A 128,519-nucleotide genomic window follows, 5' to 3' on the forward strand; every position below is an offset into this window, starting at 1 on the left:
GCTTTTCTTTACTTTGAAAACGTTTTACATCGTTTATTGTAAATACTGATGTAAGGAAAATTTCTCTCACATATCACATAATATTTGTACCAACAAAAACTCTAACAATCTATTTTCAATACTTATGGCTTGGGATGATATAATTATATTTCACTGGTCTTTCTCACCATATTATCATCATTATTTATTGAGGTCAACCGTTTAATACATGATATATTTGTTCAAATCTTCACATTTCTATTAAAGTATATTAATTTGAACATTTTTCAAAAATATTTTATTTTTCATGGATGACGTCAGAAACGTTGCAAAAGCTTCGTTACAATCAACCCGAACAAATGAAGGAGATGTTTGCCATTATGCTGTTATTCAGCACTATATTCTTAGGAGTCAGGGGCTATTTCGAAACTATCGTTTAATCTAAAACAGTATTACACTTCCAGTAGAAATGAAGATATATTTTAGTCTCCATTGGTTGGCTGTGTTATTGAAATTTTTATGATTATGCAATGACTACAAAAAAAAGTCCTGCAGTCCTTGAGTATTTATTGAGTTCAATCAAGAAGAACAACAGTGTTAATATATAGTTTGTTAGTTTAGTACCTTATGTGTAACAGAAAGATACATTAGCTTTACTGATTTCAAATGTTTACGTATAGGTTTGTTTATAGATATAATACTCTTTACATTTTTAAGATTGTTTATACGTATATAACTGATTATGGATATAACACTGTTGTAGATTTATCATGATTATAGTTATAATACTGTTAATACTGTTGAATTTTATAAATTACATTTAAAAAGTAATTAGAAAAATACAGTGTTTAATCACTGTTGTTGGTGGTGTCTATCTACATTAATCACTGTTGTTGGTGGTGTTTATCTACATTAATCACTGTTGTTGGTGGTGTCTATCCATATTAATCACTGTTGTTGTGAACATTTATCTACATTGATCACTGTTGTTGTAGGTGTTTATCTGCATTAATCACTGTTGTTTTTGGTGTCTATCTGAATGTGGAAGTTTGGCATCCTGGTCCAGTCCGTGACGTAAGCTTTCTGTAACTATTGTAATTGGAATCAAATATAAAAAAAAATTCTAGTATTTTCCTAGTTTGTTTATTTTTTCATATCCTCGCTTATTATATGTATACAGCGTCCTCTAGTGTTGAAAAATGTATCGCTGCCTGTGGTTTGTTCTGCACAGCATCCGATCTGTAGTGATGACCTCACATTAAAAACAACAGAAGGACGTCTACTTCCAGACGACGAAATTCGGTTACGTGAGATGACGCACGTGCTTCTTAATGTGTTGATAGGTTTAGAAAATAATTTCTAACTACCTGAAGGCATAGCAAAACTCGAAGGACAGCAACGTCCTGATCACGAGGCACAGTTGTGCGTCACGAGACACGTCTTGAACGCATGTGATTCATTGAAGCAGTATTAAATTAACTTACCCAAGCACTTGGTGCATGAAACAGTGGTATAAAGAAGAAAGGAAGTTGATTAGTTGAATGACATGTCTCTACAAAACAGTGAGTATAAAATATGTGATCGTATAAGCAATGACTATCAGCTTTCGCAGTTGGTAATTTTGTTATTAATGTCTAACTAAGTTAGAAAGTGAGAAATTCGAGGATCACTGAAAATTATTATGGGAGCTGGGCGTAACGTAGTTGTTAGCGTGATCAAATAATCAACCCATGAGTTAATGGTTCGTAGTTCTTTGCAAAAAAAAAAAAAAAAACGCTCTCCGTGTTGTGGCTAGACAAGAGCGGCCCAGGAGTTGTTAGTGGGTTCTTTTTTTAACCATCTCCTTGTCGTCTGGTTGTGTCTGCCTAAATCTTCACAAAACTTCTGATACTGGCAATAGTTAGTCGTTGTAATAAAACGTGTAAAAGTTTGAAAAGACTCGAGATGAAGTTATATACTGATGATACCTCTACCTTATTGCTACTGTTGTTGGTCATATTTAACACATCGGTGAACTGGTTGTAACATGTCGATTAACTCCATAACATTGAAACTGAAGAAAAAGGTCTAATTACATTGTTTTTGGCGTTAAATTGTTACGCCTTAAAGTTTAACTGCAGATAATAAAACGTCGTGCTGTAATTAGGTAGAACTCTTTACGGCGTGCATGGTTCGTATAAGACATAAAGTAAATTATATGGTTACTGTATTTATCAAAAGCTTAACACTCAAAAAGTCTATTGAACCATATTACGAAAGCCATCATAATTTGCCATCTTTTTTCTTTGTTGTCGTCGTGGGAACACAGTACGTTAAATACAGATAGATCACCATGGAAACGTAATCCGGGCCTAATTAAATTGTATTACAAAACATTCAACTTCAGATCTATTTGTGTAGTATTAATTGTCTAGACGTAGACAACTGGACAACAAATATTATTGTTTATACATACAATTTACCGTAGTTACTCATGGTTCCTCTTCATGGTCAAGTTCAGCGTTGAAAACTTACAATTGTAAACTATAAATTATTCACAAAGTCAGTAAGAGTTAAGTGTCGGGAAGGCTTTGATCACGTGATGTTTCTCTAGTGATTATTTTGTTTCTCAACTTGGAATCACTCTAGAACTTAAGAGTGCCCGTGGGCCACAACTATATTCACGAGTCTCGCGGCGGGTGGCATTATATTTTTGTCAAATTAGGGCTTGTTGGTGTATTACGTAATGCAAAATAAAGAGTAAATAGATCCATGGTAGGGTTAATTTATGTCCTTTCAACATGGTAAAATGAGTTACGATTGGGGAAGGAGTTAATCTGAATGTGACTTACTTTACGTTACATGATATTTGGACGGGCTTATTTGTAAAAAAAGATGTATTTCATTGTGAAAATGAAAGTAAAATGTAATTTAAACATGTTCAATTACGTAATAAATAATTTTTTTGGAAAAATGCTGCATATAAAATAAACTAGAATAACAAACATATCTATGATATTTAACTTAGTAAGGACATAAAATTTTCAATGTGAACTTTGAGGTCGCTCAGCAGCACTGACCAAAGCGGGTTTGTCGACATGGAGTTCTGTCGTTGCTAGTCTCAGGAAGTGAAGCAGAGAAGAATCCGTGAGACGACTTCCGTTGTGGTTTTTAATGAATTTCATTGTGGAAAACACACTTTTACATATGTATGTGCTACCAAACATTGATGTCATTTTCTGTCTAAACGCACGTAGATTTGGAAATCGATTTTTTGAAAGTAGTTCAGAGAAATCTGGTCCTTTTTCTTGCCAGGTTTGCAGAACTGGATCAACTTTCAAATCACATAATTCAAGTTGAACGTTACCTTGTTGATTTTCTATATCAACAAAAAGAGGATTATTGAACAGATCTATCCTGCATTTTAGCATTTTAAGTCCTTCGAATCTTGCGTTAAACTCATCTATGATAACTTCAATATTTACACAAAATTCTGAAAAATCAAGTGGCTCGTCATCTTTCAACTGTTCTGTTAATTGCTGACAACTTGGAAAGTGGGCCAAGTTGTTGTTTTCTGAACTTTGAAAATTCTTAACTTATTTCGAAACCCATTTATGTTTCCTATTAAATCTGATACCATCTGGTTCTGCCCCTGGAGCTTCAGTTTGAGATCGTTAAGGTGAGTGGTGATGTCTGTGAGAAAAGCCAGTTGCTTCAGAAAATCCTTACTTTTGATCTCTCCTTCTAGTTGTGTTCTATCCGATGAAACAAACTGGTCGAGGAATGCAGAGATTTCTTTTCTTATTCCAAAGAATAGTTCAAGACACTTTTCAGCACTGAGCCACCTTACTTCGTTATAAAGAGCCAAATTCCCATATTCTGCCTCCATATCCTCCAAAAACTGCTTCAGCTGCCGATGTAAAAGAGCTTTGTTTTCTCGTCTTATAATGTTGATAACTTTAACAACAAGTTTAAAAACTTTGTTTTGTTTCACTGATTTCCCACACAAAGCTCCCTGATGAATAACAAAATGAAATATTGGACAAGTTACTTCATTTTCCCTAAGAAAACCAACAAAGCCTAATTTTTTTCTCCAATAATCACAGGTGCGCCATCTGTCACTATTGCTGAACAATTATTGAAACCTCCGATTTTATCAACTGAAATTTTCACTGCCTCGAAGATATCCTTTCATTTTGTGGTCTCACGAAGAGCACATACGTTCAATAATTCCTCTTTCCTTGAAAAATCTTAATGAATAATGCGTACAAATATTAACAGCTGACTTACATCTGCTTGATCAGTACTTTCGTCACGATAAAGCGAGAAATAAGTACTTTTTCAACCAATCCAACAATTGAGTTTTCTAATTGTTCTCTCATATCAGTGACTCTCCTTTGTATGGTTTGGTTGGGAATCGACTCTGATTCAAATTTCTCAACAATTTTGGCAATCCCAAACACCTTTGCTATTTCAACAGCACATTTACTTATTAAACTGCAATCAATAAAATATTTCTTTGCTCTTGCAAGTTCAAGGAAAACGATGTACAAAGCATTCAAAGCAGATGTCTGGCTTTCTGGCAACTTGTTAAACATACTCGTTTGTTGTTTTAATTTTTTGCTGAAATCCGCAATCTGAACTTTTCGAATTTCTCCTTTATATTTTTTATACTTTTCTTCATGCATCGTTGAATAATGCCTTTTCACATTAAATTCTTTGGGCACTGGTATAATTTGCATACAAACCAAACACTGCAAATTGCCGTTATTGTTTGTAATTAAATAATCAATTTTCCGATGTTCCTGGTACACTATATTTTCACTGTCAATCTTATGTTTCTTAAAAAATTTGCTCATGTTTATATTTACCATGGAACTGAACAGTGATAATTTACAACACGTCAACCTCCACAACAGCAAATGGACAGACTGGCAACAACCACTAGCTGGGCGAGTCTACTTTGTATAGCAGGGGGAATGATGGTATAATACGCCGAGGTGTATGTAATACGATTTAAAAGCTATTACTATCAAGTTATTACTGTAAAATTATAGAGGCATAAATAATAAACATATAGGTGCACACAAAATAAATTTGAAAATTTCATTACTGAATATGAGTCGGAGCTTTCATGCATTTTTACCTCGCAAGTCAAAAAGTTTCATTCCTTCACTACAAAAAATATTATAAAAGTAGGTTATTTTTCAATAGACCTTTGCGGGGCACACAAAACCATGCCGTGGGCCGCATGCAGCCCGCGTGCCGCGTGTTGGAAAGCCCTGCTCTAGAACAATATTTGACACCCAGGACAGCCTGAAGATGGATCATCTATTTGATCTCTTGACACCAGGTGAGCATTAAGAGCAGAAATAAAAAGTAACATTGCTTATACTCAATGCAACAAAAAAACCACGCAAATATAGGTACCAGATTTGCTGGTAGTATCAGCTCTAAACCTTCCTTAGTGCAAGAAAGTACAGAAATAACCTGAACATAAAGGTTTATTGGTGTTACCACCAGGGGTTAAAGTGGATATAATACACTGACAAAACATTAATGGTAATAAATATTTTTATTGTTAAAAAAAACACCTGCCAACGCCTCTGGTTGCGCATGATAATACATGTCTTTATGCAGCTATAACACGAATCTGTTTCATTTCAGGAAGTTACCTCATTCTTCAGACCCACCCATCCCAGATAAATACACACCGGCGCGTTTTGAACACCACTAACTACACAGCTGTACTATACTGCTTTTAAATGATAAATCAGATTGTAAGAAGTCTAAACGAAAGACTCTTCTGTTGGGTATTACATTGCTTCTTAATGTTAAATCAAAGTGTGAAAAGTGTGAACAGATTTCTCTCTCCAGCATTACATCTCTACTTAACGTTATATTGTGCTGTGTATTTTCCTAATGTAATAAAATATAATATTGACTACACTATGTTTTTTTCAGGTAGTAAAAAGATAAAAATACTAACTATCGTGTCAATCAGATAAGACAAAGATAAGAATACTGACTGTCGTATGTTTTTCTTATATAGTGCAACAAGAATATTAAAATAGATTTTCCGATACTAAAAGTAAAAGAATGCTAACCATCGTAGTTAATTTTTTATCAATTACTGCATTTTATGCATTTTCCACCTTATTCGTTTATCTGAGTCAATGCAGTTCTTACTTAACATGTGGTCCAGAAAACTGTTGACTTTGTTTTAGCTGGAATTGTTCCTTTATTGTGTATCTAGAGATATTTGTTGGTGTAATATTGCATGTTATGCAAGAAGTTAAACGAAAGCAGTGCCTTCCACAACTTTGGCAGATGATATTTGGAAGTTAAAGCTTCTCCCTATGATGAAAGAGAATCATCAAACTTTCTCTTTGTTAGCCTTAAGATGACCTAGGAAGGTCGAAACGTTGTTCTCTGCTTTACTAGTAAAGCGTTAATATCCATACCAGCCGTTCTGAGATACATTTTTTTTCAAGTGGGTCTCTCGTCATCAAGAATTGTCCTTATATTCTACGAGTTACAGTGAGGTAATATGTCCTTATATTCTATGAGTTACAGTGAGGTAATTTGTCCTTATATTCTATGAGTTACAGTGGATTAGTTTGTTCTTATATTCCATGACATAGAGTAGAGCAGTTTGTTCTTATATATTCTATGAATTACAGACAAGTAATTTGTCCTTATATTCTATGAGTTACATTAAGGTGACTTATCCTTATATTATTTGACTTGCAGTAAAGTAATTGTCCTTATATTCTATGAATTACAGCGAGGTCGTTTTCCACGACATCCCGTGAACTATAATAGGGTCTTTGGTCAGTAGAAGCAAGGAAAAATTGTAAGGTCATATATTAGTACAGATAATTTGCATCAGTTTATTTTTCGGTCACAGTCCCACCGCATCGCCTTAATTTATTTTATCACAATGATGTCATTGCTATATCGTCATCTTTCAATGCATATTTTTGTTTTTCATTCACATGTCAACATTATTTTTTGTTAAGTTAAACGGTTGAAATTTTTCAGAAAACGTTAGACAAATAGAAAAATTATTCAAAGTTATCATCGTTGGCGATCCGACAGTAGGGAAGACGTCGTTTGTTCAACGATATGTAAATAATGTTTTCAAAACGATTACAAAGGCACAGTCGGAGGTAAGGAGAATATAATATTATTCAACCAATTTTTAAGTTTGTTTGTTTGTTTTTTGGAATTTCGCACAAAGCTACGCGAGGGCTATCTGTGCTAGCCGTCCCTAATTTAGCAGTGTAAGACTAGAGGGAAGGCAGCTAGTCATCACCACCCACCGCCAACTCTTGGGCTTCTCTTTTACCAACGAATAGTGGGATTGACCGTCACATTATAACGCCCCCACGGCTGGGAGGGCGAGCATGTTTGGCACGACTTGGGCGCGAACCCGCGACCCTCGGATTGCGAAGCGCACACCTTAACGCGCTAGGCCATGCCAGGCCCCAATTTTTAAGAAACTAAAATTATTTTTAGTAATTTCGTCACTGTGAGATTTGTTAGAATTATGAACAATATTCCATCAAATATAGATGTGTTTTTATAAAATATATGTTGGGAAATGATGTTTTAATGATCCTTGTTGTGCTCTTTTTAAAGTATTTAGCAGAAGTAAGAATACAAAGCTCAATCCATTCCATGTTAGCAAAAGTGTTTTATTTCTTTCAATTCTAAGTTTTACTAATTCGTCAGATGTTATTAAAAAACATTTACCTCAAAACTCGTATGTATTCTTACTCCTTCATTGTAAATCAAACTCAGTTTTCATAAAATTGAACAAACTGGCTGACAAAGACAGATAAACTTAAGAAATGGATAACTTCAAAAATCAGATATCATCTTCTCTAGTCTAGCTCGCATTTCACACTTTTCAGATCGTATCCTAACTGTATTAGGCCCGGCATGGCCAGGAGGGTTAAGGCATTCGGGTTCGAATTCCCGTCGCACCAAATATGCTCGCCCTTTCAGCCGTGGGAGCGTTACAATGTTATGATAAATCCCACTATTCGTTGGTAAAAGAGTAGCCCAAGAGTTGGTGGTGGGTGGTGATGACTAGCTGCCTTCCCTCTAGTCTTACACTACTAAATTAGGGACGGCTAGCGCAGATAGCCCTCGTGTAGCTTTGCGCGAAATTCAAAAACAAAAAAACTTAACTGTATCTTCCACATGCTCATCACATGTTAAAGTAATCTCTAAAGTACTGTATCTAAATAATTTTACAGTTTGTTTCTAAACTTGACTGTGAAGATAAATTATTCAGGCTTACAAAGTGTCTAATTCCCAAACACTGGTACGTTAATGTAATGTTTTTTTTATTTTACAGAGTGGGTTATTGTTTTTTTTTCTTATCTTTGAATTTAGTGGATTTTGCTTTGAAAGTAATCAAATATTCGGACACTGAGACCATAAAACTACAACTCTGGGACATTGCAGGTAATGTAAATACAAGTATTATAAGATATAATTGCAAAAAGAAAAATATATGTATAGTAACTTTACGTAGAGTTTGTTTCTTTAAATATTTTCTACATTTTAGTTTTCTGTATTCGAAATTGATATCTTTCATTGCATATTTTAAAGTTTTATAATAATTAAAAGCTTAACATAGTAGATTAAGCAGGTACATAACACAGTAGAGTGTAATAAAACATTGATATTGTCCCGTTAATACATCTTGTTTAACCACAAAAACTTTAAAGGAACAAACACAAAAGACTATCTACAGTGTTAAACTGACTGTGTAGAGGTGAAGACACAGAAGGTTGTCATTCAATGATGATAACATGTTTTAGAGGTGCAGACACAGAAGGTTATCATTCAGTGATGATAACATGTTTTAGAGGTGCAGACACAGAAGGTTATCATTGAGTGATGATAACATGTTTTAGAGGTGCAGACACAGAAGGTTGTCATTCAATTATAATAACATGTTTTAGAGGTGTAGACACAAAAGGTTATCATTCAATGATGATAACATGTTTTAGAGGTGCAGACACAGAAGGTTATCATTCAATGATGATAACATGTTTTAGAGGTGCAGACACAGAAGGTTGTCAGTCAATGATGATAACATGTTTTAGAGACACAGACACAGAAGGTTGTCAGTCAATGATGATAACATGTTTTAGAGACACAGACACAAAAGGTTATCATTCAATGATGATAACATGTTTTAGAGGTGCAGACACAGAAGGTTATCATTCAATGATGATAACATGTTTTAGAGGTGCAGACACAGAAGGTTTATATGCAAAAACGGCTCGTTTGGGCTGAGAAAACACTTTACATAAAAGAGCGAACAACGTTTTATGTAAAGTGTTTTCTCAGCCCAAACGAGCCGTTTTTGCATATAAATTTCTCAACAAGTGGGTTTCTCGTCATCACTGAGACACAGAAGGTTATCATTCAATGATGATAACATGTTTTAGAGGTGCAGACACAGAAGGTTGTCAGTCAATGATGACGACATGTTTTAGAGACACAGACACAAAAGGTTATCATTCAATGATGATAACATGTTTTAGAGGTGCAGACACAGAAGGTTATCATTCAATGATGATAACATGTTTTAGAGGTGCAGACACAGAAGGTTATCATTCAATGATGATAACATGTTTTAGAGACACAGACACAAAAGGTTATCATTCAATGACGATAACATGTTTTAGAGACACAGAAGGTTATCATTCAATGATGATAACATGTTTTAGAGACACAGAGGGTTATCATTCAATGATGATAACATGTTTTAGAGGTGCAGACACAGAAGTTTATCATTCAATGATGATAACATGGTTTAGAGACACAGAAGGTTATCATTCAACGATGATAACATGTTTTAGAGGTGCAGACACAGAAGTTTATCATTCAATGATGATAACATGGTTTAGAGACACAGAAGGTTATCATTCAATGATGGTAACATGTTTTAGAGACACAGACACAAAAGGTTATCATTCAATGATGATAACATGTTTTAGAGACACAGACACAAAAGTTTATCATTCAATGATGATAACATGTTTTAGAGGTGCAGACACAGAAGGTTATCATTCAATGATGATAACATGTTTTAGAGGTGCAGACACAGGAGGTTATCATTCAATGATGATAACATGTTTTAGAGGTGCAGACACAGAAGGTTATCATTCAATGATGATAACATGTTTTAGAGACACAGACACAGAAGGTTGTCAGTCAATGATGATAACATGTTTTAGAGACACAGACACAGAAGGTTGTCAGTCAATGATGATAACATGTTTTAGAGGTGCAGACACAGAAGGTTATCATTCAATGATTATAACATGCTTTAGAGACACAGACACAGAAGGTTATCATTCAATTATGATAACATGTTTTAGAGGTGCAGAAACAGAAGGTTATCATTCAATGATGATAACATGTTTTAGAGACACAGAAGGTTATCATTCAATGATGATAACATGTTTTAGAGGTGCAGACACATAAGGTTATCATTCAATGATGATAACATGTTTTAGAGGTGCAGACACAGAAGGTTATCATTCAATGATGATAACATGTTTTAGAGACACAGAAGGTTATCATTCAATGATGATAACATGTTTTAGAGACACAGAGGGTTATCATTCAATGATGATAACATGTTTTAGCGGTGCAGACACAGAAGTTTATCATTCAATGATGATAACATGGTTTAGAGACACAGAAGGTTATCATTCAACGATGATAACATGTTTTAGAGGTGCAGACACAGAAGTTTATCATTCAATGATGATAACATGGTTTAGAGACACAGAAGGTTATCATTCAACGATGATAACATGTTTTAGAGGTGCAGACACAGAAGGTTATCATTCAATGATGGTAACATGTTTTAGAGACACAGACACAAAAGTTTATCATTCAATGATGATAACATGTTTTAGAGGTGCAGACACAGAAGGTTATCATTCAATGATGATAACATGTTTTAGAGGTGCAGACACAGAAGGTTATCATTCAATGATGATAACATGTTTTAGAGGTGCAGACACAGAAGGTTATCATTCAATGATGATAACATGTTTTAGAGGTGCAGACACAGAAGGTTGTCAGTCAATGATGATAACATGTTTTAGAGACACAGACACAAAGGGTTATCATTCAATGATGATAACATGTTTTAGAGGTGCAGACACAGAAGGTTATCATTCAATGATGATAACATGCTTTAGAGACACAGACACAGAAGGTTATCATTCAATTATGATAACATGTTTTAGAGGTGCAGAAACAGAAGGTTATCATTCAATGATGATAACATGTTTTAGAGACACAAACACAAAAGGTTATCATTCAATGATGATAACATGTTTTAGAGACACAGAAGGTTATCATTCAATGATGATAACATGTTTTAGAGGTGCAGACACATAAGGTTATCATTCAATGATGATAACATGTTTTAGAGGTGCAGACACAGAAGGTTGTCAGTCAATGATGATAACATGTTTTAGAGACACAGACACAGAAGGTTGTCAGTCAATGATGATAACATGTTTTAGAGACACAGACACAGAAGGTTGTCAGTCAATGATGATAACATGTTTTAGAGACACAGACACAGAAGGTTGTCAGTCAATGATGATAACCTGTTTTAGAGACACAGACACAAAAGGTTATCATTCAATGATGATAACATGTTTTAGAGGTGCAGACACAGAAGGTTATCATTCAATGATGATAACATGTTTTAGAGGTGCAGACACAGAAGGTTATCATTCAATGATGATAACATGTTTTAGAGACACAGACACAAAAGTTTATTATTCAATGATGATAACATGTTTTAGAGGTGCAGACACAGAAGGTTATCATTCAATGAGGATAACATGTTTTAGAGACACAGACACAAAAGGTTATCATTCAATGACGATAACATGTTTTAGAGACACAAACACAAAAGGTTATCATTCAATGATGATAACATGTTTTAGAGGTGTAGACACAGAAGGTTATCATTCAATGATGATAGCATGTTTTAGAGGAGCAGACACAGAAGGTTATCAGTCAATGATGATAACATGTTTTAGAGGTACAGACACAGAAGGTTATCAGTCAATGATGATAACTTGTTTTAGAGGTACAGACACAGAAGGTTATCATTCAATGATGATAACATGTTTTAGAGACACAGACACAAAAGGTTATCATTCAATGACGATAACATGTTTTAGAGACACAGACACAAAAGGTTATCATTCAATGATGATAACATGTTTTAGAGGTGCAGACACAGAAGGTTATCATTCAATGATGATAGCATGTTTTAGAGGTGCAGACACAGAAGGTTATCAGTCAATGATGATAACATGTTTTAGAGGTACAAACACAGAAGGTTCTATACAGTGCAGTGTTAGACTAACTCTAGAGGAAAACAGAGAAAGGTGTCAATAGTATTAAACTAGTTGTGTAGAGAGACACAGAATACTGTCTACAGTATTAAACTAGTTGTGTAGAGAGACACAGAATACTGTCTACAGTATTAAACTAGTTGTGTAGAGAGACACAGAATACTGTCTACAGTGTTAAACTAGTTGTATAGAAGGACACAGAAAACTTTCACCATTGATAAACCAGCTGTGTGTTTTGCAACTTGTCATATTTCATCTACACGTCATTTCCAACATATCTACTATAAAATTATTAAATAAGGTAAGTCGTTTCATACGTGTTGGTATAGATGTTTGTTTTTTACACAACACATCTACTATTGTGTTATTAGCTAAGGTAATAAGTTTTCATATGTGTTGATATTGACATTTTCCCACACTTTTATAAGGGGTATGTTATAGTTAGACCACAAGGTCTAATTATGTCCGTTACAATCAATATTTTTCATTCAATTTAACACAGGAATACAATGTGGTTTAGGTCTATCTACCATACAGGTGCATTTGAAAGATAAGAGTTTAACAGGAAACATGTTACACGTAACAGATGTAGATAAGAATAAGATTCTACGATGCTATGAGTAAAAACAGATTCGAAATAACCTAATGTGAAATCTGTAAAATATAAATACACAATAGTTTCTCCACCAAATCTGTGATGACTTACAAACACTAAGTTTCAAAAACCTTACAAAAACCTATCTGTAGTCCATGTGCACTTGATGTCCCTTATTTAGAAGTGATAGACTAAGTATAAACAGGGACTCTTGGTTTATTCTAATTAAATGATGACTGAATGGTTCATCATGTTGCTATGACCATCACACATATTGAAACTGAGTCTGTAAAGTATTAAATACAAGATTTCTATTGTAAAACTGACCACTTATATTGACCATTAACACACTAGGTCAAGAACGATTTACCTGGATGACACGAGTCTATTACAAGGATGCTCATGGCTGTGTTATCATGTTTGATTTGACCAACAGAAAGACATTTAATAATGCTCTCAAGTGGAAGAAAGACGTTGATGCCAAGTGTGAAAAGGCCGATGGAAGTCCTTTACCATGTTTACTTTTAGCTAACAAGGTGTCTTATCTTTGTAAATATTAATATTCAATGGAAAGTCTAACTAAAGTGTTAATGATATCAGTTATTTATATTAGTTGTTACATAACGTGTTAACCATATTAGTTACTTATATTAGTTATGACAGAAAGTGTTAACCATATTAGTTACTTCTACTAGTCATAACAAAGCATTAAACATATACTCGAGCACCCCATGCTGTTTATTTAGACTTTTCCACATACCCAAACATCACACACTGTTTATCTAAATTTCTCCATATACCCACACATCTCACATTGTTCGTTTAGACTTCTCCATATACCCCAACATCCCACACTGTTCCACTCGGTGTGGATTCCTGTACGTGGTAAGGGGGGCTACCAGGGAAGGTTCTGTTCTTTCAGTTTACTTTCTCTGGGATCTAAACATTCACCCATGTGTTTGCCGTGCGTGGTGACCCGTGAAGGGGAGGAGAGGATCCTGATGGTTGAGGGGTCCAACCCTAACACACCACTTTGACCTTGAATTCCTGTAGACGGACGGCCTTGGGACGGCCCCCCTTGGGTCAATCGGCTGGTCCACTTTGGTTAGGGTCAACCAAGTACCAGTGTTGGATGTCCTTGTTTGACATTGTAGTGTGTCCCCTCGTAGGGCTCCATGGTGGATGGGGTCAGTGAGCACCGAAATATTTCTTTTTTTATTATGGAACCTCCAAATAAAATCGTAAACAAAATAGTGAAAAAGCAGTCTATAGGTAAACGACCACGTCTTGAAGATTCTGAGAAGCAATCTTCAACATCTGTAACACCTGTTGTACCTCATTTCCTTATACTACATTCTCTTTCAGACAAATCTTTAGGGCAAGTGTCTCCCTTTTTAATTTAGAAGGGACTAGAAGGACCCATCTCTTCAACACTCATCTCTGTCCCAAAGATACATTCCAGCAAATCCCAAGATTCACTTCCTTTGGTTCCGGGTAAGGGAATTTCCTCGGGTACATTTACTTCTCCCACCCCAAGATGCAAAACTATTATTTGTTCACGTCCTCAGTCGCTGGAATCCTCTTACCTCGAATGAAAACAATAAAGACAAAAGATATGGTCGTAAACAGAAAGGTTCTCCACCCAATTCGCCTACACATAAATAAAAATGGACACCCTTGATACAATGGAACTGTCGAGGTTTACGTTTTAATTTGGATGACATCAAAATTGATGTTTTCTACCATCCTGTATGTCTTTCCTTACAGGAAACATTTCTGAAACCTGCCGATAAAGTCACCTTTTGGCGGTTTTCTTTGTACAGAAATGACAGGCTGTGTGATGGACAAGTGCATGGAGTGGTGGCACTGTTGGTTGATCAGAATGTGCCCACCCTGTTTTTGCCATTCGACACACCCTTGAAGGCCGTAGCCACCCGTGTTTTCTTTGGAGGTACCATCAATGTTTGTTCTCTCTACCTGTCGCCTGGAGAGACCTATGATCAATCAGACCTTGATGCTCTCATTGAACAGTTGCCGTCTCCATTTTTAATCCTGGGGGACTTTGGTGGATATCATCTCCTCTGTGGAAGTGCTGATATTGATGGGAGGGGTCGCTCCGTAGAGCGTATGCTCTCTGATCACAAGCTTTCTCTTTTCAATAGTGGTTTTTCTACTTATTTTCATGCACCTAGTCAATCCTTCACTGCTATTGATCTCGGTTTGCTCCCCTTCACTATTTTCCCATTTTCATAGAGGTTTGACAATAATCCATGATGCAGTGATCATTTTCTTATAATTTTGAGAGAGACTAGCCGTGGTCGATGCCACCCGACCCGTGTGCCCCAATGGAAGCTGGATCAAGCCAATTGGCTCTATTTCACTGCTCTCACAGAACTTGATCCTGCCATCGTCTGTAAACCATCAATAGACGACTGTGCGGTAGCATTGACTGACTGTATTATACAGGCAGCTGCTAAATGTATTCCTGAAACCTCGACACGTTTTCCACGATATCTTCGTCCATGATGGAATTATGCCACTTGGCACAGAAGGCTAAAGAATGTACCTGGGATAATTTACGTAGGTATCCCACACTCTCGCACTACATCGCTTTCCAGCAGGCCCATACACATGCTTGGTGGGTAAGAAGTCAAAGTCAGAAGGAATCTCGGATTAAGTTCACAACCAGCATATTTTCTACTACCAGTTCAAAAGTCATATGGGATAAGGTTCGAAAGATCAGTGAGTAATACATTTCTGTCCCTCTCTCGATCTTGCTCTCTGATGGCAAGGAATTAGCTAATACCCAAAGTATCGCAGATACTCTAGGTAAAAACTTTTGCCGGGTATCTAGTACTTCTGCTTCTTCCTCCACTCTCTTAGCCATCAAGACTCAGGAAAAGCGATCGCCTCTTTCCATTCGAGCTGATTGTCTCTATGATCATAATCGTCCCTTTACACTGGTGGAACTCAAACTGGCCCTTTGTTGGTCTGGCAGTACATCGGTCGGACCTGATGATGTACACTATGAAATGTTGTGCCATCTATCTTCTGCTTCTCTTGCTATTCTTCTTATTGTTTTTAACCGGAGCTGGCAGGAGAATGTTTTTCCTGATACCTGGCGCAAGGCTATTGCCCTACCTTTCTCTAAGCCTGGGAAGGATCCCAAGATTCGTTCAAACTACTATCCAATTGCTTTGACAAGCTGTCTGTGTAAGACCTTAGAGAGGATGGTTAATGCTCGTGTTGTTTAGTTCCTCGGATCAAAGAACCTCCACTCGCCCTCCCAGTGTGGGTTCTGACAACAGCGCTTTATCATGGACCACCTGATTCGGCTTGAAACATCAATCAAAGAAGCGTTTCTCAAACGACAACATCTTGTATCAATATTCTTTGCCATTTAGAAGGCTTATGATACAACATGGAGGTATGGCATTTTGCGAGACCTCCATGTATATGGGTTACGTGGCCATTTACCCTTTTCGATTAATGTTTTTTAATGGACAGGAGATTCCAAGTTTGTGTGGGTTCGAAACTTTCCCATTCTTTAGTACAGGAATTTGGAGTCCCTCAGGGCTGTGTTTTGAGTGTCACATTTTTCAGTATAAAGATTAATGCCATCACTGAACAACTCCCTTTTACTGTTGCAAATGGGCTGTACGTCGACGACTTGCACATCTTATGTCAGTCGTCAAACATGAGGTATATTGAGCAGCAGCTACAGACTTCCCTCAATCGTTTACTGAAGTGTTCCTCAGCAAACAACTTTAACTTCTCTTTCTAAAACCGTTTGCATGCACTTTTGCCGCTGACGAGGTATTCACTCTGATCCTGAACTCCGTATTGGTGAAGTTGTGCTGCCTCTGGTCCTTGCAACAAAGTTCTTGGGGCTTATCTTTAACCGTAAGCTGACCTTCATACCACACATCAAGCAGCTACGAGTCAAATGTACAAGAGCACTGGACATCCTCTGTGTCCTCTCTTCCACCACTTGGGGAGCGGATTGATGCTCTGTACTAAAGATATATCGTGATCTTATTCAACTGAAACTCGACTATGGGTCACTGGTCTTTGGTTCTGCCAAGATCTCGGACCCCATTCATCATCAAGAACTTCGACTCTGCACCAGGGCTTTCTGCACTTCCCCAGTTCAGAGCTTAAATATAGTCTCATGAACCTTCTTTGCATCACTGCCATTTGCAACTGTCTTTACTATATTCTTTGAAACCTCGTTCCTTACCAAAGCATCCCACCTGGGGTTGTGTTTCTCTTCCTCGGTGGGCCATACTTTTTCAGAATAGACGATCTACCATTGTTCCTTTTGGCCTTCATATCGCAGTTGGATAAATTGGATCTGTCCTTGGTTAACATTGATGTATCCACTGGTCAGCCCATCCCACCATGGCTTCTTACAGTCCCCAAATCTGACCTATCTTTAGGTCATCTGAGAAAAACAGATACTCCCAATTGGAAATACTGTCTGTTATTTGCTAAACATCTTTCGAACCATCTTTTCATTCCTATTTATACAGATGATTTGAAATCAGGTGACTATGTGGGCTCTGCCATGCTTTGTTGTGGTTCGGTGGTGCAGAATCCCCTCTAAAGCTTCTGTGTTCACTGCTGAACTGTACGCCATTTCTCTTGCCCTGGATCACATAGAAGCTAAGCAGTACTCAAACTGCACTATTTATACTGACTTGCTTAGTTCTCTACTGGCCCTGGAATCACTTAACGTTAGTTTACACCCTGTTCTCGCCGATATTCAAAACTGACTGGCCCATTTCTCTTCAACATCTACTTTTATCCAGTTTTTCTAAATACCGGACCACATTGGAATTCACGGGAATGATCTCGCCAACACTGCAGCTAAATCTACCTGCTCTGGCACTACCACCGCTGTGCCTGTTCCATACATGGACTGTGGTCCTGTATTCAAGGCTCGGCTTTATGCCAGTTGGTGGTCGACTTGGAGTGGGCAACGTGAAAACAAGCTTTTCCAAATAAAACCCTTTTTTGACTTTGGCCGTCTTGCTTCTGTAAGGATCGGAAAGAGGAAGTTGTTCTAACCAGACTACGCATTGGTCACAGTTTTTTAACTCATCGTTTTCTTTTATCTGGGACTGATGCACCAATGTGTTGTCTGTGTAACATTCAAGTCACATTAAGCCACATTTTACTGTCTTGCCGTCATTATGACTGAACGACGACACCATTTTAAACATGTTCTGTCTCAATGTTTATCCATAACGTTAGACAGTGTTATTGGTGATGGTGGCACTGTCCACCTTGGAAATGTTTTTAGTTTTTAAAAGTCATTAATCTTTTTAATGGTATTTAAGTTTGTTTGTTTTTTAATTTATATATTAGACCTTTTTAATGTGATTCCATTTTAAGAATCAAAGTCCATCTAGTTCGATTTGAAATTAGAAAATGGCCGTACCGTCAAATAACTAGAACCAGGACTGGAAAGGCCAACTTCAGGTGACTAACGCTGCTGTTTGAACTACCCGTTAGTCATCCTGGTGAGTTATAATTAAAATTTTACTACAAGCCTCTTAAAACTTTTAATGATAATGGCCATAACGTCAAATAACTTGGAACCAGGACTGGAAAGGCCAACTTTAGGTGACTGACGGTGGTTTTTGAACCTACCTGTTAGTCCTCCTGGCGAGTTATGATAATTATAATTATGCTACAGAAAGTCCTTCACAACTTGTATTACTGTAGTTTTTCTCTTACCGCTGTAGACTAGATGTAAACATTGGTTTTATACTATTTATTTATTTTTTAACTTTGTTTTGTTTTACCTTAATTTCCTTTTATAAATTTTACTAAATTTACTTTAATTTTAACTTTTTACCAGATGTTTGGCGCAGATAGCGTAGCTGCTTTGTGCCATAAAACACTAAACCAACCAACCAATCCCACAATATTTGTTTAGACTTCTCCATATACCCAAGTATCCCACATTGTTCGTTTAGACTTCTCCATGTGTCCAAACATCCCATGTTGTTCGTTTAGACTTCTCCATGTGTCCAAACATCCCATGTTGTTTGTTTAGACTTCTGAATTAAATCAAGTGCTATGGGACTTTAATTCTTATATTTTCACATTACTTGAAAACTCTATTTTGTTCATTTGTTACATTTTCATTTTTTTGTGGTCCATTATTTCCTGGAAAAAATTCTTTTGCAGGTTTGTCTTTATTAAGTGAAGTTAACTGTACAGTTTTTTTAACACAATGGAGACTGATGATATTCATCTTATCACGTAGAAACTGCAGCTTTCACTGCAGCTACATACGTGATTGCCATAAGCTATGCATGTTTGCCAGTGTTGTCTAAGATGTCTAAACTTGATTGCAATAACTAACTGAAGAATGTCATGTTGGTTGACAAATATAAGAAATGCAATTTGAGTGTCATCTCATAAAAATTTCAATTTCAATAAAAATCATAAAGGTTCTATGGTAAATGCACAGCACAGAATCACATGAATGGATAATGCTACTCGTCCACTAAGACTAACTTCCACTTTCTGATGTTTCAGTGTGATCTTTCAGACAGGCAGGTCATGCCAGAAGAGGTGGAGGCATTGTACCAGGAAAGTGGTTTTCTAAGCTGGACAGAAGTATCAGCTAAAGAAGGATCAATGGTAGATGATTCCATGAGGTAAGTACGTCTTCCATCATAACAATGTGAAAGAAACCTTGAATTTAACCTTATACCCTTCAAAGACATTCCCTGTTACTCGTACATCTGGATATACTGTTTTCCTTTATTTCAGTAAGATATGATAAACACTATCATGCTTTTCCAATACTCATGAAATTTGTACAGTTTGCTATGATGGCCAGGAATTAGTGTTTTAGACTAGCCCTATAAAAATATCACACAAAAACACAGATGTTATCAAAATATTTGTTGCATAGATGTCTCTTGCTCTATGAGTCTGGTATAAGTTTTCTTATAGTAATTAAAAGTAACTGAGTATCCAAGTTTATGATTTAGATACTTGGTGGAGAAGATGCAAGAAGAAAGTGACCTTTTGGGAGGTCACCCGATGGACAGCAGTAAGCTCACCCTGAATGAAAAAACAAATGTGAAAAGAAAGTGCTGCAGCTAGAATGGTTTAAAACATGAAAATTAAGTTATTTTTTTTTTAAGTGCCTTGTTGAATAAACACAAATGTATATTAAGTCATTACCACTAGTTTCTAAAATTACCTGTTTACTCAAAATTAAATGTTTTCTTAAAAGCATCTTTGACAGAGAATAGCTGTTGTATTAGCTGGTTTACAGAAACTAACCTTAAGTTGGATAACAGTAATATTTATTTCTCATAACTCTCATCAGATAGGGAACACCTGTTGCATTAGCTGGTTAAAGAAATGTATCTTAAGTTGGGATAACAGCAATATTTGTTTCCCAAAACCCTCATTATTATATATACCTCTTATCTTTGTTAACAGATCTTTTTTATTGTAACGTTTTTAATATAGATACTATTTTTTACAACAGTGAAGATTATTTCAAACAGTTATATACTTATTTTCATACATCTTGCTATAAAGATGAACCATGTGTATTAGCATCCATCACCCAGAATTTACCAGATTTTATTATTGTATCTTTTCCAGAGTTATTTTGTTTCAGAAAATTTGTTTGAGAAGGGGAATAAAAACCACTCTGAAATAAGGTAGCACTTTTCCATTTTTTAAAATAAATTTTGATTTTAAGTTTACAGACACAAGTACTTAGACAACTAAGTGAGTTAGTTATTACCTTCCACAAAGAAGGGTTTTGCAGTCAGCAACTAATAAGGTTATTAGGAATGTCATAACAAAACAGATGGAAACATTGACCTTATATACTTTCTTAATGAGCAGTATTTATAATCTACTTCAAAGTGACTGGTGAATATAAAATTTCCCTCATTTTTATATCAGCTTAAGGATGATTGTGTTGTTGAAAAGGTATCTGATTTTACTCAGAGGGATTGGCTGCTATAAATATTTTTTGGATCTGAATTTCTTTTTCCTTCATACTGTCATTTAACAATAAACAAAATGGATTTGTTTTGCAACACTGAAAGAGTTTTTGGTTCAATAAAAGCAAATGAAAGTATGAAAAAATGTATCATTCCTATTGACGCTTGGAAGTACTAAAAGATATAAACCAGAAACAGGTTATCCATTATACATGTTAATAATCATGTTTCTCCAGTTAATATTAGAAAAAATTAGTAAAACAATCACTTTATAATGGTGATCTGTGATTACATGGAAAAAATAGTTAACTAATTTAAAGAGACTTACAATGAATTCATAAATAAACTGATAAACAGATATATTTAAAAGGTATACTTCACTAATATGGTGAAAGAAAAAAGATGTCATAGAAAAATGAAATATAAGCATAGTCTTATAATACATTATGCTGAACTGACATTAAATACATAAATATTTTTTTCTGAGATGAAATAAATTAGCTTAAATACCATGAGCAGCAAAAGTCAATTCTTAAATATGCGTGTTAGGAATTTTAGCTCAATTAAATATTCTGCCTAAGTAATACCATGCATTAGTAAAATGTGATTTCTGGTAAAAACAAAGGTAATTTATACAATCAAAACTTTGCAAGTTTCAATCATGAATTATATATGAAATTCTCTAACACACTAGCTGCTGTTACCTTTGATTTGCAAGAAAATATTATAATTTATTGTGCTATTATGAATAAATTATATGTGGTGTACATTTCTGTAAGATAGTTTTCAATGGAGATGTTTATTCCCCACTTTCATTCAGCTTTTTTGATTTGATGTAACACAGTTTAAATGAAGTTTATGCCTTTAACAGATGGCTTTCACATTACTTTTATACAGTGATTATCAGACATCAGATAACTATCTTTTTGCCATTAAATTTAATCTAAATATAATGTATTTTGGTAAACAAACTTTTAGTAAAGAATTATCACATACAAGGTTCTGAGGATGAAGTTATCCTTTATTTTCTGTTAATAAAACAGCAGTTTCTGGCTTCAGTGTACAATGGAAGAAGGTTACACCTAGAAACAGTCCTATATTACTACCAGTAGAACGCTACGTCTACAGATATTGAAACCTAGCTTATACTAGGAGAGGAGAAAGTTGACAGTTCACGTGAACCCAAATTTCTTGCCTGAACCTGATTTACAGAGAAATAACAGGACCTTCTACAAATAAAATGATTCACATTCTTTCAAGCCAGGAATGAAAACATAGGTACAAAACACAAACACGAGAACACAACTCAAAAGCCAAGTCACAAGACGACGTTAATGTAGTGCCATGAAACTTAATATAAAACACAAAATTCTAGTCAAAATTTGTACTGGCCACTTACACCTTTTTAAAAAGTTACAGTTACAAGGTCTGCTCAAAGTATATAAGCATATCACAAACAATGCAACTTCTGCCAGATAAACACTGAAATGGCAATGTGACCACTAACAAAGTTTGATTAGTGTATGATGAGGTATGTGCTTGCCAAATCTTGAGTGTTTTGGGGAAATAAGCATTTTTAAAAGGCAAGCTACACGATCAACAAGCGTATAAATAATACGATCCAGTAAAACTCAGCACTCTGGCTATAAAAACATAATGACATATTAAAAGGCCACAATGAGTTTCATATCACACACTTTTCATCAGACATTTAATACTAAAAAAAAGGACCTTTCCTAAAAAACAAACATGACTCCAGCAAACTTAACTACAGAAAATTATACACATGAAAGGTGGCCAACTATGTCTGCACCAACCATAGTACATGTATATAGATAATATATGTATATATATATATATATATATATATATATACTTATATAATACATCTCTAGCTGTAGATCGTGTAAGCTAAAATATGTCACATTAACTAATGGCTGAAACATTTCTTTATTTCATATCAACTTTAGTCCTGATGTTAGAGAATTCTGTGTCATTTACAACTTAATCTGTGCTAGAACAAGAAAAAGGAATTATATTTGTGCTTCTCTGTCAATGAAAACAATGTACATCCTTAAGCCATAGTAGTTTGATTTTAGCAATTCAAAGAAAAGAAACACTGGATTGACACACAAAACTTCACGATAAGATAAATTTTGTTTTCACAATTAAAATTTAAAAGATAAAGCTGCCTACTTAGGTTTTACTAAAAAACTGATTTTTTTTTCAACAACCACAAGTCCAGGCAGCTGGCCTGGACAAATCATCACACAGACTGTCTCTTCTTAAGGTATTCAATAAAACCAAACAGTAAAAGAGGCCCTAAACAAATGTGGCCAAAGCTGAAGGAGAAGTTGATTCTTGTTCTTTCTTTTCTTTGCTCCATACTGCCCAATGAATGACCCATCCTCTGTAAACTGGCCAGCCTCTCCTTCCCCATATTCAGCCATGCTGTCTGTTTCACTCTCTGGACCCTTCAGACTACTGTTCAGAGATGTTCGACTGCCAGCTTGAGGATTCTCATTACTAGGTCTGAAGCATGCAATATTCATTATAAATCGTTCTCAAACATTTGTTCCAAAATAAAGGCACACATCCAGTAAAATACAAAGAAAATCACTTGTTTATCTAAACCTGGTATGACTTTATAATAGTGACTGGGAAAGATACTAGATATTAAACAAACAATACAAATCTGAATTTCAATATGTGCATTAAGAAACACTAAAGATATAAATAAAATATGATTTTGAGAGGACACAAGAAAGGACTTGTATTTAACTCTAAACAACTGTAGAATACTTCAGGTTCTCCTTAGGGACCCATGATCAGTTAAAATATGTTACTGTCAAACGTGGTGCTAATTATAGTACAGTACTTACGGTTTGCTGTACTCATTGAAGCCACCATCATCAGGATAGTCAAGGTCTTGGCCTTGTGCTGCCTCCTTCTCATGGACAGAATATTTACCTCCCCGGTTTCGCTTGATCAGACACACAATAATAAGCAGCAATAACAACAATGCAATGGCACACATCATACCGATGAACCAGGCAGCAGTAGCTACGCTATCTGTAGATGTTGGAGCTGCTACTGCTGTGTGGAAAGAAACAATGTTACACACCTAAAACTTCTGCAAGTGACAATGTGTTTCTATAATCACATTTAAATCATTTTGCTCAACATACAATCTCATTTTTAACACTTTGTTTTAGGTACTAAAAAGTTACTGTTCTTAAAATTGTGGCCCTTGACTGAAACTTTATTTTTATTCCTGATTTATTGATATTCTTGGAGAAAAATCTATTACCTTAAATCGTGCATATGGATATAATAAGTGATGGCCTGCAATAATATTTTACTAGAAGCTTCCATTAACGATTTCTCATTACTACTAAAAACCTATATAATACATGACAATCATATACCTATCCTTAAAATATAACTTCCTTTAGTGAAATAAAATTTACATATAAGTTATGATATGTAGTCTAAAGAGAAGGATCATTATGTTTGAGTTGCTTCTAATAACATACAACAGTTATGCCATGGAGTTACTGTATTCAGTACCTAAACCTCCAGTTTCAATCTCTTCTACTTTGCTAGGAGTCTGGAACCGTCCATCAACAGCCACAACTCTCATCTCATACAGTGTACTTCTCTCTAAGCCTTTCACTGCAAGTGTGTCTTGTGTTTCTTCCATTACTGTGCTTTCCCATTGATTTTCTCCTATGGAAAAAGAAAACTTGTATATTACCATACAATTTGACTTTCTATATTATACAACTCATACAAGTAATTATATTCGTCAAAGATATGTATAATTTTCATCTCTCCTAAAGAGGGTGGTACTCTTTGGGGTGGTTGAACCATCAAGTAATGTAACAGTTACTGATGCATGTGTGTGTACATATCTCATTATCTCAGGTAACACAACATGTTACTAGTTTATTAATGTTTCACAAGTAATTTTTTGTTTTTGTAAATTTATTATTTGATAAGTAGTACATTATTTTATTTATGTTTGTTGTTTGAATATGCTGAACTTAACAACAATATTCACTGAGTAAAGGTTTGAGTCATTTGAATGTTTTGTTGTGCTTATCATATAAGCTAAACCTAACCTATCTGTGCTTGTGTATCAAAACCTGATTTCTAGTTTTATGTCCACAGACATACCCCTGTGCCAAAAGCTGTCAGATATAAAAATAACATCCAAAGAAACTTTCAGAAATTGTTGGATCTATCATTTATTCCTAGTAAAGTGATAGTATATATCCTTCTCTTTACACGTATATATATATATAGCTGCTCCCCAACATTATCTTCACTACATTGATGTAAACTATTTAGATTCTGCTCTATCCAAAACTAACAAAAACAGAACAAAATAATAAGAGATATAAGTCATTAATAATTATGTTCTTAAGGGATGATAGTTTCTTAGCAAACAATAGCCTTTATTATGGAAAGAAGGGCCAGCAAAATCTCAAGAAATTAATAAGTTTCCTTTTTTACAGCTGAAACTCCTCAGAAAAATACAGAAATGAATGATGGAACAAACTCTGCATTTTTATTTGAGAAATAAACAAAATGAAAGTTTTGAAAAATGATGAAACAAAAATTCTCAAATATTTTCTGGTTGAAATGCCTCAAAAACAATTACAAGTATTATTTTTACATTCTGAAATTTCATATGCAAATGAGAGCTTGATACAAGAACAAGCTTTCTGATCAAGAAAAGTTTAATGTAGTAGTTTATAGTTGATTCATGTAAGTTATCTGTCATCATGGGTGAATAAACAATCTGTTCCATAATGTACTAGCCTACTGTTGTTTCATGCAGATTGTCTGTCCTACTGGGTCAGCAAACAATTTGTTAACTCACATGAACGAACAGCAAGCTAGTACACAATGGAACAAATTGTTTAGTGACCCAGTAGGATATACAACCTACATAAACCAAGAATAGGCTAGTAAATTATGAAACAGATTGTTTACTGACCCAGTAGGATATACAACCTACATAAACCAAGAGTAGGCTAGTAAATTATGAAACAGATTGTTTACTGACCCAGTAGGACAACATGTTCAATAATGTACTAGCCTACTCTTGGTTTGTGTAGGTTAACATGCCTGTCCCACTCGGTCAGTAAACAATCTGTTCCTTAATATGGTAGCCTACTGTTGGTTCACATAGGTTGTCTCTTCAACAGAGTCACTAAACAATCTGTTCTTTAATATGGAAATTCATTGCTAATTTCTATAGGTCACTTACATAAAGTGTACACTAGATTTTTATAAATGTTTCACATTCTTTCTCAAAAATTTTAATAATGTTCATCTACCTGTTTCATCAGTGTTTTTAAGATCTGAATGTAAATTACTGTTTGTTGAAGTTTTTAAAAAACATAAAATCTATCCTTCCAAAAGCTAACATTACTAACAACTATACACACATTTCAAGCGACTACCTAAAAGACAATTTATTGTCATTGTATTACAGTTGTTCACCTTTACGTTTGTACTGTACATAGAAGTGACTGCCTGGATGACCCTCAACAGCAGGAACCCACGTAACTTCAACACCTGCTTTTCCTTCTTCATCAGGAAGTCGAGACCAGATGAACTCGGGCATGTCAGGAGCTACAGATATAAAACTATCTATATAAAAATCTATAAGTATAAATGTGGTACCATAAAAACAGTTTTCAGGAGTTGCTGTATCTTTACATGTTAAATGTGATATTATTTTCATCTAAATGTTAAAGAAGTCTGTGCCTTAAATATTAAAGAGCAATAATATAGCATTACAACCAATGTAACCATCCTCTCTCTCTGCTTATCTACCAACCTTACTTACCACTCTCAGCTTCTTCGCTAGTGCTAGCTTCAATGTAGTAAGGTTCCCCCTGACCTTTGCTAGTTGTTGCTCTGATAGTGATTCGATACTTAGTGTCTGGTTGCAAGGATGCCAGCTTAGCACGGGTTTCTCGTGGATCAGAAATTGAAGGTCGATCCACTTTAGTTCCTAATTTTGTCCCATCGACTAAAAAAAATTACAAAAATTACATAAATCAAAGGACTCTTTTGTGAGAATTCTTGTTACCAAACTAAATACCACCATACTTATGATCAACAAATGTCATTCAGAAAGGGTTTTGGATGTTAAGTTGGATCCTACACTCAGTTCACCTAAACAGTTAAATATTAAAACTTCACACACACCAGTGTATTTCTAGCTCAGAAGTAAAAATTTTTCATCACATACAATTGGAGATTTGGCAGTATTTGAGAGAAGACACAATTCCTTGCCCATCCAATAAGACTAAATTACAAAGTTAGAATTCAGCATAATATTTACAATTCAATTTTGACTTTCTTGTGTATGAAACAAAAAACTGATATTTTAAAGTAATAAGTCTTGCATGTACATAATTATAATTAATATTATAAATAAGTAAATTTCATTACATTTTTTTCACCTATGTGTTATTAACCAGACAACTAAGGAACCTCTACTGTGCGGAAGTTAATCTTACGTGTTATCAACCAAACAATTGGGGAACCTCTACTGTGTGAAAGTTGATGTTACATGTTATCAATCAAACAACTGGGGAACCTCTACTGCGTGGAAGTTGATGTTACATGTTATTAACCAAACAAGTGAGAAATATTTATTGTGTGGAATTTGAGCTTATGTAACATAAATTAGACTGTGTGAAAGTTGATTTCACATGTTATCAGTGAGATAACCATGGAAGCCTCCAATGTGTGAAAATTGAAGCTACTGACTGCAAACTAACATATCAGTTTTAAACTGCTCAACAACTTCCCTTAATCCTATATGGTTTTAAATTGCTAAAAAAACTTCCCATATTCCTGTATGATTTTAAACTGCTAAACAACTTCTCTTATTCCTATGGCATTTAGAAATGGACGTTTCATCAATAATACAAATGAATCAACACCACAGATTACTTATCAGGTACCTTCTTCATAGTAAATTTTGTATCCTGTCAATATGCCATTTTGATCCACAGGGCGCTTCCAAATTAAATAAAGAGCACTTGAGCCCATTGGAATAGCATCAAAACTTGCTACTGGTCCAGGAGCTGGAGAAGTGAAAGTTAAGAATTAATACTGACACACACTTAGAAAGTTTCTTCAGGTATATTTACTAAGAAATTTTACTCTCAAAAACATTGTCATTATAACATACAATTGCTGAAAATAAACATTTTAAGAAATCTTACATTCCATGATAAACCAAACAAGGTTGTTACAGTACACTTATTAAGAAATCTTTTATTTACAACTACTATCATTATGTCAACAAATAACTTTGCTTCTGATTACACAAATACATACTTCCTTCAGGTGCTGTAAATTCGACTTCATTTGATGGTGGTCCAGAGTACATCCTGTTGAAAGCCAAGACTCGTACAATGTTTCGTGAGAAAGGTTTAAAGATGGTAACTAAGGTCTGAGTTACATTTGGTGGAACAGTAACTTCTCTTAACCTGTCTTCACCTTCTTCTGGTGTCCAGGTTTGAACCTAAGGGGAAATGAAATTCAACTGATTACAAGCCATTTTTGATTATAGATATTAACATTGTTTCACAATTTGTGGAACATTTCTAACTGACCACAAACTAGCTTTCATTATATGTAGTAATTCTGTTGCACAGTGTGTAAATCAAAGCAAACTGATTGTAAGCTTACTTTCATTATATATATAGTAATTTTTTTTTTCAAAGTTTGTGAATCAAACCTAATTGATCACAAACTATCTTACTTTATAGATAGTAATTTTGTTGTAAATTGCATAAATCAAATCAAACTGATCAAAACATTAATAGTTTCAAACATTGAAAATGTATTTCTGATAAACACTCACTTTCTCTCATATCTAGCTTTTCCTAACTCAGTTCTGCACACGTTTGCACTTACCACTAGTTTTATGTTTCCAATCTAATCTCACATGTTATCATGTGATATTGCTGCACCCTTGCATGCAAATGAGCATACAATAACTTTACACCTACAGGAGTGTGACACACCTTCCTAGCCCAGTTGGCTTCCTCTACACCAATTGTTTCAATTATATCTTAAAGTTTGGCCAAAAAGCAAAAAGGTACTGTAATTGGGAAGGAAGTATGGAAAGTGTGAAAGAAGGTGAATACTTATCAGAAATACACTTTCCAGTGTTGGCAAATGTTAGTTTCTGATACACTAAATAACCTTCTTCACATCTGGCTAGAGTTCCATCTTGAAGTGTTGGAAGAACTAGTTCAAAATTTTACCTGGTTGAGCACCCTTTTGGAAACACCTAAAGAGAACATATGAAGTGCAACACCCTATACCTTGGAATTGTTGTATGACTGCACATCATCTCTTTGAGTTTACTCTCTTCATCCAGAAAGAAAGGGAAGAAAAGTGTTGCAAGGACAGGCAGAAGGTTCAAGCACACTTCCTATCTTACAACAGACTTTTGGAAGTGCTATTTGTGTTGTGTGGCACATCAAACAATATGTGATGGGTCAACTTCAGTCCATAACCAGGTGGCACTGGAACCTTCTAGATTGTAATAGAAAGAGGGTCCCCCACCTTTACTTTAAACCCAGTGTAAGATACCAAAGAAGTAGCATCTACCATGCAACTCAGCAAGGACTAATGTTGAATGGTCCTATGCCAGTAACACACCAGGCTACCCAATAACCTGACATCCAGGCAGTGGTATAATGACAAAATATACCCAGAAAGGTGAGATGTATTGCATGAAGAGAACTTCACACCCTACTCATTGCTGAGAGGAATTGATCACAGTCAGGAGGCATCCTTCAGTATAAACCACCACAGTGGCTAGGAGCTGGTGTGTAGCAAAAGTTTCCAGGTTCTACAAGAAAAGAAAAACAGTGTTCAGAGGACTGTATCACTATAAGAATGTAGGGAGGATTAGCAGTGACCACTCTCTTCTATAAACATGCTAATCCATGAGTGGTTACAATCTAGATGAGGTCTTGTTTAGGAAAGATAGCACTGCAACACTTTGAGCAGTCTTGTGGAACACCCCATCTCATGGATGGGTGCTATCTTCTTCAATGGTGGATAGAAGTGATCAGCTAATGAGATAGTTAGGTAACAAACCTGATGGGACAATACCTGAAAATGTTAACATACATTTCTAACTGATGGATAAGCTGCCAGACTCATTCAGTGAGAGTAACAAGACAAAGATGAGAAATGCATGGAAGATTCCACAGAATAAAGGTATAAGAAAGGGAACCTTGAAATGAAGGAGTACAGCCCAAATAACAACTAACCAAATGAATAGAACAAAAAAGACGTTTATGATACAAGTGGGAATAAAGATGAAAACACAACTTCACCATCATCTGTTGCAGACAATTTAGAAAGAAAAGTGTGATCCATACAGTAAAGAAGCAAGTCGAGATGGTCCAGCCCCAGATAAAACGCTATAAGGAGAATTCAGATAGATAAGCAATGGAAGAATGAGAAGGATTAAAGCTAATAACAATGGCAATAAATATGTTACTTCAACTGATAAACATCAAAGAAGATAGGCAAACAGAATGATACAAGAAGAAAGAAACATGTGAAGAGAACCCCAACTGTCATGCAAGGGACCTGACAAATCTCATGTACAAAGATGGAGTGATGACACAGCTGGATGGAAGAGAGACATACAAAGCTGAAGAAGATAGAAGAGGGAGAGAATGAAGTAAGAAAACACAGCAGAGGAAACCACAATTGAGACAGCTAATATTGCACTACCTGAAGAATCTGACAAACAGTGTTATGATGACAGAGAGATAATGAGGAAGGAGACAAATAGGGGTAAGCATAAAGGATGAGATAAGACCAGTCCTGACTGAATGCATCCAATGCCAGTACTAACAGTTGTGAATAATGAGACCAGAATAGGGAATGATTGGCATTGTCACAAAATGGCCAAGGTATCAATGTGATGAATGCCCAGGTGAGAGCAAAACAATTAAATAACACTAAGATTGAAGGACCACTCCATGGGAAATATCTAATGGGATATCAAAAGATATTCCATAACAAAATTTGAAGTATATGGAACATGACAGACCACAAAAAAGACACACAGAGAAAGAGCTTAAAAGATGAGATTAAGGATTTGGAAACATAGATAGCAAGAGAGGATGCTTGCCTGGTGATTAATGTAGAATACCCTACTTAAATCACCCAAATGGACTATTACTGAACAGCCATGTAGAATTGAAAGAATATGATTCAAAGCATGACAAACTGATAAAAGTTCTAAAAAGTTGACATCAACAATCAAATGCTTCTAGTTTCATTGATGGAAAATCCTGACACAGTCAAGATAAAATGCCCTAACCCACCATGGAAGTATCCATATAAAGATAAAAATCTAGATGCATAGAAAGAAGAAAACCCACCAGGCAAAACTATTATACAGAGAAAAAGGAGTAGATAGACTAAGAAAACAAGATCTAGAGAGAGACTCTAATGATCAAGTAAAGTCTGCTGTGAAAGGTGCATATGATCATGAACAAAGGAGAAAGTGGTTCTGTGAGAAAACAAGTCCCTAAAGAAAGAGAGAACCTCTTGCACAGGAAGAGAAGGTTAGGATAGAGCTGTAGAAATGAAGTGGAAAAGGCTGTGTTCTGCAGAGATGTAAAGAACATACCCAAATTAACAAGATAACATGTGATGTAAGATGAGACTTCTTCAGTTTGACCAGCCAAACTAGATAAGCTCCTTCACAATAAAAGAAGAAAGTATGGTCAGAGTCTTGTCAGGATGGACCTAAAAGAAGCCAGTCATCCATATAATCATGAAATCTCAATTTATGCCATGAATATGATGGAAAAGGCACATAAGATGTGACAAAAACATATGGGGCCAATTTTAAGCCAAATGGAAGAACTCAGAACTGATAAACTTCACTGATATACAAACTGAAGAAAATCTGGATGCTGGGGAAATGAAGATGTGAATATAAGCATTGAAAAGGTCCATTGTGGTCATCCAATACCCCATAGGATGAGAAAAACTCTCCAGGAAAAGTGAATGGGGGTATAAAAGAACTAGGATTGTAAGCCATTTCGTGTTTTTCTTAGGAATGATAAACAGAAATAAAATCCCTGATAAACCCTTTTAAAAGCATCCTTGTTCAAAAGACCTGACACTTCCTCAGAGAAACACCAGATATCTACAGGATTCCCAGGAGAAGGGAATGCAACAGGAACAAAAGACAAGGGAAGAGGAGATGAAAAACAAAGAATGAGGCCTATTGATAAAACTTGTATCATTGACTTGTCAGCCACAATGGAAATCCACATACCTGTAAATTGACAAAAATATACCCCACTGTTCCTGAGCCCAAAGACAAAACTACTGGCATTAAAACCCACAAACAGCAGAAAAATGTATGGGAGAAGAGTAATGGGATGGAAGAATAGGGAGCAAAAAAGAGTTGTATGAATGAGAGATTGCAACTGAAAAAAAAATAGCTTGGGAAAGACAGAACACAGGGGTAGTCAAAGAAAAATGATGGCAGAAAGAAGCCACATGAAGGTCACCAAGATATGATGAACATAAACAGAGTTGGAACATAAACATCTACTTCCACAACAAATCAGCCACAAAGTCTATAAAAGCAAAATTGTTTGAAAACAAAAATAATTCCAGACGAGAGGTTTTGCAGACATTTCAACAAAATGTTGGTGCTAAGAAATTTCATTAAAGCATCAAAAAATGTCTTAAACACACAAGTGCCAAATTGAGAAGTCATAATTCAAAAATTAGATAGAGGGAACCAGTCGCTCTATTTGTAAATTGTTGTTACATGCTCATTTGCAAGCGAAAATGCAGCAATATTGTGTAGAACATGTAAAATTAGGCTAGTGCCAAGTGAAAAATATTTGCATATAGAGGGCAGCCCTGAATCAAGAAAAGCAAGATGTGAGTGAGGGTTATATTTTGAATCAATATCTTTCATTATAGATAGTAATTTTGTTGCATGGTAGTGAATCAAATCCAACTAATACATATGGAATCTTTTTTTTACAGGCATTCATTTTGTTGCATAGTGTGTGTGTGAATAAAACCCAATTGATGAGAAATTACTTTTTATTATAGATAATAATTTTCTTGTACAATGTGTAAATAAAAACCAGTTGATGACAAGTTATCTTTCATTACAGACAGTAATTTTGTTGTACAGTGTGTGTGAATAAAACCCAACTAATATAAAGCTATCTTTTATTGTAGACAGTAATTTTATTTTACAGCATGTGAACCAAACCCAACTAATGAGAAGTTATCTTTAATTAAAGACAGTAATTTTGTTGCACACTGTATGAATGAAACCCAATGCATGACAAGCTATCTTTCATTATTGGCAGTAATTTTTTTGGAAGATATGTGAATCAAATCCAACTGATCACATGCTCTTTCATTACAGATAGTGATTTTGTTGAACAATTTGTGAGTAAAACTTAACTAATATAACAAGCTATCTTTTATTATAGACAGTAGTTTTATTTCACAACCTGTGAACCAAACCAAACTTTTCACAACCTACCTTTCTTTATAGATAGTAATTACATTGAACAATATGTGAATCAAACCAAACTGATCACATGCTATCTTTTATTACAGTTTGTTGCACAGAAACTGAATCAAACCCAACAGATCATAAATTTATCCTTCAATATAGATAGTTATTTTGTTGCAGTGTATGTGAAAAACTAATTGCTTATTGGTCTGTGACTTTGTTGTTTATAGTGTCCAGAACATAGCTAGTCACACTTCAAATATAGGCAAAATCCCACCATGGCTCAATAAATCCCAGTAATTAGTACAAAGAATTTCTGCGTATTTTACATCACACTAACAATGTAGCCAAAACCCCATCAATATTACATTTAATCCCATATTTACTACAAAGGCTTCCTATGTATTTACATTAAACTAAAAATGTAAACAAAACACCATCAATATTACATTTAACTCCACTATTTACTACAAAGGTGAATGAACAATTTCACTCAATTTCTTAGTTCAAAGGTCTTCATGGAAAGGTGGTTAGGGAGCTCAACTTGCAATCTGAGGGTTGTGGGTTTGAATCCCCATCTCACCAAACGTGCTTACCCTTTCAGCTGTGAGATATTATAACGTGATGATTAATCATGCTATTCATTGGTTAAACAGTAGCTCAAGAGTTGAGTTAATGGTGATGACTAGCTTGCTGCCTTCCTTCTAGTCTTACACTGCTAAATTAGGGATGGCTAGTGCAGATAGCTCTTGTTTAACTTTGTGCAAAATTCAAAACAAATCCAATCAAAATATTCGTAGTTCAAGAAACATTTTAACAGGCAACACAAAATTATTCAATATATGGTAGTGAACTGTAGCTGCTAACTTGAGTTACTGACTCATACAGCCATTACAAAAACATTACAGAATCCTATTTCAATTTCTATACAGGATTAATTTGACACTTTAGTTCATCAGACAAAACTGCAACACTCTTTGGTTTTGTAACTTATAAAATTCACAATGATCTACTCAAAATCTAAACAAACCTAATTATGATAACCAATTTATCATAATTAAGTCAGATAGCCCCATAGTTATTACCTAGCTGTTATGGATGAAAAAATAAGGAACCAAGAAACAAGAGCAGGAACTTTACCTTATATCCTTTAAAATGTCCACGAATGGACTGTGGAGGAACAGGGTCCCAGGAAAACATGGCTGAGTGTGCATTCTTTATAAAATTTAATTTGAAATTCTGGGGAGCTTCCAAGGGCCCTATTTCAAAAAAACAATTTCCAGAAATTCAAGGAGACAAATGATAACAATGAAACTAAATATAAAATTCATATTTTCCTAGATAAAAAATGTAATTTCACTAACTATATCTATTTATACACAGGAATAATACATTATCTACAATTTTTTGCACTGAATACTGTCAAAAATACATCTGACTATAATGCTCAGTGTCTGAACTTTTTGTTGTGTGAAAAACTTCAACACATTTCAAACCAAATAACAGTACTGCTTCTCCCAAAGTTCAAAAAAGCAAATAAAACAAACTAAATAAAAAAACACACAGATGCTAACAAACAGTACTGGCTAAACATATTACTCTATAAACAACAACACTGACTTAAAACATTACTAGACTTCTAAACATTACCTAAACAACATCAAGCAAAAATAAAGTACTGCATGTCTAGATATTACCTACACAACAAAACAACACCTGCTGATGTTACTATGTGTTTAACAATTACCTAAACAACAACAAAACCTGTTAACATTACTAAGTGTCTAACAACTACCTAAACAACAACACCTGTTAATGTTACTAAGTGTCTAATAATTACCTAAATAATGACTGTTAATGTTACTACGTGTTTAACAATTACCTAAGTGACAACACCTGTTAAAGTTATGTAGTGTCTAGCAATTACTTAAACAACAATGCCTGTTAAAAGTTACCAAGTGTCTAATAATTACCTAAACTACAACAGCACCTGTTAACATTACTAAGTATCTAACAATTACCAGAACAACAACAACACCTGTTAACATTATGAAGTGTCTAACAATTACCTGAACAACAACATCTGTTAAAGTTACATAGTGTCTAACAATTACTTAAACAACAATGCCTGTTAAAAGTTACCAAGTTCCTAACAACTACATAAACAACAATAACACCTGTTAACATTATTAAGTGTCTAACATTTACTTAAATAACACCTGTTAATGTTACTGTGTGCCTAGCAATTACCTAAACAACAACAAACTCCATTGATGTTACTATGTATCTAAAATTTATCTTAATAGCATGTACTAAAAACACGATTACATACAAAAAACTTGCCTAATTACCTAAAAGTTCATAATATTGAAATACATACATACATACATACATAAGCAATAATGTTTAAATAATAAAAATGGTCACACTTTAAAAAAAATGTTACATGAAACAAATAAATTCCAATTTATAGGAAGTAAAATATTTCATTATGAAAGTAAAAAAACTTACGATCTTCCCCAGAGTAGCCTATAACTCCGGTAGCAGAAACGTGAGCCTGACCAACCCTATTGTGAGCCTCTACTTTCAGTCGGTACTCCTTAAAAGTGGGTTGATCCTCTATAACGTACTCATTCTGTTGCCAATCTTTAATCACAACCGTCTCCCATTCAGCACCCGGAATGTCTTCTCGTTTCCAGAACACTTTGTAGAAGAACCCAGGAGCATTCTGTTCAATCTTGGGCATAGGCTGAACAAACAAAAGAGAGAACATATTACCTGATGAAATTTTCATAGAGCAGTGGTTCCCAAGCATTCTTCACCAACAACACCTTAACCCACTTACCGTAATTTGCATGACGCCCCTGCTGTCACATTGTTTTTGTATATATAATTTTTTATGCTTTAATCATTCTTCGTTTGGTAAAACTAATGAATACCTCCTTGCAATTTGCCACTACACACTAGTGAGTTTGGAAACCACTGCCACAAAGAATATTTCAGATTTTAACTAATCAGGTTATGTTGATTGGTATCATGACCCATAAGATTTTCAGAGTTCTTGTAAGGTACATGATGAGTTAAACACTATTCAGATTTTCATTTACTTTCGAAGAAACAACTAGGTTATGTATTGATTGGTACTACATCTCACCATGTTATTAGCATTCTTGTAACACACATCCTAATGAGTTAAACATTGTTCATATTTTCACTTACCATCTAACAGGTGAAAAGGTTATGTTGGCTGGTATCACGATTCATTACTTATCCATGTTTGTTTTAAGATATGACCTCAGGGATTACCTGTCTCTTACATTTCATATTTTAACTTACCATCCAATTGATGACTAGGTTATATTGGTTGGTAAAGTGATCAATCACTTTATCAGGGTTCTTGGTAAGATGCATTCTTAGAAGTTAAACACTGTTTAGATTTTAACTTACTGTCCATGAAATGACTAGATTATGTTGGTTGGTACCACGACCCATCACTTTATCAGGATTCTTGTAAGGTACATCTTCTGGAGTTGAACATCGTTCAGAGTGACCACTTGGAAGACTAGGGCCAATTTTGTTTCTGGCAATCACCCGAAAAGTGTAGTTGGCCCAAGGTGTCATAGATACCTATTTTTTGTGAAATATAAAAGGACATGTACACAATTTAATAAATAGAATTTAGCTCAAACTGTATAAAAGTAGTATAAAAATATTGGACTTTTAGACTTCATATTCTATATATAATAGCAAATTATTCTCACATTCACACATTTCTTCTCTTTTCCTACATCTGGAGTTACATTTTAAAAATTAACAATATTAATACTTCTGGACTTTTGAGAGTTAATGCAAACAATTTTACTACTTTTGGACTATACACACATTATATACTAGCAATATTGTTTCTTTTTTACTTTTTACACATAATCCTAACAATGTTGCTACTTTTGGATTTTTTTACATTTAACACTACGTCGTTTTTTTTTCTGGATTATTCACACTTAACACTAATAATGTTGTTACTTTTGGATTTTTTACATTAAGCACTAACAATATTATTATTTTTTCACTTTTCACACTTTACACTAACAATGTTAATACTTTTGAACTTTTAACATTTAACACTGTAACAGTGTTGTTACTTTTGAATTTTTCACACTAAGCACTAACAATGTTAATACTTCTGTATTTTTTATAGTTAATTCTCACAATATTAACAGTTTTGTATTTTTTACACTTAACACTAACAATATTTGGATGTTTTACAGTTAACACTAACAATGATAGTTATCCTTGGCAAGTTTGATCATTAGTTTCAAAGTATATTAATGTTTTGTTAATTTTTATTCTTCTGATCTTCCATTTGAACTCATTAATGAAATAAGTCTCAAATTAATTCATATTAGAATGTAACATTAATCAAGTACATAAAAAGTTCACAAACATATCCTTCTACATGTCTGGAGAAAAACCAGCCTTACAAGAAGAGTACAATGAAAAATACCTTAAATCGAGTGTCAGGTGCAGGAATGTTCACAAATGCATCTTCCCACTTATCTGGAGTGAAACTAGTGTTAAACTGAATTGTATAACTGAGGATGGGGGCTCGACGATCACCCAATGGTTGCCATTCAACAAGAGCTATTAGACCATCACACTCAACACCTTTAATTCTTGGTGCATTTGGAACATCTTCATCGTAATGAAAAAACGTAACAATTATTGAATAACCACTTTATAATTTTATAAAGTTCTTAGCTGAACTAGAACAAAGCAAAGAACAGATATAAATAAAAAAACCTTGAACCAACAACATTGCACACAGTGTAAATGTTACTGATTAAATAATTCAAATCCTAACATACCCTGAACTGTGAGGGTTGCCCATGCTGTGTCTTCATCTAGATCAGTTTTTGCCACACATGTGTACAGCCCAGAGTCCTGCTCTTCAGTTTTTGTGATGGTCAGTGAGTTGCCTGCAGCTTGCATCATGTGAGATTTTTGATCGAAGTCTATTGGGTTGTTATTAAACTGCCACTCAATCATTAACTCCAAACTTGGATCAGCTTCAGCATTACAATGAAATGTAGCTGATTTTCCTGCAGCAACTTCAAAGTTCTCGGGGGGTTTTATGATTTTAGTTTTACCTAAATGTGTATATCAACATCTCAGAATCAAATACAATATTAATTGCTTTCTATGGGTAAGATAAATTAATATAAAAACCCAATTACAGTGATCTACCTATTTACATCAACCCATCAATGAGTACAGTTTATTAAATATACTGTTCTAACTTATAAAGATTAAAATACATTGTTTCATCTGTTGACTACACCTGTTGCTAGAGGCATTTTGGGTCATAAATTCAATAATACCTCACAAGATTTGCCCAGCTTACAAAAGGTAGCTTAGTCCTAAATCCATATTTTTAGTTCACAGTACAAAATAATCTCTATAATAGTGCTTCATATATTAAATGTTCTAACCAATGATGTTAATGAAATAAATGTTAGAGAAAGAAGTTGGCTAAAGATTCCATGCACTATTGTAGACAATGAATATATAAATATGAACAAAATCTACGTTCAGGTTTCCTTCTTTTTTTTTCAGTTATAAATTCATATAGACTAAGTGGTTAAAAGCTACCTAACTATTATTTTGACACATTTTCGAAAAATATATTCATATACTAAGATAAAACATTTAGCTCAATAACAAAAATGTAATTATAAAACTATTCAGTTTTGCCTACAAACAAATTGATAAACATACAGAAAATCCTTGATATTTTTATTAGAAACATTGGATTTCTCACCAGATGTTTAATTTCTAGAATTGTTTTCAAACAGCAAAATACTAAGTATCTAACTAGGTGCTTAACATTTAGAATTTTTTCTTTAACAGAGAAGAATTGGGATTTGCAAGAGGTGTTTAACTTCTACAATTTATTTTTAATGGTGGAAAACTGGGTTTCTCACCTCATTCTTAACTTCCAGGATTTTGCTAAACAAATTGGACAAAAAAAATTTACAAATAAAAAAAACTTCTGAATTACTCCAATGTAGGTTGGTTGGTTCCATTTCAATTTCATACACATTAACAACTGAATACCACTAGGACAGCATATGCAATTACCTTTAACATCCAGCCTGCCACTTGCTGAAATGTCTCCAAACTTATTTGTTGCATAGCATGTATATTCACCCTTGTCTGTTACTAAAACATCACTAATTCTTAAATCCCCATTTTCAAGTACCTAGTTCATACAGAAATCAGTGTCAGTCACAGAATTCCTAAGTAAGTAATAATAATATAGCATTTTCACCTTTAAACACACTAAAGAACTTGGAACTGATATCAGGCTGGATGTGTTAAAGGAATACTAACCACTAATGAACAAGATGTTATGAATGGGCAGCTTTCATAGCTTACAAATTTTACACTAAATATAAGAATAAAGAAGCTTGATGAATGATATTTATATCAAGAATCATAACTACTGAAGTAAGCCAAGATCACTAAGAACGTACATAAAACAATTTCACGGCCTTACTAACAGTATATAATTATGATTACACAATATTGCCTCACATTCCACCAAATAAAATATATAAATTAGTTAACTTTAGAATAAAAAGTGAGACTATGAACAATTGACCAAGATATTTTTACATTAAAATAAACAGTAAGGCTAAGAACAATAGAACCAATATATTTTTATGTTGAAACAAAAAATAAAACTATGATCAAAGGAACCAAGATATTTTTATGTTAAAATAAAAAGTACAAATCCGAACAATGGAGCCAAGATATTCTTATATTAATATAAAAGGTAAGGCTATGCACAATGGATCTGAGATACCTTTACATAAAATAAAAGGTAATGCTAAGAACAATAGAACCAAGACATATTTACTTTAAAATAATTGAACAAAGATATTTTTGTGTTCAAATGAAAAGTAAAGCTATGAACAATGATATCAAAATATTTTTATTGTAATATAAAAGGTAATGCTAGGAATGATGGAATCAAGATAATTTTATATTAATATAAACAATAAGGCTATAAACAATAGAACCAAGATATTTTATGTTAAAATAAAATTTAATACTATGAACAATGGAACCAGGATAGCCCTCCAGTAGTACAGTGATGTGTCTCTGAACTCAAAACAATAAAATCCAAGTTTCTATACCCTGTGTGGGCAAAACACACATAGCCCATTGTGTAGATTTGTGCTTAATTAAAAACAAACAAAAAAGACATATTTTTATGTTAATACAAAGGATACAGCTATAAACAATAGACTTAAAATATTCTTCTGCTAAAATAAAAAGTAAGGCTATGAAGAATGGAACCCAGATACTTTCATGCTAACATAAAATGTGAGGCTATAAACAAGGGGACCAAGATATTTTTATGCCAACATAAATAGTGAGTCTATGAACAATGTAACCAAGATATAATTATGTTAATATAAAAGGTAAGGCTATGAATGATGGAATCAATAAATTTTTATGTTAAAATAAAATTTAATGCTACAAACAATGAAATGGAACCAAGAAAATTTTATACTAAAAAAAAGTAAGGCTATCCACAATAGAACCAAAATATTTTTACATTAAAATAAAAATGAAGGCTATAAACAATAAAACCAGGATAGCTCCCCAGTGGCACAGTGATATGTGTCTGAACTTAAAACACTAGAATTCAGGTTTCTATACTTGGGGTGGACAGAAAACAGATAAACCATTATGTATATTTGTGCTTATTTACAAACAAACAAACAAATTGATATTTCTATGTTAAAAGGTAAGGCTATAAACAATGGAACCAAAATATTTTCATATTAGAATAAAAAATAAGATTATGAACAATTAAACCAATATATTTCTATGAAAGCATAAAAGTAATACTAAAAACAATGGAACCAAGAAAATTTTATGTTGAAATACAAACGTAAAACTATGATAAATGGAACCAAGATATATTATGTTAAAATAAAAAGTACAGCCGTGAACAATGGAACTAAGATATTTTCATATTAAAGTAAAGAGTAAGGCTATGAACAAAGGAACCAAGATATTTTTATGTTAACATAAAAAGTAAGACTATGAACAACAGAGCCAAGATAGTCCCCCAGTGGCACAGCAATATGTCTCTGGACTTACAACACTAGACTCTCAGTTTCTATACTATGGGTGAGCAGAACACACGTAGCCCATTGCAAACAAAGAAACCAAGACATTTATATGTTAATATAAAGTAAGGCTATGAGCAATGTTACCAAGATGTTTTCCTGTTAAAATTAAAAAGTAAAGCTATGAACAATGGAACAAATATATTTTCATGTTAAGATAAAGAGTAAGGGAAAAAACAATGGATGCAAGGTATCTTTAGATTAAAATAAAAGGTAATAAGAACTGTAGAACCAAGATATATTCACATTAAAATAATGGAATGAAAATATTGTGATGTTTAAATAAAAAAGTGAAGATATGAAAAATGAAATCAAGATATTTTCATTTTAAAATAAAAAGTAGGGCTCTGTACAAAGGAACCAAGATACTTTTATGTTAATATAAAAGGTAAATCTATAAACAATGGAACTAATATATTTTAAAGTTAAATTAAAAAGTAAGTCTATGAACAATGGAACCAAGATATTTTTTTGTTAATGTAAAGTTACTGTTTTCTTTCATCAGACTGACATATTACTTCATAAATATTGAGGAAAACAACAAAGAACCGCTTCCCCCTACAATCTTCTCTACACTTAGGAACATTTTTTTTTCCTTTGCAGTAGCAGCTAACATGTTGAAAGTCTTTAAAAAGTTCAAAAGTTACTCACTTGGCCAGTCTTTTAAGAGGCTTGAATGAATTTAAGCATAACATTTAGGCTAATTATACTACTTCTAATTTTGCCAACTATTTATGAATTACATTAGAAAACAAATGTTAGGAAAAACATATATTTGGCAGTGTAAGAATGATGAAATCTTCTTTATATGGACTACCAATTGTGAATTTATCCAAAATTTCTTGTACATCCTAACTCTTTCCACAAAACTATTAAGTTTACTCTTAACTAACTTTCCTTCCCTTGTCACAATTGTCCCCCCCCCCAAAAAAAAAAAAAAAGTTTTCAACACAATGTATTACAAAGAAATTTAACAGAGAAACCAAAATATTTCAATTATCAATGTAGTTATTTCACCCACACTATTACCTGACCTTAGAGAAATTTTCTACTGATAAAATCAGTTACTACAAAAATACAAGAATTATACTATACTACTATTGACTGAAAATGCCAGCACCACTAAAACAAACTACCCTTAATCTGATAATAAAGTCTTTAATAACTTCCTTTTGTAATCACATCAACTCTAACATTCCTATTTTCTTCAACTTAATAAAATTAAAAATAAATCTCTTTCACAATTGCTGGTTTAATTCGAGAAAAAAAGCAATCTCAAGGATATTATGTGACATGATGAAATTAACTACAAGTAAAATCAAAACCATTATAATATTGAGTAAGTGATTAGTTACATTAAACTAAATGAAATGTATCTCAGACACTGTAATAATTTTAAACTTTGATAGACTGTAAAACTTAAATGATTCTTAGAGGGCAGTGTAACAATGACAAATCTTCTAATAACTCTTAGAAGGCACTGTAACAATGACAAATCTTCTGATGACTCTTAGAGGAAGCTCTAATAGTAACAAATTTTCTAATGACTTTTAAAGGGCACTGTAACAATGACAAATCTTTTAATGACTCTTAGAGGACACTATAACAATGACAAATCTTCTAAACTCTTAGAGGACACAAACAATGGCAAATCTTTTAACGACTTTTAAACAAAAGACCCTCCTATTATCTATTCACAATTCTTTGAACTCTCATTCACCTCACCTGATAACGACCACCTGTCACTTCCTGGCTATTTCTCATCCAGGTTATATCAGGTTTGGGAGCTCCAAACACCCGACATCGTAGAGTAACGGTTGAAGTCACAACAGCCTTTGATTCTGCTTCTGGAGCCTCAATAATAGTTGGAGGCAAAGCTACAAATAACATAACAAATTAGGTTGGAAGAGAATGGGGGTTTCAGTGTTATAATTATGGTAAATTGAACAAGATAAATGTAACACATGATTTATAAGTTAGATAGGTACAAAGAAAGGTCAAAATGTTGTTCTCTGCTTTATTAGTAAATGTGTTAATACCCATACCAGCCATTCTGAGATACATTTATACTTCAAGTAGGTTTCTCATCATCAAGAATTACATAAATAAGAGAAACAAGGCAGTACTACCATAGTTTATAAACTACTCAGATATAACTAATTATGTTACAATTAAAACAAAATAAACAAAACAGAACTGACATAGTTTATAAACTACACAGATATAACTAATTATATTATAATTAAAACCAAAGGAACTGGCCAGAATTAGCACAGTCTATAAGCTGCACAGATATAACTTATTACATAATACCTAAAATAAAAGGAACTATGCAGAATTAATATAGTTTACAAATTAAACATATATAACTAATTATAACTTAAACAAAAGGAATGAGGTAGAATTAACATGGTTTATAAACTACACATTTATAATTAATTATTTTATAATTAAAATAAGAGAAACAAGGCAGTACTAGCATAGTTTATAAACTACATAGATATGACTAATTATGTTACAATTAAAACAAAAGGAACAAGGCAAAATTAACACTTTATAAATTAAACTGATGCAACTAATTATATTATATCTAAAACAAAAGGAACAAGGCAGAATTAACATGGTTTATAAACTACACAATTATACAAAAAAAAACAGTATAGTGTTAAAGACTTAACACACATTTGTAGAGGAAGATAGACTTAATATGGTTTGTAAATTTAATGCACACTGAGTGAAACAGTATAGTATGTAGCACAAAACAAGCATTAAAAATAAATTAACCAATCATGTATTTCTTACTTGAATGTTTAGACATTTATAAATTGTATACTTTCATAAAACCTACAGAAAACTGAAACTAAGGATAAAAATTCTCATTCATTACAGATACTAATATTATTGTTAAACTTAGTGTAACCACTGAGTCAAAACAATACTTATGTCATGTATAGTTAATTATAAATTACTTGGCAAGTTTGAGCACTTTATTTTTTCTTATAAGAGTAAGCATAATCTATCCAACCAATGTGAGCATTTCATTTTCATTTTTCTTATGTGATTAAACCTTTATATGCATACCTGTGCATGTTATAACATCTTTGTTTTATAAAGTTACATTAGAAATTTCAATCAAACATCTTTATTTTCAAAATATGCCAATATTAAGCACCAGAGTATGGATAATAATTAAAGTTTTGTATTATCTAAGTTTAAATTATTAGTATCAACACAAAATATGTATAATAATAAAAGGATGTGTCTGTACATCTGTAGCTGTCATGGCTCCAAGAGAAAATAACCTAGAAACCTAAAATCCTGAACCCATAGTAAGAGGATCCAGAGGGTGTGCACCTGAGTATTAGTATTTACCACACGTGTGTACACATGTGCATCCCATAGTATACCCTGTAATATATCAGGTAGATTAACAACTTTTGATGAACAGAAAAGTCAATATATTTTGGTAACATTGCATTACAACAATGGCTTTTATGTCATGTTGCTTAACAACAAAAGTATAACTTCATATTGTTTTTAGTCTACGTATTGAAAGTATAAAAAGAAATGTATATGCTAGGTATACACTGCTGGCCAAAATCTTAAAGCCATTGAACAGAAAGAAAAAATATGCATTTTGCATTTTCAGACTCACCACTTATTTAAGCAGAGCTTCAAAAGATGAAAATAAGAAAAGGTAAAATAAAACTAAAAAACTTTTTAGCATTTAATAGGGAAAATGTGAACACTATGAAATTAGCTTAAATACTAGCTGGTCAAAAGTTTAAGACCATACCAAAAAGAAGTCCTAAACAGGGTAGGAAATGCCTAACAAGAGGTCTCAGTAGTGAGTTCCATGGCTGTCATTATGAATAATTGCAAACATTCGCTTTGGCATGGTCGAAAAAAGCGTTTGAAGAATTCTGGCTGGAATGTTATTCCAAGTGGTGAAGATGACTCATGAAGATCATGCACTGTTTGGAATTGATGTCCATTTCTATAGACTTCCCTTGACATCCACCACCAAACATTTTCAATGGGGTTTAGTTTGGGCAAGCACGCTGGATGTCCAAAAGAATCATGTTATTTGCCATGAGAGAGAGAGAGAGAGGCATTGTGGATTGCAGCATTGTCCTGCTGAAAGATCCAGTCATTTCCACATAAGCAAGGGCCTTCAGTCAATAAGGATGCTCTCTCCAACAGGCCAATGTAGCCAGCTGCTGTTTGATGCCCCTGTATAACCTGAAGCTCTGTTGTTTCATGGAAGGAGAATGCACCTCAGATCATGATGGAACCTCCTCCACTGTGTGTAGAAAATGTCTCAGGTGGGATATTCTTATCGTCCCAGTAATGTTGGAAGCCATCTGCACCATCCAGATTAATTTTTTTCTCATCAGAGAACAGAATCTTTTTCCACTTTTCTATGTCCCATGTTTGGTGCTTCTCAGCAAAGTGTGGAAGGAGGCGTGGCCTTTGAAGACGTTTACGGTTTTTAAGTCCTTTCTCTCGTAGATGCCATCTTATTGTTCTTGAACTGCATACTGCATCCATAAGAGCCTTAATCTGGTTTGACGATCGGCTGGTGTCTTGCTGGACAATCTGTCGAATCCTTCTACTCAATGCCAGCGAGATTTTCTTGGGCCGACCACTTGAAATTCTCGTTCCATATCCCTCAGGGTCTTTTAAGACATTTGCAACAGCAGTTTTACTACATCCAATTTCGCCAGCGATGGCACATTGAGAGAGACCATGCTTTTGCAGCTCGACAATTCTGCTACGTTAAAACTCTGTCAACCTTTTAGCCTTTGCCATGTTTTTACCCAATGTAACACAGGAGATGTCAGTGGGAGATGTTGACAAGGCTAATACTTGAACACAAATGACTAAATTTCCTTACAAGTTTACCGATTAATGCTTCGTTTCAGTATGATCTTAAACTTTTGACCAGCTAGTATTTAGGCTAATTTCATAGTGTTCACATTTTCCCTATTAAATGCTAAAAAGGTTTTTTATTTTTATTTTCCCTTTTCTTAATTTCATCTTTCGAAGCTCTACTCAAATAAGTAGTTGAGTCTAATAATGCAAAATGCATATTTTTAAGTTTTGTTCATTAGCCTTAAGATTTTGGCCAGCAGTGTACTAAACTGTTTATGGCAGGCACTATTAGTTAATTTATTTTGTAAGTTAATGCTTAATGATTTTTGAGTTTTTCATAACAAAAAAGTTAAAATTATTATTTTAAAAGTGATAGTTATGATAGGTTTGGTTACATAATTTGGTAAGAGTCATATATTGTGTTTGCAATTCATTGCTGTCAAGACTATATTTTGACAGCACGTTACTTGAACCTTTAATATTTTTCTTGTTACCTTTACTAAGTATTGTCAAATCAGCATAGACTGTGGACTTAAGAGAAAGTTATAAGCTTCAGTGAATAAAGATTTATATAAGTGGCCCATGAGCAAAAGTTAAGAAAAAGTCAAGTGAAGTGACTTAGAAATAAAGGAAAGTTAGAAAATCTAAAGTTAGCCAGCGTGTGAGTGATTAGTCTTAAATAGTTGATATTTTAAAGTGAGTTTCAGAGTTTGCTAGTGATAACAACAGTAATTTGTCTTGCTGAAGGGTGTTCTAAAGTAACTGAACCTGCTGGTGTGGACTTTGAAAAAAAGGAGACACATAAGGTCCAAGATACAACTGTGATAACCCATGGGATAACATAAGTGAATTATTCACTTAAATACTGTGATAAAAGTACTTCATCTTGTCAGTTGGACTATTAAAGTAATAGAATCAGTCTAAGTGGACTTTTGACAAGTAAAATAGAATTATTCAGAGTTTAAGATATAACTTTCATTTTCATAGTGTAAAGAATTTTGTACATATGTTTAAATTCAGTTAAATATTTTATTTTAAAACAAGGGAAGTGTGTACTGTTCATTTATTGTCAAATTTATCACAGATAAGTCACGGACACCTACTGTAGAAGAATCCTTAACCCAAATATATACCTAAAACTCTGACAGTAGAAACAAAAAAAACTGGAAGGATATTTATTGTTTTCTTAATTTAGAGTCTCCATTGTTTAAAGACGTCAGTTTTTTATCTAAAACCTTGGGTATATAATAAAAACTACTTTAACTCAGAAACACCATATGTTTAAAACTTGATTAATACTTATATTTTTATGATAAATTTTATGCACTTACTAATATATATCAATCTAATAGCCCTTGGAATGCTGGGTACTCTCATTAGTTAAATATAATCCTTAATCGTTAAGTCTTCGAATCATATAGAACACCTGTATACTGAGTCATGCTCTTCTTCAATAATAGCATATCTATACTAACTAAATTTTATAGACAAAATTTATTAACAATTCCAAGGTCCAATGTGCAGTTTCAAAGTCCTAACTTCTCAGTTTAATGAAATATCAATAAATTTCCTAACCTATAATAAAATCTTTATCCATTTAACCTTAATATTTAAGGTGGTTTTTAAAACCAAATTACTATATTTGGCATACATAATTATAACCAAAAGCTTTTAAGCTTAAATTTGTCCTTTCCAAGCTGGAGGCAAAATATGTTAGATCAGTGTTTTGTGATGTACTGATGAGCAAAGTTGACACTGATAGCACATAACTATATTTTAACCTATACACTGAGGTAATTAGAAATATAGTTAATTTATAATTGTTTTTGGATATTACTTAATAGAATTATGTAATACTTTTGCTTTAAAATGTACATCTGAAAGGTGCAAAATTAAATTTCTTTTTTATCAAAAAAGGTAGAGAAAACTTTAACAAGGCTTAAACCACATGGCAAAAACTGGAGAACTACACATTCACATCACATGAATGTACAAGAATCTGTTCCCACTGTGATTTGTTGCTGTACATCATAAACACCAGGCAATAAAACTAGGCCCAGCATGGCCAGGTGGTTAAGGCACTTGACTCATAATTCGAGGGTCATGGGTTTAAATCCCTGTCACACCAAACACGCTTGCCCTTTCAGCCATGGGAGCATTTTAATGTGACTGTCAATCCCACTATTCATTGGTAAAAGAGTAGCCAAAAGTTGGTGGTGGGTGGTGATGACTAGCTGCCTTCCCTTTGGTCTTACACTGCAAAATTAGGGACAGCTGGCACAGATAGCCCTTGTGTAGCTTTGTGCAAAATTCTAAACAAACCAAACCAATAAAACTATAAAATTAAAAATTAAGTTATATACTAAACTAGGTGAACAGTTGAAACTGTGAAAAATATCAACAACACATGTGACAAAAAATTATATATTGAAAAAAAGAAGAAAAATATTTTATTTCTCAATTTTTAAATTTGTTTTCACTTTACATTAATGATTCAGCTACAGTTAGTGTTAAGTGGATAAAATGATAAATAAAACAAATTTTTACTTCATAAAATATTTGATACACATTTAGGAGACTCTAGATAGTCAACTTCTTTACACTAACAGGCCAGTTTCTTATATATAATGTAGGCTGGAGAGAGAAACTGTATGGCAGAGTAAAGTACATTCAAACTGTCTGCTTCCAATGTAACCTATATACACCCCCAGTTAATTACATGCTTTTGAATAAATATCTCAGCATTTAAAGAAATATCTAAGGACTATAGCAGAACTTCTTTGCTTAGTTATGGTTTCATTTTAAGTTTTCAGTTTAACAAAATAAAATGTTATTTAAAAAAGGGAGGCAGATAAAACACCTTTGCAGGTCAGATCCAGCCAAATGGCCATCATTCCTCTAGATGTTACACAAATGAAATATGAAAATTGTAGGATAAAAGGAAGCATTTTTATTATTAGCTAGAAAACCAACTTGTCCCCAGATTGATTCAGTGAAGGTTTTAGAAATTCATAGACAATTTTTTACAATAAACACTAGATACATTTTTGGGGAGTACAACAGACTTTTCATACTTACTAAAGTTTTCCAAACCTTGAGAAGATATACTTAGTAAATTCATTTTTCTAGTATGTAAAACAGCAAAATTTGCAGGATCAGTTAAAATGATATTAGGATAAGCATAAGGTAGCCAATGAGTAAAAACACTTCTCCCTTTAGTAATTAGGTTAAAATAACCTACCTAAAAATGTAATGACTCTTCAGGGTGTACCTACCCAGAACATTCAGATAGAAATCTGCAAATGCATATCCATGGACATTTGAAGCATTACATTGGTAAACTGCTGTATCAGATTTGGCTAAGTTTTTGATAATCATCACATTTCCATCAACCTTTCTCATGGAATTCTCTTTGGCTTCTGTAAAAAATAAAGTTATGACCCTTAGCTTACATACAGAACATTTCTTATAATAAATGACTTTCATTTACATATTATAAAATAACCAATGTATTAAAATATATCTACAAAATAAATACATTTCTCCAGTATTGACATGGGCTCCTGAGTAAATATCTCTTTGATGTATCATAGCTTTTCTGTCAGTATTGTAATTTATTTACTGGATCTATCCTTGTCAAAAAGTTATTTCTTTTAATGTATGCTTTATTACATTTTCTCTGCCATGCCTAGCTACCTTATACATGTTTCATAAGTGTTACCATAAAAGAACTACCTCCCTGGATACCAGGTTGATAAGTGTTACCAACAATTATTTTCTCTAAATGTCTCACTTTACTCATGAACTTTCATTAGTGATTTATCACCAAGCATCCAAAATACTCTGTGATTTACTTAAGAATTCTTATCAGCTTACTGAAACACAAATATTCATTTAAATATAGAAAATAATTCTTCAGAATTAAAGAATGGTTAATAGACAACAAACTTTTGTTTAGTATGTGCATATGTATGTACATGTATGCAGTATGTACATATATAAAAATTACTTAAACACCCTGCATACTACTGCAGATAAAAAAGTGGTGTTACATAAAACATGAGTAACATTCACATATTTGTTCACACATAATTTCTAGCCAATAAATAAAACAATAACAATAAGAGTAGACTCACAGATAGAAGAATTGTGCAAAACATTTTTTTTTTATCAAGAAACGTTTTTATATACAGAGATTGTCTAACAATATAAGTCAATAAAAATAAAGTTTATAGTATATTGTTTTCTACATGAAACATTGTTTTCGCAGTGAATTTACAACAACAACATGCTTCCAAACCAAAATACAGGCCAATCTGAAGCAAGGACTTCACTTACAATATAACACAAAAACCATATACCAGGCCAATGTGGAGCAAAGCTCATAACCACAACCCAAACTACTTTGTAGCAATGCTCATAACTACAACCCAAACCACTTTGTAGCAAAGTTCTTAACCAAAAGGTAATGCAAAAACCACATCCCAACTCAGTCCATAGCAAAGCTCTTAAAAACATAGTAATACAAGACCATATTCCAGACCAATCTGTACCAAATCTCTTAAACACAAAATAACAGAAAACACATAATTTGTGCAGCCCAATCTGTAATAAAGCTCTTATTCACAACATAACACAAAATAATGTATCAGGTAAATGTGGATAAAAGCTCTTATCAACAAAGTTCCACAAAACTAAATCCCTGGCCAAATTGAAGGAAATATCTTATACACAAAGTAACACAAAACCACATCCCATGCCATTCTATAGCTAGGCTCTTAACAACAAAATAACAACCCACGCTAATCTGAAACAAAGCTCTTATCCACAAAGTAACACAATACCACAACACAATCTAATCTGTAGCAAAGCTCTTATCCACATAGTAAAACAAAGCTACAACCCAGGCCAATTTGGAGCAAAACTCATCACCACAAAATAACACAAAACCACATCCCAGGCCAATTCATAACATACCTCTTCACCACAAAGTAACTTAAATCAAAATCTCAGGACAAAGTGGAGCAAAGATTTTATCCACAAAGTAACACAAAAACACATCCAAGGCCAACCTGGAACAAACCACTCTCTAGCAAAGATTTTATCCACAAAGTAACACAAAAACACATCCAAGGCCAACCTGGAACAAACCACTCTCTAGCAAAGATTTTATCCACAAAGTAACACAAAAACACATCCAAGGCCAACCTGGAACAAACCACTCTCTAGCAAAGATTTTATCCACAAAGTAACACAAAAACACATCCAAGGCCAACCTGGAACAAACCACTCTCTAGCAAAGATTTTATCCACAAAGTAACACAAAAACACATCCAAGGCCAACCTGGAACAAACCACTCTCTAGCAAAGCTTTTATTCACAAAGTAACACAAAATGACATCCCAACCCAAATGCAGCAGGAATTTAGTTTAGAGAGAGAGAAGTCTGAAGAATTCTCTCTCCAACTGGAGTGGTCAGGAATGTTGTGGTTCCTCTTCGTCCCCTCACATGAGATGTTGTTTAACTGTACTTGAAACTTTGCCTGTATTTAATTTTTACTTGTTGGAGATATGAAGTGAAGATGGGATATTATAAAATTGTCGGGGAGAAAGATCAAAACAAAGGTGGCACCAAAGAAGTTAGCCAAGCCAGAGCCAAACAAGCAGATGTCAATGTAAATGTCAATGCAAAACAACCTAATTCAGGGCTGGGATCTAAAGATCCAATGCCTGAGATTTGGATGTGGGGGGGAAAAGGAAATGCCCCGAGAAAACCCACTTTCACAGGACAGGCACCGAAATGTTTACCTGTCCTGTGCCCGAATCTGAAAAGGAAATATAAACATGAATCTACCTTGTCTGTAATTATGTTTCTTGTTGAGTGATTTCTGATTGTTAAAATATGTTATATAGTGAAATGTATTTTGTAGGTGCACTGGCTAATTTACATAATGATGCAGTTAGTTGATTTCTGTGTTCTGCTTTTAAATAATATTTGTATGATATTTCTGTGAGTCTGTTTATAAGAGTTGGTAAGTTACTGATTTGGTGTATATAGTTTACGGGTGTGTATGATGGTAGTTTGTTTGCTGCTCTTAGTATTTTATTTTGTTGTACTTTAATTTTTTGTAGTGTGTTGTTAGACATATTATATGTGACTTGACATCCATATTCTATTAACGGACAGATGTAAGCCTTATATATTTGAAAGATAGTCTCTGGTGTACAGTTTGAATGTTTGCTAGACATGGTCATTAAATATAAAATGCATTTTTTGATAGATGAGTGTAAGTTGTTGATATGTTTTTTCCATGTTAATTTTGAGTCAAATGTGATGCCAAGGAATGTGATGTGTTCACTCATGATGATAGGCATATTGCCCAGTGTGATGTTTACTTTTTCAGAGTTTTACTGTGTCTTTTTAATTTTCTATAAAAAGTGATTGCTTGCATTTTTGTTGGATTTAAAACCACTCTCCACTTGTTGCTCCAGCTCATGATATTATTTAGTGTTTCTTGAATGCGAGACATGGCCATTACTGGGTTTCTAGAGATACTCCAGATAGCAATGTCATCTGCGCATTGTGAATTGTAAGTGTACTTTAAACTGGAAAAAGGTATATCACTGACAAAAAATAATGTACAGGAGTGGCAACAGGACAGTTCCTTGGGGCACTCCTGCAGTTATATTGAAAGATTTTGATAAAGTTTTATTGACCTTTACTTGGGCTGTTCTATCAGTTAAGAAATTTGATATCCATTTAATAACAGTGTGATTTATTTTCAGATGAATTAATTTATACTTAATGGCATTATGCCAAACACTGTAAACTGCTTTTTTAATGCCTAAAAATACACCTATGGTTACCTATTGTTGTTAAATGCTTTGTAAATTGATTCAGTGAGTCGTATGAGGTGATCTATTGTTTGTCTGTTTTTCCTAAAAGCATTTTGAGATTAGGGTAGGATGTTATTTATTTCACAGAAACAGAGGACTGGATTTGAAATGATTTTCTCCATCAGTTTGCCAAGAACACTTAACAGACTGATGGGTCAAAATTTATCAGGATTTGTCCTGTTTGTTTGTTTCTTTGGCATCATTGTGATAATGGCTTTTTTCCATAGTAAAGCTCTTAAACACAAAATAACAGAAAAATCCAACCCAATCTGTAGCAAAACTCTTATCACAAATTAAGACAAAATCACATCCCATATAAATGTGGAGCAAAGCTTATATCCACAAAGTTCTACAAAGCCACATCTCAGGCCACTCTGTAACAGAGCTCTTAAAAACAAAGTAACACAAAATCACATCCCTCAACAAACAGAAGCAGAGTTCTTATCTACAAAGTAACAAAAAAAACAGATACTAGGCGAATCTAGACCAAAGCTCACAACCACCCTATAGCAAAGCTCTTTCTTATCAACAAAGTAACACAAAAGCACAACACAACCCAATCTGTATCAAAGTTCTTAATCACAAAGAAAAAAAAAAACATATACCATGTCAATGTGGAGCAAAACTCTTATCAACAAAGTGACATAAAACCACTTCTCAAGACACTGTGGAACAAAGATCGTATTCAAAAAATGATACAATACCTCATCCAAGACTAATCTGCAGCAAAGCTCTTATCCACAAAGTAACACAACACCACAACCAAGGCAACTATGTAACAAAGCTCTTATCCAGATTGTAACACAAAACTGCAATCAAGGCCAATTTGGAGCAAAACTCTTATCCATAAAGTACAAAACCAAATCCCAGGCCAATCTAGAACAAATCTCTTATCTATAACGTAATAATAAACTACATCCCAGGCCAATATGTGGTAAAGCTCTCATCCACAAAATAACAAAAACCACAGCCCAGCCCAATCTGTAGCAAAACTCTTATCCATAAATTAACATCACAGGTAAATGTGGAGCAAAACTCTTATCCATTACATAATAGAAAATCACAAACCAAGCCAATTTGAAGCAATGCTCTTAACCACAAAATGATAACTCAGGCCAAGCTGGAGCAGAGTACTTATCCACAAAAGGACAAAAAACCACATTCCAGGCCAATGTGGAGTAAAAGTCATATCCACAAAGTAACACAGCACTACAATGCAGGCAACTATGTAACAATCCACATAGTAACATAAAACTATGACCCAGACCAATCTGTAGCAAAGCTCTTAACCACAAAACCACAATCCAGGCCAATCTGTAACAAAGCCTTATCCACAAAAATCACATCCTAGATAAATTTGAATCAAAGATTTAATTCACAAAGTAACACAAAATCACATCCCAGGCCAATGTGAAGCAAAACTCTTATCAACAAAGTGATATTAAACCGCATCCCAGGCCAATCCGGAGCAAAATTCTAATCCACAAAGTAACACAAAATCACATCCCAGGCCAATGTGAGTCAAAGCTCTTATCCAAAAAGTTGTAAGAAACAACATCCCAGGCTATTCTATAGCTAGATTCTTAATCACAAAATAACAACCCAGGCCAATCTGTAGCAAAGCTCTTGTCTACAAAAAACAAAAAACACGTCCTAAATCAATGTGAAGCAAAGTTCTAATCCACAAAATTACAAAAAAAAACACATCACAGACTAATCTGTAGCAAACCTCTTATCTACAAAGTAAAACACCACCACAACCCAAACCACTATGAAACAAAACTCTAATCCACAAAGCAGCACTAAACCACATCCCAGACCATTCTAATATTAGGCTCTTAACCACAAAGTAACACAAAATCACAACCCAGATCTTTCTCTATCAAAGTTTGTAAGTACAAAGTAACACAAAACCACATACCAAGCCAATGTAGACCAAATTTCTTAACTACAAAGTTACAGTTATAGTTATAAAGCAGCCAATGAAATGAAACTGTACGTCTCATCATAGTGGTAACAAAACAGTAAACAGAATTTTAAGTTAATAAAAGTGCAAAAGCTAAAACTCTGTAAGTTTCCAGCCAATCTTGTAACATATGGTTGTTTTAATAAAAATACTAAGCAAAAACAGTGGATTGCTGCAATGCCATTTGATAACATACCTGTCAAGTTCCTGAAGAAGCTTTAATAGACTTCTGTTCCCTGTTCCTGCTTAAATGTGATTTTAGATGCTGACATAAAGTGGGGGGTTTTTGGAAAGTCTGTTAACATATGAAATATAAAACTGACCTCACACTACTTTGCAGAAGATGGTAACAACAGAAACTGTGGTGTTGAGAGCTAGTGTATCATCATGTCTATTGGCCCAAACCCAATCACTGATACAGGAATAAGGTTTCAAGAGTGGCAGGAAGTCTCTAAAATCTTTCTTTAAAAATATGTTTAACCTTCAGTATCTATACTTTTCAACTTGTTCTATTTCACAGTCCTCATTTTAAAATTGCATACATTCATGATCTGTACAAGTAATATTAACAAATTTTATACAAAAAGTGCAATATAATTAAAATACTCTTTCTTTCACAGATACTTGTAAATACTTACGTCATTGCAAATAAACTTATAATTGAAGAATCATACGGTGAGCCATACAAAAATTAGAGAAAATAGGGTCTGAAACTAATCTTTCAATATGCTGAAAACCTGCACTTGTTATATTATATATGACAATCTAATATCAGAAATTCAATACCTTTTAAAGGTACACCATTGACAAACCACTGTAACTTTGGCTCAGGAATGCCACTAGCTTTACACTCAAACTTTACAGATTCCTCTTCTGCAGCACTTGTGTCATTTGGTGCTGTGATCCAAAATGGAGCAGCTATATAAAAACACACAAAACACAGTTCATATAATCACTGTTGATTGATTGTTTAGTTGTGATCCACAAGACATAAGATATGTGGAAAAACAGAAAACAGTGTATGTAACTGTTTATTTGTGAGATAGCCAATTTTACTTCTATTTACTATTCATTTATTTATTCCTTCTATCATGTAGTCCAACTATCACTTTTTAATTATATTAAAGTGCTAGTTGACCTTCTATTTACAGTACACAGATTTTGGGTATGTTTATGTTATAAAACTGACACTAGTTTCCCCTTGCAGTTAGAGATATTCTAGTTGGGAAAGATTCTGTAGATTTATGGTAATAGCTAGCCACATGAGATGTAACCTCATGATCTAATCACTAAATAAATGCCTTCCTTGATCTCTGAAACAAGTTAGTTCTCAATACAGAATTAGCATAAATTATTGATTGATATTCTTCTTGATCTTGAAAAATGATTTAATCTTGGAACACTGATTTATGTTCTACTGAATAAGTTTTTTCTTTCTTTTTCCCAGTTATTTTGATATTTATTGGTAATACGAGTGGAATTTATTTTGTATTGTTAAAAAATGTTTGTACCAAGCCCTGGCCAAGCACATCTTTACTAACTGTTTTTGGAAGTGACAAAAGTTAACATTTTCCTAAACTGAAAATGTATTTCCAATAATACTTACCTCTGCTGATACTATATCTATTTCTCCAGGGTTTCCACTCTTTGCCCATCTAAACATTGATAATGTTTGCTCCTGTCATTTATAACGAACTTGAATGCCTTAGGTAAATTCTAGTTCGCAAACAGGGCAGCTAATGGTATAGAAATATAAAGAATCTGGTGAGATGTGACATGTAAAAGATACCTCTCCTGTAACAATAATCCATTATAGGCCACTTGAATCATTTGTGAAACCACCTTGTAATGTTAATGGGAGATAAGTCATGGAAAATAGAAAAATCCCAATGAATGAAAAATTGGTTCTTAGAAATAAGTTAGTATGAGCCACATAACACTTGAGGGACCTGACAGAACATAACAAATTATCAGGATCTGGGCAGTCATAAAGGTAAGGGATGTCTGGTGGATTAGTGAGAAGGATCTTTCCCCTACCCTGGCTTCCAGAGCCTTGGAAAGGAAAGACCTATTGGGGTAAAGCACAACAAATATGGAATACTAAAACATCCTATGGAATGCATTGTAAACAATGACACCCACAGTCCAACTACAACAAATAATACAATGTAATAGAAAGATGAAACAAAGAACATGAACCTAAGGGCTCAAAAGGAGGATGAGACAAAGCATGTAAAACAGCTGTAAAATCCGAATTAAGAAACAGAAAAGGATTGCAGAATACAAAATAATTCAAGCAGATCTGATAGAACTGAGAGCTAATCAACTGAAACACCTTGTGATGTATCATTCATTCCACTGGACGAATTTGGTTGGGTCAAAACAAGTGACCCACAATTAAATTAATCACTCCTGGAACATGACATGCTAAAAAACTTATATGATGGGAATGCACCCAGTAGCGAAGATTCAAGGTATGAAAATAAAGGTCTGAAGAATGTGTGTCTCCTTGATGAGAAATCTGAGATACTACCATGGAATTGTCGGAATGGATTATAACAATTTTCCTCTTTAAGAAAGACCCACACCTAGAATTACTGCCGATGTACTGAAAGAAGTTAGAGAACTTTGATACGGCTTGTATTCTGTCCAAGTACCCTGTAATTCCTGACTTTGAAGATAAGCTCCCCATCCCTTAGAATAAGCTGGTGGAACAGATACCCCAATAGTAGTATTGCTCTGATCCAACCACCATTTGCAATCAACAATGTTGCTCCAGAGTAATGATCAGAATGCATGCTCCATTGGTTGTGCAGTAACAACTGAAAGGACTTCATATGTGCTTGTCCCACAAAAATTATAGACCCAAGGTATGTTCACATCCCCAAAAGAGAGAGAACCATCACCTCAGTAGAAAAAGGAAACAGAGGTAAAAGACCGATTGGGGTTAGTTGAGCATAACTTAAGTGAGTATTGAGAAACACACCCAAATGGACAAGATATTTTGTCTGTGGCAAAATATATTTCTCCCATCTGATAAGGTGGCCTACTTTTGTGACTTCTGAAAGGAGAATCTGGGAGTGCTGTTCCTCTAAGTTGATGGAATGGAGTCAGAAGGAGCCAGTCGTCCACAAACTGATATGTGCACAGGCCCAAGGAATGCAAGTGATAAGAAAAAGCTCAAAGACCTCTGCAGAAGACATAATGTGCTGATGCAAGACTGGAGCAAGCAGCCTCAATAGTTAGATGAGCAAAAAATAGAAACTCAGGAGATCAAGAAATAGCTATAGTGTCAGTGGAGGTAAATATGTTTTAGAATTTGTGTTCTAATTATTTTCTCTTTTTATATTTAATAAAATGTTTTTGTTTGACCATAGTTGTAGCAGTGTTTTGCTCATAACATTATACAGTGACTGTTTAGTTGTGATCCAGAAAAGAGAAGCTACACGTAAAATATAGTGTATATAATCAGTATTTAGCAGCTTTCTCCTTTATGGCTTCTCCTTTCTAAAGAAGAACTACACAATCATTAAACATGTTTAATGGCTATTTAGCTATGATCCAGCCAAACTCTATACAATAATTTTTTTAAGTTTCTTCTGAGAGATCAAAATATTTTAGCACAAGAACACATCAACACAAATACAGTATTTTAAAAATATGCCATTTTATGAGTTTCAAAACAATAATTATTTTTTTAATTTATTGTAAAACTATAATGATCTAACAAACCTTGCACAGTGACAGCCATAGCATGGCTCTGTTGACTGCCAACTCCGTTACTGGCAGTACACTCATAAGTTCCTTCATCTTGGAAATCTACTTTCCTTATTTTCAAAGTTTTGCCATAGTTGATCGTGGTGAACCTATTAGATGCAAGGTTCCCTCCCTTCTTCTTCCACACAATATCTGGTAAAGGTCTACAAATAATGAAAGGTTAGTAAGAGACTATCAGAGTATTATAACAGACAAGACGTTTCATAAAATATATACAGAATATATTTCATGTCTATAAATAAGGTGACAGATACTTCATTTTACACATAATGAAACAGATATGGATACCGATACTTTTTGTATATAAGTACTTTTAAAATACAATTCCCAATGCAATGGATGAAAGAACATTACTGCTGATCTGAAACAATATGAAAAATTAAAACCTTTCTTGAAGTTCTCCATTCTTTGGCACTTGATTATTTATTAAAAGATCTGAGATATACCATTTTAGTTTCATATGTTTTTTTCAAGGTTGTAGGTAAAAATCAATTTCTAATTCCTGGGGCTTTAATATTCAACATATAAGAACATCATTTATCACACACTATAAAAGTATAATCATGAACATTTAGAGGAGGTGTTTTAATATTTAATACACAGATATCAAAAGTCTATCTTCATGAGAATTTTGCTTCATATAGTTAAAAGTTATGAAAAACATAAAATCCTGTTAATGTGAGGAACATTACAGACTATTCATCACTCACGTGCCACCAAAGATACAGCTTAACTCCAGCTTCTGATTTCTTAGCGCTACAACATTTGGAGGGGAAAGGTACTGTTTAATTGGTGGATGACTTGCTCCATTTGAACCTTAAATAAACAGATACAGAGCTAGGATATATTCTTAGATTTGAAAAAGCTTGTATGTAGAGTTTCATATGTAACATAATGTTTTCAGACAACAAGGGATTTGTTGCTCCATCTCAACTGTCCAATCTTCAAATACAAACTAAAGCTATTAAATAATTTTTTTTTAAATCTTAAAGCCAGCCCTTATCATTCACATAGTTATTGTATTTTCTTTTAAAATGACTGAAATTTACTGTCTCCACAGCATTAGAATGCAACCCATTCTAAAACCAAACCACCTTATTTGAAAAATAAAACTGTCTTAGCTGAAGATGACTCTTACCTTGCCAAAATATATATTTCATATCCCCTAGTCCAATTATTCCTACTGTTAAGTGTGAGAAAAAAAGATGATACATCAAACTGTCAATTCCCTTCACAATCTTAACTATCTAAATCAGATCACCCCCAAACTCCTTTTTTTTAAAGATAGAACAATTTAAGAGTTTTCAACCATTCCTGGTAAGACAACTTTTCCATCTTAGGCACCATCCTAGTAAGCCTTCTTTGAACCCTTTCCAACAAATGTCCTTACTATGATAAGGAGATCAAGACTGAACACAATACTCCAAATGTAGACTAAACTGTGTCCTATACAAAGAAATTATAACTTCTTTAGACTTGAATTCAATATTTCTGTAGATACAACCTAAAATTCTATTTGCTTTACCATTAGTAACAGCACACTGTTTTGGTAGCTTTAAAGACTGATCAACTATTACACCTAGGTCTTTTTTCTTTCATGATACTGTTAAGGTTATTCACATCCAAGTTATAATTAAAATTATGATAACTGATATGCATTATCTTGCATTTATCATAATTAAAACCCATCTACAATTTATTTGCTCAACTCACTAAATAATCCAAATCCATTTGTCAATCAGCAGTATCCTCTTCACAACCAGCAACACCCAAGACATTGATATCTTCAGCAAATTTAAGTAATTTATTGGCTATTCTCTCACCTGAGTCATTCATGATAATCAAAAAAAGCAAAGATCCTAGGACTGAACCCCAAGGTACAACACTTGTAATATTAATCCAGTTTGGCATAACTCCATTTGTAACAAATCTATGTTTTCTTCCATCCAGCCATTCTTCTGTCCAATTTGCTAACTTATATCCCACACCTATACAGATATCTTTTTTAAAGGCTCTTACATGGCACCTTGCCAAATGCTTTCTGAAAATCCAGATGTATCAAATCTACACCTTTACTCCTACTACATAAGCAGTAACCTTTTCAAAGAATGTCAGGAGATTTGTAAAGCACAACTTTCTCTTAGATAAACCATGTTGACTATCTAGTAAAATTCAAAACTTTATTACATGACTCTCCAAAGCAACTTTTACCATACTTTCCAAAATCTTTCTCACAACTCTTGTAAGACTGATGAGTCTATAATTACTGGGACAATTTGTATCACCTCTCTTGAAAAAAAGGTATTACATTAGCTATTTTCCAATCTTCTGCTACCTGCCCACTATTCAAGGACTTAAAAAAATAGTAGTAAGTGGCTCACATGTCCAATCTTTAATGCCTTTCAAAAACCCCTGGGAAAATATTATTGACCCAGAAACCTTAGGGTTCTTTAAACTTTCCTTATCTTTTAACCAGCTCAGAATTAATATAGTCATCTTTTTTTTATTTTGTTTTCATTTATAAACTGTTCAAGATGTGGAATAGTACTTAAATTTTCACTAGTAAAAACGGAATAAAATACAGAATTTAATAACCCAGTCATCTTATAATCATCAGATACTAGCCTTCCTTTATCATCCCTCAGGTGTCCTACCCTCATTTTAAACCTTTTGTTTACCATTAAAGTATTTAAAGAAATCTTAACTACTATTTTTTACATTTACAGCCAACTTTTACTCATATATCCTTTTTGATTTACTGTTTCATCAACTTTCTTGACCTTCTAGATTTCCTGTCATATCAGTCAATTTAAATTTCTGATGCTCTTCTTTAATTCTATCTATTACACTCTTCAAGAACCAACCTTGAAAATTTAAACATTTTCCACATAAGAACCAGAGAGAACATGTATTTTAGATTTTAAAGAGATTTAGCTAGATTACGTACTTAGAGTTTAAAAAGTAGCAGAGCATTTTAATTTATTATTTCTACATTTAATATTTAGATATTCATGAGACTCAAAACAGGTGTGTATTTAAAGATCCATTCTGGGCATGTGTTTAGATATTAAGGGTTATCAACTAGACTGTGTACTAAGATATCAAGGAGACTCAGTTATGTCACATATTTAGATTTTATGAATACCCAACAATAAGATACCAATTTGAGAAAACCCATAAATAACTTACATTTAGGTTTAAAGAAGACCCAGGGAGATTTAGATTTTAAAGAGACATTAAAGGGATATGTACTCAGACTTGAAGAGTAAACTAGGACATGTATTAAAACAGTGCTCATCTAAAACTGTTTATAATTTAGAACTTACATATCCATACATGGATTGATCCAGTAATATTAATCAACAAATAATAACTTAAAATAATTTGTGACAACTCTGTTAAAAGTGTAAATAATAATTTCAAAAAAGTTGTAACAAGTTTCTATGCGTGGAGCATTTTAATTTATTATTGCTACATTTAATATTCTACATAAATTACTGTTGGCATTACACCAGTACATTTAACACATGACATGATTTAGTTTTTCACACTCACCACCTTGGATGATTTTCTATTTTCATACTTAACACCTTACATGCCTTCATTTACTGTTTTTCACACTTAACACCTTATGATAATCTCTAAGAAAAAGGCTTAATAAAAGACTGAAAGCTTACTTCCGGAAGGTTCAACTATTAGTTCAACTTTATTCCCCAGCTTGTACTCATTCCTAAACAAGGAGGTAGCACTACAAGCATACATAGCCTCATCTAGGGCATCACTCATTGTAACATTAGAGAAGTGAAGATTCCCTTCTGGATCCACAGTAATCCGAGAACTATGAGCCACATCAAATTAAACAATAAATTAATATGTCTCAATTTGGTAATAGAAACAACAATACTAGTTCACATTAGATTAAACTTCATGACAGAGATTAAGTAAGAAGTCTCTATACCATGATGATGTAATAACCTTATAAATAGAAGTAACAGTTCATTTTACTTTAGGACCAAAGTTAACAAAAGGGGCTAACAAGTCTTTTGAATTAGCTTAATGCATAATAACAATTATTTTAACTGGTTAGTTGAACTTACAGGTAAAACAGGGGAACAATAAACTGATTGTATTAAACAATAATTATTAAGAAAGAAATGTGTATATTTTTAAACACTACAGAGGTTAGGTACATTATATTACAATGATTTTGGAATCCAAACCTGATCTGAACACATCTTTGTGAAATGGTTGTATGAATGTTCTACACTTGAAATGCATGTTATATACCTTTCCCAAAAGAAATGAATTTTTGGTTGCATCATGCTACCTAGAAAATGCCAAATAATATCAAAGTTTAGTTCTGGTATGTGCCCTTGCACTGCAAATTTATAATGGCTGTGGTTGTGAGGTAACTTATTCATTTGCATATCCAAAAATCATTTCAATATAATGTACTCAGCTCTTTGCAAAAAGATAAAACTTGTAATAGTACTTTCATAAAGAATGTCCATTTTACAGCAATTCAATATGTTAAAAACATAAATTGAAATTTAAATAACCATATCCACTTTTAGAAAACAATAAAGATATGCACTTAATTTGTGTGTGAGATTTATTTTTCTAATTATTTTGCCATTTTAACCCATAAACAAACAAAATGAAAAATGTAAGATGTCTTACTTATTAATACTTCTCAGAGCCCCACTGCTTGACTGAACAATCCAGAAAATAGTAGGTTTAGGGTATCCAGAAGGAGGGTTACACTCTAAAGTTAATGGGTCACCTTCCAAGACATAAGATTCCTTAGGCTCTTCATCAGTAAAAGAGTTCAATTCTTTAAAATAATAGTAATACAAGTAATTCAGAATAGAATATATATACACACACACACACACTTATGCATACTGTAACCTCCATAGTATACATACCTTGCTTAGTTTTATGTCTAAGAGCTAATAGAAACCTTTTATCAACTGTCTAATTTTATACCAACTGACTAGTTTTAAGTATAAGATCTAATAATTTATTCTAAATTGTATAGTTTTAGGTTTAAGGTATAAGAAGAACTTGTTGCTGGCTGCTCTTCTTTTCAGTTTCTGAAAGGAGGGTTTTCAAAACATGCATTTCACTACAAACAAAACAGTGTTTAGAAATTCATTTACTTCTAATCTTAAATAATCAATGTAATAAAACCTAGACTTCAATAACTAAAAACCATTTTCAAATTATATATGAAGCTCATGGTAATACTGTAATATAGTGTTGTATAGATTTCAGTTTTGAATGTTTCATCTAGTATGGTGAAGAAAAATTATTTATTAACCTGATTTTCTTAAAAACACAGCATTTGACACAGACTTTCCATGGATATTTTCAGCAAAACACTGGTACAAGCCTTCATCTATGTCATCAGGCTTAGTAAAAATTAGTGTGCCACTTCGTGGCTGTTGGCTTATTCTTCGATCATATGCAACATAATCAAATTCTTCTCCATTTTTGAACCACGTATACCTACATAAAAAGAAAAAATAGCATGCAGCAATGACAATGGTTAATACACATTACTAGTAATGTTCATCTCTTACATTTATTTACAGCTACTAGTAATGTCCTTCTGTTATATTTACTCACATTTACTAATAATATGCATCTCTTATACTTATCCACATTTACTAGTAATGTTTGTCTCTTCTGTTTATTCATATTCAATAGTAATGTTCATCTCTTACATTTATGCACATTTACTATTAATGATTGACTCTCACATTTATTCACATTTGCTAGTAATGTCTGTCTCTTATATTTATTTGCATTTACTAGTATTGTTCATCTCTTCTGTTTATTCACATTTACTTGTAATGTGCATCTCTTCTGTTTATTCACATTTACTTGTAATGTGCATCTCTTCTGTTTATTCACATTTACTTGTAATATGCATCTCTTACATTTATTCACATTTACTTGTAATGTGCATCTCTTACATTTATTCACATTTACTAGTAATTTTCATCTCTTCTGTTTATTCACATTTACTAACAATGTTCTTCTCTTACATTTATGTACATTTACTTGTAATGTTCATCTCTTTCATTTATTCACCTTTACTAGTAATGTTTGTCTTTTATGTTTTTTCACATTTACTAGTAATGTCCATTTCTTATATTTATTCTCATTTACTAGTAATGTTTGTCTCTTATGCTTTTTCACATTTACTAGTAATGTCCATTTCTTATATTTATTCTCATTTACTAATAATGTTTGTCTCTTATGCTTTTTCACATTTACCAGTAATGTCTGTTTTTTATATTTATTCTCATCTACTAGTAATGTCCATTTCTTATATTTATTCACATTTACTAGCAAAAGTGTTTTTAATTAAATGGATTGGTTTATTTTTAACAGAAGTGTATTTACCACTAACGAAAGAAAGTCCTCTTTTCCAAAGCACTTGGATTATTGAGTTTCTTATGTTATTTGAGCTAAAAAAAATTACAAACAGACTACCTGTATTAATTAACACATCTCTGTTTTCCTTTAACTAAACCAGTAAGTCTCCCAGTAACTTCACTAACTGATACCAACTATTTTATTAACATTCTTCTTCTCATATAGCAATTTGTAAAACTTCATTGCTTACGTTGGTTCTGGGTTGCCCTTAGCCTCACATTCTAACATAAAAGGTTTGTCTGGCTTCTCTGAGGTTTCTGACACTTGATATAGCTGCTCGTGGATTGGTGGTTGTTTTATCATGGTAGGTGGGGAAGGGACTGTCGCAGTGGTCATAGACCCTAACATCAAAAGTGCAGTAACATACTGATAAAACTGATGTCTTCTCCAGCACTGTTGGTCCATCTTCCAAAGGTCAATCTGAAAAAAATATTTCAAAATAAGAAAATTCCTTATTTCATTGTAAAACCAATCCACAAATTATAAATACAGATATCAAATTCTACCAACAACTAAATACACCAAGTGCTTAATTTCTAGAAAAACCCCTTAATATTCAATGTTCAGAGTTCACACTAGCTACAGTTAAACAATTCAAAAAGTGGTATAATAAATTCTACTTTTATTTTGTTATCATTTTGCTCACTGCCTATTTGCTATTTCTTCTATTTTTTACTTCAACTATGAATTTTTCATGATATTAAAGTGTTAGTTTACCTTCTAATCATAGTATGTTGACTTTGAGTATGTTTTTGTACAAGTATCAGTTTTAAAAAGTTATGTAAATTATCTAGTCACACAAGATATAACCTTGTGGTCTAACGACTAAATAAAAACCTTGCACTGAGCTTAAATGAATTAGTTCACAAGATATAGTTAAAAACAGTATTGTTGATTTATACTTCATATTATTACTAAATGATAAAAGCACAATAACTTGAGCACTATTATAAGGTTTTTATCATTTTGTATGATGACTTCTCAAACCTATACATTTTTTTTGATAACATGAATGATACTGAGTGATTTAAATTTATAATATTGTGTTTTTCTCAAACTTAATTTTTTTCTTTTGGTTCTTTCTTCCTAATTCCTTTATTTATTGAAATCATTAACATCTTCATAAAGTCCTGGCCAGGTACAAATTTACTGCCTTATCTTTTTGCATGTGATAAACTTTATATTCCAGTTGTTTGAAAATTTTATTTTCAACTTTTGTGTTTGTTAAAGTGCAGTTAATTCTTTTATCTTTTTTTTTCAAACCTGTTTGCAAAAGTGTTCTGTTTTAGTTCAATACAAACATCTAGCCAAATCTCTACATCTAATTTCTTTAATACTTATCACACAGAGCTTGTACTGGATAAAGGTTAAGTCATCCACTCATATTTTTATTTTATTGATAATAACTGATGACTAGCTTTAAAATACCATATTACAACCTAAATTCTATCCACTCAGATTCACTGCAATGACCTCAGTCACAGTGATCAGAAACTGCTAAACTATTTTAATCTGTAATTATCATATGCTGAAACTTACTTATTACACCAACACTTGAATAAAATATTGTGTTCCAACAGATAAACCTAACTTCTTAATCCATTTATCTTAGGGAATTAAGCTAATTCCTGGATTACCCTTTGCTAATCTAACAATATTCCATCTATCCATTTATGACGCTTTGTTTATCTAATAGCATTCTAGCATCTACCCATTGATTACTTTTTGATGATCTAATAATGTTCTAACTTCTATCCACTGATTACCCTTTGTTGATCTAATAATATTATAGCTTCTACCCGCTGATTACCCTTGTTGATCTAACAGTGTTTCAACTTCTATCCACATTACCCTTTGTCGATCTAACAGTGTTTTAGCTTCTATTCATTGATTAACCTTTGTGTATCACATCATGGTAGTGATAAGCTACATTACTAAGTGTATATATGTGTATCATATGGTAGTGATAAGCTACATTACTAACTGTATATAAGTGTATTGTATGATGACAGTAATAAGCTATATTACTTACACAGTACATGTATGTATAATGTGATGGTGGTGATAAGTTACATTACTAACAGAATATATGTGTGTCATATGAGGGTAATGATAAACTACATTACTTATATAAAATATATGTGTATCATGTCATGGTAGTGATAAGCAACTGTTCATTTCTTTTTCTCTGCTGTATGTAGGCTACTGTTCACTTCTTTTACTCAACTGTATGTTGGCAACTGTTCACATCACTTACTCTGCTGTATATAAGCTACTGTTCTCTTTTCTTACTCTGCTGTATGCAAGCCACTATTTGCCCTTATTTCTTTCTCCCTTTCTTTAGCTGTTGATGACAACTCTATTGCCCTTTCTTATCAATCTGTTTTAACTGTATAGGTAATCACATAAACAGAATATGACAGCCTGTATTAAGAAGTATCACTTTTTAACTTTATTAATTTTCTTTATTAAATATATTCTATTTTGCTTGCTGCTTCTAAGCACTTAATCACTCTTGTACCACAAAAATATAGAGAATGTTAAAGTATTGATTCCAAGTACCAAAATAACTCACTGCAGGAAAACCTGTGGCAGAATGCAATAACAAATTGTTTCAGACATTGTTTAAGGTCATTCACCACCATTATGTTTCTGAAGCCTCCATGTACAGTTGTTTTTTTTGTGTGTAATCAAATCTTTGCTGGATGTGTGTCAGTGAATTATATATATAAATGCTTGGATGAATTAAAAAACAGTAGTTTCAATTATATTTCTATATTCTTTGTTTTGACTTAGACTGGAAATGTTTTAAGTTTCCATTTACATCTTTACAAACAGATCCTGGGAGGATAGGGGAATACATCCCCCCTTCATTTTAGGTGGGGGGTATAGTGCATACAATCATCCCCCCCCTACAGTTTGGTCTGTTGAATTGTTTTACTGCATCACAGGCCTACAAATTCTGTGTTTGTTCTTGTTGTTCTTACCAAACGAATTACATAATTAGGCCTAGATGTAGGCTTTTTCAGTAGCCGAAATGTACATCTTTAATATAAGCGTGCTTCTAAGCTTTTCAATCTAAGCAATAGTTCATAAGTATCAGTCAGTAAGCCTAAGTACACATGCAAGGCTTGCAAGCACTATCACAGAATCTACCTACGTCTTGTACGTAGTGTACGATCAAGTAAAATTTTCATCACAACAGATAGAACAGAGCATGAAATTCTAAAATATTATCCCAAAGCGTAAACTCCTGTGATCCAGATCTTGCAGGCCATTTGTAGCTTGTAGCTGCATCAATCTTACGTGTATATTGTGCGGTTTTCCTACGCCAACTGTTCTTATGCATATCTAGCTGGTTTTATTGTTGAACAGCTGCCGAAGTTGTTGACCATAGTGTACCTTTAGCATACAATTAATGACAGGTTCGGGTCGCTTGGATCCAGACACGCCCTACATCACCCCCCTCACCTCCCTTCAATCTGAGCCTCAATTTTACAACAGGGCTCATTAGACCTGTGTTTGTGGCCCTCATTAATCCATGAAATTTCAGATTATCACTGCCATCTAATAAAGTGCTGGTGCTTTATCATAAAAGAACAATATATCCTCTTATCATAGATAGCAAAAATATTGTATTTCCTTGTATAATTAGAACACAAAAGGAGCAAGTTCAATGCCCTAAAGCCTCTACTCGAATTGTATTGCTCGTTTTTGTTCAGGTGTTTTTATTTAATAGATGTGCTTATAGACATTATATCACAACGTGCCTTTTGATGAGTTTTAACAGGAATATAATATATTTGTGATTGTTTAAGTATTTTTCGAGAAACTTGCAATTACTTGTGTTGTAACTAACACACATTATTGTCCCAGTAATGCCCAGGCGGTCAGTCTGCTCGGTCGTAACTGTGAGGTTTGCACATTCGACTTAAATACATTGTACAGTTCAGTCCTACTTCCATTCTGTTCTATCTTTGTTTGTTGTACATTAGAGGTTTTCAATAAAGACTGTATTTTAGCCTGTTGAGTCATCTGGGAAACATTTCAATTTTGACATGCATGCGTCTGAAACTTTCCGATATTAGACAGTTCTGCAAGCCAGTTACAAGTACTACAAATGACAATGCAGATAATCCAACAACCTCAAGCAAAGGAATAGAAACAGGCCATACAGAGGAAATACCATGTTCATCAGAGGACGAGTCTAAAAATGCTTGTGCAACTATTGCACGTCATGAACCACCAGATAGTTGTGAAACAAGTTTGTGCAGTAATGAAAAATCTGACACTCCAAAGATACAGTGTGGAAAGCCATATCATCCAGAGGCACAACTAATACCATGACAGAAAGCAAAATCACAAAATATAAACTACCAGGGCAAGTGGTTTGATGAGTTCCCATGGCTGCACTTCAACAATCAGACTTAAAAAGTCATATGCTTTCATTGTGCCAAGGTGGAAAACAGAAACCTTTTCACAGGGAAATTGGAGAGGCCAGTGGAATATACCTTCATATCCACTGGTTTTTGCAACTGGGAAAAGGCAAAACAGAAATTCAATGAACACCAATCCTCCTCTCAGCACAAATTTGCTATATCTCCAGAAGGTTCACTTGATGTAACTCCAGTGACAATCCAGCTACATGATGGAAAAAAGCAGCAGCAGAAAGAATGCAAAAGAAGTCTAGCCAAAATATTCAGAAGTTTACGTTTTTTACTGTGTCAAGGTTTAGCATTACATGGACATACTGATAAGGAGGGGAACTTCCTACAGTTAATGAAGCTCCTGGAAGAGGAAGATCCTGAGTTGACAGCCTACTTGTCAAAGAAAACCACATTCACATCACCCCAGGCTCAGAATGAAATAATGAAGATGTTCAGCCATCAAATACTGAGAGACATAGCAAAGGAAGTGCAGCAAAGTAAAATCTTTGCATTAATGGTTGATGGCACTCAAGATGTTACAAGTGCCGAACAGGAAGCAAAATGTGTACGATATGTAGATGAGAACCTTGACGTCCATGAGACATTTCTTGGTAGGTACAGTGTTTTTCAATACAACTGGTGAAATAATATCCTCGATTATACTTGATGTACTGACTAGACTCAATTTACCACTGTCAAAATTAAGAGCTCAAACTTATGATGGAGCCACTAACATGAGTGATGCGTACAGTGGATGCCAGGCAAAAATAAAAGAGAAGCAATCCTCAGCTTTGTTTTTCACTGTGGAGCACACAAGGCTAATTTAATAATGCAACATGCAGTTGAAGCTTGTGAATGTGTTCGACATTCTACAGTGGGTACATGAACTTGGTGTCTTGCTTCAGAGGTCAGGCAAATACAAGACAATCTTTGAAAATATTGTATTGTCAGACAGTCACAATGGTCCAGTTAAATACATCCGCCCACTGTGTCCAACACGCTGGTTTTGCCGCCTATCTGCAATTACATGTGCTAATGATCACTACTGGGACATTGTTGATTCTTTGTCTGAATTAGCAAATGAAAAATCAGATGTAACAGTGAAAGCACGAGGTCTGCTGGACAGATTTGACAAAGGAAAGACAGTTTTAGGATTGTTGATGGCTCAGCATCCATTAGCTGCATTAGAGGAACTAAACCGTGCATTCCAAGCAAAATCAGCAACAGCATCTAGCATTATTGAAGCATCTGCAATGACAGTTGAGCAATTGCGGGTATTGCAAACAGAGAAAAAATTACAACAAGATATTTGATGAAGCTGAGAAAAAGGTAACTTCACTAGATCTGGAGCCTATTGAACTACCACACATTTGCAGACCCCCCAGAAGGATCACAGGTGATGGCTCAGCACACCATTCTGTAACAGCTAGAGATTACTACAAAAGCCAATATTTTGAATTTGTGGACACAGTCATAGAACATATGACCACTAGATTCAATGCAGATAACAATGACTTGAGGCAATATCTGGCACTTGAGAACATGATCACATCTGGTAAGATTGACAACTCGGTTATAAACTTCTATCCAGAAATCTCTGTTCAACGGCTCGACTTTCAGTTTCCCATGTTCAAAGAAACAACAAAAACGGTATCTCTGAAAGGTGCGAAGGATGCTTACTGTAAAATGCATGAAACAAGCCAGCAGATGTTTAGTGAAGTGTTTCTTCTCATGAAAATTTTGCTTGTATGTCCAGTATCCAGCTGCAAATGTGAATGCAGCTTTTCTGTATTAAGATGGTTGAAGACGTGGTTAAGGTCAACTATGTCTTAGTGCCGCCTCAACCACGTGGCTGTTTGTCACACTCACAAAGATGAGGTAGACAAGATAAATATAGAAGAGCTTATGAAAGAATTCATAAACAGATCATCACAAAGGAGGTCTAAGTTTGGGAACATGTAGACTAGAGGACTAAATTAATCTTACTTCAATGAAAAGTATGAATAATTACGTGCTACATTGTGTTGATGTGTAATTTTCAAAAGTTTGCAAAGATATTTAATTATTTTTATCAAACAACGTGAACAGTTTTTCAGTAGATATAAACTTATCAAGGGTAATTACTAATTTTATTAATATTTGAAAACATAATTCATGCAATGAAAGTTATTAGTAACCTTGTCAAGTATAATGGCCATCTTTTATACTGTGCAGTGTGCAGGAATAAATTCATGTGGTAGTTAATTTATGACACATTTGTCTTTATTCTATTAACATTTTGAAAACTGTTTACATCACCTTACTTATACAAACCTACATGGAAACCTTGAAGTATCGTGGCAACAATATTACTCTGTGACTGCATGTTTACTGCTTTCAGGTTCACGTAATCAGAGATTACCAATTTGCAAATTGAACAGTCCACATATGTGGTTACAAAAATCATTCCCCCCCCATCGGGTGTAAAAAATCTACGTCCCTGTTTACAAAGCGATGGATTACCAGTACACATCAATTGAAACATAATGCCATATAATTTATCATACGAACTTCTCTAAGCACATATCTACAATCCCTATTCAAAACTGTACAATTAAATGATTTCTAACACACTCCCTACTAACCCTATTCATAACTGTATAATTAAAGAATCCTTTTTAAATGTAAACCTCCTACTCTTGTCCAAACATGCATAATTATGCATTCTATTTGACACAAAATTTCTATCCCCACTTAAAGCTGTATGATAAATGTAATTCTCTTCTAATATCCTCTTTCTATCCTCATTTAAACCTTTATAATAACATCCAACTTCCTGAACATAAAATTTCAATTCCTGTTCAAAGGTGTATAATTTCAAGTTTTTACCTCCTTTCTACCAACAAGTATGAAAAACACACCTTACTTCAAATTAGTTCACACAAGAACAAATCAGAAGTATTGTAAAATATTTAAAAACATTTCCAGAACTTGTTAGTGGATAAAACATGCTTATACTAACTAAGAAGTCTTATATGTGTGTATTTCACTGACTAGAGAAAAATAAAGTATATCATAAAGGATAGACACATGATCAAACCTAGAAGTAAGATGACATTATGAGGTACTATTTGGACAAAATAAGAATTACTACAGATGTAATTGACCCATCTGGCAGGAAATGTGTAGTCAGACTGGAAGCAAGATGACAACTTTTCACAATACTATCTGGACAAGATCAGTAGTATAGATGTGACTAGAGCTCTTCTACAGGAAATGTGTAGTCAGACTGGAAGCAAGATGACAACTTTTCACAATACTATCTGGACAAGATAAGTAGTACACATGTAACTGGAGCCCTGTACAGGAAATGGGTAGTCAGACTAAAAGTAAGATGGCAACTTTTTACAATACTATCTGGACAAGATAAGTAGTACACATGCAACTGGAGCTCTGCTACAGGAAATGTGTAGTCAGACTGAAAGTAAGATGACAACTTTTTACAATACTATCTGAACAAGATAAGTAGTACACATGCAACTGGAGCTCTGCTACAGGAAATGTGTAGTCAGACTGAAAGTAAAATGACAACTTTTATACAGCGCTATCAAAACAAGATCAGTAGTACAGATGTAACTAGAGCTCTCCTACAGGAAATGTGTAGTCAGACTGAAAGTAAGATGACAACGTTTTACAATACTATCTGGATAAGATAAGTAGTACACATGTAACTAGAGCTCTCCGACAGGAAATGTGTAGTCAGACTGGAAGTAAGATGACAACTTTTCACAATACTATCTGGACAAGATCAGTAGTAGTACAGATGTAACTGAACTTTAAAGCTAAAATCCTCCCAGAATAATAAATGTACAAAGTCTAGATAATTATAAAGCATGTCACATAGTCATGCACATAGCTTGAGCAGACACCTAGAATGTTCTTTATCTCTTTACGATGATGACATTATTAACTGTATAAACACTGTTTGCAGAACAAGATAAAAAATCTTGAGTGGATTAAGTAGAAAGACTAAAATTTATTTATTAGATTTAAGGGAAGTTAAAAGTTAAGACTAGAAGAACCAAAACTTATATGCAGTTTTGTTGTTGATAAGATTACAGGATCTTTGAATAAATTTATGAAACCTAGTCTTTTAGGATAAAAATAAGAAGAAATTTGCCAAGAATATGAAACAAAATAAAAGCAACAGAGAAATGAAGATTTAAAATAGAAATTTAATAATAACAAAATGTGAAAAACTTCCAGTTCTCTGTCATAATTCCCCATCTCCCACCCCATGGCTCAGCAGTAGAAATGTGGTTTTACAATGCCAAAACCTGTTTTTTGATACTGGTGGTGGACAGAGCTCAGATAGCCCATTTTGTAGTTTTTTGCTTAACCTAAAACAAACAAATCTGTCATAACAAAGTATCAGTATAGGGGGGGTTAGAAAATGTGTACCATTTATAGCACACACAAAACTAACATTAAGTGATGCAACTGCAGATCATATTCTAAGTACTGTCCTGTATCCCATACTCTTAACTAGAGAACTGTAATATCATACACAGTTTTCAGGATGATTCTGCAGACTTTAATGTATTAAGAATTACATCTCTAGAATTTCTGGTATTCTTACTTATGTGTCTGATTAAGGAACTGTACACTTACTTTTATAATAATGTCAGTTGTACGGAACTTGGTGAACTTAACACAAACAAAATAATGACAATACAGGTGTCTCATTTTCTTATTAATTTTATTTAGGAACCACATAACAACAGCCATAAAATAATATGTAACCAAACAATAATTTATAAGTATTAAGAAGAGTTTTATTGATGGTGTTGCATATTACACGTCAACAAAACATTGATATGTCTTCTTCAGGTATGATTACAAACAACAGTGCTGAAGAAGACATACCAATATTCTGTTGAAACATGCAGTAGTATGTTCCACCATCAACAGAGCACTTCGATATGCTTACAAATTATTGTTTGCCTACCCGTGTTATATTAGCAAAATGTGCTTCTTTACTCAAGTAACAGTCGTAAAAAACCAGCTATGGGAAAACACAACAACAAATATTGAAACAGTGTTTCTGACAATACACTGAAAACAGTTGACTATCAGAAGTGTACAGTACAGAACAGTAGCCTGTATGTACATTTAGTAACTAATAAAAACAACTAACTGTCAGGACTCTATAGTACAAAAGAGTGAGCTGTATGTACATTTACTACACTCTCATAACAGCTGATTTTCAGTTGTCTGCAGTACAGAACAGTGAGCTGTATGCATATTTAGTTTCCTCTTATAACAATTCATCGTCAGGAGTCTATAGTACATAACAATGGGCTATATGTACCTTTAGTTCCCTCTTATAACTGCTGATTGTCAGACATCCGCAGTACAGAACAGTGAGCTGTATGTACATTTAGTTTCCTCTTATAACTGCTGATTGTCAGACATACAGTACAGAACAGTGAGCTGTATGTACCTTTAGTTCCTCTTATAACTGCTGATTGTCAGACATCTACAGTACAGAACAGTGAGCTGTAGTGTTCCCTCTTATAACTGCTCAGACATCTAGTACAGTGAGCTGTATGTACATTTAGTTCCCTCTTATAACTGCTGATTGTCAGACATCTACAGTACAGAACAGTGAGCTGTATGTACCTTTAGTTCCCTCTTATAACTGCTTATTGTCAGACATCTGCAGTACAGAACAATGAGCTGTATGTACATTTAGTTCCCTCTTATAACTGCTGATTGTCAGACATCTACAGTACAGAACAGTGAGCTGTATGTACCTTTAGTTCCCTCTTATAACAGCTCATTGTCAATAGTCTACAGTATAGATCAGTGGGCTGTATGTACATTTAGTACTCTCTTACAACAGCTGACTGTCAATAGTCTACAGTACAGAACAGTAGTTTATATGTACATTTAGTACACTCTTGTAACAGTTGATCATCAAGAGTCTGTTGTAATAACAACTGATGTGAGAAGCCTGCAGTATGGAGTAGTAACACATTGGTGCAGTTAGAACCCTGAACAACAATTTTTAATGTTTTTTAATCATTATTTTAATATTAATAACAAATTAGTACTTACTTGCAAGATAACAAACATGATATTGTCTGGCCTCCTAGACGCTACAACTGACAATCTAAACAAATCCTACACGGAGTGTAATAAACAATGGCATGGCAATCTGGGAAATAAACACAGACAGGCAGCTGCTACATTCCATACTAAGAATGGCATGTAATATTGTAGTCATCACTTAGGCTTATAAGAAATAGCAGGAAGTATCACAATAATTAATTAAACACACTCTTTATCATAACACTGCTTGGTCAAAGTCTTGGTCAAATGCTATATACTGAAACCACTAATATCAAGTACAATCCTAACATCTTTTCTTACAAATTGTGTATTAACAATGACCTCTGCCTTTAAAGAGAATACTGTTAAGACCCCCATAATTTTAACACTTTATAAACATTTAGATGAGAACCACAAACACCTAACACTCTAAATAAATATTATAAATAATTAGTATGATTTCTAAAATCCTGTAGTTTTATTACTTTAAAATTAACCACTTAAATGTTGTAAACATTTTTCAAACTGTAAATGACAAACCTATAATTATTTGTGTTCACTAAAATCTGGACTGATACCTAATTTAAATAAAACTCAATTAAATACAATATTTAAACTTTTAACACAATATTTCTGTACAGTACTTGAATATTTCTCTAACTCAGTATGTTAGTTCGTATTTACTTGCATTTATGAGTTCTCATAATTTTGTCTTTTATGATTTAACAGTTTTGATATTTCTAACTTGAAACTAAGAGCATTGGTTAATGATCATCTGCAACTTAGAACAGCTCCATAGCATCAGAGTTTAATTGTCTGTCACACTTATAACACTACCACAGTGATATATAGTAGCTCAAACCGTCAATATATTGCTCTTAGCCCAACAAAATAACACTAGACCACAACAAGAATATCTGTTTAAAAACAAACTTATATTACACGTTACCAACGGTCAAGTTACTGTCTGCAACCCAAAACAATAGCACATTTCAAGCACTGACTTCTTTAGTTTATGATTTAAATTTGAAGAATTGTATGAGATAAGATATTTTAATATTATTTCTGACAACAGCATAATACAGTCTCACGCGCACAAAGATAGCAGCATAATAGTCTCATACACATAAGAATGACAGTACGATAACAGTCTCACACACTCAAATAGAGAATGACAAACTCACAATGATAACAACATGAAATAGTTTCATAATGATAACACAAAGGTGTAGTCTCATGCACTCTTTGATATCATAACATTTCATGTGTTTCAAACTTCAGATAAAATATATACTTTGTTTCTTAATCGTTTTAGGCAGTCATTAAGCGCCGTATGTGATATATATACATATATATGTGCGCAAGCGCACAAAAACTTACCCACTGCGACTATGAATTATGTCTTCAAAAAATTAACGTCTTTTGAAGCCTTAACCCCAAAACTTTAAATTATGTATATTTCTTTTTCGTACATTGCATCATCTAAATATTTTTTGAGATAAAGAAAACAGCGAAAATTCAAGTCTCTCAGACGCCATTACAACATCCGGGTTATTCGACAGACGGTAGGGTGTGGTTGAATAAGAATCTATCACTAATCTGTCGAGTGTTTTGTTTTAACTCCACACAACAGTACTGTTAACCTTTCTCTGTACGAAATATCACGTATGTTTGTATCTGCTTCCATACAGACGACATTCCACCTGGGTGTGTCCCATAATTTAGTAAATACCATCAAACAACAGCCTGTTGACAGTAATACGACACTCTTCCAGAGTGTTATAACACTGACCACATCCAGTTAAATACACGATCATATCAATTTGTCCTGCTACGAGTTTCTAGAAGTGACCATTACCGAACATTAAATACTTCATAATGTCGTGTATAAAACAATATAAACGCATGAATTCTCCATTTATGTCAAAACTTGTGAACTCAGGCAAGTTAATATTTAGGTAAACATAAAGTAACAGAAAACAGTGCTCTCACTTTCAACAATGTTTGGGATCAAGGATATTTATACATACATATGAAAACTACATCCTTTGCTTTCAACAATAAAACTGCACAGCAGTATATTTGCAGACTTAGAACACTATAAATCGAGTTTCAATACCCGTGGTGAGCACAGCATACATTGTTCAATGTATAGCTTTGTGCTTAACTTCAAAGAGCAACAATAAAACTATTTTCGTTTTACTTTTGCAGTTTACTTCAGTGTACCAGGGAAGGCAGATAAGAGTACCAGGTAACCACTATAACGAAAGAATTCGGTTACAATAGCAGTTACATCAAAGCTTCTTCAAAATACCTAGAACTTACAAAGTAGAAATTCGAGTAAGCGGGGTTTCCCTTTATAATTAATACCAATATGTCGAATAAAAAATTAGTTTAGGTCTATCGTTAGTCAACATTTTCTTCAGTTGATCGATAAAAAATGGTATTTGTAAAAAGTCTTAAGTCGTAACAACCATGACAAGTTCTTTTTTTTTTCTTTTGTTAAGCACAGAAGGCTGGATTCTGTGAAACGCTGGTATCGAAACCTAGTTTCAGTGTTATGAGATCAGGACTGAGCTCTAATGATCGCTCATGAACATTTCTAGAACAATCGAATCATATTTTAATTAAATTGAAACATCTTACCTTAGAATTCTGTTGGTATCAAAGATCGACCACTCACACCTTTTAGTGCCACGAAGAAAGACCTGGAACAGAACATATAATCAGTTGAACCACATTCAAACATTCAACATAGTTGAAGAACGTTCCAACAAAATCGCCCTAGTGCAGAACATGTAACTGAGGTATACCAAATTCGCACACTTCTAATTAAAAAGCCGAATGAATTAGTATATTACTGACACAGAAACCTACATAAATATACTTAATACACTTATTCTGTCTTGGTCTAATGTTATGCTTTATATAATTGTAGTATTATTAGTGCATGAATAAATACACACATCCTGTTTTACGATGTTACATCGATTTGGATTATTCCAATTATAATTTTATTGGTACTTCCTTTCTCCATTAAGATAAGAAAAATCATCTACATTCTTCGTTATTATAAAATATATACCTAAATCAAAATAGTGGAGCAACTCTAAAGTGCATAATGAGAAATCTGTGGAAATGAATCGTTTCTGAATATAAAACCAAACTTTTGGGCAATCTGAACGACACCCCAACCTGTTTCTTGTGTACACTTTTTCTCTGAACCAAAGTGCAAATGCGAACACAAAACTATGCTCGTTACACATCAGGTCGTGTCAAACTCTTATTGCACTATGCGAGCACAAATCTACGTTCATTACATATCAGGTCGTGCCGAAAACTTACTGCACAAGGGGAACAAAAAAACTTAGTTAATTATACATCGGGCCCAGCATGGCCATGTGTGTTAAGGAGTTCGACTCGTAATCCGAGGGTTGCGGATTCGAATCCCGGTTGCACCAAACATGATCGCCCTTTCAGCCATAGGAGCGTTATAATGTGACGGTCAATCCCACTATTAGTTGGTAAAAGAGTAGCCCAAGAGTTGGCGGCGGGTAGTGATGACTAGCTGCCTTCCCTCTAGTCTTACACTGCTAAATTAAGGACGGCTACGGCAGATAGCTCTCGTGTAGCTTTGCGCGAAATTCAAAACAAACAAATTATACATCACGTCGTGTAGAAAACCTAGTGCACTGGAGGAACACGAAACCACGTTTATTATACATCAGGTCGTGCCTAAAACCTATTTCACTTGAGATAGCAATCAATCTTCAAGCGTTCCTTAGACATTACAGGGATCAAGAGCACATCTACTCTATTCTTTAAGTTTCTTATGTCCCACTTTTTGTAATGCAGTTTAATGTGAAAAGAAAAATAACTAAATTAATGTATAAGTACAGGAAATAAAAACTCTCACATGGAGTGTAGCTATGTCAGTGTAGAAATCTTATATTTATTCCAACTGGACGGGCAAGAAGAGGAATTACAGAATGATGCTTTCACTCGCTGTACTTTCTTCAAGGGTCAAGATACGGTGCCAGAGTAGTTACTGTCACCCAACAAGTCTTTCATTTATCATCCTTTGTAATACCTATTTCCCTTCTGCATGGCCGTATACAAAATCAACCCAAGCAACTATAACAAAAGTACGTGAAGTTACACGGATTTCACCATTTGCTAATCACCTCTTTTACATGATATATCAGAAATAACAGAATGCAACGAATAGGGTTTACTTCTGGCTTCAGAAATACACCTCGAGGAAAGTACGAATTCAAACAAATAACAACTTTCCTCTAGCCGTGCATGAACGTCAGTAAAAGTAGCTGTAATTTGTCGTTTTGGTCAAATTTATATCGTAGAAGCTGTGGTTCCAAAACATTCACGGAATATTTTCTGGCAAAGGGCTTTAGTAAGCGCATTATTGTATGTAATAATATCTTAGAAGCTTATTTAAAAATTCATAATACGATATTCTAATTTAGTTGTGTAACTATTCATTGTAGTACGTGAAACATGTTATTATATTAACACGTGGTGGAATAAAAACATAAGTTATATAAATATATTCAACAAACATTTTCAAAAAAATTCCTCTGTCAGTAACATTAATGTTGGCCATAATATTCAACTTATAAAATCCCTCACTGACATAACTGCAGTTCTTTCATATTTAGCTAATTTAAATTAATATAATTTTACTGACAAACTAGGAAACAAAAACAATACAGGAAGCCCTTGGACAAATGTTCGATAAACCCCAGTGGCTCACACTGGTAAAAACTCCTTGTAAACATCCACGGTGAACGCAACAAAAATAGCCCATTGTATAGCTTTGCGCTTACCAACAAATATACATTCTATTTTAAAAAAAGTTGTGTATTTTATGCTCCATTGGAAAGTATTACAAATAAGATACGATATTAATTGATATTTTAAAATGTTTTGTTATCGGGGCCGTTTAACACTCCATAATCAAGGAACAAATACTACACATAACTTGTAATTTTGCATGCAGTTATAATATATTGACCTTGTTGCTGTTTACAGCATACTAAATACAATAATTATGTTTCATTACCAAAAAATATCACCAACTATATAAAATATAAGCCTAACGTTGAACTACTGTCAGTATCTGACTGAACAAATAACTCGCCAGTGAATTTAAAACAAAAAGCACACAACAAAAGGTCCAAAACTCGAGCTCGTTCGAATAGTTGACTGTTCTTCAGGAAAATAACGCGTCAACACTGTGAAAACCTCTACAATAAAACGGCAGTTTCCAAGGCGTCTTGAAGATGGTAGCAATCTTCCCTCCTTTGCGGGAAGACGATCAATAGGGTGTCTAGCCTGGAGAACAGTGGACTTACAACCTACGTCTCACTAGTCTGACATTCTACTTCTCAGACCTTCTTTAATTACTTTCTCGACAAATACGGATACTTTCAAATATTCGAATTTCACGAAGCCCTAAGAAATATTACAGATCAGACAGAGGGCAACACGTCAGCTGGGTTACGTACATATGCAATACAAATAGATAATTTTTTAGATTATCCCTTACTAAAAGAACTTCTGCCATCTAATTTTCGTATATAAACCGTTGCTAGTTTACTTCATAACACTTACTATTAGTTGAATTTATTATCAAACCCTTCATTCTCCCAGTAAAATTTAAAAACCTATATTCCATCAAACATACTTTTTCAATATTTATTTTAGTTTTCCTCTCCATTATATATGTTTTGTGCCCGGCATGGCCGAGCGCGTTAGGCGTGCGACTCGTAATCCGAGGGTCGCGGGTTCGCATCCCGGTCGCGCTAAACATGCTCGCCCTTTCAGCCGTGGGGGCGTTATAACGTGACGATAAATCCCACTATTCGTTGGTAAAAGAGTAGCCCAAGAGTTGGCGGTGGTTGGTGATGACTAGCTGCCTTCCCTCTAGTCTTACACTGCAAAATTAGGGACGGCTAAGGTTTTTCCTCCTGGTTGGGGGTTGTGCGGTGGGCTAACAATCTACTCACTTAAAAAACCAGCCTGTTGATGAATCCGCAAGAGATTGCGGCCCTATGTTCCTTCATGGAATCGAGTGGCATAAATAATAAAATAATATATGTTTTAATGACATGAAATAGTATCTCTCATATTTCTGATGACGAAATAAGTGAAGGCGTCAAGTTCTTTTAGTCTCTTTACTATACCCTATGTTTTCTTAAACGATTTTAGTGACACATTTATCTAACGCTTATCACTTCTTTTTAATCAAAAATGACTATTATGCATATCCCGGGTCTTGAACCTTCGTCCAACAATGAGGCAACAAACGTGTGTTTAAAGGGTTGCCCCAACAGACATTGACGGTAAATTTAAATTGTCTAGCTTTTATAATACTTTTCATAAGTTAACCATACATTCTCTCGCCGGATAGCAGATAGTTTCCACATCAAAACACATCAACCGGACAAAACATTTTTTTCAGTGACCTTGAATTTCCTGTTGCATTCGTAACCCTTTTCCACCCTAAAGCTACATAATACAAACTCACAGAAGTTGCTCATTAGCAAAGGATAAGGAAGATCTTGATATTATTTCCACACGGAAGTTATGAACACAAATTTCTTCATTTGAAAGTCTGGCTCTTGCAAAGTCACTATTGAAGTACCGACACCATTCACTCCTCTGATCAGGTTCTCCAAAATAAACAGACCAAATTGTGAATTGGCATATAAAGAAAAATTCCAGTTCGTTGGCACAGGGTTCGGCATGGCCAGGTGGGTTAAGGCGTGCGACTCGTAATTTGAGAGTCGCGGGTTCGAATCCCCGTTGCACCGAACATGCTCGCCCTTTCAGCCGTGGGGGCGTTATAATATGTGACGGTAAATCCCACGATTCATTGGTAAAAGAATAGCCGAAGAGTTGGCGGTGATGACTAGCTGCCTTCCCTCTAGTCTTAAACTGCTAAATTAGGGACGGCGAGCGCAGATAGCCCTCAAGTAGCTTTGCGCGAAATTCAAAAAACAAACAATCCTTGACACAGTGATCGTATAACATGTAAACAAGCTGAAATGATTTGAAGAAGCCGTAATGTTGATTTGTCTCCACTCAAGGGCTTCAAATATTCTGCAACTGATAATTTTTGTTTTGTATAAATGTTCGCCTAATCAGAAGAGGTACACAAAGGCAGTATTGCAAGTTTTCATTCTTTTCTTATTCTTAAGAAAAAGTTACTGTTGTTTATTTGGATCAGTTTATTAAGTTAACTATCACTATAGAAACCTTAGGTTCTCACTGATCGATAAAACTGTCAGCCAAGCTGGCAGTTCAAACTGTTATACCCGATTCTTACGGTGTAACTCAAGTACACGAACGAAATGGTGCGATCGACAGTTACATTATAGCTTAATTAGGAAAGTAAATTATTGTTACAATATACTTCAACAATGATACTAAAATGTTGAGCCTGATTGTTGTAATATAATGTAATAATACCAGCACAATGTTGTGGATGATTGTAACAACATAATGATGGTTAGGGTTCCATCAAACCTGACAGTGTGATAAACATAAACAGATAAGGTGTAACCGAAATAAACTGTCCATAATGTTGGTTAGGGTTTCATCAAACATAAGTGTATAGTAAATATAAACAGATCACATGTAGCCGCAGTAAAATATCCATAATGTTGGTTAGGGACAATCAAATATGACACAACAGTAAGTACAAACAGATGACGTGTAACCAAAGCAAACTCTCCATAATAATGGTTAGGGTTCCACCAGACTTGAGAGTATATATAAACAGATGCCGTCTAACCTGAGTAAACTGTCAACAACGTTAGTCAGCTGTCAAAGAACACAAACGGTAACATAAAATCGAAAAAAAAAAAAAAAAAAACAGTTCATATATAATTAATTATAATTGTCATAAAACATCAAAATTAGGTCTATTGTATTGTAAAACAATACGTCATTTATGCGGTCGCTTAGGGTTTTTCAAGACGAATAAGAGTGTATGCATAATAACCCACAGTAACCACTGCCTACGACACGCTTCGTTCAATACCAGACAGGCTAATAAAGAACAAACACAGTTCTGGAAGGAACAGTACTCACGTAAGTCGTTTAACTTACTACATCAACATTTTGTTTTGGTGTGAACGCCTTCTGTGAGATGGCGAAGCATGATTATAATTCATTATCCTTTTCATAAAACATTAGTGTTAGACCTATTATATTTTATTACACTGTGTTCATCACCCAATTCCTTAGAGGTTTTAGAAGACGATGGGAAGCCCACCCCACTAAACCTACCATATCGGGATCTAGTCTTAATTTTTTTAAATTCTCTACAAAGTGTTTGTTTGTTTTGAATTTCGCGCAAAGCTACACGAGGACTATCTGTCCTAGCTGTCCCTAACTTAGCAGTGTAAAACAAGAGAGAAGGCAGCTAGTTATTACCACCCACCGCCAACTCTTGAGCTGCTCTTTTACCAACGAATAGTGGAATTGACTGTCACATTATAGCACCTCCACGTCTGAAATAGCGAGCATGTTTAGCGTGACGGGGATATCAACTTGCAACTTTCACATTACGAGCTTTCCTTTTTCCCCTTACCAAATATGACATCGTAAAAACGTCAACTCATTATTCGTACTGGTGGACATTTTATCATTACAGCTCATAGAATTCTGGTAGATTACTACTAATAAAAAATACTGTTCGACCTAGTAAATCTGTTGGTAAGTGATGAATTACGTTACAAGGCTGTTACAGAATACAGGTAATCCGATTACAAGGTAATGCTGGGCAGATGCCTCAGTTGACGAGACCAACACAGCGAGTCATAAACCGCTAATTAAAATAACTAATACGATTTCATAAGTTTGTAATTTGAAGTTTAGACCTCATTCACTAATTATTTTACGTTTTTGTTTTTGAAAAGGTGACTTCACAAATAGCTAGGAATATTATTCAATAGCTGAGCTGCACAGCCTCGTTATGTATTCGATAATTCAACTCCGTACTAAGGAACAAGCGCAGATAGCCCTCGAGTAGGTTTGCACCAAATTCAAAACAAAACTAAGGAACGAATATTTACACTTTAAATAATACGGAAACTGGAAGGGACGGTCGTACTATCTTTCTAAAAGTATCTAAGGAGTAAATAGCTAGCTGAAAGCCGGAAGATTAAGTTATATCTTGCAGAAACCATATAATGCTAAAAAGTAAATTTTCTGAGAAATTGATGGTATATACTCCAACATTTTTCGAAACATACTATACCGAATACGAACAGACAGGTGAACACCCAACTTACAATGCGAACGTCAAGCTTCATTGGACAACACAAGAACTTCTCTCAATCACCGTACCAAGAATACCTGGGTAAGGTAACGTTCTATACAACGTGAGGTTCAGATCTACACTCTTAACAGAACAAAAAAAAATAGGCTCCTAGGTTTCCGCCAGGTGCGAACTATGGTTAATCGATACACGTTTCGCCCCGAGGGTAACATAACTAAATGGCTGCACAATCACTAAATGTATCGACGGCTGTGCCGACTTCCTTACTAATCCACGGCTTCACAATCACTAAATTTCCCGACGTTTGTTCCGACTTCCTTACTAACCCACGACTTCACAATCACTAAATGTATCGATGGTTGTGCTGATTTTCTTACTAATCCACGGCTTCATAATCACTAATTGTATCACGGCCCGGCATAGCCAGGTGGGTTAAGGCGTGCGACTCGTAATCTCAGGTTCGCGGATTCAAATCCCCGTTACGCCAAATATGCTCGCCCTTTCAGCCGTGGGGGCGTTATAATGTCACGGTCAATCCCACTATTTGTTGGTAAAAGAGTAGCCCAAGAGTTGGCGGTGGGTGGTGATGACTAGCTGCCTTCCCTCTAGTCTTACACTGCTAAATTAGGAACGGCTAGCGCAGATGACCCTCGAGTAGCTTTGTGCGAAATTCAAAACAAACAAACAAACAAAACTTTTTTTTATCTTAAAATCTTCGACATGAATAGTTGACCCCACAAATACAAATTTATTTATTTATTTATTTTTGTTATTTAATGTATTATATCTCTCTATGCTTCTATTCTTTTTAAACTTCCATTCGAATATTACTTGTCATTACAGATATTAGAATTAGGCCTATTACCTTTCTCAACATTGCACTATTTCTCTGAGGGTTAAATAAATGTTTCAGTGTTAGAAATATGATTTTAATACTAATGACAAGAAAATTAGTTATTATCATGCTTCGCTATATTGGTAAAGACATTCGTACGAAAACAGTTATTGCCTTTCTAATATTTTACTAATAGTTGATATAAAATTCTCCTGCCAAGTTATTGGCTTTCCATTGGTTAAGTAAAAAACGTCATATGTGACGTTTATCGATGATCATATGGATCGTGCCAAGTATTCAAAGAAAGAAGAAAGGAGGTTCTGATACAGGAGGAGGGCATGGTATATGTTACTGTCAGTTTAGGTTTTACTGTAATATAGCTGTTATTTTAGCATTTAATTAATTGACCCACTTTATCTTATTGTACTTCAGTTATGTATCAGAATTTTTAATTAGATCTTTCAGTTTTTTATGGAATATGTATTTACATCATCGATTTCGCTGATTTATTATAATGCAGCAGTCGAGACAGCCTTTGTTATCAGTGCTTGTTTAGGCCTAACTATACAGATATTTATGCATATCCAGTCCGTCTTGGAATTTTCCAGCATAAATTTAAAAGGATATCTGTATCAAAATGCCATTATCTCGAAATAAGACTTGTATTCCTAGCGTAACTGGAACAAACAGCATTTCTTCTGCAAGCGAAACATATCTTCCAAAATTACCCGAAAATATAGAAAAAGTCACGTTGCCAGTTATTAACAATAGCTTCACAAGCAATAGTTTTGGATTAAATTGCCAAAGAGCATCCATACAAGCCCAACAGTTGCCCAGTGAAAACAGTCCTGAAGATAATAACAGAACTTGCAGAAGACTTGCAACGAAGTCGGGCAGTGTACACAATAACCCATACATGCCACAAGTTGGAAATTGTGATGAAACATCCGATAACAGAAATGTTTCTGGAAAAAAGACCCTAGTTGCCACCCCCGAGCAGGTAATAAAGTTGTATATGCATAAACTCACACCATATGAACGCCATGAAATATGTAGCTACCCACAAGTATACTTCATTGGTGCCAATGCAAAGAAAAGACAGGGTGTTATAGGAGCTCCGAGTAATTGTGGCTATGATGATGAGCATGGTTCATATTTACACGTACCTCATGATCATATAGCATATCGATATGAAATGCTTAAAATTATTGGTAAAGGAAGTTTTGGTCAAGTAGTGAAGGCATATGACCACAAAACCCATCAACATGTAGCTTTAAAAATGGTTCGTAATGAAAAGCGTTTTCATCGACAGGCTCAAGAAGAAATTCGCATACTGGACCACCTTCGTAAACAAGATAAAGACAATGGCATGAACATTGTTTACATGCTAGAGATCTTTACATTCCGCAACCATACATGTATAACGTTTGAATTGCTAAGTATTAATTTGTACGAGCTCTTGAAAAAGAACAAGTTTCAGGGATTTAGTTTGCAGCTAGTTCGTAAGTTTGCACATTCATTACTTCAGTGCTTAGATGTTTTACAACGGAATAAAGTAATTCATTGCGATCTGAAGCCAGAGAATGTATTGCTTAAACAGCAAGGTCGTAGTGGGATTAAAGTGATTGATTTTGGATCCAGTTGCTACGAACATCAAAGAGTGTACTCTTACATTCAGTCGCGATTCTACAGAGCTCCAGAAGTGATCCTAGGGGCTAAATATGGCTAGCGCAGATAGCCCTCTGGTAGCTTTGTGCGAAATTCAAAAACAAACAAACAAACACTAAATATATCGACGGCTGTGCTGATTTCTTTACTAATCCACGACTTTACCATCACTAAATGTCCCGACGGCTGTGCTGATTTCCTTACTAATCCACGACTTTACCATCACTAAATGTGCCGACGGTTGTGCTGATTTCTTTACTAATCCACGACTTTACCATCACTAAATGTGCCGACGGCTGTGCTGATTTCCTTACTAATCCACGACTTTACCATCACTAAATGTGCCGACGGTTGTGCTGACTTCCTTACTGATCCACGGCTTCACAAGCAATAAATGTATCGATGGCTGTGCTGACTTCCTTACTAATCCACGACTTCACAATCACTAAATAAACTGACGGCTGTGCTGATTTCCTTACTAATCCACGGCTTCACAATAAATAAATGTATCAATGGCTGTGCTGACTTTCTTACTAATCCACGGCTTCCCAACAGTTAAATGTAACGATGGCTGTGCTAGCTTCCTTACTAATCCACGGCTTCACAATCATTAAATATGTCGACGGCTGTGCTGACTTTCTTACTAATACACGGCTTCACAATCACTAAATGTATCAACGTCTATGTTGACTTCCTGACTAGTCTGTGGTTTCATAACTGTTATATATATCAACGATTTTGATAACTTTTTACTAATTCATGAATTAATACATTTAGCTTTAATTTAATTTAATCTGGATGTATACCACATGATATATATTTGAATCCTCGTTACACTAAACATGCTCGCTCTTTCAGCCGTGTGAGCGTTTAAATGTTACGGTCAATCCTACTATTCGTTGGTAAAAGAGTAGCCCAAGAGTTGGTGGTGGGTGTTGATGACTAGCTGCCTTCCCTCTAGTCTTATACTGCTAATTTAGGGACGGCTAGTGCATATAGCCCTCGTATAGTTTTGCGCGAAATTCAAACCTAATACACCTAAGTTATACGGACAGAATTCAACAAGTATCACCGATGATGTAAACAAAAATGATTAATTTGCCAAGGAAAGAGAATAATAAACGGCCATACAAATTATGCCTTCACTAGTACAAGCTGCCTGTGTTAAGTGTGCAGGTTGTAATTGTTAGCGATTTATTATCCAAAGGAGACGCAGGTCAAGGGCATTTTAAAGCTGCAGGTCAAAATGTTCGACATGAAGGCAGTCGCCGTCGGTCAACATATTTTTATAGTTTTGTCAACTGGATCGATCCTGGTTTTGCCTTGTGATGTTTTGGACTGAATGACAGAAGCTAGACAGATAGCCTCGTTGCTTTGCGCCATAAAACACCTAACGCAAGTTGATAAAATTTAACACAAGCTACAGATGTCTTCATAGAGATAACAGAACCACCAACAGATGGACTATTTCAGTCCATTTTCAACTTTAGGTTATCAATTTTTCTTTACAACGAAAACTTTGCACGACTTCTAGTGACCTCCTTGTATTTTTTGCTAGAACTCCCAACATGGAGAAAATTGTCAGTTGTCTTCAATGTAAGTTTTTTGCCCAAGTTTCTCTGTTGCACGAGGCACAGCAAGTCCAAATGGTTAGAGCGCTCGACTCGTATTTTGACAGTTGCGGGTTCGAATCCCTGTCACAACAAACATGCTCGTTCTTTCAACCGTGGGGGCGTTATACTATGACAATATTCATTGATAAAAGAGTGGCCCAAAAGTTGGCAGTGAGTGGTATTGAGTAGCTACCTTCTCTCTAGTCTTACACTGCTAAATTAGAAACAGCTAGCGCAGATATCCCTCGTGTAGCATTGTGATGTTTTGGACTGAATGACAGAAGCTAGACAGATAGCCTCGTTGCTTTGCGCCATAAAACACCTAACGCAAGTTGATAAAACTTAACACAAGCTACAGATGTCTTCATAGAGATAACAGAACCACCAACAGATGGACTAGTTCAGTCCATTTTCAACTTTAGGTTATCAATTTTTTCTTTACAACGAAAACTTTGCACGACTTCTAGTGACCTCCTTGTATTTTTTGCTAGAACTCCCAACATGGAGAAAATTGTCAGTTGTCTTCAATGTAAGTTTTTTGCCCAAGTTTCTCTGTTGCACGAGGCACAGCAAGTCCAAATGGTTAGAGCGCTCGACTCGTATTTTGACAGTTGCGGTTCGAATCCCTGTCACAACAAACATGCTCGTTCTTTCAACCGTGGGGGCGTTATACTATGACAATATTCATTGATAAAAGAGTGGCCCAAAAGTTGGCAGTGAGTGGTATTGAGTAGCTACCTTCTCTCTAGTCTTACACTGCTAAATTAGAAACAGCTAGCGCAGATATCCCTCGTGTAGCATTGCGCGAAATTTAAAAAAAACAAACGAACAAACTATTTGCACGGCGAGAATACCCCAATGTGGTAATGTTCTCCATTATACCCAAGGTTTACTAAAAACGACGTCACGTGACAACAGACAAGAATATTCAGTATCAAGTTTTCGAGAAGTCTTTCAGTCATTTCAGAATATCCATAAATACAGTTAATTAAAAAAATCAACTGTAATCGAGGTTCGTTTACCTAATCCATAGTTACAAGTCCACGACTTACGCCAGTTGCTTATACATTCTCGAACTCAAACACAGTTACTTTAAAATGCTGTATACGCCACCTGGCGTGCTTGCAACTAATTATGTTGATCATGCAAAGAAAAATAATACGCAAAACAGTATATCGACAACCGTTCAATTACAAATAGTTGAAGACGGTGGTTGATTTATTGAGATTCAAGTCACGAAACCCTGACGTTTATTCAAAACATAGATACACAATTTTACTTCTGTGCTAGTCTATACGGCTTTCATGGAGGGCTTTGTGTGTATCAATTCCTCTCGGTGGTAATTACATCGTAAGTGATACTGTAGTCGTAAGTCATTTTCACAGGACTATCGGTCATCGACTGATTTCATACGTCTTTTCGCTACAATTAATGCTACATTTAACGTGTTTCTAACATAATTTTAAAACATCATAAAATTACATCCACTGTGGTTGGAATTGGTTGAAAAGAATGGTTAGTTTTACAAACAAATAGGTCTTTATAGGATCACTGGAAATCCTACTAGTAAGATGCCACAACTGTAACATCTCGTTCTAGTTTTGAAACCTGTATTTTATCAAAAGTTTTTCAGGCACAAAATACTTTACTTCACCGTCATCGTTGGAAGATACCAACTACCCCATACTGAGGATAACGCTATTAAAGTTATGGCTTCTACTGAAAAGAAAAATATTTAGTTAGAATAAAAACGTACACAAAACTATTACCTACTATTAATATCTCAAATATATTAATTAATTAATTATCAATATTCATATTTTGAATATTATGCCATTAACGCATACTGCACCATAAATAATTTTATACATTGCTAATTTTGGACACAAAGCTATATATATCAACGAATATTATCGCAAAAGAACGGGCAAAATTTACGAACGATGGTATAACATTGAAATAAACTAACCCTGAGAAGCACAATTAGTTGCGCGCACAGTCCCTCTGTCAACGATAGCGCCCTACAAGTGTAGATCTTACAACAGATACAAGCACTGGCTAAAAACATGACTAAGGGAGAGTTTAACATTTCTAAAATGAACACATGGCTATTATGAGCTAATATTTTAAACTACACTCACATACCCAACAAATCAAATAATTAAATAGATGGGAAGGGGACAGATGTACATGGTTTCGCCATGAGACGTTTACCAACAACGGACGGATGGTCGCCTCCTAGCGAGAATCTAACCGCATGACAGATGTTCGTCAGACAGGAAGTCTGCCATTGTCAATTTTTAACCCACTGATTGGTGAAATACAAAAAAGCTTTTAGAAAGTAAGTGGCTGCTGAAATATCTCATTCGACAAATTGATTATTACACACACATCTGAGTGAAGTGAAACAGAGATACTACATTCTTTTAATTATCAAAGGGTGTCTACAGTTCAACAAAAGAAATCACATAGAGTGAGGGTGAAATTTATACACATATATTCTTGACAGATTCAAATAAGTGTAAGTTGTACAACATCAGGTATACATGTCTTCAATAACACGCTATGGACAGTACTATATATACTGTTCGTTTGACAAAATAAGACAACAATAAGCAAGTGGCCTCCCATTCTGTTGTCTCACTGAATGTGTTGTGTTCAAACGAACAGTATATATAGTACTGTCCATAGCGTGTTATTGAAGACATGTATACCTGATGTTGTACAACTTACACGTATTTGAGCCTGTTAAGAATATATGTGTGTAACTTTCACCCTCACTCTATGTGATTTCTTTATTTTATAAATTTCTACTCTTTTTATTATCACACCAAGCTGGGGTGGTGGTATAAGGGTGTGAAGCTATCCCAAAATGCTTCTCAGTCTCCACTGCAGCACTTACTTACTCTTAAAAAAAGAAGGATCTCTCTCTCAGTTTTTTTATAATCTAGACGACCTCATCCCCCTAGCCGGAAAGAGATTGGCGCCGCCTCTAAGAGCACGTTTTACCCTATATATATATATATATATATAAACTGGGAGAAATTCGCTTCTTCAAAACTCAATTAATCTTTACCTGGAAAACAGAATTTGTTTAAATATTCTGTACCGTTTAATCCAAACTTACCTCACACAGTACATAAAACATTAGCCTGAAAAGTGCCACAGCTTCTATAGAATCTCTACAGGTCAGGTTAACAAAATGTTTATACTTTACTGGTAGACACACATGAACTAAAAATTTAATATGAAACTGAAAAACACAACTTTGGATGACTTATTTTAGCAATAATAAGGTTTGGTAGTTCTACGGTAAACACATAACAAAAATCGTTATTTTAGGAAATCATATACAGGGAATTTAATGTTTTAACGAGAACATTTTACACACACACTAAGTTCCATAGGAAAAAGGAACTTCGGAATTTAAATTATCTCATCATAGGGCAAAGAACTCCTGGTGTGTCCTGAAACACACTAAACGTCTTTGTTCTTCAACATGTCCAGACGTGTCATAGGGCATCTAACTACCTTGACCTTTGATAGTGTAGAATTAAATACCTGTTAAAATCTATTATTGTGCTCGTACAGTACGGGTTTAGTGTGTTACATTTTTACATCAAACCTTTTTTAAGTTAATAAAATGATTTAGTGCATTAATTTTTTACATCAAACCTTTTATTTAAATTAATAAAATGGTTTAGTGTGTTAATTTTTTTACATCAAACCTTTTAATTAAGTTAATAAAATAGTTCAGTGTATTAAAGTTTTACATCAAACATTTTATTCATGTTAATGAAATGGTTTAGTGTATTACTTTTTACATCAAACCTTTTATTTAGATTAATAAAATGGTTGTAAATCAACAAAATCTACTATTTACACATTAAATGTTTCCACCCTTCTTCCAGACCAAAGTATTTACTACATAGATAATGTCTAAGTAAATACCACGCATCGTTCTCATTACCTCACACAATGCTTCCATTTCTCATCTCAAACTGACGATGACTCATCACCCAGCAACTTGTATGGCACATACGGAGTGTAAGAGACACAAGGAACCGAATTTACATCACATTTCTTTGAATATACGAGAGACACAAAACTACTGAAGGAAATATTCAAAGTCCTCAACTTGGCTAGTACTGTCAAGTAAGGCAGAAAGCCGTGTAACCATGACAATGACGCTTCTCGATATATGAAAATAAATTCACCCCAGAATTAAAAGACCGACAGCAACAACGGATTGAGAAATAAGATTATTTGGAGACAATCGTCAATTTCATTGGTCAGTGTTTGGCCAAAGCTTCTGAAAGTATTACCCTCGTCCGTTGAGTTTCTGAGTCATTCAACGTGTGGCTAGTGCCTACAGTGATTGATAGGGCACAAGACTTAATGCATTCAATCAATGAGACTATCTAGTCATATAAAAGCTTTTTTTTTTTTGTTTACCCACAATGTAGCACTGAGCTATATGTGCTGGGCCATCCACAGGTACTGAACCCCAATATTCACTGTTGTGAAACCCTCAAGTTTACCGCCGCACCACCAAGAGTAGATAAGGCATTGGTACAACACCACAGTGTTTGTTTTGTCCTTAAAAGCAATTTATCATAATGAACCACTGTTGCTGTGCCAGTTACAGGAATCAAACCACGAATTTTAGTGTTATAAACCCTCATAATTAACGCTAAATCACCTAGGAGCAACACAACAGTAGAGCACAAAACTTTACATTCTTTACGGAGTTAAAACTATGTTAATAATGTACGGAGTAGCAGTAGTCTACTGGGTTAAGTCAGTGATATTAGTTACCAATGACTGATCGTAATACATGGATGTGGAATTTCAATTCCATGACTTGTTTTTATTATTTCTAGTATAAGAGTCACCGTTACAGTGTTCGTTCTTCTTGTCACTATAGTAACGTGATCGACCACTAAGAAAAATTAATTACAACTAGTGGTAGCTACTGACAATCCAACTGCTCATATTGTTCAAGTACTGCTATTTTTAACTTGAAAATTAATATTAACCGGTTCTATTTATACACAATTAAAAGACAAGAAGGTTTTCTAGTATTCAACTTAGAGTTCACTGTCCTTTAAGGACTGGGAGAATTTCTTATAATATCATTGCTACTTTATGTGACAAGAACTCAGTCAAACCCACGGAACTTCAGATCTGAATCAGTTAAACGCATCTTGTGTCCGAAAGGCTGCATTATCTACTAACCAACTAGTACACGTTTACACCACTTCTAGAGCTCTCAGTTACGGACATTTTAAGAAGCCAGTAAAGGTTCAACTTCAAATACCTTTCAGTTAAACATTAATGTGAACAAGTATATCCCTGTTCTAGGCTAATACTGACGCACCCATCAATTCAAGGTTCAATTTTTTCTTCAAACATTTAAAAAAACAGCAATTATATATCATATATTCCTCAAAGGAACAAAGTATTTAAGATTGGAAGTTAAAATTAAGACGTATATATTTTGTTTCTACATTTCACACCGTTCAGTTTTAATACTGTCATATGAAAACGGGTAAAACAATAACTATGGTTCCCTGTGGTACAGCTGTAAGTCTGCTGACCTATATTGCTAGAAACCAGGCTTCAACACCCATGGTAAAGAGAGCACCTTGTTTTAACCATTTGGGTGTCCTTGTGCTTAATAACAAACAATCTAAAAAACAATTATATTCGATACTCGTAAATAAAAACTGTTCTTACAAAGGTTTTATTTCACCCAATAAAGCAATTCTATGATGGTAAGGAACAACAAAGGTTTTAACCAATACATCAGTGGTAGGATAGTAATAAGACCAACCAACTAAAGTTTTAACCAATACAACTGTGGCAGGATGGTAAAGAGACTAACTAATGTTGTAACCAATAAAGCATATGTACGATGGTAGAGACCAACCAACTAATATTTTAACCAATATAGTAGTGATAGGATGGTAAAGAAGCGAATAAACTAATGTTTTAACCAATACAGCAGCGGTAGAATAGTCAGGAGACCAGCCAACTAATGTTTTAATCAATACAGCAGTGGTAGGACAGTCAGGACACCGGTCAACTAATGTTTTAATCAATACAGCAGTGGTAGGATAACCAGGAGACCAGCCAACTAATGTTTTAACCAATATAATAATGGTCGTGTGATAAGTAGACTAGCTAACTGAGGCTTTAAGCAATCATAGGATGATAGAATGATAAGGAGACCAACCAACCAATGTTTTATTAAAGTTAGATATGTTGTGTGCCTTAAAAACTTTGAAATCAAGTCTACGCTATTTATTGTTGTTTTTCCTGTCAGGCCTCCTGTAGTGTAATTTTAAGTATTTCTATATAGTCAGGCCTCCCGTGGTATAGTTTTAATAACTTATTTGATTAGGTCTCCAATTAAATTGTTGTTTATAACAAACATTATAACGTCTGTATTTTGTTTTCAATTAATGTGATCCTCTGGAGATAAACATGTTACTAGCAAAAGAATTCCTTCTGATATAAACAATGGTTTGGCCTAATTAGTCATGCCTTTTTATGGAAGTGCTTCAAGTGCATATTCTACATCATTGCCACAAATAAATAAAAAATAAAAGCAAGAAATAAGAAGGGCAAAGATCACAGCATTCACTCTGCTTCATCATATATACGTATATAACGCAAGCATGTGTGTGCCTAGTCTTGACCAGAGGCTAGCATGCAATGGCGGGCAGTGAACTACGAGAAGTGAATAAAATATCATATTAATATGTGGGTTTTACGCTGCAGTGTAAGTTTTGTACAGATATCACCATAAACTCAATACCATTCGAAATATCCGTTTCGCAGAAGTAGAAACTAGGCGCAACGCAGTAAGTTGGCAAGATAATATGTCATGTTAAAGACCTGTTGTCCATATCCACCACATATTAATAGCTGAGGATTGCAAACTATCTGGACCGATCGATTCGCCACCGAATGGCGTCAGTCAACGACTGATGCGGTTGTGCTAACAAAAGCAGATGAGTCATCGAGTCTGAACTAGAGAGGTCAACAAGACGGTGCAATGGTCAGACCGCCAGTCGCCGCTGATAATTTATCTGTGAACGGGGAATCTTCTAATTGAAGAGGTCAGCAAGATAATGATGTAATACACACGAGTTTCAAAGCATGTCTACATGTAAGTCGATCAAGCATAAATATATTTTACTATACGACGATTCACTTTTTATTTTCTGCCACTGTGGAAAGCTTTTCGTAACTATAGCAGCGAAACGGGTGAAGCCAGTGGTCATTGCTACAGAGAAGGTCAAGTTGTCATACAGTTGTTCATTACGAACCCCAACCATTTTAGAGTGCGGTTATGTACCCTCAACAACATTGTATTACGTACCATCCTTAACAATGCACACATTCTTAAATTTCATCCTGACAATACCCTAACGTTTACCTGTTGAATATATCTTTCGTCATATACAGCAATACCTTCTTCAGTTCTGCCCTTGGACCACAGATGGTAAACCTATCTTTTATAATTTGTAGATAATACGTATGGACCTGGATCTCTTATCAGTCATAGCTTTGCAAAGACATGGTGGAATGCTTCAATGCTGTATTAATTAAGCTTCCTTATCATTCCTATGAATAAACACAAGATTTATGAACCCAAACATGGATCGTCATCTTGATAGGTTAATCCTGAAACACCCTAAACATAAATCATCTTCAAACTATATAGCCCTTAATATTAAATCAGTAAACCTTCTTAACCTGGCAGCCACTCGATACCTAAACACCCTCTTGACAGGCGACAGACATAAACATGATTTGTGTTAACCCTAATCACAGTACGCATTAACAAGAGCATCAAAGTTTAAACGTTCATCTAGCCAGTTTATGTGAACTATAAATATCTATTTCCACCAGGTAGTATTTCAAAGTATAAAACAAAAGTCCACGATATAGATATACAACATCCTGTACATAAGTATACAAATGTTAATTACACTACAATCTGGGTGTTAACTTCTAAGTCAAGCTACCTACACATAATGCATATCAAAGAGTGAAAAAGTTATCTCTCATTCCGTTCGATACAATAACACAGAAATTCAATGACTGGATACGTAAACCTAATGAAATATCTCAAATTATTATATGAAAAAGTAAGCAAGGATCATAACTCTTCCAATAAAACATTTCGAGTATTTTTCTTATTAAACCACATGTTAATTTTCAATTAACGTGACCCTCTGATGAACAAGTGCAACAAGAGAAAGCATCACTTGTGGGTTAATTTTAAAATATTCTTTTTCCTCTTAGCAGGTATTTAATCATGCCAAGTATAAAAATTATTTGTAGGTTCTGTGGTATAGCTTTGCCTTCATGCTGAACTATGAAGTGCAGTTATAATGCGCTTTCTAGCGTTTTGAATAATTTCAATTGGTTCTTTTCTTTAGGTATATATGATGTGTATCTTAAAGGCCTCGATATAATTTAAACTAATTTTCTAGCGTTCCGTGTAATTTCAATCGTTTTTCCTTCATAACCTAGATAACATTCTAATCTTAATTTGTAGTAATTATTCTGTTCCTATGTAAACTGAGTTGTTTTTAATAAAACAAACAGATTTTTCTATTTTTTATGTTACTTAAATTTCTCTACTTTTATATGATTGTGCCGAGTAGCTCTAACTAATACCACTTTGACCTTTTAGATATTATGATTATGTTTTATTGCTTTATGTAACCGAACACGAGGTTTTTCTTGTTTTTATTTTTAACAATTTGGTGTCTTTTCTTTATCATTTATTGTGACTCATAAAGTGTCTTCATAATATAATAAGTTTAATAAGACTATGATTGAAGTCGCACGACCTGGAAACCATAGTTTCCACTGCAACTAAAATACCTACCTACTTGGTGAACTTGGCGTCTTCCCAAGAACGTTTCCAACAGTATATTTGAGTGTTGTTCGTGTCTTATACAAATACCAGTGTTTTTATATCGATCCATGCTTTGGCGCATTATTGAAATCAACTTTTTAATGCCGTTATCCACCCTCTTACTTCTATTTTGTAAACTCAATCCACGGTATTTAAAATGTTCTCTTTCGCATGAACACAACATAAAGGTAAAATTCAAGCATGAAATGTACCTAATGTTTACAATACTTGCACTGTGTAACTATGATAAATACTTTTTAACTAAAACCTAGCTTCAACTGATAAAAACTTCCTAGCAATTCATAAATAGTTATCATTAGAATTTATTTATAACTAACAGCATTACCTTTCGTACACCTAGATACTATTGTCTTTACAGAACAAAACTTATTACTTACATATTGCTAAGTTTTCAGAAATTTACCTTTAATACACTTAATTGTTTGTGAAGTTCTGAAATTATATAATATATATACCGACAAAAATACAAGATTTATGTACGTAATTTCTACTGTGGTAACGCAAAATTGACCCTAACGGACTTTTAGAAGGCCCAGTTAAAAACCTAACACAGTATTTTAGAGCAAAACAACAAAGTAAACAACTTAATATCATAACTTATACGAACATACAGATAAAAAGTTTATGGATCCCGCATTAATAAGTTAATGTCAACAGTGGTCGAAAATGAAGCCACAATAATTTTATAATGTACAGTTCTCAATAATAAAATATATGTAACATAATAAACGGAAAATGCTGGTATTGAGGCTAACATCTTAAATAATACAGTAATTTAAGCACTCTTATTGTTTTACATAAAACAACCACCTTCAATTTATTTATTTATTACTCTAACGATTTAAAGTATATGCCTCTTAAAGGTAAAATTTACATATCATCAGAACATAGTAGTTTACTTTATTTGAGTTAAGCTTACATTTATTAAGTTACTTATTGGATAACTGTTTTCTTTCTATCCAGGCTTAAACCGTAAAATGAAATTTCAAAATAATAACATTGTTATTAATATGATTCAACGTTACCGGACTCTAAAGTTAGTTTCTATACCAATTACATGTCTTTTCAAGCTTATACTGCGTATATTTTATAAATTATATGAAAATATGATTTAATCACGCTATCCGTTTCCAAATGTTAAATTCTTGGCATAGTGACAGTGCCAACTTTTTAGTATTTCTCGAGTTCAAAAATCGAATTTCCTATTCTTAATTAGTGGCTATCAGATGCATAATATTTATTATATGAATATATATATATATATATATTATAGTTTTGTACACGTTATATATGAAAAAAATACAAAAAGTAAAGGCTATAAATACGAGAACATGTTCATGAAATCTCAGTTTTCTGTCAATTTAAATCAATAAACGAGTGTAAGCTTTTCGTTTCTGTTATTCAAGTCTGACTTCGAAAAAGTTGCTGCAATCTTTTTTTTAACAAGTTCAATTTCAACTCAAAGTAAGAGTAATTCATACAAAAGTGAAACCCAGTATTTGCTGCTTGTAACTCTAATTGTAAGGGCACTGTAATCGAGATAATGTAACGGGTCAGATACTAGAGATAACAAGGCTCATTATGTGAACGAACTGGAAACTATTCTAGCTATTTAATTAACACGGCTAAATTTATAAATTGTAGTTCCTACAAATTACGATTAACAACTTGAACTTAGAAGTGATCCAACAGCAAATCTGGGAAGCCAAACTTACAAGATACACTTTAAACTTAAACAAAAACGATGGGTTGCTAGCTGAAAAAATTACCAAAAACATATCAACAGCCTAACGCTCACAAGTGTGTTATGATATATTTGTTGATGAGATACCACTTTATTATTAGTATTACTAATACTATGATCATTGAAGTACTGGATATTCAACAGCAACAGAATTTAGCTGTTGAGTTATAGCTTAGGCTTAGCATAACCTTCTTTTGCTACTACATAGGTGTTTTAAAGTACATTTTTCTTAATTACAACTACAGAGGAAACTCTTTTAACGACAACATTCTTACCTGCCTGTTAACAAGAACTACTTTTCTAACGATGTATTTTGTCAAGCACTACTCTTCTCCAGAACGTCTCATATCAATGTTTTCGCATTACGCCGCATTCACAATCCACGCCCAACATTTGATAACAATCGCTCTGAGTGAAGAGACAGACTCGATCCAAGCGTTATTTTGCACACGGCGCAATCGGCTCCGCCGCTGACGTCATTTAATAAACTCACATCGACCGTTGGCGAGTGCAGGAGACATAAGGATAATTTTTCGGAGGATGTAACTTTATTTTACAAACATATTCGTTTGTGAAAATTATACATGTTGCACTTGACTAAAACAAAAACATATTTAAATACAATACCTTAATAATTAAGTGTTTTTTTTTCCTTTTGCACAGACAGAAGCGGTGCAAAGCAGCAGCAAAATCAAGTACGTTTTGTTGTTGTTGTTGCTGCTGACAACCTAAAGATCTCAATGATGTCAGAGAAATTTCCGGCAGTGCCATTCATAGTCTGCTAATCGCTTGTGGTTTTGTACAACCCAAATTCTTACAAGCTTATTAATTTGCATGTTACATACATTTTCCAAACATATAATCTTTACAGGGACACTTAAAACCATATATATATATTTCTGTGCAGCTTGTTTTGTTTTTTTTAATTTCGCGCAAAGCTGCATGAGGGCTATCTGAGCTAGCCGTTCCTAATTTAGCAGTGTAAGACTAGAGGGAAGGCAGCTAGTCATCACCACCCACCGCCAACTCTTGGGCTACTCTTTTACCAACGAATAGTGGGATTGACCGTCACATTATAACGCCCCCACGGCTGAAAGGGCGAGCATGTTTGGTGCGACCAGGATTTGAACCCGCGACCCTCAGATTACGAGTCGAACGCCTTAACCCACCTGGTCATGCCGGGCCCATTCTGTGCAGCGTGTTAACGTTGGTGTCTCACAAGTGACTCGTGAGGTGTTGAGGTAATACTTAATTTCACATGCCATAAAAGATACAGCTTTAAAAAAGAATTTAACGTGTCTGTAACACACGATCCCAGAGATTAAACTCAAATTTAGAAAAAAACAATTGTTCATAAATTGTAAGAGTATGATATATTCCGTTACATGTATCATAATAAATGACTTGGGCCTCCTAATTAATATGTCTGAGGAATGCCTAATGTTATGTATTATTATTTATCTCGAACGGATCTCCGATTTGTCATATTACATACATTTGTATTACGATTTTAAATAGTCAGATATATTATTTTGAATTTAAAAGTTATTTGTGGATTCCTGTTCTCGAGAATATTCTACATATTTAGGTAACCCGGCTTGGCCAGTTGGTTAGAGTGCTCGACATTTAATCGGAAGATAGCGGGTTCGAATCCCCGTCACCCCAAACATGCTCGCCCTTTCAGCCGTAAGGGCGTTATAATGTGACGGTCAATCTCACTATTCGTTGGTAAAGGAGTAGCTCAAGAGTTGGCGATGGGTGGTGATGACTAGCTACCTTCCTTCTAGTCTTACACTACTAAATTAGAAACGGCTAGCGCAGATAGCCATCGTGTAGCTTTGCGCGAAATTGTAAAACAAATAAATCTACACATTTAGAGAGCAGTCGAGAATTGTGCAATAAACATCGAGTAATATACGTCACATGCATACAAAACTAGATTGAAACAAACGTAGGTATTAAAATAAACGTATAACGGTAAATCCGTTACATTAAGTATAACTTTATATCACTTTGACCTTAAATCTCCGACTGAGTTTGTGAACAAAAAATACAGTATGCACACAAAATGTGCAGCAAAAAACTTTATTTCAGAACACAGTCAAAGTCAAACACAATACTTAAACAAGTGTTAACTATACACATTGCGAGCCCTGTGTAACGAATGCATAGAAATGGCAAGAATAAACAGACGTAAAATAAAACCTTTATTAATTTTGTGTCTCACCAGTTCAGGTGAGCTTCCCTCCCCCAGTATACTGAAATAAAAAAAAACGAAAGGTTAAATGTAATAACGAAATCATCTGAGTGAAATTCGAGATGAAACAAAATGTAAGTCCCACAAATAATTTTACGAAATCTTAACAATACTCTTAAGAATTCTTAACCTTACAATTCTAAAATCTTAATCCAAATGTATCTGTGTAATAGGGGAGAGGATGGCCTTTAGTAAAGAAAATATGATAATATAAACAAAGTCATGATTTTAATAGCAAGCACCTCCCCCAAGTGGCCCCATTCTACTATTTCCTGAGCTCATATAAGGAAGGGCAGGGAAGGCCTTGACCGTTATAACACTGCCCGATAGAAGAGATAGCCAAGGTACGTCACATTATCTTTTCTGCAAGAAAAGGTGCTTAATCACAAAGTAATAAATCTTGTCGCATACGCAGTTAAAGTAATGAAAGGTTAGGCTATTTACTTGAATGACTCTCTATATCTAAGTTGAACTGATAAAATAAAAAAACAACAAACATACAGAAATTTCGAAAATTTTCGATTAAAGAAATATCATAGTACATCAGAGAAGACAAAATTATGCAAAAAGCTATTCAAGTTTCGCGCCAATGATTTTTGACGATATTTAAAATCTCAGGACTGACTGGTAATCGTAAGTGTAAATTAGTTTAGGAATTGCAGGTTTAAAACAAGAACCGGGTTTTATTATTATAACAAACATATAACCAGCTTGAATTATCAAAATGCGACTTGTGTAATCATTTGGTCTTAGATTGAGGTGAATAAACAGATTTATTGTGGAAAACTAAATTACTACATTGGTACAGGATGTGGGGTCGTCTCACGATCCTTCAATTTCGCCAAAGGACACGCTTTATTTTTGACAGGGGTAAAATGTAATCGTTTGAGTTGTCACAAAGTGATTTTCAAATCACCATCAATTAAGTTAACTCTTTAATTGAGGTGGTAGATTACTTACCTGACAAAGCTTCAAGTCCAAAGAAAGAAATATATCTACAGGGAAAATATAAATTACCACACAGCTGTGGCACACTAGTTGAAAGCTTTCAAAAGTTAGATATAAACATAATTGTATATCACGGCTATCTTTACCACTCATACACTTGTCATGTTTAGGAATACCATTTATTTTCTACCCTGTTTTATTAGTACAGAATTCTAAACATTTCATGTGTAGTTAGCTTCTATGCAGTTACAGTATAAACACATAATTAAAAGAAAAAAAAATGGAGTTTACGTTTTCTAGTTGCCTTTGTGTCTTTGTTCTCTATAGTAGACAATGTCTACTCTACCTGAGGGGAGGCTGCAGCATACGTTGTTGAAGTATCATAAGAGTCAACGTTTACAAAGTCCTTGGCTGTCCAAATGGATAATGTATATATGTTACAGCTGACGAATACTCTAAGAAAATAACCAGTCTCGTGGATAACGCTCTTCTACTTGTATTTTTTTTTATGTTTTATTTGACAGGAATAGATGCCAATTTGAACACTGATACAGTAGAATTAGTTGTGTAAGTGGCTGCAGAAGTACATAACTGCATTTTAGTTTTATTTATTGATAGATAAAAATTACGCTCATTTTCCAACACACTTGTTCAGTGTTCTTATTTTTTCACACAAAGTTAAATCATAGTCAAGATTTCAGACACATTTATTGTATGATCTTACTGTTAGAGTAAACCTATCTGATAGTAGTTGTGAAATCAATCATACCTAACAATACCACGCACTTAGGGAGAGTAAAAAAAAGACTTCCCCCCTAGCAACAGCTTATACGGCTTTTTACCACTTTAATAAAATACAATTCGATCTCGGACAAGAGAGAAATGTTGTTTTTGCAAAAAACTTCGATTACTGCAGTTTAGCAAATTACAAAGAGATGCTGGACATAATTAAATTAAAACTTACTATATTCCAATGTTAAAAATGCATTCGTTTAACAATTAACAGCGCGTTTTTAGCAACGGCATGATGGCTCATAGAATGGGTCTGAGTTTGTTGTAAATTTTTGTAGAAACTTTTGGTTCATAGCTTCAACTCTTGACCGATTTGAGATCTAATTATAGCCGTAATTACTGACGATTTCTTCGTGTTTTAAATTAATACTCACTATTTATTTTGATAAACAGTGTTCCCCCATGATTGTTGCGATATTAGACAAAGTTCTACGATTTCATCGTCATACGTTCTATAGTTAAGATGCAAGTTAAAACTTTAAAGATATGGCTCACAAGCACATATTTTTTAAACGTGTATAATTAGGTAATCGAACCACAACAAAATGTCGTAGTAGTATTGATGATAAATTTAGAATTACATATATACACATACACACACAATAATTATGAAAACACACTTAACAACCACAACAAATACGATATACACATTTGAATCCTTTTATGTATCTATTTGTACACGAGGTCAAGGGGTCAAATTCATTTGGAGACTTGCGAACAGTGAACGGCTTAATTTGAGAGACTTACGAACAGGACTGCCAGTTTAGAGGCCTTCTGGAAGATAATGCACATTGTAGAAACACACTGAAAGAAGTAGTTTCTGCTGTGTGGCTATGAATGATACAAAATATTTTGGCCATTGTATTGCAGATATGTGCCATGTCTAAGTATAATGAACTTTGAAACAATGACAAGGAAAACCTGGTTGAAGACATTTTGCACCTAGCACAAATATAGAATTCTGACCTTAGACTAGATCTGTGGGATGTAATTTTCCATCAGTCGCTCATTATTATTGAAGACAAGGTCAAAACTCTTGGCGGCTCTGATGTCAAAACTTTTGTTTTTTTTGAGATTCGGTATAACAATACTAAATATTTATCAAATGAGATCCTGAGAGAGACCAAATACAACAAGGACCAACTTGATGAATTCATGCATGAGAATGAGCGGGGCTTAGTCTCAAATCAAAAGAAACCTTTGACAAAATCGCTGAAGCTGCTTTCAATGGTAGCAGTAATATATTTTTCTGGATGCTCCAGGTGAAACAGGAAACTCTTTTATTATTAATCTTTTCTTGGCCAGTCCGATAGAGAAATACGATTACCCTCACAGTGATCTTATAGGACATTGCTGCCACACTTTTAACAAGAGGAGGAACAGATCAGATCATTCATTTTTCATGTTGACCTTGAATCTGGCAAACGTAGAGTCACCAACCTGAAACATTGAGAAGGGCAGTGATAAAACAAGGGTGCTACAGGAGTGTAAGCTCATGGTCTGGGATTAGTGCACCACGTCTCATAAAACTGCCCTTTAAGCCCTGGACCAAACCCTGCAAGATCTTTGGTATAATCATAAGTTAATGTGAGATGTCACTCTGTTGTTGATTGGGGACGTTTGACAAACACTTCCAGTCACTCCACGTAGAACCAAAGCAGATGAATTGCAGAACTACATCAGATATTTATATATCTGGAACAAAATTGAGAGACTCAGCCTGTTAACAAATATGCGAGTGCATTTTACAGGTGATTCTTCTGCTAGAGATTGTACAGCAAATCTACTTCAACTGGGAAATGACATTTAAGAATTTGCATGGAATGGTCTCAATGGAAAAAAATTGGTAAAGCAGTAACAATACTTCAAAATTTCAGAGAATCAATTTTTTTTTCCAAATTTCGCTTACAATTTTCACGATCACAGGTGACTGTATGAAAGAGCCATCATGACACCAAAGAATGATGAAATCCACACAACGAATAGAGTGTTATCTGGCCAACTGCAAAAATACAAGTAAATTGACACCGTTTCATAAACCAATGAGATTGTTTATTACTCAACATAATTCCCCAATTATTTTGTATCAGCACATAATCTAGTGCTGGAAATTAACGTATCCATTATTCTGTTTTAGGAATCTGGATCCACCAGTACTCTGCAGTGGAACACGTTTGACTGTTAAGGAGCTGCTGACACATATCATGACTAGTCATGCTGCAAGCCAGGATGTCTTCATTCCAATCATCCCATCTGACCAGCCATTTAAATTCAAGCGCCTCCAGTTCTCCATTCGACAAGATGCCTGGATAATCACACAAGATTGTTGGTTTCAACTAGCAAAGCTTATGTTTTTCACATAGCAGTTTTATGTTTGGTGCTCCAGGGTTGATGATAGTAAGAATCTTTTTCATCTTGATAACAGATGGTAAAATAATCAATATTGCCTATCCTGAAACATTGAAATGGTAAAAAAATGGAATAGATTATGACAAAATGCGATACAAATACATTATATAAAATATAAATGTGAAATGATTAATGCAAATATAAAGTTATCTAATAATAAATAAACCATTAAAGGTTGTTGTCCTTTTATGAATTATAATATTTGTGTACAAGATTTAATTTTACAGAGAAATTTCACTTCAACTTTCTAAATACTACGTAAACAATTTTTAAATTCTGCACTTCCGCTTTTGTTGTAATCTTCAAGATCAGAAAAATAAATATAGAGACAAATTTCACAATGTTGTTTAACATATTCTTTCATTTCGATATCATCGTCGCCTATAAAAACAAAAAACACATATAATGTAAATTGTTTGTTTGTTTGTTTTGAATTTCGCACAAAGCTACTCGAGGGCTATCTGCGCTAGCCGTCCCTAATTTAGCAGTGTAAGACTAGAGGAAAGACAGCTAGTCATCACCACTTACCGCCAACTCTCAAACTACTCTTTTACCAACAAATAGTGGGATTTACCGTCACATTATAACGCCCCCACGGCTGAAAGGGCGAGCATACTTAGTGTGGCTGAAATTCGAACCTAAGACCCTCAGATTACGAATCGAGTGTCTTGGCCACCTGGTCATTCTGGGTCGTACATTCTGGTAACAATGTATTCAAGCAATGGCTTTCATGTCATGTTGTTTAGTAACAAAAGTATAACCTGATATAGTCGTTAGTCTATGTACTGATTATATAAAATGAAATGTATAAACTAAAAAAACTAAAAAAATACTTGTTGATTGTTTTTATATAGGGTTTACGTTGATTTAAGAGGTTTCATTTTTATCAAAGCCTATGGTGATGTAACAGAAAATACTTTTATCTCAAAACGATTAAAGTTAACAATTGGATCCATATTTTTACTTTCACGTTAACTTTTATAAACTTGACTCTGTGATAGGTTATCTCACATTATTTCTCTGCTTTACGCTTATTCATTAACATCTTTAAATCATACAAATATTCACTGCTCCAAGATTTCTTGACCATCTTGTGCTTCCGTCAGTGAAATCTTAATGGGCAGGTAGTAATCGAACTATTTTATCGGGCATGTAGTCATCTAGAATATATCATCCTAATAACCCAAACGAAGTTGGGTGCTTTCACTAGTTTGTAACATTAAGAAACACTTCTTTACCCTTTGGTGTTTCACTAGCTTGTTGCATTAAAAAATGCGCACGCGCATGCACTAACGTACGAACTCAGGGTGCACATTCTCAAGGTCCATTTAGTATGGGTACAAAATTTTAGGCTTTTAATTTCCTTCCTGTTGGAGTTTTGGCAGTAACACATACACAAGCACGAACATTTCCACGCACACACTTGCATGTCGGTCTGTCTGAGATTTTTATTTGTTGTATAAGGAACGACTTATTTTCTATGTGTTTTTTCGCTGGAATTTCCTCTTCTAAAATATGCATATGTATAAACGCAGGTGGATAAAAAAATCAATAAAATACAAGTGCACACCCTCAGGGTTCACTTAGTATGGGTATAAAATTTCAAATTTCTGGGCTCTTTTCTCTTGAAGCTGTGGCAGTCAGATATTCTTTCCTATGCGGTTTTTCACTAACTTGCCTCATAAAAAGATGTAGTTGCGCAAGCACGTGGATAAATAACAATACCCAGGTGCACACTCAGAGTCTGCTTGGTATGTGTGCAAAATTTTAGGTTTCTAAGTTCCATTCTCTTTGAACTATAACGATCAAATACACACACACACAGACTTACAGACAAATATACATGCTCTTTATTATTATATATTCCTTATATCGTTTAATTTAGCTAGGAATTTTTAGTGACAAGCTCGCCTTGTAGCTGAACACATCGATTTTAAGTACGTTTGTGTGTATTATGAGACTGGTATGAATTTTCTCTAACCTAGAAACCTGAAATTTTGCACACATATCAACTGGACCCTGAGAGTGTACACCTGGGTATTCTTAATATTTCGAAAAATTGTGCATATATATGGTCACATTAGATGTAATATCGTGGTCTAACGCTGAGTAAAAAATCATGCTATGAGCTTTAACAAGTTAGAGTTCATGAGATACTTTTGAAAACTATTATTGTTGGTTATTATTTGATGCTGCTAGCGAGTTTGTAATTGTTTAAACACGAAATATGGTTATGTTGAAATTAAGTGTGTTTTTTTTTTGTTCTTGTACCTTCTTTCTTTATTTATTTATTGTAACGAGTGTTCATCCTCACATATATACTGTTCATTAACGTTAGTAACAAGTCAATGCCAGGTACATATTTACTGTGTTTGGTAAGTTATAAGCGTTGTATTTAAATTGTTTGAAATTTTCATTTTTTGTTTGTTTGTTTTCGCAATTTCGGAATAGTGGGATTGACCGTCACATTATAACGCCCCCACGGCTGAAAGGGGCGAGCATTTTTGGCGCGCAGGGGATGCGAACCCGCGACCCTCAGATTACGAGTCGCACGCCTTAACACGCTTGGCCATGCCAGGCCAATATATTTATATGTAAAGTACAAATAAGTTGAGCTATTATAATATAATTAAACCAAAGCCGTTTCTGTATTCTTAAGACAACTGGTATGGGTACTAGCACTTTAATTAAAATAAAGTACAGAACAACGTTTCGACCTTCTTAGGTCATCTTTTAACTTTCTCTTTGTTAACCTGAAGATGACTTAAGAAGGTCAAAATGTTGTTCTGTACTTTATTTTAAAGTGCTAATACCATACCAGCCGTTTTGAGAATACATTTTTTACCTTAAGTGGGTTTCTCGTCATCACGCACAAAGTCGTTTCTGTTTCATAATAATCAATAAGCCACACGTAACTATTGGAACTACAAATATATTATTTTGGAACTTCTGTGAAAATCAAATATTTCAGTCAAATACTTTTAAAATGTGCTTGAGGCTAGTAATAACTTTAATTACATCTGTAATAAAATGTAAACATCTAAACTAAACATATGGCCCTCTAGTACAATAAACCAAAACTAATAATCATGTGACATCAATTCGATATTTTGACGTTGAATAACTTTTGATGTAAAGTGAGGTAGAATTTATTATACTTTTTAATAAAGCAGATAAATTGAATAAGGTCGTTAAAGTTGCATGTATCGACATTTAACTACAAGTAATTAACGTTGGTTAGAATTTGAAGTTGAGGCATAGTTAGTCATACTTATTTAATATTGCTAATAAAACCAGTGGTACTGGTAGTGTATAAACTAAAACTGATTTGAGAGGATTGTTTTACTGTAGTATAATTGTCATTGCGTTAGGCCTACGTCAAAAAGTACATCAAAGTCTGTAGTTGTAAAGTGTAAATAAATAGACGTAGTAAAAAGAAGTTGCTACGAAGCACGCCAACCTATCGTATCATCATGCTTGCACTTATAAACAGAATTTTGGACTGGCTTCGAAGCCTTTTCTGGAAAGAAGAAATGGAATTAACTCTTGTTGGTCTGCAGTATTCTGGTAAAACCACGTTTGTCAATGTTATTGCAGTAAGTTTCAACATTTGTTCAAGAGTTAGTTTTAAAATAATTGCTAGTCTATATCCAGATATTAACAGTTAGATATCATAATCTAATTGTTAAACTAAATTGAATTTCTTGCTTAATTTGATATATATGTATACCAAAAAAGTGGTACTTAAACAGATTAAAATATTACTCATAGTACATTTGAATGAACTATGCAAAATAAATGAATTTGTGGATTTCAGTTATCTTTATACTAAGTAGCTTCTCTATGTGTATGTATATTACTGTTTAAGTACTTTACTTGGATACTTTTGTTTTTGTGCTTGCTGATATTGATTATTTGATACTAAGTGATAAGACAGTCTATTCTGTTATTTGGTCAATGTACTGTACTGGTCCTTAGAAGTTAATATTAAATTTATATATCATGGTATTTGATCACCCTAAAATTAAAGTGTAGAAGTTCTTCTTACATGATATTTTTTTACAATAAATTTGACATCAGGATGAGTAGTTTCATCAACGAGTCCTTGTTGTGTAGTTTAAACATAATCAAGATGCACCTCATCATTAAACTATTATGGCTTGTTCATCACAGTGACCCATGAAGGTTCTGCATGCCTAAGTGCAAAAATTCTAGAATCCTTCCAGATAGTATAACAGAAGTATTATGTATATATAATGAGACATCACATCTTGATAACTGGCCTAATTCTACATTTTATATTGGCAGACATTGTACCTGCTTGTTGAAGTGTATCATTTACTGTGTTCAATGTAGCAGGTGTCATAAATTATGCACCAGAGAAATGGTATTAGGTTAAATTTTTTTTTTTAATACTATAGTTCCAATATAAGGTAAAATTTCACTGATGTCCAAGTTCTTAGGTACTTCAGTTCTCCTAATCATAACATTACTACAGATTTGCAAGTCCTAGTTATTAAAACCACACCATTTAACAAATGAAAATAAGAATATAGAATGCTGCCTCATCTTCCAACTTAACATCAAATTATTTATTCAAATAAAAGATTTACTTTTGAATAATTAATATATATTTAATTAAACATTTTTCTAAATGTTTTTCTTATAATTTATTCCATGTTACATTTTTTTAACATTATCTTATTATGAGTCTGATCACATATATTAACAAAAATTGACATATTTGAAAAAGGAATGTTATTTCTAAAGAATTAAATTTTTTCCAATTCCAAATGTTGTCAATAATTAAATAGATTAAATATTGTAACTTTAGCAACTTGGATATATGCACATAATACTTTAGAATGGTATGAAACAAAAACTGACCAGTGTACTGATGTTGATTAAAAAAAACAATTGTTATCTACTGACTGTTAAATTGATTTTTTGTTTTTAGAAGGAAACAATTTGGCCATGTTAATTTTGAAAAACTAATATTTTGTTATAAAAAAGTGAGAAATCATAGGTGTAAATGCATCAAAATGTGAAAAATTAAACATACTTAAGATTGAGTCACTAGCCCCATCTTAATAGCATGTAACATCTGCAACTAGTCTGAATGCACTTATTTCTTGTCTTGGGATATCAGGCTAGATATAATGTCACACCCAATGCAAAACAGCTGAAATTAATGTACTGAAACCTTCCTGGCAAGTTAACACTGAAATTGTGTTTTGTTACAGTCTGGACAATTTTGCGAGGACATGATTCCAACAGTGGGCTTCAACATGAGAAAAGTTACCAAAGGAAATGTTACTATTAAAGTAAGTTAATCATTGTAGATTTCAACTTGAATATCTTATCCTTATTGTTTTGAACTTTCTAAGAGTTGGAAATGTTCATGGTTTGTTATTAAATATTCACATATAGTACTTGTTAAACAAAACATATTGTAACACTCAGTTTGAATTCCTGTTTTGAGTAATTATTTGTACAACTGATTATTAACAAAATAAACCTTTTTCTCAGGAAAATCATGGTAACTACGTGTTACATTTTTACAAGCATAATTTATACTTTTCTCTTTTTAAAGAGAACATGAAAATATTATGGAAAACAAACGTCCGAGTGTATTTCTTGGTTCTGTAGGTAATATTTTTGTTAAGACAGCCATTAAAATGGGCCTTTTGTTTTCTATTGTCTTTTTGCCCAAAATGCACAGAAAACAAGCCATGTATCATCATTCAGCCATTTAATCAGTTTCTTTTGATATTTTTATTACCTTCTTCTGAAGAGTATAAATCAAACTGCTACTGAAGCTTCAGTTCTCATTAAGAATGTTAATTTTCCATAAAATTACTTTGTAAAAATTTTTCACATTTTTCTTTTTAAATTTAAAAATTGATTCTGTAAGGGATTAACACTCAAAATTATTGTTTGTAACAGATAATATTAAGATTGTACCTATATTTATTAGTAGTAATTTCTTAGATAAAATCACAAGATAAGTGGTACTATAATAATAAGATTTGACATAAATATGTTAATAAGATTTATTTTTTGTTCTGTAATCCTCTGTATTTCTGAATAAAAACAAAATATTCAAAACCAGTATTTTCTCTTATTATAAGCAGGAGGTATAATAAATGGGACTGGTAACAGTGCAGTTTTTGTTGTGCTCATAGGGGATAATGATGTGGGGAAAGGTAGGTCAGAGGAGCTAATTAATAAGTACAAGGGGTTGATAAAGACATTTAAAGAAAATGGCCATAACTTAATTTTGTCAGGATTCTGCTCATAATTAACTGTGGGGATGAAGATATAAGTGGGTCACTAGGGCTAAATTCTAGGTTTATGTTAGTGTGTTAGGATGAGCAGATTGACTTGTTGGACTTGTGGGATCAGTTTAGTAGAAGGGGGCTTTCTAAAATGGATGGTTTACATTTAAATAGTGGCTGGCTTGTTTGTTAAGGCTGTTTAACTTGGCTGTGATGTAAGTTTTAAACTAGGACTAGACAGTGGTGAGGGTCAGGAAAAACTAAATGCAAAAAGAGCGAGAGGAAAATGAAAATATATATTAAAAATGAGTATAGAAGTAGTTATAAAGATGAGCTTAATTCTTACTAAGGTAATGCTACAAGTTTAAGAAATAAAATAAATGACTTTAGAGCACTAGTAGAAAGGGAAGATTTAGATATGATAATAACTGAAACATAAAATCATCTATGTTTGACTGATGACAGCCTGTAACCCTGTATTTCAAAAAAACTTCTGTTTAATAGGGATCAAGTATTAAAGTGATGGGAGGAGTGGCTTTATATGTAAAATGTGAGTTACACATGTTGAAGTTGAGGATATCAAAGATCAAGCAAGGATATTGAATCCATTTGGATTTCTAGTAGTAGATATAAAAGGAAAAAAAATGTTTAGTGGGAAATTGTTACAGACCACCATATGATACTGATGAAAATAGTGAGAAAGTTTACAATTAGTAAGATTTCAGCTATTAATGAAGTCATAATTATGGGTGATTTTAATTTCAGGCATATTTTTTTGGAAATGCTAGTCAAGTCTTAAGGGAGAGAGGATGTTCAGGATTGTTTTCTTCAATTAGTCAAGGAACCTACTAGAAACAATGCTATTTCAGATTTATCGGTAACTTCAAATATAGAAATGATTCAGTAGGTAGAAATTGGAGAACATCTGGATGAAAGTGTCATTGCTGCATTAGGTTTGATGTTTTGCTACATATGGAGATAAGGAGTTACAAGTTACAAAACAAATTTTGAAGGGGTGTAGCAAGAATTATCCTGTGAATTTGACAGTTAGGTTATTTGGAGACACTGATCAGATGTAGAAACATTTTTAAGATAAATTTTTAAATATTCAAGATAAACATATTCTCTATAGAAAGAAAATGGTACCTGCAAGTAAAAAACCATGCTGGCTCATAAAGTGTTTAAGATATAAAATTAAAGAAAAACATCACAAATTTAAGAAATTTAAATTGACAAGTGTGACAAGAAACTTAGAAGTTTACAGAAGATCCAAAAAGTAGGAAAACAGTAAATGTTAAAATGAGGATAGGACCCTTGAGGGATGATAAAGAAAGGCTAGTATGTGATGATTATGAGCTGGCTGAGTTATTAAATTTTGCTTTTTCTTCAGTTTATACTGACAAAGAAAAGTTTAAGTAGAAATGAGACCAAACGAGATTACTGCATTAATTATGAGAAAAAAATTAGGAAGTTTAGAAAACATTAAGGCTCCTGGACCAAATAATATTTTCCCAAGAGTTTCTAAAGAAGTTAAATAATGGATGTTTGAGCCATTTAGTATTATATGGTATGATGAGCAGGTGCCAAAATGAAAGTTAGCTAATGTTATCTGTTTGAGGGAGTTAAAAATTTTCCCAGTAATTATAGACCCATTAGCCTTACATTAGTTGTGGGAAAGGTTTTGGAAAGTATGTTAAAAGACGATTTCAAAAGTCATTTAACAATGTTTAGAATTTTATTGGATAGTCAACATGGTTTCATTAAGAGAAAATTTGACTTACAAATCTTTAGACATTCATTGAAAAGATTACTGCTTATGTGGGTGAGGGTGTGAATTTGGTATATCTGGATTTTTAGAAAACATTGGACAAGGTACTTCATAAAGGGCTTGTAAAGAAAATTATATCCATGGATGTGAGGGAAAAGTTAACTAGTTGGTTAAAGGAGTGGCTTGATGGAGGAAGGCAGAGGGTTGTTATAAATGGAGTTCAATCACACTTGATTAATGTCAGAAGTGGAGTACTTCAGGGATCAGTCTTAAGAACTTTTCTCTTTTTGATTTACATTAATGACAGGTGAAGGAATGGTCAATGAATTATTTATTTGCAGATTACATCAAGGTATAAGGTGTTGCTACCTGTGAAGAGGATGCTTCTGATTTACAAAAGGATTTAGATCATTTAGTGGATTAGGCAAATAAATGACAGATGGGTTTTAACTGTAGTAAATGCAAGATATTGCATGTGGGTTATCATAATTTGAGTTATAATTTAGATAGGAAGAACCTTAACAGTGTCATGAAAGAAAAGTTCGTGATGTAATGGTTGATTGGTCTTTAAGGCCATCCAAACTGTGTTATTACGAGTGGTAGTGCAGTAGGATTTTAGGTTGTATCTACAGAAATATTGAATACAAACCTGAAGAGGTTATAACTTTGTACAGGTTACTGGTTAGGCCATGTAATATTGTGTTCAGTCTTGGGATCTTACTTTCAGGAAAGACATTGAATTGTTAGAAAGGGTTCACAGAAGGGTAACTAGAATGGTGTCTCAAATGCAAGGGTTGACATGTGAGAAAAGGCTGAAATCTCAAGTAATTTCTGTTGAAAAAAGGAGGCTTGGGAGATCTGATTGAGGTGTTTAAGGTTCTAAAGGGAATTGATAATGTTGATGCACCATCTTTTTTTCATAATTAATAGTGAGAAGTAGGACTAGGGGACAAATATAAATTTTAGGACGGTAGGAGTCATTTTCAGCTAAGTCAGTTTAATTTTCCTAACAGGGTGGTCAGTCTATGGGATGGGTCTTCAAATGTTATGAAAGCAGTAAATTTGAGTTTAAGAAGAAAAGCTTTAAATGTGAGTTGTAAGATTATTTTATTTATTTTTTTCAAAATTATTCTCATTAAGTTTAGAGGATGGAATAACCTAACTTGACAAATAGGTCTCATATTGTTTCACAATGTTATATTGTACCTGTAACAAGTTTCATTGGTTCTTTCTATTTATTGAGTGCCTTTCATTTGCATTTGTAGACCACTGTGGTATGTAGAAAACTAAATACTCTTATAGTAACTATAGAGAACTTCTAATCTTCACAATGTCCTGTCTATTATTTTAAAAGGACCATAATAACAGATAATTTGGTTTGTCTCCTCATTATCTTCATAACCTGTGTACTTTGGGTTCAACATGTGTGCTGTTTTTTGGAAAGAATGAAAGCAGTGGTCACAGTGGTTGACAAATGTTTTCAAGAACTGTTCATTAGTTTCTTGTAAAACTGATTGCTGCCTCATTTTCTTGAAGATAGTGGACTGCATTCATACAGTACTAGTTTTTCAACTTATAATTTGTGGCATTGTATGAAATTGGTTGCAGCTGGTCCACCATACTTTTCATTTGAATTCAGATGACTTCATCTAGGATGTATTTATAGATTTTGGTAAGAATGTTCACCTCTTGTGTTATCTTAGTTACATGCAAATACTCCTTCTATTTAACTGTATTTTAATTGACAGTTGTTATCTAAGGGATTGAGGAGAGAAAATTCCCCTTTCCATCCCTGAACTTGAATATGTTGTCAGATGTGCTTCTTATTATTTCTGTGTGAAAACAACTTTAAGAAGCAACTTTAGGCTACAGTCACAGATAATGGTACCCTTGCAGCTATTGTATTGCATATTCCATCACTAAAGCAGGATATGCAGAACACCTGAAGATTGGGATGAAGATATCCCTCCATTGCAAGATTTAGGTTTTGATCTATTTACATTGAAAAAAATAGTTCAAGAGCATTTTCCCATTCTAGTGTCATAAATTCTTTTGTAGCTATCTTCTCTACAAGACTCCATTTTGTACTTACTCTACAGGAGGGACTAAACTGTGTGTGAAGTATTAAAACATGTCTTAACTTTAAGAAGCTTATATTTCTTTGAAACTGTGGTGTGCAATTTGAATACACAGTTCCTGCAAGTTCTTTCTGATTGTAAGAGTAGTTAGTTGTGAGCTACCTTAGAATTGGTTTAAGGTTTTGCTTTTGATGATAAAATATATGTTAAGTGGTTGGATACTGACCTCTAGAAATTTCATTTTAATCTCATCTTCATGTACAAAAGAGGAGGACAAGGAAAGTAAATTTTTAACCTCATGTTCCTGTACAAAAAAGGAAAATAAATTTGTAATTTAATTGTTAGTTATTAACTGATGCAAAGTTTTTAAGAACAGGAAGGGATTAACTCTTGCAACAGGCTTGGTATAATGTACACACTCATCTACACATTTGCACATTAAGTATCTCTACTATAACTTTTGATACAGTATGTGTATCTTCACAAAATTTGGTAAACTTTGAGTAAAGATTACAAGTATTTTATATTCAAACAGTAAGATTCTTTAATTAAATATTTTTATTAAAGATTAGTTTGTGAAAATAGTGTTTTGTTACTAGTTGGAGTGCAAAGTGATTTCATGTTATGATTTAAAAAACAACACCTCATATCAAAAATCTCATATTATTTGCATAATCTCTAAAACTTCCTAAATACATTTCAAAAGTTTGTTTTCAGTAAGACTTTATACTTTGTTATTTTTTATACTCTAAGTGTGTGAGGTTCATCACTTAGCCAATCTCATAACTATTACATAAAAATTAAACAATAAGTTATATTTTCTTCATGCTACAACAACTACATATTATAACACAAAAATACAAATGTTTAGTCTAAGTAAGTTAAGTGTCATAATGCTCTATATGAACATGTATATTTTTTATTATATTGACCTTCCAGTCATACCTACCTAACATTGCATAACTTGCATTGACATGGTGCATGTGCACTCAGGTCATGTATTCAGTAATATAAAATTGACATTTAGTCTTCCCTGTCTTGACTGATTTAATGAATGGTATTCTGTAATATACAGTCACATTTTCAAATATTGGATATCAAATAAAATATTTTTAGTTTTCATATATACAGTTGAATAACCAAAAAATCATAACAATACTGATATCCTAGAATTCCACTAATTCATTTACTTCAGTAACTAAAATTTCTTTAAATTTTAAAAAGATATGAAACTTCAAGCAGACTAAATTGCATCTTACCTCCTTAAAATTAGATTAAAAGAATGTGGTAAATTTTTCAAAACTTAAAATGGCTGAGAAGACCATTCTGGGGATATTCCAAGCTGTTGATGATATTTACATGTCATATTCTGTAGTTAGTATATAAGGGACAATTTCAAAAAATGGAAAGAGTTGAAGGATGCCACTGTAGGAGTTATAGTATCCTCCCTCAGTATGGGGAAGGTGAAAAATGCTTATGAAGGGGATTCCAGTAGGCTATCAAAAATTAATTTGTAATAATTGAAAAAGAATGCCACTGGTGTCCTGAGTTTTGGTTTTACCTGTCTTTCTCAAATATAATTCTTAGTTTCAGGATATTTTTAGCCCTTTCAGTAAAAAGAATTATCTTACATTTTTAGCTAGTTTTATTAAAACTTACCTAACAAGAAAGACTAACAAATTTTTTATTAAAAGTCAAGTTTTACTTAGTTTTTACAGTTTACCTAATAACTAAATCTGAAAAGTTAATGAACTACCCACTGGTGATGTATTAAAATGGAATTATAGTTTAGGAGTGGAAAAATGACAAGTGTTGGCAACATGTCAAGCAGGACAGTTGCAACATATGCTAATTGAATCTGAAATTATATTCTTATGAAACTACATAAATTACCTCTAAGTGAGTATAATAACTCATTTATGAGCATTTATTGAATATTCAATACTTGTAATCGCTCTGATTTCAATATTAAGTCTGAGTGTCAAAAACAATTTACAACTAAATGGATAAACAAACAAGTATAAATTTATTCAAGACGTTTGAAATGACATGTGTGTAATGAAGTATTGCAGGATAACACACATTCAAGAGAAATATCAGTGTGTTAACATGTTTGGCTAATTGTTGATGGACTCATCTAGTTTTCTAGAATGTTTTATTCATGGATTTTAAGCTACATTCACAGTGGATGTTCTAAATAGCTAACTAAACAATACATCTATAAATTTTTGTATTCAAAGAAACGTTCAGTCTTCTAGACGGTTGTAGCATGAAATGCCAAAATATACAGTAACTACTGCAATGAAATATTAATTGGCAGATTTTTCAGAAATTCAGTTTATGCAGCCTAAAGGTAAATAGCTGAGGTCTGTTTCCACCTAAATAATTAAAAATGTCCATAAAATGCTAAAATTATTTATAATGCTTCTAAGATGTATTTGCCACATCTCTCAGTTGCAGCCTAGTCCTTTATTTTTAAATTGTAAATTTTTTGGCATAAAATGTGGATGTTTTCAATTACGATTGGTCAAACTTTTCTTTCCCTGGTGTTTTTCTTCACAATAGTAACTGTAACTTGCTTTGTGGCTGAAAAAAAGATAGGTGTTTATACCAGAATAGCTTTTGAGTGTAACTTTCTGAGCCACAGTAATGTAAACTTCTATTTTATTTAGCTCTTCAATTGTTTAGAGGTTTGTTTGTTTTTTGATAGATTTATTTATCTAGTTTGAAATTGTAGGACTGCTTAAGAAATTACTTATTTATAATTCCCTCTGGTGAGTGAATAGTAAGTATGAGAGCTTTATAATCCTAGTAATTAAGTATCAGTACCCTCTGGGCACAGCACAGATAGCCTATTGCACGTTTTTTGCTAAATTATGAAACAAAGACACAAAGTAAATTAGAATTTGGAAACACAGAGTAGAAACTCCAGTTGGTGGCATCATGAAGACAACTTCTGAATTGAGAGAACCAAATAAACTGTAACATCAAGAGTGGAATTTTAACTGGTGACATGGCTGAAGGCTTTCCTCTGTTATTGCATTTTACCATTAGGGTTTTCACTCCATAGTTTGGGGCATTTATCTTAGTGAGTGAACACTATAGAACAGATACCTTTCTGTTTTTGAATTGGGGTGGGGTGGAGGTTGTTCAGTAACTACTACAATAGTGGTATTTTCTGATGACTGCATGGATTTTCCTTTGAGGTGGTTTATCACATCTCAACCTGGTATAAATAAGACCTTCTTATCTTTTGTTTTGAAATATTTTAATTTCACAAATTCATAATCTGCATACATATATTCACTGTTTTCATGAACAACTGATGTTTTTAGTGTTTACTAATTTGATAGGTTTCTCACACTACAGATACCACCAAGGAAATCACTTCTCACAGTTATTTCTTTGATATAACTTATTGTCTCACTAGAAATATTAAAGTAGGTAAATTTTGTTTGAATATGTATACTTCTAAAAATGTCACTTTTACCATTTTCATCATTTTACCATGCATTCTTTATAACCTTTTGTAAGTGTACTTTTTTGATTCATTACAGATCTGGGATATTGGAGGGCAGCCTAGATTTCGTAGTATGTGGGAACGATATTGCCGTGGTGTGAATGCTATCATGTAAGATAAAATTTCTTTGTACTGTTGTTTTGAAAACTAAATTTTAAAACAATATACTTCTGTTAATATGTCAAGCAGTGGATAGTGTATGCTACTAGTATGTTATATACTGAACTTCAGAAAAGTTGTAGTTAACTATATTGTATAGTAGTATGTTATATTTTAGTGAAATTAAATAAATACATTTAAATGAAGTTGAATAAGTAAACAAAATAATGAGGAAGGACTGCATTAGAAATGGCAAATTCCAACCTCTAATTATAACCATAATCTTTTAAGCCAAAACAAATTAAACAAAATATGCTGCATTTTTTAAAAAAAGATCCTAGGGTACAAGCTACAATGTGGGATTATAAAATGTATCCTAGGTTTTGGAGGTGACTTAAGAAGTAGGACCCACATTGTGGTGGGGATACACCATCTATCAGTCTTAACCTCCAATTTGCTAGTCTCGCACAAGAAATAGACATGTATATGATGAACTTCAGAAGTGTTGTAGTTAACTATTACATACTAACATTTTATATAGTGACTTTTGTGTGTCTAGTTAACTGTTGTATACTAGTATGAGTTATATTGTCAATTTCATACATCTGTTTAGCTGTTGCGTACTGGTATGTGTTACACAGTGTATTGGAAATGTGTAGAAGGTATTACAATGTAGATCACAAGACATTTAAATGAAGGTATTTCATTGTTCACAAATGAGCTAAAAATGTTTAAAAATATTCACAAAGATAAATAACATGACAACATGTGAAAATTTGAAGTTTCTTAACATGATTTTTGCAACATAATGGTGACTGTAGTAAATGGTTTAAGATTAGTCTACCACTGAATAGCTGACTTGTATTTTTATCATGCTATTGTATAGGATAAGTAAATGTCTTTTTACTTAACATGAGAAAAGTAAGAACAAAAAATTCCTTGATTTTACATAATTTTTAATTACTTTACTTTAACCACAAAGCCAAGTTGATGTAAAAAGACAGTGATTCACAACTTAAGTGTTTTTGTATGTTTTGTTGGTATTCAGTTTTAATTGTTAGTCTTGTAAGAATAAAAGAAACTTTGAATGGAGAATATGTACATACATTCAGTAACCAGTTAAAAACATTTTAAAATCAGTGGACAAAGAAGTGTTATTTTCTTAATATTATTTACTATAACATCTTATTCCCATCAACATTAATCTTATTTCTTTTACAAGGTTTATATCACTCTTCAGGTACTTCGTTGATTTCTAAAATGTTTTATTAGGATTGATGTACGTTGTTATGAACATTGTTTGAACATAACCAAACTAGACTTTTTTTACATAATTATGTTGCAGGACTAATTTACATCTCATAAGCTGACCAAATCTTGAGATACAAGTGGAATCACAGTAAAAAATATACTTAAGTAACAGTACACAGTTGACGTTGAATTAAAATCAAATGTACTGCAAGGCTAGCCTCAGCTTACTGAATCTTGTGATGTGTTGGAATTATGACAGAAAATACTTCAAACAGTGAGGTTACCCAAATGATAGAACAAATTTTTCTGTTTAATATATATATTGATCAAAAGTTAATATATGTTTGGTACCAATTTTTAGCAGTTATTATACTTTATCATATTAACTTGCTAAAAGTAGTTTGTATAACCAGAAGGTTTCTGATTGGTCAGTCTGGCTTAATGACTGTTGAGCTTTCTTAACTATAAGTAGATTAAATACATTTCTTCATGTTAACATGAAAAATGTTTTTATTTTTTATAGAACAAAATGAGATTAAGAAAAAAGCATGCAAACATTTCAAACCTATCTATTTTTTTTGTGAGTGTTAAGCCTAATTTAGCATTATGCATTTTAAGTGTATTTATGACACTTAACATCTGCATTATGTAAGGATGTATAGACCAAATAACATTAAAAACAAATATTTATGCTTAAGTTAAGTGGTCAGTAAAGCAATTTGCTTATGGATGTCCAAATCTGTTTCATGTGGTTATATGGTTGGCACAGAGTTTATTAAAATTAAAATCTGTCATGTACTAATGTAGATGAAATATATGGTTGATACAGTATAGTCCATTAAAATTCAAGTCTGTTTTATGTAGTTATATAATGGATTCAGCATAGTTTATTAAAACTAAGTCTGTTTTGTGAAGTTACGTGGTTGATGCGGTATAATTTACATGAAACACAGAAATTTTAAGTTATGTGATTGATGCAGCAGTCTATTAAAATTTGAGTCCTATTTCATATAGTTACGTAGTTGGCATAGCATAGCTTATTAAAGCTTAAATCTGTTTCATATAGTAATGTGGTTGATACAGCATAGTGTGTTAATTAAAATTAATGTTTATTTCATGTGTTAAGTGGTTGACACAGCATGGTTTATTAAAGTTCTTGTCTGTTTCATATAGCTACATGGTTGATGCAGCAGATCATGAGAAGATTGAGGCATCGAGAAATGAACTGCACAGTTTGTTGGACAAGCCGCAGCTAGCTGGTATTCCTGTTCTGGTTCTAGGGAACAAAAGAGATGTGCCTAGTGCCTTGGATGAAAAAGAGCTTATAGAACAGATGCAAGTACCATGTTTGGTGTTAATGAGAGAAATATGTTTATATGATATTTATATATAGACAGACAGGTAATATATTGAACAGAGAAGAAAAAAATTATTTGTTTCAGATTGTTCTGGTTTTCAGAGTAGTAACTATCCAATATTTAATTTATAAAGTTCTTGGTGGTAATAGGTATATCAAGATGCATCATATAGTATTTAACAAGTCCTGAATTGCCCTAGGTGTGTTCTTTTATAGAAGTTGAAAATCAGCATATTTCTACACATCTATAAAACAGAAAAACTCACCACATTTTTGACATAAATACTAATTTTACTCTAATAACAAAAACAAAGTGCATTTCATTACATGGATAAAATTTGCCTCATTTCAAATCCAACAGATTTTTTCAAACTATTATTTGACTAATTGGCATAAAACCTTGTCAAGTTAGTTTTTCTTATGAATTGGGTATAAAAGTTATGATTTTTGCATACATTCAAATAATATTCATTTTATTGTAGTTTATTTTTATAATTTGAATTTATTTGACTGAAGTTTGGTAGGGAAATATGGATTTATTTTGCTATGTATGTTTAATGTTAATTTATTTGTAATGTAGATTATTATATAGAAACTTTTATAGTGTGTTTCTAGCTTAATTGTTATTTCTCTAACCCTCTGGTACCCAGTTGGGTACACACTAATCAAAGGGCAAAATTTCATCATTGAATTAAGAAAATCTATAGAAAATAACTTGTAGTTGTTCTTCCATGCATTCTATCAGGTCATCCCACAAGTAATGTCCAAAATTTTAATCCAGAAAGTGCATCATCATTTCTGTTTTTTAGAAGGCCTTAATGACTAAAATATGTAGTAGGACATGTATAAAAATGTTCTGACAAATAAAAGAATCTAACCCAACTCCATTTTATCAGATCATTAATCAAATAAACCCTTATGAAGATGAATGTGTCTGTGGAGCACATTAGGCATATAATGCTTTATGAGTTTAAAAAAGGCAATAGTGCAGTAGAAACTATGTGAAATATTCAAGGTGTTTATTGTGCAAAGTCTTAATGAAAGAAAGTGTCGAAGGTGGTTTCAGAAGTTCAGATCAGGTGACTACAGCTTAAGTGATGCTCCACATTCAGGTCATCTTGTTGAGTTTAATGATAACTTGCTGCTGGTTGCATCTAATGAAGATTGTGCTGTAACATTTGAAGAACTAGCACAGAAGCTTAATTCATTCTATTCAACATTTCACCATCATCTGCAACAGCTTGGAAAGGTGTCATGATTTGACAGAAGTGGACATTTACATTTCTCTGCACTCTTGTGAATGTAATTCACCTTTTTGGACAAGTTACTGATGGGAGATGAGAAATAAATATATTATAAGAATGTTAAGTGTTGCAGACTGATTCAGTGCAGATAAACTGATTAAAGCACAGCCCAAAATGTGCCTCCACCATAGGAAAGTCTTGTTAAGCATTTGGTGGTATATTGTTGCTTGAATATTGCACTGACAGAAAAGAGGCCTGCTTTGATCAATCGTAAAGGTGTTGTGTTACACAAGGATAATGCATGGCCCTATATGGCAAGGATGACATCTGTAAAGATTGAAGGGCTAGACTGGGAAAACTTTCACTTCCTCCTTATTCTCCAGACTTTGTCCCATCTGATTACCATGTATTCTGAAGTTTGTAGAACAATCTTGATAGAAAAGAGCTTGGAACACATGAAGATGTCAAAACTACCCTCTTTACATTCTTTTCCTCCAAACCCCAAGAATTTTATGGAAGTGGTATTCATAAGCTTAGCTTGTGAATTATTGGCAGGAAGTAATTAATAATAATAATACATACATACATTATTGATTAAATACATTAAAAGCATTTGAAATCCTTTCTTTTTCTGAACTTAAAATCAGGCATTACTTAAGGGATGACCTGATATTCAAGTCCTTCAGATCCAAAGAAAGTTTAAATTAAAAAAAGTTATTCCATAGCACTCTGAACAAAATTGTTAGTTGTAAGTAGTATTTATAATTTTCTTGAATTTTTTTGTTCTGAATGTTAACCTTAACCTCTGAAGAAAGCTAGAACTTTTGAACAAAATGGCACCAATTTGACGCTTACAGCTTTGATAGAAGTCATATTTTACTATACATAACCACTCTCTCAATCTTATTTATAATGTTATGTAAATTGCCAGTATCTCAGCTATAAGAAACCACAAGTTAGGTAACTAAACACACAATGAAAATTCTTTCTTTTGTTTATCAATTATTTAAACTAATTTGACTTTCCATTTATTCAAGAATCGTGTAAAGATTTAAACAAAGTAATACAAGCATAGCTTGGAAGAAAAGATGTTGACATTAGGCCTAAGTAACAGTTTGGATGGACAAAGAAAAGAAATATAAAAATATACGAATACAAAACATTCTCAACTTGTTAAATTACACACACACACACACACACACACACACTTATTACATGAAAACATCTGATTAACAGTTAGAAAATTTGGCTTGTTTATAGATTTGATACGGGTAGTAAAGTTTATATTGTAGATTAATGTTAATAAAAACAGTGAACTTGTGTGCAGAATTTCTTGAATCAAGACAAAAATCATATTTATGGTATTATGAAATGAAAACTTTGCAAGAATGTAGTATGACAAAAATTGTTGTTTCTAAAAAACGAAATACTTAATCTTTAATTCCAAGTATTGAACAGTTCTGTGTAGTTGCTTTTTTAAGTTTTGAAATTCAATAAAACAAACCATTCAACCAGTACGCTTAATTACAGGACCTGATAACTTTTGAGTTATGGTTTACTTTGATTTCTTAAGAGTGAAAGTTAAACTTGAAATTATTAGTTATATTGTTGAATGTAAAATGATATATTTCCTTAAGTACTTGGTTTTCCATTGGTTTCCTGAAGATAAGTGGTTTATATAGTTTAATAATAGATATGAATTTCAAACTGTTTACTTTTAGGAAGTTATTCTTTGAGACAGGGGTATAACCCACTCAGTCAACTGGATTGTGGATATGGGGTTTTGTGGTTAGGATCCTCTTATTCTCCCCCCCTTCTGACTACAGACCTTTATCTGTGTAAATTGAGTTAGTATGTATATTATAAAAGTGATGGTTCAACCTCATTATACAATCTAATAAGAGTAGCCCTACAGTTTGTGGTGGTTGGCATTTACTAGCTGTTTTCTCTTTAGTCTTTCACCTCAAAATTAGCTACTGTTAGTAGCTTTGTGAAACTGTAAAAATAAACAATACATTTTAACATTTCATCACAGGAATTGGAAATCTACTTCCCCCCTGAAAAATCTCATTTTGTAAAAATAGTTATTTATAAATGCAGTTTATACAAGTCTTTGATTTTACAACTAAGAGTGCTTTAGCTTTAGACAACATTTTTCCAATATGGAGGTTGTCAAGTGGATTAATTCTGTGCGCACTTGTGTACAGAATTAATTAGTTTTATAAATTAAATCAGTTATAATATGCACACGTTCATTGCTACATGATCATGTAAAATACACGAGCCATTGCAAAGGTGTTAAATGATTGTCATGTGAAGTTTTGTTAAGACATAAGATCATTCTGTATCTTTTTATGGTAAAGAAAACTGGTACCATGAGAACATTTGTTAGTAGTCTAGCTTTGTCATCATTTTACAAGTGTAATTCCAGAAATAAATCTTGCAGGATACCCCAAAAGGAATTTGAACTTGATTTGTTATTCTAATAATTTGATCTGATTTCATTATTAACAATAGCACACAAGTAAAAGTTTTTTTTAGCCAGTTTAGTGTTTTTAAGACAAACATTAAATATGTTATTAACATTGAACAACTTTTTAAACAGAAATCAATTTTATCAGAATAAAATCATTATATTTGATTCATATTAACACAAACATATTATTCCCATTCATTACTTTAATGGGTTTTTTTGTAGTTGTTAATTAGGTATGATCACATTATTTTATATCAAGGTAATATTGCAATCACTTGAAGTATACTTCAGTAATATTTCTGTAAATGTTTTTGTTTTTAACTTATTGATTGACTATCAGCATTGTTTGTTTTTAGGAATCTCTCATCCATACAGGACAGAGAGATCTGTTGCTATTCTGTTTCATGTAAAGAGAAAGATAACATTGGTGAGTAGCGCTGTTGGCATTAAGGGAATTGTTGGTGAGGTGTATTTATGGATCATATAAACTATTAAAATACATTGATTTGTTTATTTACATTAGAAAACAAATTCAGTATTGTTTATGCATTTTTGAGATGATGATGATAGGGTGTGTTTAGTATGCAAGTTTAAAGCAAAGGTACAGCAGTGACGTTTACTGTCTGTAATGCTATGATAAATACCGTAAGTAGTACATGTTTCTGTCCTCGTAATATATGATTATTTGATGTCTAATTATGAGTACAGTAGCATTATTTGAATGGCAGCAGTAAAGATACAGGGTTTGATTTTAATGGTCATCTTGGATATCTTTGTTCATTTTTGTTTAAAAAAGATATTACTTTGTACAACAGAACTGTTGGTATGATCCCCTAAAACAGGCTGAAATGTTAGGAAAAGTTTGCTTTTATGATCGGCTAATAATTTGGTTTTAGTCACAAATTTTTATCATGGACAAACTGCACATGAGTTTTGTATAGAGCTTGATTTTGAGTGAATGGCTGTTTGTGGTAGCACAATACAGTTTATAAAACTTGGTTACATTGCCACTTCTATATAGACAGACAGTTCTGGATTAAGTCTAGTCTTACTACAAGCATGTAGATTTAAGCACATCTAGTTTGTGTGTTAAAATGCAAGCACAGCAAATATGTTGCCCAACACTTGATATTTCTAATCCAAACTTTAAGGTAAACACAATTGGAATACCTAAACTGATATGATAAATGTTGATGGCTTGAACACATTATCAGAAGAAACAATGTGGAACTTATTCTGGGCTATCTGAAGTTTCAAATTATAAAGGTATCACGTTGGTATGCTTATAACTTTGACTTTTATGTAACTGACTTCAAACAGTTTTCATAAAATTGTTGGTAATTTAGGCTTAGCCATTTATAACCTATGTATGCAAGGTTGTACTATCTTGCTAACGTTAGAGTAATACAATTTTAAGTTGAATTTTCATTTTGGTGTGATTTGTTAATGTATATAAATGTTTTATAAAGTATAGTTTTTATTCACAAATTTAATGATTAATTTATTAAAATGAGTAGTTCAAGATAATCTCCAGTATGATATTTATTTTAACAACTCACTAAATAATGAAACCTCTGTAAGAAGAGGTTGAATCTTATTGTACAGCATAATTTTCTCTTCCATTTTCCAGACATAACCCTTCAGTGGTTGATCTCACATTCCAAGTCCAAAAGTCATTGAGAACT

The 128,519-nt window shown here is 33.7% G+C and overlaps 3 protein-coding genes and 1 pseudogene across 4 annotated transcripts in view; 3 read left to right on the forward strand and 1 right to left on the reverse strand.

The window, feature by feature from the left end:
* The first annotated feature begins 1,385 nt into the window (after positions 1 to 1,385).
* On the forward strand, positions 1,386 to 21,111 carry LOC143234613 (ras-related protein Rab-7L1-like). The gene is made up of 5 exons (XM_076472083.1): positions 1,386 to 1,541; positions 8,365 to 8,436; positions 13,330 to 13,511; positions 19,528 to 19,649; positions 19,989 to 21,111. Exons 1-5 carry the CDS (start codon positions 1,526 to 1,528, stop codon positions 20,101 to 20,103), a joined length of 507 nt encoding a protein of 168 aa, XP_076328198.1. The 5' UTR covers positions 1,386 to 1,525; the 3' UTR covers positions 20,104 to 21,111.
* A 2,010-nt stretch (positions 21,112 to 23,121) lies between these two features.
* LOC143234611 (neuroglian-like) lies at positions 23,122 to 100,857 on the reverse strand. The gene is given in 26 exon segments (XM_076472082.1): positions 23,122 to 23,339; positions 23,342 to 23,498; positions 23,849 to 24,062; positions 24,537 to 24,695; positions 26,481 to 26,612; positions 26,830 to 27,015; positions 27,959 to 28,081; positions 28,338 to 28,524; positions 34,684 to 34,802; positions 36,055 to 36,292; positions 36,991 to 37,170; positions 38,048 to 38,235; positions 38,409 to 38,690; positions 39,682 to 39,802; positions 43,473 to 43,624; positions 49,898 to 50,041; positions 56,271 to 56,402; positions 59,217 to 59,404; positions 59,972 to 60,077; positions 62,939 to 63,099; positions 63,942 to 64,095; positions 64,585 to 64,772; positions 65,899 to 66,128; positions 76,235 to 76,334; positions 78,875 to 78,936; positions 100,633 to 100,857. Coding segments are annotated over 24 exon segments (3,810 nt in total). The 5' UTR covers positions 76,253 to 76,334; positions 78,875 to 78,936; positions 100,633 to 100,857; the 3' UTR covers positions 23,122 to 23,288.
* On the forward strand, positions 86,672 to 88,114 carry LOC143234612 (dual specificity tyrosine-phosphorylation-regulated kinase 2 pseudogene; annotated as a pseudogene). Its single transcript, XR_013018734.1, has one exon. The product of XR_013018734.1 is annotated as a dual specificity tyrosine-phosphorylation-regulated kinase 2 pseudogene (transcript).
* Positions 100,858 to 109,847: 8,990 nt separating the features above from the next.
* The window catches only part of LOC143234616 (ADP-ribosylation factor-like protein 8B), a 19,984-nt gene continuing 1,312 nt past the window's right edge, over positions 109,848 to 128,519 (forward strand). Inside the window, exons 1-6 of the mRNA XM_076472084.1 lie at positions 109,848 to 110,359; positions 112,007 to 112,087; positions 120,445 to 120,518; positions 122,931 to 123,092; positions 127,191 to 127,261; positions 128,465 to 128,519. The exon at positions 128,465 to 128,519 is cut by the window's right edge and continues 1,312 nt beyond it. Coding sequence (XP_076328199.1) covers positions 110,237 to 110,359; positions 112,007 to 112,087; positions 120,445 to 120,518; positions 122,931 to 123,092; positions 127,191 to 127,261; positions 128,465 to 128,514 — 561 coding nt within the window. The 5' untranslated portion in view covers positions 109,848 to 110,236 and the 3' untranslated portion in view covers positions 128,515 to 128,519. The remainder of the gene's footprint in view (positions 110,360 to 112,006; positions 112,088 to 120,444; positions 120,519 to 122,930; positions 123,093 to 127,190; positions 127,262 to 128,464) is intronic.

This window comes from Tachypleus tridentatus, chromosome 12 (assembly GCF_004210375.1).
Source record: "Tachypleus tridentatus isolate NWPU-2018 chromosome 12, ASM421037v1, whole genome shotgun sequence".
In the NCBI taxonomy this organism is placed as follows: domain Eukaryota; kingdom Metazoa; phylum Arthropoda; class Merostomata; order Xiphosura; family Limulidae; genus Tachypleus; species Tachypleus tridentatus.

Coding starts and splice junctions, on each gene's coding strand:
- LOC143234613 (XM_076472083.1), top strand. Junction 13,512..19,527: donor GTTTACTTTTAGCTAACAAG/GTGTCTTATCTT, acceptor CTGATGTTTCAG/TGTGATCTTTCAGACAGGCA. Junction 19,650..19,988: donor ATGGTAGATGATTCCATGAG/GTAAGTACGTCT, acceptor TTTATGATTTAG/ATACTTGGTGGAGAAGATGC.